This window comes from Siniperca chuatsi, linkage group LG14, assembly GCF_020085105.1.
Source record: "Siniperca chuatsi isolate FFG_IHB_CAS linkage group LG14, ASM2008510v1, whole genome shotgun sequence".
Taxonomy (NCBI): Eukaryota; Metazoa; Chordata; class Actinopteri; order Centrarchiformes; family Sinipercidae; genus Siniperca; species Siniperca chuatsi.
The window spans coordinates 19,059,567-19,203,745 of record NC_058055.1 but is presented as its reverse complement, the minus strand read 5'-3'; the positions used below and the strand labels follow the sequence as shown (position 1 = coordinate 19,203,745).

Sequence of the window (144,179 nt, the reverse complement as noted above, 5' to 3'; positions counted from 1 at the left end):
ATAGTTTGCATTGTATTCTATCTAAGTTTAGCGATAAGAACCAAGCCACACATTAATGGATTTATTATCTCAACTGTACACATTTCTGTTTAAACCTATTGAGTCATGTGTGGGTGTATGTGTGTGTGTGTGTGTGTGTGAGAAAGACACAATATGTACATCTCAGATGAGATAACAGGCCGGAACATCTTTACTTTTTACTATGCACCCAAGATTTGAAAACATTATTTCAAGGACTCTAGGGGAGATATGCACTCTTTCTTTCTTTCTTTCTTGAGTCCTATTTTGCATCATGTTACATTAGAGGGACTGTCATGTAGCTCGGTCATCTATGTCAGTCAGAGGTGACAGCACAACATTTTTGCTAGCTAAATTATTGACTCTCACTGTAAAAGGGTTTTATGTAATATTTTCTCTCATCAAATGTAATCTAGCTTTCTTTGCACCTGGAAGTCTCTGGACAGTATGAACATTTAAATTCCACAAGAACACAAATGCGGAAAAAGGTCACAGCACATTGTGTACCTCATCAGTAAGATTCTCAATTTCTGTGACGCTATTTATAGTGCATTTCCTGACCTTTTTGAAAGCTACATTATTTGTATACTGGTCTTGATGGGGGCACTTTTATAAGCCAACAAATGATGATTCACAATGAAACAATGAAGGATTCTTTTGATACTAAGTAGTATAAAAAATGGGGTTTGATGAAAATCTTATGGATTAAAACTTTAAACAAAACTTCTTTGGCCCTGATTGAAAACCTTTCTACCTTAGAGCTTTTTATTCAGTCATTGAAATTGTAAGGGATGTGAAAGAGAGCTAGATAATTGGAGAAAGGGGGTGGAAAGAAAGCTGACCATTGTTATTTCACCCACAACCAAGATGCACTCTGGACTTAGCACTCATAATCGGTTTCCATGGTTTTATTATGTTACAGTGATTATTTTAAAAGCCTTGTGCAAAATATATACATTCTGATTCATCATCGTAATGCTGCTTTTAACACGACACAAAGGACACTTTACTTTCACCAGCTATAGTTGCTTACTTTATGTGAGCCACTTACAGATCTGTTGTCTGTCTGGTTAGTCTTGTCTTGTTTTTTGTCCTTGTATTAGCAAAGCTGATATAATGCTGTGTTGTGCACATGGAGACTGCAATACATTTATTCATACGCATGACATTTCAGGCTGACATTTGTCCAGAGCAATGAGCGAGCCAGCAGCAGGGGTCCACTGATTTCCTCGTGATGATGTGAAATTAGCTGCAGCTTGGATTGAGTGAGCCTCTGATTACAGAGCCCCAAGTAACTTCTTTGGGTTCATTCTGGTATCTTGCTTAGTCTCTGCTTGTTAAATATGAAACCTGCAGATTCTTGTTTCCAAAGGGACTTTGTAACACTATCTTTAAGACCACACTAACCTAATTCTTTCCTCAAAAAACAAGTGCATCAATAAATTAATATTGGCAATTTGTTGTTCTGATTAGCATGGAGCGTATCAGGAACTCTGGGATGCATCTTCAATTCTCATTCCGAACACAATCTTCATTTCATTATGCAGTGTTCAGTGGCACTGCTGCGATACACAGCTCCCTAAGTAATTTTGATTCCAAATGGATACCATGCAGTAATGTTTCATTCAGGAATGCAATGTTTTTTTCACGATTGCTTTCATATATGAACATCCATCTAAACACCCAATCTACAAAAACACATACAAACAAATGCCAAAACCAATTGCACATCAACTGCAAAAACAAGAAGCAGTTCCAAAATAGATTGAAAATGGTAGCTGCTATAAATACGCACATGCCTGCAAATAGGTGAGGACAGATTTAAATGTATTACTTGTTGCCATCATACGTTCTCTGATCGCTCAACTGCGAAAGAAAACGTGGGGCATAATGTGACTTGGTCATTGTGATTATATTTTTAATGGACTTAGGAAAGCAAAGGAATCTGAATGCCTTGGTTGCCATTCAAGAAAAGGATGCAGGTGAGCTCGGCTAGCTTTCCGTCGTCGCTTCACTCATTCCCTGCAATGTCACCCTCTCAACTGCATGGGTAGCCCAGCTTCACTCAGGTCCGCTCCAGTCCGTCATTTGGTTTGGCAATTGTGTACTGAGCTCAGAGTTGGTTTCAGTTTATTTAGGTTAACAAATAGACACAGACAGACACTAAACCAAAATACTTCAGGGATAAGGGTTATCATACATTGTCCTAAACGGTCTCAACGTGACGTGTACTACACTTTGTATCTTGTTGAACTAGAGGTTTCAGAGCAAATCAAATATCCTGAGGTAGCTGATTAAACAGCTCCAAAAGCAAAGACACAATTCACCTTGGGAACTTTGGAGGTGTCCAACACAAAACTATAATTTGTAGTAGTGGAGTAAAGATTGAAAGGACTTTTATATTTTTGAGTTGTGCATGGCATTGTTCACAAAGATAAAGATAAAGATTCTATTGTATTAAAAAAAACTGGGGTTTTAGTCAGATGACACAGTCAAAAAAAGCACAGAGAAACAGGCTGTCAAACTGCTGAATAAGCTGGTTTCAACTCAGGCAGTGTCTGATAAATCTTTAGAAAGCGTTTGTGGCAACATATGTTAGTATCTATTTGTGTTTGTTCTGTTTGAGTGGAAAAGTTAATTAGGCTTTCTATATTGAAAAACGTCTTTCTATCTCCTCAATCAGAGTGTATAGCTTTATATGTACACACATGGCCCTTATCAGTGTGCTATGTCTTAATGTCTTCAATACGGACTGCTAGCCGACAAGCAGAGTTTTTCATTAGTAAGCAAAGTACATAAAGGATAAACCTGCAGACAGGTATGGAAATAAAAGGAAACTTACATGTAATGTACAAGGCAGCTAATTAAAATGGATGCTGTTCAATACAAACCAATTTAAAAAGAACACTAAATTACAATTATGGCCACCAGTTTGGAGCCATCAAATGTCTCATGGGTTGTCATGGGTTATGACTCACATCAGAGGTGGAACAGTTTCAATGAGCTTTCTATGTGATTACCTATGTTTAGTCCACCATAACTGAAACACACAATTGGTTTTAATACACTAGCAGCTTATAAATGTAGATAGCTGGCTAGTAGTGTTTTCACCGAGTTTAAGTGTGATTTACTGTGAGGACATATTGTGCTGTAACACTCAGTTCCTCAGATCGGTAAGTAAAGATGCAGTTTAGGGTTTGCAGTACAGCACTCATACATGAAGAAGTCTTCCATTTTGAAATTGCTAGCACTGACTAGAGTGTCAGGTGGCCACGCTGTCCAAAAAATGTCAAATATGTTAAATAGTGCAAATATGTTAAATAATGCATGTGCTAATGAGGGACACAGCTTGAAATAGCAAGAATGATGCATCACTATTTGGTTGGTAAAAGATACCATAGAAACCAAGAGATTGAAGCTTGTAATAGTGGATGAGTAGTATATGGATGAGTAGTCTCATTTCTCCCGGTGTTACCTGCACCTGGTCAAAATTTGATCTAGACTATTTAAAGCATTCTCAGCATTACCTACTGTATATGATCTTCTTTTGCCACAGGTTTGAGGCTTTCAGGTTTCAGATTCTAACAGGGACACACCTTAGATTTTACAATTATTCTTACATGAGAAAAAGGAGTATCCCCACCTATCAAAGTACTCAACCTCCTCTGCCATTTTGTACTTTATGTTCTTCCCTCCCACAAACAGTTCAGAGGCTTTTGCCAACTGTCAGAACACTCTTTCTGACATCGGAGAAAAAAAAAATTAAGCTAGAACAGACTCAGCCTTAGTGTGAGTGGAGTGGAAAAAAACAAGTGCATTTTTATGCCAAAACAAGTGGTGAAATTGCACTGCATCACCTGATCTGTGTAAACACAACTTCAGCTGTGTTACTCTACGCCAAACTTTGGAGCCACAAACTTCTAAATAATGATGACTTTTTGTGTCATGCATAGTGCCTCAAAATTCTGTACACTGTTCAATTCTCCTGGCAATGTGTTTCCTGGCTCCTCCAACACCAACGATTTGGTTGATTCTTTTAACTACCTGTGTTCTTCAACCTTAGATCACATAGCTCTTCTGAAAAATAGATACAACTCAAGGACTAGAAAACAGCCATGGTTAAATGACAGTATTCAAAGCTGTAAAAGGAAATGCAGAAGAGCAGAAGGCAGATGGAAGAAATCTGGTCTCCAGGTCCACTTTGTGGCCATAAAAGAGTTATTATTCCTTTATAATAGGATGGTAAAGGATGCAAAAACCCAGCCTCTGCTTGTGCCCCTGTTGATTGTGATGCTGATTGTGAAAAGTTTCTTTTGCACTTTGCTGGAAAGGAGGAGTTAATACGATCTGGTATCACCCCCAACTCTGCCTTTTTAGATGTGGATCACCCGCTCAGGGATTCTTTGAGCAATTTTTCTGCTGTTACTCTGCCTGAACTAATAGACATCATGTCTCTTATGAGAATATCCTCCAGCCCTCTGGACAAAATCCCAACTAGGTTTTTATTGGAAGTTATGGATTGTATTGCGCCCCATTTGCTAATTGTTTTTAACTGTCTACTGGCTGCGTCCCAGATTTCTTTAAAACTGCTTGTGTCCAGCCAATCCTAAAAAAACCTGGGCTTGATCCCACCCTCCTGGACAACTATCATCCAATCTCCAAATGGCCTTTTATTTAGAAGATTCTCGAAAAACTTGTATCTAAGCAGCTTCTTGCTGCTGTGGAAAACAATAATACCTTTGAAAAGTTACAATCTGGCTTTCGTCAGCACCACAGCACTGAGACAGCCCTTCTCAAAGTCACTAATGACCTTTTAATGAATGCATACACAGGCATGTGCTCAATTCTTGTGCTGCTGGACAAGTGCTGTCTTTGACACAATTGATCATGGCATTCTTTTAGATTAGATTAGACTGAGGCACTGGGTGGGCGTATCTGGCACTGCACTAGACTGGTTATCTTCATATTTGTCCAATAGGAAATTCTGTGTCACCATTAATAACTACATGTCATCCCTTTCCCATATCAACTATGGTGTGCCTCAAGGTTCAATTCTTGGACCAATGCTGTTCTACTTATATATGCTCCCCTTGGGGGATGTCATCCGCAGACATGGGATTTCTTTTCATTGTTATGCTCTTCATGGCCTGGCTCCAGATTATATTTTAGACCTTTTAATCCCTTATGAACCTTTATGTAATTTGAGATCTTCGGGCAGGGGTCTTCTATCTGTTCCTGAGTCCAGGATGAAAACTAAGGGGGGCAGAGCTTTTGCCACCAGGGCCCCGAGGCTCTGGAACAACTTCCCCCTGGAACAAGAATTTAAGTTGTCTGAGTCAGTGTCTTCTTTTAAGTCTCTTCTCAAAACACATTTTATCGGAAAGAAAATCCTGCTCCTAACTGAGCTATCTGTTTATTTTATTGTTTTTATGTATTTTATTTATTTTATATTTTATCATTCACTGTGGTATTTTATTTATCTCTCTGTGAAGCACTTTGCACTTTGTTTTGATAAGTGCTCTGTAAATAAAGTTTTATTATTATTATTATTATTATTATTATTATTATTAAATTGAGAACCTTTATGTTTTGACTGGTGGACACAATTTGTGATAACTTGTGATTGGGCCTTTGTCATTATATTTTGGATTTTACAAAAATCATCAAAATAATTGATGTGGAAAAACTTGTACTTCTGGTCATTCTTCACTTTGATTTTATTTATATAATGCCAATTCATAACAGAAATTACCTCATTGCACTTTTCCTATAGAGCAGGTCTAGATTGTACTCTTTATAATGTTATTTACAGAGACCCAACAAATCCCTCCATGAGCAAGCACTTGGTGACAGCGGCAAGAAAAATGCCGAGTTAGTAACATGCAGTAATGGGATAAAAATGCATATAGATGGAAAAGGAAAGGAGGAGAGAGGAAAGAGGTGTATCATGGGAAGTCTCCCAGCAGTCTAGACCTATAACAGCATAACTAAGGGATGGTTCAGGACTGACCCAAGCCAGCCCTAACTATAAGCTTTATCAAAGAGGAAAGTCTTAAGTCCTGCTCTTAAATGTGGAGATGGTGTCTGCCTCCCAAACCCAAACTGGGATCTGATTCGACAGGAGAGGAGCTTGATAACTGAAGCCTCAGTTCTCCTTACTTGTAAATGTATAAGTTTATTACAACACAAATCTGATGTCAGAGAAGATATTGGTACAGCTTGTATGGACACAGACAGTTCATACCAAAAACTCAAAGTATCATTACATTCACTCAGCTGTATGTCCCACATCATATAGAATCACATATAATCACGCCACCAGGAAGGAGGCAAAACAATGTGTGAAACCCTTGGTCAATGTCGTTTCTCATTCAACATTATCAGGGGAGTCTGGAACCTCTCCAAGGTCCATTTTATCTTTACCTCTTAGCACCAGAGCCTCGCAACATAAAACATGCCAAGTGTGAAGGACTCAAGAGGCCTCACAGGTTAAATTCCATGTCAATGCATAAATTAAACATTCCTTCATATCCATACATTTCCACCACAATAATATTCATTAATTAATAATGATTAATAACCAATGTGCTGTTTGGGAATCCTACGGTTTTCCCTGTCTTTTCACCCCCACTATCTTTTTTCTCTTCTCACTCTTTCTACTGTGTGCTTGCAAGGAACAATTAATTCCAGCAGTGTCCTGTCTGTTGCAATAAAAGCTCAGTTCAGTGATGTGCATGGTTTAAGATTTAATTACCTTTAGAGGTAGGAAGGTATGAAGAGTATTAGTGTTGGTTTGTGTGTGTGTGTGTGTGTGTGTGTGTGTGTTTGCTTGAGAGAGAGAGAAAAGTAGTTGTTGGAGAAGGCAGTAGTAGCTACTTTACCAATAGCATTCACATGCACTAATAAGGGTGTAAGGTTATAATAAATGTAATGGGAGAACATGTGCCATACACTTCAGGGATGAAGTGGAATCATTTTGGACATGTGAGAAGAAAATAGAGTTCAGGGATTAAATTACCTTACTTCCAGTCTTCTGTATTGGAGACCATTCAAGGTTGCACTCTGATTCCACTGAATTACTTCCTCATACTGATTCGGGAACCATAAAGGTGTCTCTTGAAATCACTGTAGAGAGCCATGGTGGCAAACAGCAATAAGGTTGCTAAAGGAGCATAACATTGCCATGAACTGTTGTGTATATTTGTGCATACACCACAAAACAAAACATCCATATATCACAAGAGGGACCTGATAATAGAACCCCTGAGACCCAAAACATTGTTTAAGTAAACTACTGTAACTGAGTTATTCAGTGCTGTCATCCATTTAATTTCTCCACTGTTTCAGTGCCACCCAGGCTTTTCTTTGATACAGGGTATCGTGAAGTGTATAATCCAAAGTCATAATGCCCTGTGCTTCATGCACAATGGCCAAATTCATACATTTTAAGAATAAAACAACACTTTTACTCTTACAGCTGGGTTTTTTGTTCCTTTCAGACAGAAACTTTTATGACTAGCACTAAATTCATGAATGTTTCAATCACTTCTTGCAACTGGATCAATTTACTGCATTTAAGCACATACAATTAGACATCTTTATCTGTCCTTTTGGTTCCTAGTAACCAAGTAATGTATAGTTAACCAAATTATATTTAGAGTAGTTTTGTTATGGTTTGAGGCTTGTAGTGTAGTTATTTCCTGTTTTATTTTGAAATGCCCTTTTCCTCTCATGTGTCTGGTAGTTTTACTTCCTGTCTTTTTTGCTTTCCCGCCGGTTTTGATTGTTTGCTCCACCCTGATCAGTTTCATCTGTGTTTCGTTGTCTCCCCTCACCTGACTGTATTTAAGTCTGTGTGCTTCCTTTGTTCTTGGTCAGCTCGTCATTGTCTACTTGTCAAGTGTCCTGGCCTTTGTTTCTCAGTTTGTTGGATTTACTCTGTTTCTTTTGGACCTCGCTTTTGAAAGTTTTGGATTTTGGATTATTGCTTACCCCCTTGGACTTTTTGCCTCTGTTGGACTGCCTTTCTGATCTCGACTACTGCCGGCCTGACTAAGCCCTTTTCTTTATTAACTCATTGATCTGCACCTGCACTGCCTCCTAGTCCTGGTCCTATTCCCTTGTGTTCCCTGTCTCCCTGCTTGACAAATTTCAACAAGTTGAGTCTGAGTTGAGTCCTGTTTTATTGCTATTGGTCTCAAGTCAATATGTATAATATCAAACACATTTGAAATTAAATGTGCATGGTTATGACCGAGCAGCTATTTGTTGTTGTTTTTTTGGTTAGTGTTGGTGGTGGTTAGACAAATAACCCTAGCTCTTGTGAGCTCTTGTGAGCTGTGAAAACCTTGTGGTTTTCTGACATCTCATGTGCGATATGCAGTATAAGCTCAAGTGATTTATTTTGATTTCTTTAATATCTCAGAGGTATACTATTAACTATTTAGTGATCTTCTTTGATAATGTAGCCATATCACAGAGCACTCAAGTAAAAAGGTGGAACTTAATTGATCCCCTTGAGTATATGTCGATTTCTGATTGGATCTAAGAATGACTTTTGAGATAAAAACTTTACTTTTATTTTTTTATACTATACTTTAAATTATAAGACCATTATTACATAATATTTGTGTCTGTGTGGGTTTCCTCTGATTTTCCTCTGGTTTCTTCCCACAATCCAAGGTTGGGTAAATTGGAGACTCCATATTGTATGTAGGTGTGAATGTCAATATGTCTGTCTGTATGTGTCTGTGTGTTTGTGTCTATGTGCGTTGCGATAGATTGAGACATGTCCCAAGTCATAGCTATGCAGTATTCATTCTGATACTGCAGAGTGCATGAAATGTGCACATCACTGTATAAAGTGCTTGTTACTCTTGGCCAGAGCTCCAGAGTGAGTCAGGTATTAGTCATGTCCTTGGACTTTCTGCGCGAGTTGAAAAGTTGTGTTGTGCGGCTGTGTGTTGAAATGAAGTGAGAGCCCTTGAGCAGGAAATGCTGTAATAGATGTGAGAGAGTGTAGGGAGAGTGTAGGGTGTGTGTGCGTGTGTATTTGTTTTTATGTGCACATGTTTTTGTGTGCTTTTATGTGTATGCATGTGTCTGCTTTCTTGGCAGAGACCAGCTGCTCACAGCAGCTACATCAATGGCTGTCTACATGTAGTTCTTCACATCAGCAATTCTTACGGATGGAAAATGGAAATGAAAAAAGCCCATGGAACAGCATTTGTTACGCATCACATATGGGTATGTATCTTTATATACAAATGTTTCAAATGTCTTTATTTTTTTTTTAACTTTGTCAGCTGTAAATGTAGATGTGAGCTATTGCTATAGCTTTATACCTCTGCCTTACTGTGTCACTTTACTGTCATAGCTGATAATGATGTATTGTGAGGTAGAGCGCTGTGAAAATGAGCTGCAGAACATCTCACTGGCAGTGCTTTGAAAACAACACAACTCCCAGGTTTCTGTGCATCCTCATACAACTGTGGGTTGACTGTCATCTGCAAGTAATTTATAGACTAAAACCAAAGGTAACTGTAAACTTTTTAAAGCGCTGCACCACCTTTGAGTATTAAACACTTCCCCTAGACCCTAGAGTTTATAAAAAAGGTTTGCAGTTTACTCCTGTGTGAAGAGTGGCTGGGTCATAATGGGCTCATGCAAACCAAATATTGTTCAGTGGGCAAGACTGTTGCCTCTGGAGTTTCACAAGAACCTGAAATTATGGGATCCTTGACATAACAAAAGTAAAAAAGTATCTTGGTTGTATTCTGTAGGTATTTATCTTTTTGTAATTTATGACGTTAAGTTGCAAATCTTGTACTAAATAAAGCAGCCTGGATTGAAAACCAACCTGATCAGCTTTCTTAGCTATATCAGCTCTAACACAGATAATAATTATATAAATAAATAATAATAATTATATCAAATGAGGCCATCAGCTGGATCACACTGTTAATCAGAATTCTGATCATAAATATGAAGTCTAAACTCTAACATTATGGAACAAATGATAATTTAGTATGTAAGTGTATAAAATTAGAGAACATACAAAATCTGGAATACTTCATTAAGTCAGTTTTCTAATTTGAATGCATTTCAGACTCAACTTAGATATGCAGCTGTGAATTACACAAATTCCAATGTTCAGAGGCACTATTGTTGTGGTTTGTCTCAATAATCACTAGTAGCCTTTATTAATCCAGCATTCACAAGAATTTTATTCCAGGTTTTTGTTAGCTCCTGCACTAATGTGTAGAACGACAAACTGACAGATGTAGTATCACATTTTCTGTTCAGTTAAATCTGAAACTTGCATGGAAATAATATCACAGTATATTTAAACATACAACCAGCAACAAACATACAGGCTTGTACAGGCTGATTGCTACTTACTTTGTGGTGTTTTCAACATTAACAATGCGTCATGTTTAGATACTGTAGCTGTCCATCCAGTTTGTCTCATCTGTCTGTCCTCAGAATCAGCACCTATCAGTATTTTCTCTAGACGAGAAGCTGGCTTTTCCCCTGGTTTGTTGAAACATAGGTACCAAGTAAAACAGCTTCACCTGCCTGTACCCAAAGCCCACAGTGCAACTGCAGCAACTTAATGTTAGCTAGCTAATGGCAATGTTAATGAACTGCTGTCGAATAATCTTCATACCTAATTGTTAATGTTAACCAGGTTTCATTCCGACTTTACCGTAACAAGCGACTGTTTTTCTTTTCTGTCCCAAATTTAATTTTACATGGTGTAATTTTGGTAATAAGCACATCAGAAATAAACTTAAAAATCACAATGGAAGTTTGATGTACTGTTAGGCAGTCCTGCTGAACAAAACATAATGTTTATCATGGATTTTCTTAGAAATACGATTTAGTTGGTGGATTATGTACATGCCGAATTTACCTTAACACTTTACAGTTTGATGAGAGTTCTCCAGCTTCATGTTCCAAATTGTGATTTGAGTAACATTTAAGGAAAAATAATAATAATGAAACTATATTTATAGAGCACTTATCAAAACAAAGTACAAAGTGCTTCACAACAAGAGAAATAAAATACCACAGTAAATACAGTGAAAAAACAAAACTACCTGAAATGAGAGCGAAATTTGGCTGCTTAGAGGGGCTGCTTTCACCCAAAAAGGTGCGGTGGCATGACGCAAGGGCAAAGTACCTGGATGTGATGGACGGTTGTGATTGGCCTGACCCAAGCCAGGTCAGCTGGAAATCTGTCTGAACAGAAGGAGGACCAGACTCATCTGCCAGAGCAAATCAAACAGGGGATGCGCCAGGGGATGTAGATACATGCAGCATCCCTTTCATTACTGAACACTGTGTCCCTTCTTTCCATATAGCCTATTATTAAGTTGGACTATTTAAAGTGAAAGAAATAAGCTATTTTTTCTGTGCCATTATTAGCTATGGCCAGTTAATGTTCTCTTCTAAATGTTCTTCCTCTAAATGTTTAGCTGGGGTGAAGGCATGCAGTCACATCAGATACTTAGGTAGAAAACCACATATGAAACTGTTAAAATAATTTTTTACCAGAGAGTATTTAAAAGGGTAAAATTATATTTCCACTGTATTTCATTCTGTCCTCCTTCCCGTGCCAATGAATTAATATGTGCTTGAACACATCCTTTACAAGTGAAGAATAAATACTTTATTGCAATGCCTTGAAACTGGCAGAAAATACACAGGGTATTTGTATTCCAGCTGTGTGTCCCTTTTCTTTGTCTGCTTCCCTACAAACAAAAAAGCAAGAAAGCCAGTGAATGAGTAACCATTGTTAATTGGAGCCTGTGCATTTGGGAAAAACCCAAGCAATTACCTTTCCAGGTGAGTAGGTAATCACAGCATAATGTGATAATTAGGCTAACTGCAGTGGAATGTGCAGCATTTCCTAAAAAGGAAAAGCGTAAGTAACAACTGTCTCGCCATTTCATAGAGCTCCAACTCTTAATGATTCTCACTGTGTGTGAGAAATAATATCAGCTGAATGCTTTGATCAAAGGTGAACCTCCTAACTAAAAGCAAATATTAAAAAAATCAGCAGGCTTCTTAATCCATCCATCTTGTCTCAAAATCCAGAACAAACAAAAGCTAATTACAGCCATCCAAATGATTTTAATACATGATAAATAATATTTTTTATGCTCTCATTGTTCCTAAAATTATTTGAAACATGCATGCTTTTTTTTAGAGGCGAAGGGTACACCCTTCACAAGCTCCATCATGCCAGCTGATTTTCTTATTGGCAAGTGAAATGGTGTTTGGCACACCTGGCACCTCCTGGACAGCTTCAAGCTGCAGTGTGGGTGGGCAATAACTTACACATGATTGGTTAGCATAAACAAGTAGAGTGCTTGGGAGATCAGTCAAGATAGAGTCCCAGAAAAGCAAACAGGTGATAACAGAAGGGAGCAGAAGAGAGGGGAGACTATGATGTCAAGTCTATATGATAGGTTTAGTTTTTGATTCATTTTGTGGTGTTGTTTTGATGTTACATGATATAGTCTCACCCCTCATACAACACAACCAACAACCATTTAAAAAAAATAGACCTAAAAATGTGTTGGCACTTTCATCAGGTAAACAGAAATGGTTCTGACTTGGCCACAGAGTGAAAACTGCTGTGTCTGGAAAAGGAAACTAGGCATGACATTGACTGTGCCACAATCAATCTAATTTGAGCCTCACTGTGGGCAGAGAATACAGTGAGCTTTCTCTGAAGTCAGTGGCAAGTGGCTCAAAGTATCACTGCCTCCTGTCTGACACAAATGAATTGCTTTCACTTGTCCCTCGGCAGTTCAGAAAATAAGATTTGCACTGCTCTTCTTGCCAGCATCCCAAAGATGAAAAGGTGTCTCTTTACAGTACAGTGTAAAGGATTTGTAGAGTAATTCATGTTAATATCCTGTCAACTTTATCTGAACACATTCAAAGGAGAAATAAAAAAGAGCAGGATGGTAATCAAAGAAAGCAGGGTGGTTACCCCTTACCATATCTCGGTACAAAAAGCAATTGGAATTCTGTTCCCCTGTTTGTTTTTAAAGTGCTGAAACAGTCAGCCCCATTTAAAGTTCAGGACAGCTGATTGCAACGCCACCTGCATAGAGTGTGGGGAGGACTACTTACCAATGTCAGGTTCCATTTGCCTCATGGACAGCGTCTGCAGGTTACGAGGACGGCTGACCTCGATAGTCAAATGGAGGGTGCAGCGAGAATGGCTGCTTACTGACTGGTAGTGCAGATCGCTGCAAGTGGCTGAGCACACAGCATTTGATAAACACACACTGAGACGATCGCAGACACAGGCCTGCTCGTGCAAATATTTGAGAGCGTGAACCAAGGACATGCTGCTGAATGCTAAAAAGCACAAAAGCGAAAATTATTTCCCCCTCTCTCCAGTTTTGTCTGTCTGCAGAGCACAGTCACACAAGAGCACACAGACTCCACAGAAATGAACACATCCATATATTTACACACACACACACACACACACACACACACACACACACACACACAAAACCAAATATACCAAGCATACAATACAGGCAACTACCTTTTTTCCATGACTAAAACGAGACGTTGACGAGCGAAAAATAGATCTTTGATAATAAAAGCTATGACGAAATGTATGTTTTGTTTTCGTTCACGAGACAAGATGGGACTAAAATGTCAGTGGTGGGCTACCAGACATTCAAAAAATACATGACATTTTCCCCCAATTGCGTGTCTAGTCTGTCTGTTATGAATGCAAAACAGGCATTAGACTTACTCTATGCATTGAGTGAAGGAGAGGTTTCAGGACTGAGCGACGTGTCCTGGGTTTTCGACCGCAGTGTAGGCCTCTTGTTTAGCAAAAGTGGTCATTATAGGTTTTGTCGTTACTTGGAATTGATACAATAAATATTTTTGTATGCGTAATTGTTTGGATGCACGCCAGTCCGAAACAAACAAGCAGGAAGAACACCTTAGATTATTATTCTACATTATTATTATTATTATTATTATGTAACCCTATAAAACCACTGCAATAGTCAGTCGTTTTTCCAAATTGTATGCTGCATTTAAATTCAGATTGTGTTTACTACAACATTGCGGAGTAGATGGCATCAAAAGAGCCACCGCGCGTGGACGTGCCCTTCACAGGTGCAGAAGAGCGCAGGAGAAAAGAGGAGAAGGAGATTCCTTGTGGCTACTATGTGGGAAGAATACAACCAACCTGAAGAGACACTTAAAGGCGCTAACTGTAAGTCCTAATGTTAACTAAGCATATACATTTGCTAAAGTTAATGTTACTGGGCAGTCAGCTATGTCAACTGGCAAATTTGCTAGCAAGCCACGTTGCCTTAGCCTGGCTGGAAAAAAAGCAAACAAGTTTGCAGTTTGCGGTAGCAAATGAATGAATGAGCCTGGTTTCCAGGCTAAAGTTGGCTGGGTTAATGTGTTAGCTACCATCAGTTTGCTTCAAAGCTTGTGAATGAAACATGCTTGTGCATTGTGAAGAATACATTCTTAAGGCTGATCTATCTCACAGAAAACCTCTTATTCTTTTAGGGGCATGTCTCTATACACCCAAAAGCTGTTGATAGTTGTTGATTTGTATCCCTTTCCTATTAAGAAAGGAGTTATAATCCTTAAGATTTAAGTTCTGGTTGATTTGGTGTCAAACCTGTTGTTACTGCTGGTAAAACTGTAAGTGTGTTTGAATAATACAGGTCCCAGAATTCCTTTGAACAACTCGTGTACCTGTTCACAGTGCAGCCAAACGAAGGGAGGATTTACTGTGTCACATTCTTTGAATTAAAATGTTGCGTTTGTTTGAAAAAAATGTTTTTTTTTTGTCTGGTTGAATTTGTTTGTTTTGTCATATATGCGTTGTATTGTCATGTATAGCAGCCTTTGCCTTGTGATGCAAAAACAATTTCTGATAAATCTGGCGCTAAAGCAAATCTAATCTAATCTGCCCATGTTGAGCCATGCCACGACCGTGATCAGATCTCATGCTGCACACACAGCAAGGGGTTTTCCGTACAACAGGACATCATGGGGTTTATCTTGAAGAGTTGGAAGTGTGCTGATCTGCACAAACTGCAGTAAGAGCCTGTCGCCTGCAGCTCTTCATTGCCATTGTCTGTGGCCATATAGAATTTTTAAAAATGGTTTGCTATAATGAAAATCTTAAGGATTATAACTTTTAACTAAGATTTTTGTGTTATTTACTTTTTAGTACTCAAAATATAGATCGAACATCTATCCCTGATTTCTTATAGTTGCCTAAAAAAGTAAAAACAGACAATTTTTAATTTGGAACATTTTTTTTCCCCAAGTAGGCCCAATTCTACTCACATCTATGTGCCAAAATACCATCTTCTCCAATGTTATAAAAAACTGCACCTGAATGTCAGAAGGTTTAAGACAAAAGGTGAAGGTGTAAAAAAAGTTCCTATAACTTTTCATAATTTTAAGAGGTTGTAAAGGATATTACTGCACAGTGAGAAATATGATTAGTACAAGCAAGGGGTAGCATGGATGAGCTAACAGACCTGTCTGCACTAAAGTATTGTCTTATCTTTATTAAGAGGTAAAATCCCTTTATTTTCAGTGTACACTTTATCAAGCAGTGGAGCTGTGCAGCCCACAGGCATGAGGAGGCATAATGAATGTCTAGCATTGGCACAAACAGTTCCCTTAGTCTTTCCAATGGTAATTATAACAGCGTAATAGGTCCCTGGAGACGCATTAAAATTATTGGCCGGGACACACAGTGTCAACAAAACAATCATCTACCATAGATCATTGATACTACCAGTGTGAGGAAGGGAATGAAACAAACTCCTCAAAGTCACAAGGAACACTTGTTAGGCCAAAGATGAGGAAAAGAGGCAGGGTGATTTTGAAGAAAGTCAATGTATCCCACATCTGTAACCATGAAAGCGGAAGCAGGAGGAGCTAGGCTGCAATCAAGTTTTGAATCTAGAAAAGTCAGCAAAATGTCACGTATAATTGTATATCTGACATATGATTACAATTCTCTAACAATTCTCCACTTGGACATTTGTTTCTACCACTTAAAATACCAGATTTGAATCACAAATAATGCTAATTTAAGTGGAGCTATGCAAAACTCTTGGATATATATCTCTATCAACAACTTTGTATCAAAAAGATTCTGCACAACTGAGTCGAGTGAAACTTTGTGGGACACAACACAGGAGGACTTCCCATAACACTGACTTGAAAATATAAAAGCCTTTAGAATTTTATGCTGTGTTGTTTCTGAATATCACTGTAGTGGATAACTGAGTAATCCTCAGAACACAGTAAGCATTGGTGAGTTTCTTCAAAGTCCTTCATTTCTCCTCGTGCTCCTCCTGTGGCTCAGTGGACATCATTAGGCTTACTGAGGGATGCCAGGCAACTCCTCTGTGTATGTGCATGTGTGTGTGTGTGTGTGTGGTGTTGGCAGTAGTAGCAGTAATAGAACAGAAGGCAAAGAGTCAATGACAGCAAACATTGTCAATTATGCAGCTGTTTTGTGAGGGATTTTATATAAAGCCATTGTGGCCAGGTTCATCAATATAATGGTGTATAATTGATGTCCAATTATCAGTCTTCTTTCAATGTGGTGCCTGACCTCTGTCAGGTAGTGTCTTCTGAAATACAGTAAATGATCTTTGCACTTCATTTAGCACCAACTGGATAGGTGAGTGTGCACTAATAATCAACATGGTGTAGGCCTAATTGATCTCCCAAATGAGGCAGTAAGTGAATACAGATGACTGTTCAGACTGGAACAGGAGAATTTGTTTGAGGCGAGAACTACCCAATATGAAATAACTGACACTTTAGCAAAGTTGTCATTGACTTGAACACACCGTTACTCTATTATGACTTTGCTCTCTAAATACAGATATGTTAATGATTATTCAGTTTTCATCTAGTATCTACATGGAGCAAGACACTAGAATGACTGATAATGTCACTGTCAGTCATGACAGTTAGTCATCAGAGAAAGGAAACTTTATTGTGGATTGAGCGTGAACATGTGTTTCCTTGACCTTGGAAACAGTAGTTTGACAAAAAAACAACAACTTTGTAGTACAGTAACCACATCGCGGATGCCAAGACTATGAGATGCACTTAAAAGTTCAGAACTAAACGAGTAAGCGGACCTTGAGTTATGATTTTTTTTTCAAAATATTTGCTACATTTGTTCAAATGTAGCTTTGGTATACTCAAAATTTAGATTTAGATTTATTGTCCCAGAGGGAGATTTGTTTTCATAGCCAATACAACACATACAGAAACACACAGATATACACACACAGCAACAAATACAAATAAATGGCTATATAGCGCTTTTATCCAAAGCGCTTTACAAGTTTTTTGCTGCTCATTTACCAACTCACACACACACTCACACACCGATGGCAGCAAGCTACCACACAGTAGGCATATCACAATAACTACTTAAACAGTATTATTGTCATTTTAAGGGAAGTCATTTGCATCGCAATCCATTGCATTCATTTGCATAAAGAATAGGGGTTGTTGGTTGCAGCAAGGGAGAGATAAGGTAGATAGAGAAATTATTAGCCAAATAATCACAAACTCTCTACAGGAACATTGTACATTTAAAATAAAAAAAGTTTTTAAAAAACTACAAAGAGAGGGAGAAGATGAAACAAACTATTTAAGTATTTACAAGCTATAGGAAAACTCGGAGAGAAAGAGTGAGAGAGAAACTCAAACCTGCCTAGCGCACACGTTGCACCTACTGACTGTCTGCACATGGCACAAGAGGAGAGGGAGGGGCGAGACCCCGGTGCTGTTGGCAGAAGAACAGAGGACTGCAATTACTCTCAGAATCAGAATCAGAATCAGAAATACTTTATTGATCCCCGAAGGGAAACTCTTTGTTACAGCAGCTCGTCTTTACGTCAGTGCACACAGGAGAAAGTACTAGCAAAAAAATATATAATACAATACACTATAAAAAACTATAAAAAACAGGCCAGAAAATAATTAAGTACCAAGTGGGTATAAGTATAAAATAAAATAAGTGTGAAGTACCAAGTGGGTTTTCCGGTTGATGATGATAATACGGTATAAATGCAATGTAATAATATAAGTAATAAGTAGTATTACAGCAGCAGTAATGGAGGTATGAATAATAAATAGGACAAAAAACTAATTATTGCACGGATATTGCACAGTTATTCAAGTATTGCAGAGATGTAATGATCAAAGCAGCATGCATGGGAATGAATTACAATATAATACATTTTAATATATTTTCCATCTTTATGATGGTCTGAATAGGTCACTAAATTTGTCGCTAGTCGCTTTTTAGAAATAAAGTCGCTAAGAGGGTCTGAAAAGTCACTAAATCTAGCAAGAAAGTAGACAAGTTGGCAACACCGTGTGTATGTTGAGGAGTCCCTCCCACAGTAAAACTCCACACAGAGAGCAGACGATGAGAGGACAGAAGCAGCGCGACCAGAAATGACAGAAAAACGTGTCTCAGCATAGTTTTTTCTGTTCATTCGGCTTAGGCGCTGTGAAAAAACGCAGGTGAAAAAGTCTTACAATGGTAGGGAAAAAGCTGCTGTTTCATTCTGACATTATGTTGGCTAAAATGTTGGTGACATTCTTATGTAAACAAACACAACGGGCAATATCGAGGTCAGCAAAAATGATCGAGGTCATGTAAGGGAACAGTACAGCAGGGTGGGTTAAATTATGCTTTTGTAAAGCAACAGCAGGAAGTCGGGGGGAGTTTATTGTCTGTGATGACTCAAAGATATTTGAAGCTGCTCACCTGTTCAACTGTCTTGCCGTGGTGGATGGAGGAGGGGTTCAGTCCAGTGTGGGGTGTGTTTGATGTGCTAATGACCAGTTATTTTGTTTGGTCCACGTTCAGCTGTAGTTAGTTATCAGTGCACTATTGTGTGAAGTGACAAATAGAGTTTTGATTGGCTGTATCAGAGTTATTGTGATTGAGTAGTGAGAGTATGGCAGTGTCATCAGAAGAATGTGATGATGGGTCCCTTTGCTAGTTGACTTGTTGGTGCTGTTGGCTCCATTCGCTGGTGAAATCTTTATCGTCCCTGCCAGTACTTTTGCTGCTGGCTGGGTCAGTCTTTACGCTGCTGGCCAGGTGCTGGTAGTTAGAAAGGCGTTGCTGCTGGTTTACCGACCCAGGCATTTTCCTGTACTTTCTTTGACAGTGTAATGTGCTCTGGTAGAATGTTCACCACTTCTTTTGGAGGCATTTTTGAGGCAGACGACTTCTCAGTATTGTGGCTGGTAATAAAACATAAAAAATTTCACCCAATAATACATCCTGTATAGAAGCATTTTTAATACATTTAAAAAAATAAATACTTCTTCAGTCTTGGACACAGAAACACTCAAACACAGTGTCACAGATTAATATCTTTCTGGTCTCAAAATTTCTACCTACTTAATATAATTTGTGATCTAATACAAATGTGTAAAAACTTTTCATGTTTAAAAACGTCAAGCCTAAACCACTGTGAAAATGTTCATAGTAAAATGCCTACATGCACACTAAAACAGCAATTTTTCTATTTTGTTCCTCATTTCTGTAGTCCTCTTTTTCTCTCTTCATCCAACTACTCTTTGTGATCCTTCATATCCCCTTCTCTTGTTTATCCTCCCGTCCGTCCTAACCTGGTGGGATTTGCTCCTCCCAGAACCAGATGGTGCTCAAAGGCTTAAAGGTTCTGACTGGAACTGTTTCTGATTTGTGGTTATCTGGCCGTGAGCTGCCTCTCGAGCTACTGAAAACATCCAGGCCAGTGGTTCATGTCTGTTTATGCAGAGCGCAGCTGACCTTTGGGATCCCAGCCTTCCAGTCGGCTGCACAGGGGACAAGCTGCCTGCCCCTAGTGCTCAATGATGCACGGCTCTTGTTACTTGATAAAACCTTTATACCACATACATACATATGTGTGTGTGTGTGTGTGCATGTGCTGTGTTGTGTACACAACAAAAAACTGTGGGAAAACTGACACACACATTGTGTAGCATACTGTGTCACACAAAATTTTATGTGTATACTTATTGGGCACATGGTGGACACAAATACAAAAATCATTAAGAGATGATACCTCACACACACACACACTTAGACACATATCACACTACCAGGTTCTCTTCAAAAAAAAAGCAAACCACTGAAACGGGCAATTTAATATCATGCTTTGCAACTCTGAAAAAGTATCTTCCCTTATCTGCCTCGTCATGCAGGCAGCTGTGGATGTTCAGACTGCATATGCTCCTGAAGAGGTGCGTGATAAGGAAAGGAAGGTGGGTAGCTAAAAAAAACAGAAACGTGACAGAGATACTAAAACCAATATGGTGGTCTACTCCTGAAAACAAAGACCATGGCAACAAAAAGATTAGATCCCAGAGGCTTCTCTTGCCAGAGCTTGAATAACCCAATGAATTAACAAAAGGAAACATTCAAATGTGTTTTACTATTGCAGCAGTGGTGAAGAGTAATTTCTGATGTGTTGATGAGTTATATTTTCCTTTTCCTTTTGTCCAGCTCAGAAAGCCTACATCCAAACAAATAAATACTTATTAGGTGACAGGGAGCCTTGTGACTGCAGGAATTCTTAATAATCCTGAAAACGGTGACTTTTTGTGAAATATTGTAGTTCTTTAAAGCTATTGAGCTAAGATTTACAGGGCTGGATTACCAACCAGGCAAAGCAAGCAACTGCCCCAGGGCCCCATTATACCCTCACGTTTCCCAATAGCTCCAGGTCGTGTGTGTTGTTATTGTGTGTTGGTCTGTGGTAATCTGGTAAACTAAAATGTTAAGGGCTTTAATACGACACCTCCACTATTTCCTGATCCTGAGGACCTGTCTTATAGGGTGTTCCAGTCAAAATCTAGCTTTAAAGGATCTAATTTAATATTGATGATGATGAACTTGTGTTTTGATATTTAACAGTTTGCTGTTTGGCTCTATTTGGGCCCTCATTTTTGCCCCTACAACAATGCTAGACCTTTAGGTTTTATCAAACCAAATCAAAGGTTGGGGAACAGCACAATCAAGGAGACAGAAGTGCTTCAAGCTTTTTAAAAACTGCCCTTGAGAACCAACAGGTTAACTTTTCCACTCTGAATTCTGTCCCTAAAAGTTAGTTAGCATTTTGGAAACTTGGCCCTGCATCAGTCTACTCACCCCACACTGTTTTCAATTAATTCAGGGTAAGCCAGTAGGTGACACTGTTCTCTGTAAAGATCTTTGACTTTGTAGTATGACTTTCAGTGTGTTTTTTTCCCTCTAAAATATTCCATGGATAGAAAGGCAGTGACAGAGGAGCACAGGGAGAAGGAGGGAGAGAGTCACAAAAAGAAAAGTGGGTGTTTTCCTAGGCCACTAATTGTCTCTTAACGTGATTGATTTCTGTTTAAGAAATGTAAGTCTTTGTCAAGGACAATGCCATCCCATTTACTCCAAAAATAATGCTATGTTTCTATCTCTGAGAAGATGTGTGCGTGGGTGTGTGTGCTCATGCTTTTGTCTATGCGGCAGTTACCTAGATTTAATTGGTTCCTGGTTCCTCAGATGCTCAGTGTTGCTATATTATCCATACCCATGCATCAAGGCTGATGAGCGCAATACATCTCCTCTGATTGGAAACAGAAAATGAGTTGACTTTAAATGCCCTTCAGAAATAGGACACCTTACTATGGTGGACAGGCCGTCAGGTGGCTAAAATGCACTTGTGTTTCGTTAAAAGGGATGTAGAGACATACACATTAGGTGTGTGTGTATGTGTAAGCTATATATGTATTATGCATATATTAATGTGTGTGTTCAAATTTATGTACAGTATTCATCACATTGTAGGGACAAATCTGTGTACTTGTGTATGTGGACGCGTGTGTGTTAAAAAGGTACAAGTTCATGCATGTCTGAGAGTGTGAGTGTATAATACTGCTCTATATATTGTAGTATACAGTGGCTATGTGAGTCTGAGTAAATTTGGGTGGGGGGAGCGATATGTCTTTACTTGATGGATAGGTTATTTGAGTGTGTGTGCTTGCGTACCTCTTTGTGAGGACCAATTAGAATTTTACACCATGTAAGTGGGGACATTTTTGTAAAGTGATATCCTCACTTCCTCAAAGGAACACTCAATCAAGAAACACTTGATTGTAAGGTTAAAGGATAGGACTGCTGATATTCTGTATTTTTGTTTTTGTCATCAAATGCCATGTGTAATGAGGTTTTTAGAATACAAAAAACACGAAAAATCTAGTCTTGGTGTGCAAAAAAAAGGTTTGATAATGATAGTCAAGGATAAGTTGAGGAGCTACTTTAGGAAGTGTATTATGTCAATGAGAATCCTGAGACGTATAAGTACTAACGTGTGCATGTGTGTGTCATAGAGAGAAGGCAGGTCAGACTTGCCTTTTCCCAGGGCACTGATTGTCATCCTGTGATGTCAGGCATCAGGTCCTTCAGCCTCCTTCTCCTCTTCCTCTATCCGTCCCATCATTGAAAAGCCATCCCCTTTCCTCAGTTACCCACTACTCTAAGTGTCAAACTATTAACAGTTGCAGGATTTTTCTCCTTTCTCTTGACTTTCCATCTCACTCCATCAACCTTTTTTTCTATCCCTTCTTTCTTCATTTTCCTCACCATGTCCCTCCTCTCTCTCTCTCTCTCTCTCTCTCTCTCTCTCTCTCTCTCACACACACACACACACACACACACACACACTTTTAGCTCCCTTGTGCCCCCATCATGGGCAACATTTTTCCCATTCCCCTTCCATTACCAACTGAAGGTCATCCTAATGGGGCCACTGGCAGACCAATGGAATTGCTATTTAACACAAAGACAATTAGACATTGCTAGGGCAACCCACCCCCACCTCTGACACATACATACACACACACTCACACACACACACACACACAGCGTCCCACAGCAATCATTTTATTCCTCTCACAAATCCCTGCCTTGATCGTCATCATTCTCCCACTCTCAGTCATTCCATCTGCCATGAGCCATTCTCTCACTCAGTCACTCCATCTGTCTTTTTCCCGGTCTCATTGACCCTTTCAGTCATTAGCTTCTTACTCACAGTTGCCCAAATGTGGAGAATGCCAGTGCTTGCTGCTACATAAAATTGCTTGTTTGCAGCTGGAGAATAGCGATGCATACTGTGGGCAATTTTCAGTTAAATGTACAAATTGTAACATTGAAAACAGTGTACAGAGATTGTACATGGAAAGCATCTATCTTTCTAGATTAGACATGCTTCATAAAAAAAAGAAGCACTTAAGAATAAATTATAATAGTAAGACATAAAATACAAACACAATATGAGAGTGGAAAAAACTACAGATAAAAATAAAGAAAGCATAGGCAAGCCTAAACAGGTGGCTGTTGAGCTGTGTGGAAGTGTCCACAGTGTTCACAGATCTAAAAAACCTACTGGTGATGTAGGGTTGCAGTAGTTTTCTAATGTAGGCAGTTGCGTGACCAAGCAGAGTTCTAAAAGTAACCCTGTCTCTTAGAAAACGTTTATACTACCCATTTGTTTTGCCAAATACATTTTGAAGGAAACGCATTGCTTTCTTTTCTTTTTCTTTTCATTCTTGTATTGCACGGAAGTCAAAGGGAAGGAGTCCTGGGATGGATGGGGGGTACAAATCTCAGGACTTTGGCACGGGAGACTGGGGTTTCACAGTCCAACAAGTCCTCCAAATGAAATGTAGAACGACACATTGAAGCCTTTTCTGATCTGACTCCCCTTTCGGGAAATCACTATTTCTGAATATTTTTTTTTTTAATGATTTGACAATGCCATGGTTAAGGTTTGATTAGGTTAGGGGACCTTTGTCATCCTCGTTACAATAATAACCACATGATTAAGGTTATGGAGCGATTGTGGTCATGCTTTAAAAAAACAACAACATTGACTGCTGGTTCAGAAAAGTGAAACGAACAGCTGTCTCCTAAGTCTGATGTTTTGTTGACCCATCCATCCACAATGACCTCTTTCCTACGCAGAGTTTGTCGCTCTATAATACTGTCAACTGTCTTACTTCTTTGTTCCGCTCATAATTACTACAGCTGCTAGAGGACTTTGTCGCTTGAAAGTAAACTTATGTCGTTTTGAGGCACTTGCTGAAATGACTGACGCTATCTAGTCTTGGGGGGAAAGTCTCCACATTCCTGTGTGTGGTTAAATTAAGGCAACAAAAACTCTTTGGTTAAGGAGAAAGATTGTGGTTTTGGTTAAATCTTCTAAAATTAAACACACCCTGTGTGCTTCAAGTCACTTTAGACTTTTTCAATATTTAACCAATTTAACCAAGATCGACAAACTTTCCCTAACCTAAACCAAGTGCTGTGAGTGCCTAAACATAACCATGAAAATGCTAATCATGATTTACTTTCTATTCGAGTGGATATTGTAGGAAGAACACATGAAATACGTCAGTGAATGCCATGGACATTTTGCAACTTGGCAGATACATTCATTCAAATTGTTTTATCATTATGTTAATAAAAAAACTAAATTCAGGTGGTATTACATTTCTCTAAAAATATTTGCTGTTGCAAATTAGTGATTTTACATAGATGATTAGTGTATGTGAATTAGTGAGTATAAAGAGATCAAGATCGATGTCACATGAGACCTTTTAGGGGACCTGGTCAAAAGCTTAACATGCAGCATGTTGGACCACTTGTAAATGTTCTAGGGATGTCTTGCTAAAACAGGTGAAAAGGAAGCAACAGTAGATGAAATAAAAGCGTGAACTATAATCATCTCCATCTCAGTTTAAGACACAAGTTTAGCAATGTTCCTCGGCTGGAAACCCCCCCAAGAAAGAATCAGATACTTCAAGAGTCAGTGCCTGGTCTGTAGGGAGGAATAGTACAACAGTGACAGTGAGTTGATAGATCAAAAACCATAGCTGCTATCATTTCTGTCTAGCCTTCTCTCTCCCCAGTGCCCTGCCTATCCAAAACCGTGGAAGTTCTCCATTTAGTTTTTTGTCAATGCCATGAAAAGTGTCAGTGCATGCCACTCTTGCTACCACAATAGAGCATGACCTTATAAAAATCATACACAATCTTGGCAGCATCAGCTCATGTAGATGCTTGCCCTTCTGACGAGCATAAAACCAAAATCATTTGCATTTGTCTAGCATGTCCACAAAAACTATAAAAATGAACTAAAAATTTAAATCCTAAAATCCCTTCCATGCATGCAAGCCAATCACCATCAACTATTTTTGCCTCCACAGGAGATCATTCAGACAGTGACAGACTTTATTCTTACCAAACACTCTTGGTAATGCAGCCCTCATTCAGTAAAACACTATATTGTACAATTTTTGAGAGAACCTTTTTGTTCGATATGAAATTGTACAGTACATACTCTAATGTTGAAAAGAAAGCAGCAGAGAAGAAGAGACAGAAGCTGAGATATGTGCATAGATTACAGCTTCTGTCTTCCATCTAGCCAGTAGGATAAACCTCCACAGGGCATCACTCATCTCAGAAAGTCAAAGTAATGCACAATCTAGTGTTTTCCGGTAACTCAGAACTACAACACTCCGACACGACTGCCTTAATTTGGAAGGATGTCGTGCTGAGTCAAGGGACGTAGGGAAGAACAGGGCACTTAGATTTTTTGTGTGTTTGTGCATGTGTGTGTGTATGTGTGCCTGTTCACAGTCTTGCACTTAGCACAGTCTCAGCTGATGAATAGTTTAGCAGAGTTTCATTCCATCTCATTTAAAGGCGTTACATGTCTCCCCTGGTTCCGGGTTCCTTCTAATCTCATTACAGCTGTCAAGAAAAAAACCTTCCATGAGCATCAGTGAGGAAACACAGCAGACCGAGATAAAGTTGCTGTGTAGCCCTTTATTGGATAAAAAGTCTTATCACTAGACTTTTGGTCAGGTTAAATGATCTGTGTTTGTGTATGTCTAGGTGTGTGTGAGAGAGGGAGTTTTGGCTCTTTATAAGAATTTAGATAGACAAGACTTTTACATCATAGATTGTTAGGAATGATAAAATGAATTGATAGGGGACAGTTCCACAGTCATCAGATTGGTATCCCCTTCTCCATTTAGAAATCAAATTTAGATTTATGTGACATATTAAACTCATTTGGTTGGGGGACGTTTTTTGGTGTCACGTGTAAATAAATATCAGTCAAGTCAATTTGACACTTGAAATGACCTGCAATAAAGTCTACTGGATATTACAGTGTTCTTACACAAGGAAATAAATTCTTCCTGGTTTGGTGAACTTTCCTATGGAGTTTTATGTGTGAATATTGTTATTGTTATTACATTTTATCATATGATAAATGAAATTCAATCCCAAATGTAGGAAAATGTGATGGCAATTGGAAGATTTCTGGATATCCAGACTACTTAGCAGTGTCAGGAATGTAAATAAGGAATACTAAAGCAGGGCAGTGTTAAATCTAAGAATCCCTTTATTTAACAACTCAAAGGCAGAAACATCCATTACCGATTAGAAGCCCAAAACTAGATTTTCCACTATATGAAACACTCCTCCCAAAGTCCATTTAAAGCTGAAAAGCTCCACACAGTCCACAGAATTTTCACCTAAGGTGAGCTGCTGCCATCACCTGCAGGACCTGCAAAATTGTCAACTTAGATAGGAAATTGACCAGCACATGTCTTCAAAAGTGCAAACAGGCTGTACCTAAAACAGCTAAAAAATAAACATGCTCATCTTGTGAACATAAAAGGCCATCCTCCCCATGACCTGGATCCAGTTGTGCTACTGTCTATTTGCGGCTATTATACCATGTACCAGCCTCCACTGGAGGTGGGCTGTTCGTTTTTCAGTCTGCAGCACATACAGGCTTGGACATATTATCATGACCATGGACCCTGGACACAAACCCACCACTACACATGCAAATAGTACATGCGCACTGCACATGTCCTCCCCAAGCACACAGTTTGGTCACACAATAGCACAGGGCAACCCACAGCCACCCAGCATGTATTACTTTGAAATTATATTTGTTACTTTGAAATGCTAAATAACTGCCATTTTAGATCTGTTTCATTCTATAAATGCCATGTACAGTACAGTACATCTTTAGGAGTCAAAACACACACCTTAATTTAAATAAAACCACCAACAACAAACCATGAAATAATACATAAATTAACATCAAATGTAGTATAGAGCCACAGCTACGATGACACAAAACAGTGAAAAATATCCTACCTAATCCACCTGCTTTCTTCTGGCCTTCTTTGAAGAGAAGGGATTGCTCAAGTTGTCAAAGTCCAACTCCCAGACGAGTTCCAATTCAATGGCCATGAGTGACAGCATGTTCAGCTGTCTCTGTGTCATCCTTGTCCTTAGTCCAGCAAGACAAAAATACTTTACACATAAAAAAAGGTTAATAATAAATCTTAAGGCTAAGGGCCCCCATTGGCTCCAGGGCCCTGGGCATTCCCACTTTCCCCATGTGGTAATCCATCTATGCGGACAGACCCTACATTGAATTGTTCTTCAACCACTTAATGCTCTTCTCACAGGATTTATTCTTAAATGCTCCTATGCTTACCCTTGCTGAACTGTGATCCTGCTCCCTTTTAAGCTAGCAGCATGCAAACCCCCCCCCCATCGATGGGATGACCAAAATGCCTCTTCAGTCCACTAAGACCAGCTGTGTCCAGCATGCAAATGTTGACACACAGCACTGAAGATACAGCGATCAAAGTAAATCCCAAATCACACGTGAACCCACTGAGCTGCTAGTATGTGGTACCTTAAAAATTAAAGGGAAAAAAACAACGCAACAAAATAACATGTTGAGTTTGTCATAAAAAAATTGCATCATTCTACAAACGTATATAATACCCATCACTTTTGGTACCTTGGTCTTTGATAAAATGTTAAGTGTATTTGTTGGTCCATGCCAACAACTTGTTTCTTAGCTTCTTATTGGAGTGTTCAGCCAACATTTTAAATACATTCACAAGAATTCAAAGATCAAAACAAAATCTCAGGCAATAAAGGCATTCCTAGAAAATGACAGTGGTGGAAATACACCAATACTTTGCTGAACCAGGCAAATATTTTACCAGGGCATCATATTTCTAGGAACATAAACAGTTGCATGGATCACACCAACTGCTCGATTGCTATTTGTAATGAGTAATGGTGTCCCACTGAACATTGCTAAAATAATATTATGTTAACATATGATGACGGGCCAGTCTCTCCTGTAGCGTGATCAATGTGTATGCTGATTAATATTTTGTATCTTTTATTGATAAAATAATTACCCTTCCCTGAAGTGTTATGAACCAGGCTCTCTTAAGACTCACAGATGGACTTCCCCCAGACACCCTGTCTTCACATGACCCAGGAGGTCACTAATGGAAAGTTGAACGACAACATTTCGATTTACCACAGGCCAGCTTGGAGCCAAATTAATCTAATATCTCCACATCCCAGGATCGGAGGGGGACCAAATCACACTATGTTGCAGGACTCACAAGGTTGAACAAAGAAATGTCGATTGCCAGTTGGTAAACTGAAAACTTCACTTGCCAACATCACATTATCTGGACTTCATCAACGACTCCTAAGGCTAAAAGACACAGAGAACCGATAAATGACTTTGCCATGTAGAATCAAAATGTATTAACTAATATGTTATGTTTAATTAACAATATAAAAAAAGTGAAGTTTTGAGTTAACGTGGACATTTTTGGTAATTTGGGACGCACAGTTTCATTAGTGTAGGCCCTTGCTTCCCTAAGGACAATATTTCAAAGAATATTTTAAACTGTTTTCTTTTAACCTTAAATATGTCTAAGGTTACCTGATATTATGTATTAGCCTATTATAATGTTTTATGATAGCTTCATTCTGCCCTCACCCCAATTATTGTAGCCTAGATGGTATGTTTAGACTCTTTGAGTAGATAACAAAGTAAAATTGTTGAACCAGACAATTGATCATAGCGTGCAATAAGACTGTAAGAATGTAAGTTGGAATGCCAAATCTCACATACATTTGCAGTGAGATTGTATTATGTATTTTCTGGTGTTGTTGACTGACCTTTCATGAATAAATCAGTCAATCAGCCAGTCAAACAATCAGTCAATTGAAATGAATGGGTGAGTACATATGCAGTAAATGCATAATATGCAGTAAATTCATAGAGAAATGGACCACAATGTACTTGTAGATGGTTTATTGTTAGAGCCAAGGTCAGGGCAGCAGCTTCTTCTAAAATATCGGCTCGCATAGCCCTTGACCGTTTATTAGTGGCAGCAGTATTCTCCATTTATCTCTGTTTGTCCATGCCTTGCATTTTTAATGTCAGTTCTGTTTGTACTGTCATGTTCCTACTGTACCTGTACCTTTCAAAGTAGCCTGAAATAGGTACAGAAACTGCTAAAATGACCACATTAATGCTTTGTCAGATTTTAGATAGATCATTAGATAGATCGTAGATCATTAGATAGTTCAGTATATCATTGGTCATATGTACTATGTAACTGGAGTTGTAGACGCACCTGCACACATGGCAGAGTATGTTTACATGCACACTAGTATCCAGGTTACAAGTTTTATCCTGGCTGTGATTGTATCCATTACATGGTGTTTACAGGGAGCATAAATTACCTTGGTATTCATTTTTGGTCTAGATCACATATGTCTAAAAATGGTTCTACAAAGTGATTTCTACAATAGAATGCGTGTTAAAGCTGCAGTTAGTCATAGTGATTGCATCCCTATTGACCAGTGTTTGGGAAGGTCACATAATCTAACCAAAAGCATCTATGGCACATTTCTCAATAGAAACAAGAGCAAACATTATTCATTGTTCGCTTGATAAAAGACGACTTCTGGCCTTGCTAATTTCAAGTAGTTTTTAAAAATAGTACTGTTGCACATTTCAGAAACTGATGATGAGAGACATCTCCATTGTCCACAATGTAAATGATGCATATTTATGTATGCATGAAAGGTTATTTTATGACATCCTCTTGTCATTCTGTGACTCTAATTGTGTTCTTTTCATTTTCTCAATCACATACATGTTCCTCTCTGCATAACATCATCATTTCTTATGGATGCTAAACAAAGACATAATTTCACATAAAAAAGGACATACATTATTTCATCTTCTAAAGCTTCTCATATTTGTGCTCATAATACAAGGAAGTAGGTAAATTCTGACTAATACACAACATGCCATCAGAAAGCAGTTAACATAAAGTAGTATATGTATTACACACGACGGACAATGTATTTTTTATCCAACCCTCAAACAACTAAGAAAAACAACGTTTAAGGGTAGTTATGGTGCGTAGAATCACAAAGTGAATAAAGAGGGTTTTAACTCTCAAACTTAGATATTTAGAAACTATTTGAGGTTTGTTTTGAAATCAGAAAGCTGCGTGAAAATCACTGAGTGACAAAAAACATCATCTCCCTACTCCTCTATTCTGCAGAGGGACAGTGGAGTAACTTAAATGTCAGTTTCAGTTAAACCCCTTCAGTGGGAATGTGATGACATGCAAAGCTGAACAAATAGAACATGAGACAGAACATGAGAATAAGAATAAATAATAATTAAATGAAAATGACCTTAATTAACACGATGGATGGAGAGAAATGTGTCCTTGTGACACTGGTGCTGAGGCATGCTGAATGCATACCAGTTACAATGACCATACTAATTAAGCTAAGATAAATATGTGCATTATTTGAGTGAAAAATTAAGGCAAAATGACATTCTATCAGCTGAGAGTAAACATGAGTAAGGTAGTACAAATAAAACACTGACCATTTGGCATGACCATTTGGCATGTCTTCATCAAAGTCATCACTAGTGTTCACTAGTGCACTATTAAAGGCTGCAAATCAATCATCAAGTTCCAGTCCTTGCTGTACTTGATGTGAGGAGCACTTGATTTAGCTGTACATTGGTGGACTATGTGCAGATAACCCTTTACACCATAACATTAACCACTTATCATGCTGCATGCCACTGTTTTAACATGGAAGTCGTGTCCATGGTCTTTAATTTAAACAGAAAACACTTCAGAATTAGTGTCAACTCCCTCTAGGCTTATGCATTGCCTTGGGAGCCAAAAATAAATAAATGCCGAAGCAGCTACGTGTGTGCTACAGTAGCTAAACATTAGCTATGCACACCATATAATCCAACCTGATGTGCAATTTGCAACTTTGCCCTGAAGTGCAATGTGATCCAAATGCTCATGAGAAATGCCAGTCGTACTTGCACTGCTGAATAAAATTCATCTCTAAGCTTAAGGCTTCAGCTTTTCTCTCATGGCACAAGGCGATTGATTATGGAAGCGTAAATACAGTGTGAAAGATGACAAAAACTATTTTGTTTATGCCATGCAGGGCAACAACAGACCATGAAGATTAAATGCTTTCATTGCACTGTACTATCTCAGGAGGGTGGAGAGCAAGAAAATAAGAAAATGATGACAAAGGGAGAAAAGGAAGTCAGGAAAAGAAAAAGTGAAAAACTATGAAAATATACAGTATGTACTCTTGTACAAGAAACCTTTAAGAAACAATAACATAAGCATGTACACTGAAGTCCAGGTCACTGAAGCCTGTCACATCTTGGCTTCTCCCTGAACTCAGAATTTTGACAACAAAATTAAGGACATTTTTCTCAGAGAATCCTCCTCTGAATGGCTCGCAAAACACCTTCTGGCTTGTCATCTCCCCCCTCTTAGAGGATGTTTGAAGAATAATTACTCCCCAAGAACACTCCAAGGCTCTGATGCTGAACGTGATCCCTGAAGCTGTAAACAGGTCAAAATGACTTTTGCCTTTCTCACGGGACCAACCCGAAAATGACTTTCTTCTTCTTATTAGTGTCAAAGCTACGGGGACGTCTCTGTTGTATTGGTGGTATATGGGTTTCTTTTACCACCCTGGCTAGCATTAATGTGTTTTCAAGGATTGTCATGCCTCTGTCAAACACTGTAGAGACCATTCTCAATTCCCAAACATATGCCCACATGTTGTTTAATTCCACTTGCTCAATAAACCTTTTTCTTAAAGGTACAATCTGTAGTCCAAATGTTAAAAAAACAAAAAACACAGGACTGGAATCTGTTATCAATCCCAATTAAAAAGAAGTTATTGGACATACTGGAGAGAAATAGGCGTTTAAAATTATATATATATTTAAGGCGTGGAAGGTGAAGGCAACAGTGGTGCCCGTGGTCATTGGAGCACTCGGGGCAGTGACCCCCAAACTGGAGGACTGGCTACAGCAGATCCCTGGAAGAACACCAGACATTTCTGTCCAGAAAAGTGCAGTACTAGGAACAGCAAAGATACTGCGCAGAACCCTCAAGCTCCCAGGCCTCTGGTAGAGGACCCAAGCTCAAAGGATGAGACCACCCGCGAGGTGAAGGACGAAGTTTTTTTTTTATATATATATATATATATATATATATATATATATATATTATATATATAATTTGTTTCACAAGCTCACAGGCAACATGAACACCAACATGTCGAAGCAGCCACAGCAACTACAGGAACACTGAACTAATACATGAAAAATGCAAGGAGAGGAAGAGGCAGTGAGACAGCACTTGGATGCACATTTCATACAAGAGGATACGTGGATCTACCGATGCCAATTCAACCAGCGATGGACCTGTTCATATGAGACAGCTGTTACTCTGTTTGCTATTAACAGAGTAACAGCTGTTAACAGAGACTCAAGTCTGCAGTGTAGTTCATACACTTCACTGATAAACCTGAGAATTATACAGTTACATCAGGCTTCATGCAAATCATCACTTTTTGTTTTGTGTCTCTGTTTCACAGTATGTTTAAACATTATTTAATTAATACCAAACCTCAAAAAATTAGAGTAAGCTCTTGTTACCAGATATATTTTATAATCTAGATATATGACCAAATCACACGTCCTGTTTGGCCTATATGTGTCACTGTACAGTGGCAGTAATTGCAGTTACCTTATGTACTCTAGCTGCAGCTGGCTAGATTGAACTCGCTGGGTCTGTCTGACCATGTGCCCTGACGTCTTTGGTTACTTTGATTCAGTGGGACACACTAAACTCCCCAAAACATCTCAAGGTGTTCGCGTGTGATAGATCCGACCTGCCTTGCCTTGCCTTGGTTGGAAATTAGGTTGTTTCTGTATTACAGACTAACACATATTAATGATAAAGAATGGCTAAAAAACAAAGTCAAACCTATTTCCTACCACAAATACTAATGCACTGCACATATAAATCCCAGTAAAAAAGAAAGTCAAGTTTATTAACTGACGGTTTTTATAATGCCTGATTTTAGGGCTGCAGCACCCCTACTTCCCGCGTCCATGCTTCTATCTGCAGCTCCATGTAGCATTCATCCACTTTCAGCTCTGTGTTTTGGTTTTCTACTTTGACAAAAACAAGCTGATTGTGCACTACCTGCACAATGTGGAACGACAGAGCGCCAAAATAAATAAGTTGCTGATAAAAAAAGTTGAACATCTAGAAATTGGAGGAGACCCTGATATTTATCACAAGACTAAACCAGAAATAAAACATTGACCAGTGAATATTGAGCTTACATTTAGCAGTTGCTGAGTAGTTCTGGGAAACTTATGTTCCTCTGTTTTTGTTGGATGTGTTAGTAACATATTTTAAAACATTAGCCATTTGAACTTGATAGGCTGATATACTGTATTAAGGGTTGTTATCACTCTAAGGTTGTTTTGGAAGATTTCTGCTACCTAGCAGTCAGGCATTTTGACTTTTATTGATCCTCTCCTTGCCTGTGTTTCATAAGGCCTATTTGGATGGGAAAGGATCATTTCTAGCTACAGTTAAAATGATATATACCATAGTAGTCCCAAGAAGTTAGTGTGTGTTTTAAGATAAAATGTTCCTTCTGAAATGATGCCTCTTCCATCTCATCCATCTAATTATCTTTCAAGAGTATGCTTTTATAAATTTAAGCTTGCTCCTTCTCCATGCTGAGTGGCTCGATAAGCCCCCTGAATTTGCACCCAAAATGCTATTAAAGCTCTCATTAATTATTTCCACTGCAGACTCAACAGCTCTTGAAGAGGAAAAAAAAGTGCAGAGAAAATAAGGAATTATAGCAAGATGCTGATTCATGCTGATTCATACTTTATAGATTACAGACATGGCAGGTGTGCACAGAAGAGACACCTCACAGAAAAATAAATCACATGGGGTCCCCATGGTGAAACTACTCCTGACCAAAATAGGCTATGCTGTAATTTAAGAATAGAATCTCAAATTTGTAGGACAAAATTATGCTTTGGGCACATCAATTTAAAAAAAAAGAATATGTAGATTTAAACATACAGCCTAAGGTTACATTTTATTGTGAAATAAAATTGGAAAGGCGCTTAAAATAACCTTAAAATTAACAAAGCCTCCACAGTACGCCCACAGTACCTCTGTGGGCGGACAGACCTCAGAATGACTGTGGATATGTTCATAATAAGACAGGGCTGTAAATAAGTACTGTTAATGTATGTTCAGCTCGTACAGCACAATCTGATTAGGAGATAGTGGAATGTACAGGGGAGCTGCTGCAGATGCTATGCATGTTAATCAGACATCGCAATTGACTCCTACATTGGCACACACATATGTAAAACCCCTACACACACACCAATGCATGCGTATGAAATCTATAAACAAATGTGCACACACACAAACACACTCCTACACAGGAACACACTCCTACCTAGGTTAACTAACTCAGGCTTGTGATGAAGAGAGGCAGAAAACAGTACTAAAGCTAAAATAGATAGGCCCAGTTAAAAGAAAGTCAGAAACTCAAACAATGAGAATTAACATTGATTGGCATCTTTGTTGTCAATAACTCAGTAATCTTTCATAATCAACATTATATACAATGAAAGCCAATACGACAGCAAAACATTTGAGACAACCTGTTATTACTGGAGACTAGCAAGGCATATAATTATAACTGTCAAATCATTAAAATCACTTTCCACATGTATCAGTTTTTGTGGAGGAGCATAGGAAAACAAATTTCTGTTATGATTGTCTTGGAGCCCAGACTAATAACTAATTTTTAACAAATTGCTGGCTTTGTTGAGTTGTCTTGATGTTCAGTGATAAGTACTTTCTATTATCTTACTTGGTGACATTTATTCAGGCACACAGTGGTTTTGACTATCTTGACTTGAAGCTTACTATTCCATGTTTATGTGCACATGTCTGCCAAAACACAAGTTTACTCGACATAAATTAGTAAGTGGGCGAGCCAACCAGTTCTGAGCTGGAACAGGTGCACCAGCTGGCACTTCTGGAGAGAACCAAGTCCCCTCTCTACCTCCAGCTGGTGCTCCAAACACAAATACCCCCAGCTTGCATCTTCGTCACTTCCGTCTTCCTGACACGTTCCTTAAAAAATATTTCTCTCATCTCTAACCTCTTCAAAAATCCCTGGTTCCTTCACTTGCTTGCTACTTCTCCCGGTCCATATTTCATCTTCATTGCTTTCCTCCTCACAAGAGCGGGTTTCAAAGTGAAGCTTCTAACTCCACTCTAAGGACACTGAATCTCTGGTGTTTGAACCTCTAGGTAATGTGATATCCTACACAGCATCAAACACTGAAGCAGAGGTCTGATCAGAGTTGGCCCAGCGAAATTAATCTGTGCATGTTCGTGAAATATGTGGTTCTAGAAGGTTGACAACTTTCAGTGGTATTTGGTAAGCTACTGTAGCTAGTTAGCTAACCTCTAACACACTTGCTAGCTGGGAACTTACTCAGTCACAAAGCTCTTCAAGCTTCTGGGACATTAAGCCCCCGCCCCCACCACCACCATTCTGTTCTCAGGACTGTACATCATTTCATTCAATAAAGAGTTATTGAAGGTGGAGGAGAGCTTGCTAACTGTCAAATAGCAAGCTAGTTAGCTTGCTCGCTAATGTGACAATAAGCACACAGTTTATTCAAAAGATGTATTTGTACCATTAACGCCTGACTCCTAACTGTCTGCAAACCATTCCTCTTTGTGGAACAGTTTATACTTTGAGAAGGGTTAAATAAAAGTGGAAGGTGCAACACAGCTAATAACTATACAAGCTTCCTCTGGCTCTTTGTTTCCTCAAAGATCAGCACTGTTAAGATGGCTTGCTATTAAGTTCACCAAAGTTGAACTTGACGTGAAAAACAAAAAACAATTCACTTCCACAGATGTAATTCACGCCCACGAGCAAATCCACTGATTGTGGCGATACCATCGATATGAATTGATTTCACTGCAAAATTTTGCCGTATAAAATGCTGGTGTGACCAGGCCGTCATCCAGTGGACAAACGGAAGAACAACAAACAAAAAAAAACGAGAGATAAGTAAAGCATTAATTGCAAAACTCCCAAAGGTAACCTACTAAAGTACAAATACCTCAAAAACCTATGTAAGGACAAGTATTTGAGCAAATGGACTTAGTTACATTCTGCCTGTTTCAGTGAGCAGTTCTTGTCAGGAAAATACATTAAAGAAACATTGCATCCATGACAGTCTAACCTTGCTAATACCTATGGTGGTATTAAACAGGTGGTATTTTGCTTCTCTACATTTACTTTTACATTTTTAATGACTTTTAGCTGTAACAGAGTACTTTTACATTTCACTTAGGATATTTAAAGCATATTATATGCTTTTACTCAAATGAAAGATTTTTTTTCACCAATGCTTTATATCAACCCTTCTTGAAGGGTAAGAATAAGGCACAAGGGAGGCCCCATGACTGGTTTTGCCTAGGGACCCCAAATCACTAAATCTGCCCCTACACCTTCATCATGTCATCTCCCTTATCTTCCTGCTTCCCTCGCTGCTTCTTCACCTTCCTTTTCCCCATGTCCTTGCCATCCCTCTAAATGACACTTGTAGCCAAAAGAGAGGAGGAAAGAGTGGAATTCAAGCATTTCCTCTACTGACAGCCTGCTGGATGTCTGTCCAAACACAGGTCGGGTGTGAAATAAGAACTTCTCAAGCAGAACTCCATACCGTATGTGTGTTGGTATCTGTGTGTTGCTGCATGTATGTGTGGATACATGACTCTGTGCATCATCTCATGTCTTTGTGCATAAGCATGTGTATGGGCATTTATACACCCACTACGCTGACATACTGTGTCTTCAGATTGGCTCCTACTGAGCAGTACAGGTTTCTCTTTCTTTTCTCCTTGATAGTGAGTGATAAGAGGATTGAGTCTAATCAACACAAAATGTAGACTGTGCAACAGTTCAGAACGCACCAAACCTCAGAATTTGAACATTTTAATCATCGTGAGGGACGAGAATATGACTTTGTTCAATATAAGTAATCATAGCAGGTGACTGGACACAACACAGACCTGGCTTCACTGATCTCAACAATAGATATTTATTACTTTATTGATTCCTGCTGGGAGGTCTCCCACCAACTGCTTTTCTGCTTCCTCTCCACCTCCCTTATTACAGGAACCACAGGCATCATGATGTAGTAATGACTCCTTATTGAGACAAGCCCCCACCCCCAGTCTCACTCACTGGGTTCCTCGCTGTGACACCTCCTGGCATCATTCGACCCTCTGTTCATCCCCTCTTTCTCAACCCCATTTAATCCCACCCCTTGATGCCGCTCACTCCTCCTCCTTCCTTCCATGACCCTCATTTATCCCCCACCTTACCTGCCATCCCATTAAACTATTTTGCTTCCTTTAATGGTGTGGTCTTTGTTAGTGAATCAACAAGTGATTGTTGCATGAATTGTTTAGATGTAGTTTGCATTCACGAGTGATCAAAGCCTGCTGGGCTAGAGGCAGGAGATTTGTCACAGGTATATAAAATTATAACATTTGGGTTATTCTTACCAAATCTAAGATATAAATAATGAGCAGGGCCACTGATTCAACTTAACCCTTACATACTGTTCATATTCTATATATAAATATGGTCTGGCTGAATTTTGAACCAGCCCAAGAATCCCCTCATAACAAGTTTCTATACCAAACCAAAGATCAATTTAGAATGTATAAATAGCCTCTCTGACATTAATAAATGGGTTATTAATCTTTAATTAATGTTTCAGAGAGCAGGGAGAGTGTATTTTTCAGGTTTTACGCCACTTGTTTAGGGAGAAAAAACTATCCCACAATATCATGTCTGTCATATCATGTATCATCCTATATTACCTAAGACATAAAAACATAGCAGGCATAATGATTTAAATCTATTTTATTGAAATTGAAAATGGCAAGAACATTCTGGAAATGTGGTGTTTATTATATAACCATTACAACCATCAAACACTTTCCTCACTGCTATATCATAAAGAAAATCCTCATATCTACTATCTGATTACAACTTTTAACTATTAATTCATTCAATTCATTAACTAACATTTAACCAACAAACAAAACAAAAAATAATATTTGCTAATGTGATCATATTGTCCTCCTGCTCTGACACTTCCTCCTCCAAATCATTGTCTGCTTGCTCATCTTGGAAGACCAGATCAATGACCTTTTGAACAGTTTTGCTGCCATAACCTCAGTCACTGAAATGGCAGCTCAGGTATCTTTATAGTCTTATGACGCCCCAACTCCTCTTTTGATCTCTGTTGGTTAGCTGGGAATTGATGGGTTTTAATTTGTTTATTTTGAGGTTTCTTTTTAGCATTGCAGGTGCAGATCTCGCGACGGTGTCAAGGCACCTTATGACCTCTGTTCCTTATGTGCACCATACATGATCATGCCTATGCTGTTTTATTCTTTCTCTGTTTTAAGATTCCCCAAAGACCAACAGGTGCCTGTCTCGGTGGGAACCTGGGAAAATGTGGTGGGAATGCAAGCAGTTCTCGTGTCAGAATATACACAGACATGGCATGTTCACAGTTTCAAGATTCCCTAAAACCACCATTTCCCTTGATCTGACCCACTGGTGGATCTAAAATCCATTTCAATAGATATTGGTCAAATTTGACCAGAACAGCCTGAATGTACAAACATTTGCACCTGTACAAATGTATAACTATAATTTTAAATATTTTTGTGCATTTTGGGTCACCTTAGGAAAAGTCATCAAATTGCAGGTAAAAGATTGGCATTTAGGGTGTTTTTACTGCTGTCAAATGTCAAAACTGGTCAAATTTGACCCGAACAGTACAGCATGTAAGGGTTGTAAAGTTTAACAGAAGCGTGCGACTGTGTGGAATAATAGGCACCCCTGCTGATGTGTAACTGGACACAGTGCAGTGTTTATTGAATCGGTTCTACTTTCAATGGCTGGCACCATGGGACTTAAAAAATATATAATGAAAAACAAAGGCACTTGCACTTTACTAAAACCAATTGACTTTTTAAACAACTTTAAACAAAAAATCCTCACAAAAACAAATGTCCTTCTCAAATGTCTGGAAACTGCTAATAAGTATCAAAACGATCAATCAATCGATTAATTTATTTTGTCAATTATTTATTATGTTTTATTTCATTTATAGTATTTCTGTAACAATTCATTTCACTTGTCTCTTTGGTTGTTAATTCCCCTCCAATCAATCCTTTGAAAGTACAATTTGTGTGCCATGCTCACTGCTCCAAATGAATGTCAATGCAATCTAATTCACATAAAACTCTAGAGGCATATGGAAGTCCTGGACCCCTTGCACCACACCCATCCACACTCATTGCAAAAGAGGCAAAAATAGCAGTGCATAAATAAACAGGCAAACACACACAAACATGCCAATGGATGGCTCTGTAGGAGGATGCATGAGCAGCCGTCTGTCTGTGTGTTAGCCTGAAAGCAGAGTGAAGCAGCATGGATGTGTGGATTCAGGCGCTGTGGCCCATGTGGAAGGTTGCTCACCTGAAAGCTTCAGCATACCAATGAACATGCATACACACACACACACACACACACACACACACACACACACACACACACACACACACACACACACACACACACACAAACACACTGAGGAATACTTGTCAAATTGACTGGATGCCTGGGGACCTTTCCATTCTGGGAAAGGGCTTTACACGGAAGCAACACAGCCAACTTGCATGAGCAAACATGCGCACACACACAGACGCAAAAAAACACACAAAAAAACTTCTGCAAAATTTGTCTTTAATGAGATACTGTGTCTAGCTATGTTTTTGCAATTTTTTAATGCAAAAAATACTCAAACAGATTCTTCAAATATGAGCCAAGCTGTCTTTGGAAAATTAAACATTCACTTTTTTTGTGCATGATTGATGATCACATGAGCCAGGGAGCTGGGCCAAACTTCTGCACATTCATCTGGTAACAGGACAAGAAGTTTCTTTTGAACTGGAAATCAGGTAACAGCAGTTTGTTGGATAATTGGGTTTCAGGGCCAGCTGTTGCCTTTTTAACAATATTCACTACAAGAGAAGACAAAAACAAAGTTAGCCAATACATAGTACCGTAAACATGTGTCAAACACATCATATCACAACTCTTTCATATGCTGCTGGTAAGCATTTAACAAAACCTGAGCTATGTCAGACATCTTGTGTGTAAACATAATCTAAGATAAGATAAACTTTATTGATCCCACACCAGGGAAATTCAATTGTTACAGCAGCTCAAGAGTCAAAAGTAGAAAAGAGTGATTGAGTGATAAATAAAAATACAAATGAAATAAAAATAAAAGCTATATACAATTCACCTTTCACTTATACAGATATGGCCATGATGGATAATTGCACAGGATGCACACATAATTGTAATACACACACTGTGTGTACCATTATACTAAAGAAAAAAATATATATATTGCCCTGTAAATTGGATAATTGATAACTGAGATTGAACTGCACAAGATACATGCAGGAAATTCACAGGATAGTTGTACAGTATAAATATAAAGGATATACAACCTCAGATAAATAGTGCAAAGTAACTGTGATGTAAGTGGTGGATGATGTGACAGAGACAACAGCATTGTGTGTTACATTATGTTATGCTACTGTTAAAAAGTCTGGCTGCCGTTGGAATAAAGGACCTCTGGTAGCACTTTTACTCTCATTATCTACATTTATCTGTCATATCAAACAGACTGGGATGTCAGGCAGACATTTTCAGGTAAAGATCTTGATAAAAAAAGATGGTAGAATATGAAATGCCTTTTATTCTCAACCTCATCCAAATCACACAGGTGACACTTTGTGTCCTCTTCTGGGACTGAATGGAAGCGTCCAGTTTCCGCAGCCAAAGGCAGAATGCCAGATCTTAAGTGAGCAGAAATAGACCTCTGAGCTCTGGTTAAATTTACATACTGTCAGGCCCTCCTGCTTTTACATTAGAGCTGTTGATTCCATTTCTAAGGTTGTAGTTTGTTATGTGGAAGATTTTTCTCAAGTGGCCACTTTTTAAAATGTTTTTTGGACTTTTTTGCCTTTAATTGATAGTGCAGTTGAAGATCAACAGGAAAGGGGGGATGACATGCAGCAAAGGGCCGCAGCCTTGGTACATGGGGCACATGCTCTACGTGCCTCAAGTGGCCACTTTTTTTGTTAGACCTGACATGACATTAACGTGGAACTACCCACAAGAATGTTCTTTGCATTTACATGGTGTGTCAGGTGTAATATTGCCCTTAACTGGATGAGAAAAAAAAAAATCAGCAGGGCTGTGTCCTTAGAAATATTAAAGATTCCAATGTTACTCCCTTAAACAGGGAGGTCAGAATGCAGAGCAACTATAGAAAAAACATTCTTGCAGCTGCTAGATTCAGTGCCTTGCTCAAGGACACATCAACAGAGTATACATTTACTGACCTGGGGATGAGGAAGCCCCAGCCTCTAGCTGAAGGGTGGGGTTTCCACTTGCTACACCACCCTGCTGCAATATCAATATCCATATCTGTAAATTGCTTGAGGGACTTGGGGGTCCACAAGACAGGGAGGAAGTGAAGCAGAATGTTCCGATTTTTACAACAGTGTCCACATGCGATCAAGTTAACAGGATGAACTTGGCAATGCTAAATTTCACACCATACTGTGAAAATTACCTACACTAACCACATTTTAAAGACTTTATATCAATGCACTTGCCAGAGTTTTGTGACACCATTTTACTTATATTTTACTTATATTTGCCCTTTTAACAATTTTTTTGTGACTTTTTACATCATGTCTTAAAGGAGATCCTGGCGCATAAAGAAAACTGAATTGTGACTTTGAGGCTGCAATTACCTTCATATTAACTTAGTAAATTGTACAGGAGGTAGCCACGTTCTTTATCACACAGTTATTTAACAGCAGCAACCAGTTTTAATATGATCAAGATACTATAGCAGTTATCAATATGGATAATGTCTGTTTTCGGGTTTTCAAAATCATCGTTGTATCAAAATCTATTCAGAGTCAAAAAAGGTTCTGAACTAACAATTACGTTTGTTTAAACAATCTGTAACGCAGCATGCATCTTTTTACATGCATACAACAATAACACATTGTACTCATGTGTACATTTGTGCAGATGTGCATTTGCATGTTGGTGAGATGTCAACGTGTTGCTGTATGGTGGGGAATAGAGTATTGCATCCTTGGCTCTGTTCCAGCTTAGCTGATTATACTGATGCTGGTATTTAATTGGTGTTCATAAATAAATGCAACAGAAAGGGACTGCCTGGTTTCACTTTCCTCACTACCCTATTCTGATAATAATCCATGACTTTAAGGCATCATTTCATGATTTTTAGATGGGTCAAGGTGCTGTAGCATTATCTATGATGCTGAATATTAAAAAACATCCCATTGCACCACATAAGTTTGTTACTGTGTGTATAACTCTCTCTTAATAATATAGCAAACATTTCCCCATTGACTTACAACAATCCAATTACTGCAAAAGGTAGGAGCTCACTAATTAATCAACGTTAGATGCTTTTTTTAAGAGATTGATGAATTTCCCATCACATGTGCCTTAATTAAACTGTCTCTAGGACCTGTTTCTTTTTTTCTTTAAGGTTGCATTGTATCTCTAATCATCCCCCACCACTGGCATACATGTTATAATTAGCTTGTAGATTGGCTAATTGAGAGAGAGTGATTCAGTCCCTGAATGTACCCTGTGAATACTTGTTTTCCTGTGGAATATATATGGTTAGGTTAGAAACTTTACTGTGCACAATGTGCACAATTATCTTTGGCTTCACCACAATCAACATGGGTTACAAATAAGACAATAGTAAAAAACAGTAAAAAAAAACAAAAACAAAAAACATTGGGAGAGCTTGGAGTTCAATCATAAGCAGTCAAATACAGTTCAATAGGCCTATTGGCTAGGCTGTATTAACCACTCTTGACAGTTTCCCTTTACATTTCACATCCGAGTGTCTGTACCACACGAGCGTGTTAAAAGACAAGATGCTTTTGAACAACTATACTTTTCAACAGGGTGCCATGTGATTGTTAAGGGTTGACATAAGTGTGGAATATAGTGTTTCCTGGGTATGACTATTTTTTGGATTTTACTAATGTTTATCTGAAAAGCCCTCGACTGACACCAGCTGGAGAGACGTTACATGATTAAAATACATACTTTCTCCTGCAGTGTCCCGTTCACGTAAGAGGCTGACAAGAGCCATATCATCAGCGTATTTAAGTAAGCTAAAATCTGACTCTTGGATTCTGAATTCATTGGTCTCCCCCAGAAATAACAGAGGTGACAGAATGGTACCTTGGGGTGTGCCTGTGTTTAAAATTTTCAGTTCTGACATGAGGATATGTGTCTTTGTTGTATTAAAAGCTGAACTAAAATCAATAAATAAAACTCTGGCCACTGTATCAATTAAAGTTAGAGTTGCCTCATCAGTACCTCTTGATTTTTTTATGTGCACATTGGAGGGTGTCAAGATAACAGACCATGGATGATGTTAGGTGCTTAGATAGAACCAGTTGACAGTTTCCAGGAGCTAGGTTCAGTGCTCAACAACTGAGTGATAACACTTGTCAACTGGGGGGCACAATCTTTAAGCATCCGGTCAGGCCATCAGGGCCCGGGGCCTTGTTTGGTTTAGTGCAGGCAAGGCTAACTGCAATTTTGTGCTCTGTAAGAACTAATGGAGCATATGTAGGAATTTTGTTGCACACCATGTCAGATTCTGTATTGAAGTCATACCTACAGAGTCAAATCGTTTGCTAAGGAAGGACTGTTCAGAGGAATACATTTATATTTGCCTGCCCATCATAGAATTAAGGCCTTCCAAAACCGGCTCTCAACCTTGTCTTTGTATTCTAATTTAACTTTGTTTTAGATCTGAATTCCCTCCTTTTTTCATATATATGTTGTTTTTATTTTTATTCTATTCTAATTTTAAATATTTGTATATATGTTCTCTGTGTGTAGTGTGAAGGGGGCTACAACAATTTCATTGTGCATCCTTGTGTTGTAGAATGACAAATAAATGTACCTTGAACCTTGGAAACAAACATATCTTTAACAAAAGTGTCAAAAATACATTTTATTGTCTGTGTAACATCAGTGATGAAGCAAAATTTTATCGTGGGAAGAAATAATGGAATATAAGTAAAATAGTAAGGATAATATGCCAATGCCAAAATAGCACTGCAGGGCAAGTATAATTAAGGCTAGAATGTTATAAACTCACTCTCTTTTGAGGTGTGAGGGGCACACCAGCAATGACTTTTTAATTTGTTTCAAGGAGAGCAAATTGTGCTGATGACCTCTGTGACTGTGCAAAAACTAAAGGTAGGTCTGTGTTTTATTGCCCAGACTACCAATCTTGTCTTTTATGTGACCCAAAGGAGTAAGCCAGGTCACAGGAATCTATGTTTAGCAGTCATCAAATGACTGGTTATCTATAGTGGGAGAAATTAGGAACACAATGAGAGATGAGAGTGTGCGAAGTTAAAGGTCACCTTTTGTTCCTTGACATTTTGCTGTCTTTCATTGTTTTCTTCCTGAAGCAGAAAAACAACACAAAAAATCCCATTTGTAACTGTTGTTGAAAGTCTCAACACCAAAATTGGTTTATTATGCACAGAGGGAATTTCTTACATCTGGTTCAAGGGGATCTGCTCAATCAAAAGTTTACAAGGCCCCAGAAGCAAAAACTATTCTTTGATTTCACAACATTGCATGGCTTTCTTTCAAAGTCAGCACTTGAGAGAAAAAAGAATGACAGACTATAACTCTGTTTAAAGTGAGAGATCAAGCCCCAACTGATCAAGTATTAAATGAACTTGTCAGGGGTTGGGGGGGAGAAAACAATAAAGATAACATAGAATCTGAAATAATGCGAAGGCATGATAAAGACATAGAAAATAGTTTGTAGACATGACATGGTTTTGGAGTTCGTCCAATGGGTTATAGAGATTGTGTTCACTGGAATCTTTTTTTCATTCCATGAAGTGCTATGTTGTTGTACTACACAGAGGTTGAAGGTAGGTGGTAAGAGTGTAACATAGTAACAATTTGAAGCACATTATTGCATAGATACTTTCAGTCTACTGTTTTCTTTTGGCCTGTCGCATGGCATCTATCATGACAGCAGAAAATAATATGACATTTTGTCTTCAGTAAAGCCTGTGGCGACAAAGCCGGTGTGGTAGCCTACATTTCCTGTAGAAATGTTCAATGCTCTGTGGTTCAAAATGGAACAGCAAAGAGTATCTGTTAAATGTACACGTACACTTTCAATTAACCTGTTTTACTCTTTTTAATAATATTTTTTAGTAATATTTTGTACATTCCCCGTCCACTATCTTGTTGGTAAAAGGGAGACTTTCACTCTCTGCTTGAATAAACAAAATGTGAGGATTTTTCTCTTTTTAAATAATAAATCATAATTTTTCTATTTTGGTTCTCTTGTGTATAAGCGAGGGGATACTATAAACATCTGTTACATGCTTACAGGAAATGTTATGCTGTCATTGTGGATAAGGACGTTCTGTTACTGCTTACATAAACAACCATGGATGGATGAGACGGATCCCATTAAAACCCATAGATCCCTTAAGTAGTTCTCCACCTCAGCCCTCAGAGAACTGCAACTATGGCCCCTTTGCATTTTAAATGCTGCTAGAAATGTGTAATGCTTTAGAAATATTTCAATAGTGCTAACCCATAAATGTGGGTTCTGATTCAGTTTTCTGACAATCCACACAAGGGATTTATTCTGTGTAAGACGTCTGGTTTAAAGCTTTTCTCCCGACTTCTCATTTCAGACTCCCGTGACACCCCAAAGAACAAACACAATATTGCCAACATAGTTTTACAATTCAAGCTAGATACAAAAATTGGAAGATGAGTCAAGGCGAGAGACTGTTTTTTCTTATTCCTCATGTTTTGGGGCACATGAAAGACTTTACTGCAATGCTTCAATTCCCTATGTTGTATCTCCTTCTGCATCTGTCCCAATGCATGCTGTCTGAGATCCTTCTATAGGTAAATGTTATGCTGTCACTGTGTGAATAAGGCTAATGATAGCAACAACAGCATTCCTGTGACTGATATGTCAGTTTTGAGCCTTGATGGGGAATAAAAGGGAAACCTCCTGCTGTAATAAATAGGGCACTGACACTGTAAGATATTCAGGAATGATTCTTTCAAAGCAAAAAGACCAAAACTCTCAGTCTATCCATTGTGAAATGTTCAATTTTTTTCAGCTTTTCCAGTTTAGGAGGATGGTTTGCTTGGTGACAGCGCAATCAGTGTTACTTTTGTATAGTGTGACAGGTCACCTAGGAGAAAAATAGATGGTCTTTTTTGACTGATATGACTTCTGTAGTTTACTTTATACTGAGCTGGATGTTCGGTTTAGCTGTCATTGAGAATGTGTTTGTACATATTTTGTTCCAGGAGTCAAGATCAAGTAATATGGATAGATTATTTTTCCATTTTTTAATAGGGAGGGTTATTGTCTGTGTCAGTGTTGTTGATAAGTTTTTAAAATTTTTGAGAGAGGAGAGAGTGGGCATCCTTGCCTTGTCCCCCTGTGCAATGTGGAACTTGATGTGACGTTAGCCTGTTAGTTGCGACTGTGGCCCTAGGTGAGTTGTACAGTGTCTTACCCTAATTTTTTGTAAACTGGTAAAAAGGAATGTCCAATTAACTCGATCAAAAGCTTTTTCTGCATGTAATGATGCCATTATTGTTTCCTCATTAGTCTGAGTTACTGTACCTGGTGATTTTTTTTGACTAATTTTTTGAGCCGTCTGTTTGATCAATGTGTATTCTTGATGGAGTGACATTTTCTATTCTAGATGATAACACTTTACTTTTGATTTTAATGTCTGTATTGATAAAAGAGGGAGAGGACTGGAAGAGAGGGTGGAGTCTTTATTGGGTTTCAATATAATGTGTTAATAATAATGAATCTGCCACCTGGGTCAGTAATGGTTGACTTATGAGTTAATGGGACTTTCTTATGATACACTTGTTTGCCTTGAATTGTAGTAAGCAGAGAAACCTTGACTGAATTCTGGTGACTGTAATCTATGTTCATTAGAGATTAATGTCGTTTTCTTGAAGTAGGCATAAATCAGGGTTCAATTTATAGAAATGATTAAATATTTAATTATTTTTAGCATGGAGCCAATCTCACGTATGTTCCAGTTTAGCAATTTAAGTGGGGCAATGATTTAGTTTTTTTTTTCGGGATATGAGTAATGTGTGTTTGTGTTTATGTATTATGATTGTCTGTGTAGAGGTTGCATGTGAGTGAATATGTATGCGTGAGGTTGAAAAGATCTTTGATTTTAGCATGCTGTCACTGGTTATCATATTAGCAATTGAGAGCAACAGACAGAATACCAGCAACAAAAAAACAAACACATAAACAAGCATAGCCTAGTGCAAAAGAACAGAAATAACATGAATTTGAGGAGTGACTGTTCACATACATAGGAGACCATGGGGCAAAGAGTCTGTTATTTGTATGTGTTTGATAAGGGAGGGGGCGCCGGGGAGGTTGTTCAAATCATGTTAGTCACATCAGTAATGTAATGTGTTAGAAAAACCAGGATGTGGTATTGGGGTCACGGTAAAGCTGTCCTTCAATGTATAATTTGCTCACGATCAAATTTACTTTGCTGGTTTTGTCAGTGTTGTTTCATGATGGGATAGAGAACTTCGCATTGTTCATTTATTTCACATGGGAAATGGTCATTAAAAGTTCCTTTCCTTTGCTTTTAATCAGTTGCTTGTGTTTGAAATGTTTGAGTTTGACAACAATGGGTTGTGGTGTTTGTTTTCAAACATGATCCAAGATGGTGAACCCGTTGGAAAGTGATCTGTTGTACATTGTCCGGGGGTCAGACGGGTGTTTAGAAATGCCCGAAAAAAAACTGATTATCTCGCATGGTTCAGGTTTGTATGTCCAGTTTGGTTTCTTTTTTTAATTTTTGTTTCCATTAATTTCTTCTAAACGTAAGCATCTTGAGTAATTTAAGCTCACATAATGACCACATTCCTGTGGTATTTTGTACTGCAGTATTTTCTGCGATTATGTTGCAGTGCAATATGCTGTTCAGTGGTTGCGGTTGAAGGTTAATTTAAAACACCTGGCCTGTGATTACTAACACCTGCTATATAGTAAGAAACACCTGTGATTCTTTCTTCCTCGTTGTCTTTTTCTATATAGATGCAAGGAAGCTCTAGCGTAAGTTCCATCAGGAAGACTAAGGCGTAGTTATTTTCATCCCATTCTGCATCTCTGCATTCAGTATGTTCATGCAACAGCCCCTCCACCTCCCCATCTCTGCCGAGTCTTTGCAGTTCCTTCAGCTCATCTTTCCATCAACCACTTCAGCCATCAGCCTCAGCAGTCATCAGCCACCACCACCAGTGTCTGGACTCCACAGGGGGATTTATTCTGCCGCTGCTCAGGGCAGACACCCTCCGCCACCAAAAATCTCCTTGCAGAGTCTAAGCACCAAAGACTCTGTCAAGATTAACACCTCACATCATCTGTTAAATAAATGTTATCTTTACTTGAATTGCTTGTCTCTCCTGATTGAAGTATTAGTTGCTGGAGGGTTGGGATAGTTGTTTTAGGAAAACTAAAAAAGAAGAGAAGGAGAAAACACCATTGCACTTTCAGTTGACATGGGTTTGTAAGGTTGCACCAGTACCAGTAGTTTTAGACTTATTATCAGTTTTTTATGCTGATATCCAATGTACTCAAATATGATTATAAGCAGATAAAAAAATCAGAGTAATTCAGAATTCCATCTGAATTTTAGCTCTCTTTTGAGGCCCCATCTTTGTTTATTCTTATTTTTTCCATGCCTGCCAGTTCTAAGATTCCTTATCATTCCACACACTGCCATTTGCTTCCTGTCCTCAGCTTTTCTTGGCATTCCTCGGTCACCTGATTAGCATCATCCTGCACACCTGCCCCTCATTCCCCCTAATCAGCTATATCACTATATATACCTGTCCTCCAGCTCCACTCAATTTCCATCATCTGTTGTGCCTCGTAGCCTAAATGTGCAGACTGGATTTTGCGCCTCATTCATTTCTGTGAAGAGCAGGAATAGATATATTTGCTTCCAGTTGCAAATTAACCCTGTCTCCTTACTTCAGTTTGAGATGGGAAATTGTAAGGCTCTTTAATGTCCTGCTAGTTTGAGAGAGGGGGTGGGATTGACCTCTCATTAATGAAATAATAGAAGCAGCAGAGAAGAAAGGATACTGCTTGATTGCAGTGAGTGTAAGGACAGTGCCAGGGGTTAATGACAATGAAGGTCCCTATTCTGAACGACTATTTGCTAGCCATTTCTTCATAGTCTGCTTAAAATTTCTCTCTGCTTAAACAAGTTTAGAGATACTGGAAGTTTATTCCATTCAATTGCAGCTGTGTATAATTAGGTATTTTTGCCCAATGAACTCTTGAATCTTAACAGAATATATCTGTTGAGCTGCCTCTTGTTCCATAGTTGTGAATAGTCTCTGAAGCGATTAAAGTAGTTGGACAGATATTTGGGGACCTCCATTTTGAACAATTTTATGGGTAAGTCCCAAATTGATTTGTATGACTTCTTTCCCTTTTTTTTTCAACTGTAAGCAAATTAAGATGTTGAAAATATGCTGAATCAAGATTTGTACAGGAGGAAACTTTAACACAGCCCTGATTAACTTGTTTTGGGCAGTCTGAAGTTTATTTTTGATGCACTGCGGTGTACTATTACACCAAAGGCGGCATAGTAAAAGTTGCATTGAACTAATGCTCCGGATAATGTCTTTAGTGTTGATCTATCCAACAACCCTGATTTTCTTGCCAAGAATTTTGTCTTTTGGCAGATTTTAGTGAGGGCTTTCATAGCCATGGCCTCCCCTGATGTATATCCTAAATAGTTCACTGTATCCTTAGCTAAAATACCAGTCTTTCCTACCTTTATCTTCATATCTGGGGTCTTGTTTAATTCTGGAGCCAAAATGCATTACATCTGTTTTCCCTAGATGAAGAGTCAGTTTATGAGACAGCCAAGTCCCAACATTTTGAAGCTCCTCGCTCAAAGACTTTTCAAAAACTGCTAAATCTTTGAGACACGAGAATAGCAGAATGGTCTGCATAAAGGGGGAAAAAGGTCAGATGAACAGGAATCCTTCAAGTCATTAATATATAATAAAAAAGAGTGGTCCTAGGACACTCCCTTGAGCGACCCCACAACTGATAGAGTTTAAATGCCTGCTTATGATCTCTGTCTGTTTTTGATTTTTGCTTGCCTGTTTATTTTCACTGATGGCCTATTTGTTGTCAACCTTGTTTCTGATCAAATATGAAGTAAACTGACTCTTTACCCTACCTGCTTTGCCTCTGCCCCCGCTTCTGGGTCCTCACAATAGTTACAAGATAGGCCTTTTTCAGACATTTTGACTAATGGCTCAGTTTGTCCCAGTAAGTCATGACAGTGTGACAATGAGCCACCATGCACAATATCAGGACCCTGAAACTGAAGCAGCTAAATGGAATTCAGCCATCATTACATTTTATTATTTGCACCTGTGAAAAAGGCCTATTTTTCATATTAGTGTATGTCTCTGGAGATTATTTGCATGTAGCTTAAAGTCCCAACAAAATAATTTAATAAATAAATAATTTGAGAGTAAATTGGAGAGCTCAATTTTATGGGAAAACTTAATGATGGCCTAAATCTGATTTAAGAAAATAGAGATTTTGTCTTTTTTTTTTTTTTTTTCAAAAACAAAGACCTGAAATGCGCAAAGAAAATCAAACTTGACTTTATCTTCACTGTAGACACAGCCAGGAAAGATTCTCATCATATTGTTAAAAATATGTCTGTCTTACACTAAGCCATATCATGCACTTCTTGTCTCTGTCCTTTTGCAGCTCTAATTATTTCCCCTATAATCTATTGGGCTGCAAAGCCACAGAGCTTTATCAGATCAACCCTGGTGCTTTGCCATTTTCCGACACACCAATCTATATAAAGGTCCAACGTCTAGATCACCACCATCTACTGTCCGACACTGATAGGAGGCTGACACTGTGGACACAGCAGTGGAAAGCTCAGTAAAGCCCTTGAATGGATGCTCCTCTATCACTAGAAAATCTGGAATCAGGTTAATCACTACACTGCTTGTTAGCCTGTAAACCACAAACGACATTTGTTTGTGTGGTATTACCTTCTTGAGGGGGACATGATGACATTGAGATATTATTTGTTTATCTTCACTTATTTTAGATGCAGCCATAAACCTTTTCAGTTTTTAAAGGCAATTTCAGTCAAATACTGTATTCATCGGATTTATAGAAAAATCATTCAATAAGCTTTATCCTTTTGACTTTATGTAGATTTTCAAAGGTAATACCAATAATTTGAATGAGAGAAATAAAATGCTATAGAGCCAATTTAAGTCTATGCAAATAAACAGAAACTACAATGAGAACGATTTTAGTGTTCCTGCCTGATGATGATTTCTATCCAGACCGACTTATTCATTGCAGCATGCACTCCATCTGGCTGAGGCCCGAAAATCCATATAAATAGGCAATAACCAATAATCAAAACCCAGCATAATGCAATCGCTGCCTGCTAGAGGCAGGCATGCTGAGAGTGAGTACAGCAACGATGGCTGACGTGAGCCTCCTGTCACTGATGAGCTAAGAGGAGGCACTCAACAGGAACCGTCTGTGCTGTGGCGCCATTGCAGCATTGGCCAGTTAAATGGCCAGACATCCAGTAACAAAATGGCCTTTGAGAGAAGCCAAGAAGGGCTGGATAACTGACCAAGTGAATGACTCATCCTGCACAACCACATGGTTTAATCAGAGAGCATACAAACATGAGGCTAGATGCTGTGGGGTTGTGAAGCACATTAACATTCACATCATTTTTCACATACCCATGCATGAATAGCCTATAGACCAGACTCACCTCATCACATTCAGCAAGACAATCAGCGTGCACTTAGTGCACTGAAGTAGTACAATTTCACACTGTAGACTAATTTGGCAACAAGACTCTACAGTGCAAGCACTGCCAACATAGCTTTACTAATTATTTGGGCACACCGGTGCGAGTGAGTTCTGACAACAGGGATGGCATAATGTTCAGATTCGCTAAGCTTCACCACAAACAAATCTGTCACTGAATCTTTAATCTTTCCTCAACACTTCTTATTAGCAGAGGTCAATGTAAAAAACAGTCAGGCTTCACATTTTTAGCTGTAATTGATTTCTTTCGCCACCTAAAATGACAAAAGTCACTGGTGGTAGATTATATCAGCTGTTACTAATTAACATTAATTCTGTGGGTAACTTAACAACAGGCCAAAATGTAACTTTTGGCTGATCTCCAGCAACACTGGCTTACAGAGAGCACATTTATACTGGTGATGCATTAAAGTTATTCCTTTAAATAAAAATTAACTGTGCTCGTAAAAGTTTGTCTCTAACTTAGGGGCACACATGCTGCTAATATAATGTAAGCTTGGAGCCCTGTGAATGACTCTTGCAGAAACTGATAAAATGAAGAACAACACAATGGACTCTATTGTTGTAGAACAACAAAGCAGGCAAAGGCACAAATGCAACTACTATGCCTTTTTTTCCTTCTTTCCCTGAAATTTTGTGGCTCCAGATAAACCCGCTTGTGCTGAGGTAGGCAGAGTACCACAGCTGAGGTTTAATGAACTAAATGACATTTTGCATAGAGGTTAAAAAATGGACAAAACACAATTATTTTGACTGTTTCAGAATTGGGCAGGATTCTGACACTAACAGTTGGCTATGAAAAAAAATATTAACAAAAAATAGATCTGTACAGTATAATTTGGGGATTCCTTCCATAAATGGAGTTGATGGAGGATGGAGATAAGGCTGAGGAAAGTGTTTAAATCCCGGGTGTGAAGAATAGTATGGTAGTGTTTTTTTTCAAGCTAACACTTGTGAAATACCTCAGGCTCCCAATGCCAATAGTGCTAGATGGCATGGTGGTTGCAGATTTTTAGCTATGCTAGCAGCATGGTGATGTTGGTCCGTGGGTCAGTCGATCCACTACTTTGGTCCAGAATGAAATATCTATATTTATTGTCCCCAGAGCATGACTCCTATTAACGGTGATCCGCTGACTTTACCTCTTGCGCCTTGGTGATCCACTGACTCTTTGTCTAGCGCCACCACAAGGTTGACATTTGTGGATTTAAGTGAAATTCCTCAACAATTGGATGCCCATAAAATTTGGAACACACATCCCGTCAGTCTTAGCTGTGCTTTGTGTTTAGTGCCAATTTGAAAATGTTAGCGTGCAAACACGGTCAACTTAGATGATGATCATGGTAAACATCATACCTGCTTAGCAACAGTATGTTAGGTTAGCATTTTTAGCATCTAGCTAAGTATAGCCTCCTAGAGGTGCTAGAGTAGCTGTAGACTTATTCTTGTTGTATGATGCGAGGGTTTGGCTTGATGACCCCAGCAGTTATGATCAACCACATTGCCTTGGATGGATGTTTGCAAGCATCACAGGATGCAGGATAAGTCACCAAGCATATTTTGAAAGTTGTTTCAATGTCATGAAAATGCTTTTTTTCTTTTTTTTTTTTAACATATACTGCATACGCAGTAGATGGCAGAACAATATTCTTAGGTACACAGAAAATGCATTTTTCATTTCATGGGACCTTTTTGAAATATTGCATATAAAGGAAGAATGAGGAAATAAAATACTTCCCCCTGTATCTACTATTATGTTGCAGTGCTATTAAAACCTTAGAAATACAAACCCTTCAAAAAAAAAATCCATAAATTCCTAAGTTGTATAACAATAAAAGACAATGCAGTCTCTTGTGCTTATGTTTCAGTCGTGCTTTTTTATATTCCTGGCATTATCATCGTCACAGCTAAAATACTCCCATTGTTATCTTATTACTGTCTTCAGTGACTGCATGTACAATACTGACAACCCCGCAGTTAAAGACTCTTTATAGTAAAATGTCAGCAGCAGAATGGATGTTATTAGAATTATTTACAACACATGGTGTAGGAAAGGTCACTGACTTTTAATCATCTACACGCAAATAAGGATGTAATGGATGACTCATAACACTGGAGCACTGTACTCAAGAAGAAGAAGAAGAAGAAGACTAAGATTAACTGTTAATTGTTTGTTTCTCAGCACCCTGTTTTTTCCCTGTGAAATGCTTGATATTCTTCCAAACTATGTAATATATACAGTGATTGGTGTTTTGGTTTTTGCTTCCATATCATAGCTGCTTACTTATAAAGTGCTTGAATCTCTTCATCTGATGAGGTGTCGGCATTTCAACATGTTTTATCACCCTATTTATTACCTCACTGCATTGCTTTTTCTCTTGGAGGTGTAAAAATGTGGCTGTGTTAATTTGATGAAATGCTGGCATGTTACATCTGTTATCTGTCATGTTAGTTGGAATAATCAAACCTCAGTGTAGGGGAAGGAAAACACAATCCCTCCAAAATCGTCATGGATGTCAAAATACAGCCAGAGGGAGACAAAGCATCAAATGAAAATAATGAAAGAAATCTCAACAGAGAAACAAAATCAGTTTCATTGTGTTCGCTCTTACCTTTAATTTCATGTCCACTTTTTCCTCAGATAATTCCCATACTGTCCAAACCAATAAAATATCGTCAAAGTGATACTATAGACGTTCAGAAATCGCTCCATCATAAAAAATACCTAGCAGACGATATACTTCCTGTGTTCGCACTGCCACAGGAGCTGTTGATCCAGCTTTACACAGCAATCTTTAAGTCTGTTCTCTGCACAGCCATCACATTCTGGTTTGGATTAGGATGCAAATGGGACAAAAACAGGCTGCAACAATGAGGTCTGCAGAGAAGATTGGTGTCACTGCAACCATTCACACCTTGGACATAACATGTCCCAACTTCTCCCCTGTGGTGGGCACAACCAAATTAAATGACAAAATGCTTTGTTTGTACATGCCTTCTAGAACAACACAGAAGTGTTTTCTGATCTGACGGACAGGATATCATTTGTCTGTGCCTTCCAAAACTGTTTCAAATCACTGTTGAAAAATAAATTCCGTTTTATGATGTGACAATCCTATGGTAAAGGTTTGGTTAGGTTTCGGAAAAGGTCATGGTTTGGGTTAAAATTAGTTATTTGTTGAGGTTAAGGAAACATTGTGGTTTGGGTTACAATTACTTCTTCGATAAGGGAAGGACAGCTTCATCATCATGATAACAACAAACACTTGGTTAAGATTAGGGAACGATAATGGTCATGGCTGACCTCCTCCCTATGTGGACTTTGTCGCTCTGTAATAAGTCATCTGACTTCTTATGTTGCTCCTGCCATAATTATATGGCCGCTAGAGGGCTTTGTCACTTGAATGTAAACATATTTTATATTTTAGGGCACTTCCTGAAACGACTTGGAAGGAAGTCTTGGTGGGCACATATGCAATGTTATGTACCTGTTTTGCAATAGCTTCCATTTACTGTCAAACCTAAGCATGCTGTAGATATGCATGTATGATTGACATAAACCACCTACTGTATGTATATGAAGTGGTGTGAAGGTGTGTCAAAATGTTCATTGAAATGAACTAGGAAAAATTAAATGTACAGGATCATCTGCCTCCTTTACGACATGGGAACCATTTCCCACAACTGAGAAATGTCCTGCCATAACAGACTGGCAAACTCTCGTGCCATATTCTGTATTTTCTTTGAGAGTGTTTACAGAAGAAAGTCAGTGAAAAGCATCTCAGAAATATTTCGTATTTCCCGTGTTCCCACAAAATATCAAACTGAAAATAATCGTATCTGTCTATGTGTGCACTTTTTGTATTATGCCTTCAGATTCTAAAATCCCTGCTAATGCAAAGAGATTGTGGATCTGTTCTCCCACACAACCATTCCTATTTTATACAGTGTTTTGTTCTCCTGGATCCCTCCAAAATGAAATCAATCAGAGGCACAGAATGCCTAACTTATTGAAATATATTTCTGGCAGAGTAAAAGGATTTTATAATTATAGACTTACTGGTGTGTTCAATTCTTGGCATCAAATGCTTTGGAAGATTAGGGACAAACAAGAATGCATGTGTGTGTGATGTCTATATTTGTCGATGATCCTATTCAAGCCAATTTGTTCACTAAACTTAAACTCACTTAAATGAAAACATTTGTATTCTGACTTAGCATAGAATGACACACCCTCACACTCTGTTCTAAAGATTTATTTATAAGTGCAGCTTAACAAGGGGCTGCTCTGGTAAGATATCATCAACAATCATTAAACAGTTGCAAAAGCTGCAAATTAGCATGTTTCTTCTGTCTTTTCAATAACTGATGTTTTGTACATGAGGCTGCCTGGCACACATGTGCTGTTAAGTGGAAGTGGAGCTATTTTGGACAACTCAAGCCATATAATTTAGTGCTAATGTGGCTAATGTGCCGTTTTCTTGGCTTTGACAGACAAACGGCCCAGTCTGTTAGGTTCAGCTTCTTCCTCCACTTGTCTTTCCTATCCGCACAGGCAGATTAACACGCAATTATACAACATTTGTGCACAGCTAGGGCACCCTGTGGGATCCACCTGGCATACACAGCCCACAGTGTGGGTTTCACAGTGCCTCTCTTCCTCTACACATGCTACTCACAGGAAGTGGAGGTCATGTTAAATGATGACCTAATCATCCCAGTACTCCATGGGCTTTTTTACTGTAAACTGTACACAAGTGATGATTACATCACTGATGTTTTGGAAAGCAGAGCCAGAGAGGGGTTTGGAAGGTTATATGCAATTTTCCCTCTGTGCTATTTTTTGTTTTTGGCCAGGAGCATTTACTGAATTCCATCAGAGTATTTTATGAGATGTGTTTTATGTGTGGATATTGGTGCATCTGGGCATTTGTGTGCACCAAATCACCAATTACCCTGTAATATGTCTTAAATAACCACAGAACAGATACAGTGATGATAATCACCTCTGAATGTTTTCTGCATCAGAGTTATAGTAACCATAACCCATTATTTGTCCACAGTAGAGCTGAATAAACACACTGCATGTGCAGTGAAAGTCAATTTGACGCCAACTTATTTCTGAATACATTTTGCAACCTTTCCATCCTCTCATTCATTGATATCTGTACTAGTGAAAGACAGGTTAACTTTTGTTGTTGTGACCCAACTGCAGAGCTATACAAACACAATCAACAAGTGACACAGTTGTAATCAGAGTGTCTCCACTTATATTGCACTTTGTGACATGTACTTATTCTGCACATTCGCAAAAAATATAATTTCTCACAAATTTGATGTCGCCAAAGAAGTCCTTGGAGATTGTGACAGCCTGAATGTGAACAGAACATGCATTTCTATTTATTTTTCCTTTCCCATTATGAAGCTACAATGCAGCAATCAATAATGTGTCTAAATGCATATTTTACAGAAAATACAAAACACTTGTGATTTCTAACCTGTCCTATGATAAACATGTTTTTTTAGGAGCATCTGCTTAAACATCTCTAAACACTGAAACACAGGTGTTTACTGTATATACAATTCTTCTATAAAGATTTCAGAGCAACACAACACATGGTCTCTTTAAATTGGTGATACTTTGTCAGAAAGGCTAGAGAACTTTGGCTACTGTAGCTATCATAAAGATTATTTTTTTATTGATACTATTGTGCATTATGAGAATGACTGTCTACTGTTCATTCACCTTCGAAATAGCAACAAAGCACTATAGATGTGATGTATAGATGTATTTTTTCTGAATTTAAAATGGAAAGAGCAGATAATTAATACCCATTGTTAGGTGTCTGATTTTACTCCCAAACCATCATAATAAAATGACAAAAAAACAATCATGCAGTCCACCCTTCAGATAAAAGCATTTTTCAATTAGGTTCTGAAAAGCTGAAAAAGGTCAGAAAATGTACAAACAGAAGCAAATAGCTTTTCTACATATATAAATATTTGATCACACCATTAGATTTGTAAGTCTTTGATGTGCATTGATATATTTTGATCAACCTACCAAAGTGAATAAAAGTTCTGCTTTTGAAAGAATGAAAAATACATTTTGTGAAACTATCTCTTAATAAAGTAATTTAAAAACATTAAAACCCTTTCGGCTATTTTTAAATAGAAACGTAGCAACCACAACATCTTAGCAATACAATCAAATCCTGTCTCTTACATACTCCAAACTACTGCTAAAGTAAGTCTTATTGCAAAACCAAAGAAATATCAAACTTATATTAAGAAATTAGGGCCCTTACAGTATCATTATCTTCAGTTTTTATACACACAGTGATTTGTTTGAGTATATGCCAGTTTGACATGCTGTAGTTCTTGGTGTATAAAACACACCCACATGCCTCACTCATGCCTCAGAGACCTTCAAGTTGCCGATGGCTTTTGCTGGCATACGCCAGAGACATTGTGGGTGCACTGATCCTGAAGGTGTGTTTGTGTGGGTGAATGTAGCAGATGGTGAGATGATGTGGGAAACCATCTGGACAACCTTATCTACTCTGTGTGTGTGTGTGTGTGTGTGTGTGTGTGTGTGTGTGTGTGTGTGTGTGTGTGTATTACACATGTTGTGGGGACATAAATCTTTTTACACAGTCACATTGTGGGGACTCGCCTTCCTTATGGGGACAAAACGCAAGTCCCCATAATGTAAATCATTAAATTTTAGAATGAAGACTTGGTTTAAGGTTAGGGTAAGGGTTAAGGTTATAGGGAAGTAGTGGTTATGGTTAGGGTTAGGGTAAGTCTACAGGAAATGAATGTAAGTCAATGTAATTTCTTCTGAAGTCATGGAAACATGACTGTGTGTGTGTGTGTTTTGATGTGTGCACATGTCTTAAAAGGTTATTGAAAGTATTGGCACTTACTGTATGTTATTTATTAGTTGTGACAATGGGCCAGGTGATGCTCCTGGAATTTGTTACAAATTACAATTTAAACAGTATATGTGTTAAATGTTGTGTTGGAAGTGTACACTAAAGCGACTGGGGGAAAAAAACATGATTTCCATACCCTGCTCTTCAAAACAAGATAGCTGCTAGAAAATGTGACTTTAATTACCTGTATCTTCCTCTAAATTAGCCCTACTGGGTTCCTTGACTGTGAAAATATTGGTTTAGCCTCAAGAAGAATTAGTCCAGGTCATGTAGAAAGAAAGATGAGAAATTCACTTTTTTGACATTTTTGAACATCAAAAATGTATAGTTTTGCAAGTATCTAAAATTGAACAAAATCTACAATCTGGACATAGTAAACCTGACTATTATGCAGTGGGAACAGAAAGTATTCAGACCTCTGTACATTTTTCACTCTTTGTTTAATTGCAGCCATTTGCAATGGACAGCATGTGAGTTAAATATGAGTGTCACAGCAAAGGGTCTGAATACTTATGACCATGTGATATTTCAGTTTTTCTTTTTTAATAAATTTTCAAACATTTCTACATTTCAGTTTTTTTCTGTCAAGATGGGGTGCTGAGTGTACATTAATGAGAAATAAAATTAACTTTTTTGATTTTAGCAAATGGCTGCAATGAAACAAAGAGTGAAAAATACTTTCCGTACCCACTGTATGTGTCTGTACTGCACATTTCATCCTGTCATTACCATCGCTTCTGTGGATACACTCATCAGGGAACATTCAACTCTCTTTTTCTCTATATGCACCTCTCTTGATCTCTTTGCTTCATCAGGAGTGACCTATTTACATGCAACTCTAAGCAACAATCTTCCATGGCTGGCAGCACATATATAAAAGCACTATAAATGTTTAACATCAAAGGGCATGTGATTAATCTGCATGATCAAGACAGCAAAAGGTGTCCAACGCTTCATGGAAACAGTTGAAGTGATTAACTGTAGAGATCATCTTGTGTGTTTGTATGTGGGTGCATACAGTATGTCTGTGTGTGCTTTGCCCTCTAGTCCTTCTGGCTTTTGGTTGATAAATAGGCATTTGGTTTTGGTCACTGATATGCATTCATAAGAGGATATGCCAAATAAGTGCATGGCTTTTACTGTAAGTCTGAATCTTTAGAACAGACAAGATTACCCTTATTGAAATTCATATTGGTATTAAGGTCCATTGAGGATTTTTCTGACAGTCTGAGGTGAGAAGCGTCTGTTTCGATGAGTGAGAGGAGGAGATGAGTGGCATGGCTGTGAGCAGAGGATTTCAAATGGCTGTGAAGACCACCTGGTGACAGACAGCATGAGTTCAACCATGTTTCCTGAGTGGAATTAAACAGAAGGAATCCATTATGGGATAACTAAAAAGAACTGGATGTGTGTGTTCCCGTGTGATGTGAGCATGTGATGTTGGAAGAGGGTGTATAATGATGTGAGAATAGACAGTGGGAGGTTTTTGGAAAATGTTGCCTGAAAAGCTAGGCTCAGTGTGTGAGATGGCTCTGTTTTTGTAAAGGCTTGTTTTTTCACACCTACACCCCTTTCGTGTTTTGGTCACTTGCTGTGAGGTGCACTAGGGATTGTGTCAGTAACCATCAAGCAGTGCATTGCAATTTGGTGGCAAGGATTACTGGGATTTGCTCTTGATCTGCCTGTGCACTCAGGTCAAATGTGCATTATACAAGGTACTTTTGTGTTTCTGTGGCAAGAACACATCACGTTCAATTTCAAGTTTCATATTCAGGTAATTTCAACCATTAAAAATACAGCTGAGATGAAAAATTGTTTCTTCAGGACCAAGGCCCAACAAAAATGCTTCAAAACCTGATTGCAATAAAAAAAAAATATTCAAGTGAAGTGACAGAGTAAAAAAGATAAAGTAATAAAATTCACCAAACCTTATATGAATGATGTGCAACCCAAGTTATATAAGATATACAGATAACAAAATTAAAAGAAAAAACAACAAAGTGTCCTAGTAAGGTGTTGGGCCATAATGAGCCTCCAGAGCAAAGCTCAATGCTCGTTGTCTTCTCCAAGTTTCTAAACTCTCATTTGGTGTTTTGAGGATGGTGGTGGAGAGTGCTGTCTAAAACGTCCACAATCTCCTATAGGTGTTCAACTGGGTAGAGATCTGGTGCCTGTGAAGGCCGTGGAATATTTTCATACTCATCAAACCATTCAACGAGCCCTTGTGTCCTGTATGGAAGCATAGGTATTTGTTATGTTTCTCCACTCATTTATTCAAGATTTTTCTTTCATTTGTAACCTGTATGTGTTTACATGTTGGACAAAAAATTAATATATGAGAGAAGAGTTACTCCAAAACAAACCAGAGGAATTGCTGGCTTTCCGTTTTACTTACTAGCAGGTAGAGGTATCAGGAAAGAACAACTAATAAATACCAGGTGTGCCAGCACATTAGTCAGTAGCATTATACAGTAGCATCAATTAGATGATGCTACTGATAATGTCACAGTCCTACACTGTTTGTAAGATAAAACATTAGCACTTCCAATGGACATCATCAGTGTTGAAGGACATCTTAACACTGAATCAAAGCTGCTAGCCTGCCGCTAACATTCTTGTTGCTCTTTTGTAAGTAACTATAAAAACTGTAGCTTCACTTCCCACTGCTACAATAACTTTGAGTGAGTGAATGAAGTCATTTTAAGGTCCAATTTAGTAAAGAAAATAAATAAAATCCACATTCCTGTTCTCTTCATTTGATTTTGTTGTGTTTTAAATTGCATTTTTGTCATTGTATGTTTGTTAGTATAGCCTACCATGTATGCATGTGTGTATACATTTCATTTCCCTTGCTTTTCTGTAAAACACGTGTCCTTTGCAAGGTACAAATTACTAATTTAGCAAACATTTCACACTTGTTGCCTGCTGGTTCAACAGTATTACAAGACTTCATCACAAAATCATGTTTTTATTCAGGAGTTCAAGCCATAATAACTGCTGGTCACAACATTAATTCGTGCTAAATGTTTTATGGCCCTTGTGCCTACTTTGCATCATAAAGTTTTTATTAATCTGCACCTGAGGCTGTGAGTGTGTAATGTTCCAGTGCAATTTCTTATAATTTGCCCTTAACCTTTTCAAACAACCTTAAAACACGAATTGCACGCCATAACCATTTGAAATGTCAACGGAAACAGAAAGAAAGACTTAATCAGTCGGTTTGGAGCATTTAAGTCTTTTACAAACAAAATCTCATTTCAAACAATGATTTCTGTCCACATAACAAATCATAAAGTGGAATCTCACCCTGATACATCCTACATCTCCTATTCCTTCTTCATTAGTTAGTGAAGTGCAGTGCACACAAGCAAAGCAAAATATCTCTCCCTGTCATAAATTAATCTAATCTTTGCAGTTCATTCTTCAATGCATACATCAATGCTCACATCAATCATGATGTGCATACTGTATGAGTGAGTCATTTATGAAGGCTCCCTGCAGCAGAGGAGTGCCACTCTTTCTTACAACCTACAGATGCTAGATTCCTGCTTCGTCAATGCACATCGCACAGCATGCGGGCATTGCTGGAGATAGAAAACTGGAAGAAATCCATTAGAAAATGGAACAATGTGATGAAACAAGGAAGCTGTAGAAGAAGGATGAAAAGATGGGATATAAATAGAAGACAAGAAATGGAGAAGGCAAGACAGACAAAAGGAACTGTTAATATGACTTTTTTTGGCTCTTGTCAATACACTGTTGCTATGAAGGATGTACAACATGAGGGGAAAATCTTTGATTTTCTTCCTGCATAGTCTGCCTGCACATTGTAGCATGCAAGGTTCAAAGTGACACCATGCAACACAACAAAGTGGCAAAAAACACACAAACATAAGCACAGTCACAAACAATATGGAGAGACAGACACACACTCAGACAGAGAGAAAGACAGATGCACGCAACCCCCCCCAACACACACACACACACACACACACACACAAAAAACCCAATTACTACACTGATCACTGTGTTCCAGACTTAAATTCAGCACATGGTTTTTTGCAAGCCCAAATCAGGAGTTTGCACCCTAGCTACTACATAACTACTTTCTACTCAACAAATCCAACTCCACATTTTCTGGCCGCGTAAGTTAATCAAGCTCCATGTTTTTTTTTATAAAATGGTAATTCAGCATTGTAGCTAAGAATCTGTTTCATTTTCTAACCAGAGAACAAACAGATACAGTACATTGTGTAATCTGTTCATCCAGTGCATGTTCGAGCTGGGGTGATTTCCTCGACAAGCGAGCCAGCAGCAAGACACACACATAAGCACACAATCACACGGGCACACACATCGGGGCTGGCTGACAGTATCTTTGCTCTAATCAGAATCTTAATTAGTCTGCTAGCAGCGTCCCATTAACATATATTCCTCCTAATTAGCTAGGGACACACACATACAGAGGCAGAGAGGCTGGGACAGAGAAATTAAAGATGTTTCTTGAAGTTTCGTAAGATGAGAAAATAAATTAACAAAGCAGACTAACAAAGTAAAGCTTTAATCTGTCAACCTCTTTCTGCCTTGCTGACAGAAAAAAAAACAGCTCAGCTCAGCTCAATAGCTTTGTCAAATACCAAAGTCAACATAAATTAAGTTTCATCATTATAGCACTCTGTTCAGAGCACTGTTTCTGGCCTTGTCAAGTCAGCCACGTTACCTAGTTTCTATGTCTGCATATTTTCACTGGACAAGAGACAGAATTAAAACCAAAACAGACATCAGCTATCTATGAACACCAGACTGAAACCAATCACAACACTGACTGGAAAGGTCTTCGACCAGAAGGAGTTCCATACTCATGTCATGTGATGCAGTGGAACCAGTGGAACTGAGCAAAGTCCATGCACTGATGAAGGCCACAAGATGTAACTGATAATTCTGTAAGCAATCTTTGAAATCGTTTGCCATAGTAATAAGGGTCCTTGGTTCCTTAACCCTCAACTTGACTTAGCTGGTTTAAAAAGTAAATGAAAGAATGAATGAATGACTGAATAAATACATCCATAGAACCTTACATAATGCCACAAAATGAAATATAAATACAGTGTAGAGATGTATTGGACCTACCAATCTTGTTTGTAGTGAGCTTATGGTAATGTTGTAATTATACAGTGGTACTCCTTATATGTAATGTGGAAATCACATCAGTCCACTTGACAATGCCAGTGCTGTCTAACATCAGCAGAAGATTTATGTTGCAGTTCATTGTTGAATGTGCTGAAAGTCAGTTGACAAGTGAGTAATATAAATTGATTACAGTTAGGTTTAGTCTTGTGTCTATTAACAAAAAACTGTAAGGGAACAGTGGTGGAGCAAAGACTAAAAGCAGGTTCAAACTAAAGACAACAGGGGTTGTTTCCCAGACAAAGAGGCTTTTAAACAACGTATTTTTCCTATTTGTTGCTACAGGAAACTATTTGTCTTTGGATGTTTATCTGCCATTAAAGGCACTGCTGCCAGGCTAACCCACTGGTTCTGTTTCTGACTTCCCTGTGTATCTGTGCTGGAGTCTTTGGAAGCCACCTGTAGCTGTGGCTGCTGCAGTGGAAGGTACAACACTTAATTTATCAGTGATGCTGCGACAGAGTGTTACTAGAGAAGTCTTGCAGTGTCAAACATGACACACAAAAGTAATTTACAAAAGTGGAACACAGGCTTTTATATGGGCAAACACCCTCACCCACCCACCACACACACACACACACACACACACACACACACACACACAGTCATATCACTTCAGAGGACAGTACATTGACTTCATTTCCTGGAGACTTACCCTAACCCTAACCATAACCACTACTTGCCAAACCATAACCCTTACCCTAATATTAAACCAAAAGAAAGGCACGTCTCTACAATGTGACTGTTTTAACAGATTTATGTCTCTACAACATCCGTAATACACACTCACACACAGCTAAGCACACTTCTGGCGTCTCATCTTCTTTAATTGCTGCAGATGCAATTCCTCAAGTCATGCTTTAATATCACAAGTATCCCTCATAGGTGAGTCACCCTTTACAATAATGCTGGTATGATGTCTTGGCTGAACAAACATAGCGTCCCTTTGTGAGTTTAATCTGAAACACTCTGTGATTTAGACAAATGAAGATGTGGGTTATGAGCAGAGACACACACACACAGGCTGTGGGTGATGACCAAAAAGAGTGTTGTGGGTGAAAGATGAAAAGGAGCATTTTGAATTAGCTTCTAATGTCTTTGTTGTAATGCCAGGCCTGCCTACAGTTATGTGTCATGACTCATGTTCTCCTATCCAGAGTCACCAGAGCTCTATTTCTACACCACAGTGGCTCGGATTCAAATCTCGGCATAACACTGTGCACGTATGAAAAGGGCAATGCAAATTTGAAGAAGATTGAAGATCTTTGGTGCCATGGGATACAGATCCTTTTGATTAAGCTGGCTTACACTGTGCTATGTATGCATTTTGAACACACATTAAAAGCTAGAGATTACACAATATCTGCCAACAAACAGCTTCCACTGAAACTTTGGACCGTTTCAGTGCTTTACCCAAGGGCACTGCAGTTTTTGTTTTGTGGCATCTCATTCAACCAGGCATTATTTCTTCAGAAGTGACACTCAGATAGTCAGATATTTTAAAGTGCGCAGTCATGCGGCGCTGCTTCATATCAGCAGTCCGTAGTGACAACTGTCTTCCAGAAACCACAGTCTCTCATTAACAGCTTCATGTCAGTAGCAGGGTTTGAACCAGGGACATTCTGGGCATGCCTGTCTGCCTCTCCCACCACAAGACCACCAGGGTATTAGACATTTCATTACACATGGCACTTTTTGGAGCCAAAACAGTCACAGTTTATGGTGATACAGCGTTACCACTTGTCAAACTGGGAATCTTTGATCATATCCACACATGACTAGGAGGGAGTATGCCTTGGCCACCTACAGTTGAGCACGAGTAACACAGTGAGAAACTTTTCATCTTGGAAGTCTGCATGGTCAACCCATTTGGCTGTGGTATACTGGTCCATAGCTCAATGGTTTCTTGATAATATCATGTTGCAGATATTGGTTGAGTTTTGTCTGTTTTAATACAATACAGCCATAGAACGATCATCACAACTACTATTGAAAAAATTATGTGGTATTGTGTGAAAACTCTAAGGGTAAAATTGAAAGACCTCATATGGCCCAGGATGGCAGGGTGGCTTGATTAAACATAATTTTGTTAAAAAAAATGTATTAGATGAGATGAGATCATTTGGTTACAATATCCCTTAGATCATAAAAGTGTTGAAGTGAAGCTACTGAAGTTTTGGTATGTAATAGTACTCTACTGCTAGTGGCATTAGCTCAAAGCTGTAGCACTAACAGCTAAAAACACTGACCTGTTTACATGTGTTTTCAGGAGCATTTTAAAGTTTGCACACAATGTGATCCTGAGGAAACGCTCACTGTGCCCTACCAATATTTAAAAAAAAAAAATCGTATTGTTCTTTAGCTATTATCAAGGAGTTTGAGTCAAATCTGAAGTCAAGTTGTAAGTGAAGTCTAAAAGTTTATTCACATATGATTGGAGTATGTGACTCAAGTGTGACTTTGAGTCACCAACTCAAGTGCCCTTCCCTGGATGCAAGTGAAGGATTCTGTGCGTCCGATAAAGTGGGCAAGCATAGAAAAGAGGTTATTTTTAGTGGAAATAAGTTGTAAACAATTGCTGTTCCATCTTGAGGCCTTGAAAAGGCAGCTGCAGTATTATTGCATTCTAAAAAATTTAATTAACCAGGCTGCAAGGCATCTTGGCTGAGTTAAAACCTCCATGAATCTCTAACTGGATTCCTTGTTCACAGTCAAAATCTTTTCTTAAAGCTACACTGCTTTTTAAACCTTTAACAGCACATTTCTGCAAAAGTACACTGACTTTTTAGCCTTTGGCAGTCATCTTTGCTGTACCATACAAAGGCAACAACTGCTGTTGATTATAATCTGTTGACACATGGCTTGGAGTGCAGTCATATTTACCAATTATAAAAGAAATACTTCAGCAAAAAATTGAGCAGCAGCCTTGATGCATTGAATGTGTCTCCAGCACACTGATATGCCGTGATAGATGTACTTTTTTCATCTTTTCCAAAAAGTAACTGATTTTGAATTTCTTCCTTGTATAGAGCACATATTATATGATAACTTAGAAGTAAAATGTGTCTCCCATTCAACCCTATCACCAGACAGAATGTTAATATTGGATGATTCTGTAAAAACCCTGGTTTTCTTTCAATGAAAAAAAAACTTTCTATAATATCTGCGTATGGCAACTACAGTGTATATGGTGAGGGAAAGATGATGGTTATGGTCAATAAAAAGCCGATTAAAGTGTGTCAGTCATGCTGCAGGCCTATGCACCACTGCAACTTTCTCCTTAGTTTCTGCTTTGCTACACAAAGGGCACATACTCTCTGCATTTGCACTGAACATTGGCAATGGATGTAAATCGTGAGATGCGGAATCATCCAATATGGATGTAATTACTAGGGATACTAGGTTGTGCATCTTTTAATGTGCTTTAAATAATATCTACTAGCCAACTACAACCAGTTTCCACCCTGACTGAAATTTTAGATTCTCACAGTCAACATTAAACATAAAAAAGGGGGTTATGGATTTTTTTATTTTTATGTTTTCCTCTCCTTGCAGTATGTTTAAGAGGGTTGTGTTGAGTGTTTCTGTGGAAAGAAAATATGATATGTGGTTATGCCTCAGCTCACCAAATATATTTTCTTGATAGGGATGTGTTTCCCTTCCACATGGGAGAGTTAGGTTCTTTGGTTTTGGTCTAATAAGCTCCAATGCATTTTATGAAAAGATAGACTGCACTCTTAACAAGGACACTTGCATATTAAATACAACAGAGGATAAAGTGCAGGAAAAACCATTGTGCAGAAAAAATGTGAGATATATGTTAAGTAAGGAAAATGTTTTAATGATCAAAAAGCTGTGCCTGTGTCGAGTCAGACTACACATTCACACAAGAGGCAAAACTCAAGGACCCAATTCACACAGAGGGTGCGTCCACCAAAGGGAGAGAGAGAGGTACACCCGATGGTGCAGCACAGAAAAGCCTTGGTACTGAAATTAAGGAATTCATTCATTAATTAATTTTTCCATAAATAAAAATAAACAGATCTCTTATTTGTCATAGTTAGAGCAGTAGGGATGTGCTGATATCACTATACCTAAGCAGTAGTAGCATCTCTCAACTCCAGATAAGCACAATTTACCTCGACATTTTAATGTGTATTACTGATCTCTGTGATGTGAAGCCTCGAAATTGAAATGCAAATACATGAGCAGTGGTTTGGATAATTTACACTGCCTGCAAGTATAAAAGTGACCACACTCACAGATTTAGAACTGTATACAATATTTATTGACAATTTATTAATTTCCATAGGTTTTTCATAGTAAAGACAGACTCTGACTTTTACAGGGCTTATCTTTGAGAAGGGTACAGGTCTGGGTTTCTGGGAATGTTCTCGTGAGTGGCACATACAAGGATTTTTCAAGGTGGAGGGTGTTGAGAGGGTAAGAAGGATTGATGCTCCTTGGAGTGAAGTCCAGGGCAGCAGGAGGATAAGGCTTCTTCTGTGAGTGTGTGCAAACATACACTTTCACCAAGATGTGTCATTTAGGCTTTTAGGATGTCAGTCAGTCCTTGCTCTCCAGAGAAGACTGCTGTCTGATGACAACATTGCATTTCCAAAAACTTTAACTTTCCAGGAATGAAGAAAAAAAAGCCATTTTCAAACCATGTATTTTTCAAACTTTATACAAGGGATCATGAAAGGATTTTGTAAGCATACATGTCATTAAGTTTTCAGAATCCCTAGAGGACAATGTAATCATTCTGTATAAGTATAAATGTGAAAATTGCCAAAATTGGATTTACAAGGTTTTGCCAAACGACAGTGTTTACAGTTGTTTTGTTTTTTTTACACAGGAGTATAGAAATATAAAAATATATGAAACAAAAAAGTGCTGTGAAGTACAAACACATATTCAAAGTGTAGAACTTATGAAGCAGACCTTTCTTGCCAGTTGCCAGCGTGCTTTGGAAACACTTTACTGTCTGGCTGACATACATCCACTACACACTCTCACACTCAAATACACCATGTCATACCACATACAGTATTATTCTGAAGATTAAGAAATATATTTATATTGGGTAGGTTGAGATTTGTCTATGGCTGAAGTGGATTTAGTACCTTAATGACTTTTAAAATATTTTAGCTGTTTAGATTCTGCCAATGCTGTAAATGTGTACTGTATACAATATTATGAGACTTGTGTTAAATAGAGAAAGCAAATAAATGACAGAGAAAACATCTGGGTAAGCTCACTAAGGTACTTTTCCATAAGTACAATTCTTGGGTTTGAAGTTGTAGTTTGTGGTTGTAGTGTTAGTAGTGTGAATTGTGCTGACCTGAGATGGTTGACTTTTGGACTGATACAACGGCATCACTAGCCTCTTTATCACTTGACTCTTTGTGAGTGTGTGTGTGTTGGTGGTGTACATTAAGCTGTATTTAGCTGATCATTGGTAGAAGAAATTGTAATACTTTTGCTGACACATCACAGCAAATACATGCTGCAAAATAATATCAATTACATTCATGAATATATGTTACATTTTGGCAAAACCAAAGAAATATGCTTCGACAAATAGAGCAAACAGAAACAAAAAGTGATCAAGTGACACATTAAAATAGACTATTTACATTGTTTCACATCAGCCTTTGCATTCTCTTAACATTACCATATAAATTATATTGAAAATGTCCTTTTTTCTTTTCTGATGAAAGTTCATAAGTATTTATTTACAGGAATAATATCTTCCAATTGATGATTAATAATATACTATCTGATATATACATACTTATTTGAATATGTTTTTTTGGGACATGATCCCAAATTTGAGTTCAACTCATCCTCATCTATAGAAAAATTTACAATGCCAATAATAGTAGTTTTATAGTAGAACTCAGAATCTATCTGGATCCCTTTACATATGTGTTTTTTAAACATACTTACAAAATAAACAAATTTGTTTCAAAGAAAGGTATATTAAAAACAAGAAAGAAGTTTTTTTATATATATATAATCACCAGAACAATCAAATAACCCCAAAACAAAACAAAACATTCTACTTACTTACTATGTGCAGTTTTCGATACCTAGAGCTTCCATCCATTTTGATGAGTAACATGTAAACACCAGTGAGGTGAAAGTCCAGGGTTCAAACTGAACTGGACTGTCATCTTAGTTAGAACTATGCACAATGTTCAATCAAAGTGTACATTTCAGTTGTTGGGCAGTGCTTGTGAAAATGCATCATTGTATCATTCTTAAAACAGTCGTAACTGTTACGTAAATGCTTTTTAGATGTAAATATTTTTAATATCATGATCAGTACAGTATTTGCAATACCAATCAGACATACTTTTTTATAAATTGTAATTACAGACTTACATATGCTCATTTGTGAGGTGAATTAAACACAAAAAGCACAAATGAAATGAAACAATTCAGTGAGTAAGGAGAAAGTGGTCAAAAACAGAATATCAAGGAGTTATTACTGTACAGAGCATGCAGTGAGACATAACCATATATGGCTACATTTTAAGTAAACAATTACAATATTAATGTTTAAGTGTTCACTGACACCTCCACAATCAAAATGAATGGTATACCAGGAGAAATTATCCCTTTTTAAATGATATCTTTGTGGTTTTCTGTGAACTCAAAAGAAGCATGTGAGACAAAGGCTCCAGTTACTAGTTCTCATTTCAGTGTAATTTTTGAAAGATATTTGATATTAGTTACCTCCTCTTCCTTTCTACGTCTCCAACAATGTTTGTATGTTGGTAAAATGCTTTGCTAACATGCTTTGTCACTCACAGCGACTTTAACAAACTTTTTTTGTTGGCTCATCAAAGTTGAATTCCAAGAGACAGTTTGCATTTCACTCTTTGATGAATGATTTGGTACTTTGGTGTTATGGCCTCTTCTCCGCATACACAGAGTTCATTCATACGGACAGTGTGGCAAATCTATGAGGAGGGGGATATGACACTCTTGTGTATTACAGCCCTAGTATTATTTTTACATTTTAACCTTGTTGTAACTGAAACATAAAGTGTGATCATAGTCATATTAGTTCCTCTTTAAGAAAGCCCCCATAAGCACCAGGTGTTAGAAGAACTACGGTACAGCCTCTATGGCTTTTAAGAACTTGTGTGCAAAATCTTTTATAAAATCTACCGTGTGTACATACAGTCAAAAGTACAGCATCATTACTAAATAATCTGTTATCTGTAATAAGTTCATTTTGGATTCACGGCTATGTCCTTTATGATCATCAAACAATTTTTCAATCTGGAAACAAAACATGACTAAGAGGTCTTAAACCTATAATAATTAGAATAATCTGGCTTGGGAGGCAGATACAATACATAAACTCATTGGCAACAAAAAGAAAAATCATCTGCATAAAAAAATGGCGTCAAAATCAGATAATTTATGATTTTTGTGCTTTGTATGCATTCTGGCCTTTCTGTGGACCAATGGAGTCCTTTTAGCTTCACCATCTGTGTTCTTGAAACATAAACACAAACATAAAATAACTATTCCAGCTAATAAAGTGCCTTTTCAGCTGCTGTGAACAATTTTTTTAGCAGCAACAACAAAGTGAGAATAGAGAGCTGAAAAGGCAATTTTGTGGGTCATATTATCTCTATGCTAAATGCTAGATATGTGTTTTGGGGTAAAATCCTAAATTCTAATAATATATAAGTAAAGCCAATTTGGCTAAAGACAAATATTTGATATTTTCTTTCTTATATATTTCTCTTTCTCTCTCTCTCACTTCTTTGGAATAATCTTAGTTGTTATTACTTAATGCCACCTTATTTAAATGGTTTGAGAACAAAAAATAAATTATATAGTTCTTCCAATATATTAAAAAAGGTTGATCGGAAATTTCTTTCATCTTACATGTTTTTGTAAATTGTGAACTTCAGGCCCTTTATTATTAGAATGAAATTAATTCTAGTAACAATACATTTTGTTTCTTTGACATAAAACCCTGTTGACCTGAAACTTGCTTCAGCACTTTTTAAGTAGTCAGTGAAAGTAAACGGTCATTTAAATATGTCAACTTGTCAATTTGTATCTAACTGATATCATATTTTGGCAATGAATTATGTATACTGTAAATCTAAAATAACAAAAACGTAAAAAATATGCAGACAAACATTTTAAAAAATGGCAAGATACACAATTCACAAAATATGTAAAATTTTAAACAATTACTTAGGAACAGGCACCTTATATATTTGCAATCTCTCTTCTATAAGGTTTTCATGTGTTAGCCAGCAAATGTGGTTTCCAAGATATGATGGATCCAGTCCTGAATATAGTAATTCAGTCCAGTGTTACAAGATCACATAAAAATGAAACAAACCAGATACAAACAAGAAATGAGCAACATATTTTGCTGTTTGTTCTTGCCCTCACTGATGTCCTTTTTTTCTTTTAATTGACATAGTAAAGCCAGTAAACAATGTTGAAGAAGGAAAAGACAGTTGGGAAGATCATCCTCGACCATTTGTCAATAGAGTTTACATCAGTCAAGTCTGGGATGGTGATCTTTAGCTGTGAAGCGCGCCTCCGTAGTCGGCTCTTCTTTTGAGTCATGTGGCACTCCAGCGTGTTCCGGCCAAAGTTGTGCCTGGCCAGCCCTGCTTTGCGGTACTGTAGAGTTGAGCTGTCGTATGTCAGCATGGTATTTCGTGGGTCATTGAGACCCAGAGCCAGCTCTGAAACTCCCATGTCGTTTTTGATGTCCAGAGTTCCCAAAAGGATGTTTTCATGTGGGTCCATCTGCCAAAGGAAAAGAGTCAAGTTTGTCTAGTGTATTAATATCATGCAAAAGCATTTTTTCTCTAATGAATCACATTTTACTAAAATGAATAAAAAATGAGTACCAAAATTATATTTCAAAAAGGTAGAGAGCATAAGATATATTCTTCACAATATATGAATTCACTATGGGTGAAATTAATACATGTAATGTAAAATGGCTCGCTCCTAGCGACAAATCCACAGAAAATGATCATTATCTATGCAGAGATGTAGCATCTTTCAGCTCGTTGTTTTGGTTTTACCTGCCCAGCACCAAATAGCAGACAGACACTAGCTGGTGAACCAAATGGAGTATTTGGAAGCTGGTAGACAAAAACATAACTTAAAATAAATGCTAATGCTACTCCATGTCTGCTGGATGTGTAAACAGGCAAATGTCTGGTTTGGTAACACATGATAATATGTTAATGTTGTGTTTACATCTTGTTCTGATGCCCACAAGTGCCCCCCCCCAAAAAAAAAAACATAAAAAAAATCAGTAATTCTAATTTAAGACACTGTAGTAGTTTATGCTGTAAATGTATAGCAGCAATTTAACCCAGACATTTTTAAAATAGGTTTTGTAGTACCTTATTCTTTTGATCGCCAAGTCCAATTGCTGCATCATCCACAAAGATTGGTTCCCATATCGAGTCATGACCATCAAGATCCCTTTGTTTCATTCTTGCATACAGGGTATCATCTCTGCCAACTACATTCCCCACCAGCCACTACAAGCAAACAGAATCACCATGGTTGAATTTAAGTAGGCGGGTATAACTTGGCAACAATATAATTTTTTTTGAAATAATGAAATCCTTGTGTTCACAAGTAACTGCAAAAACTACAAATGCAGTACACAGTTTTTAGTATTGCACTTGAATAAAGCATATTGTTATCACAGTATTCAAAACATAAGTCTACGTTTACTTTCCTCCTTTGCCTTCACTTGATGTCCAACTTGTTCTTATTCCCAGGTCGTCATATACCCTTTATTGTCTGTATGAGACGCACCAGGCTTTCAATTACCTCCAATGTAAAACTATCTGCAGCAATATTAGGTGCTCAGAGGAACTTCTCCGGCCGTCCATTCACTCCATATTAACCTGACCGCGGCGCTATAAGACTCTGTGAGCATCAGTCCCGTTGGAGAACCGAGGACCAGCCAAAGTATTTTCCTCGCTCTTAATTCCGATGTTAAGGTTTTCTTTCAGTGATATCCTCAACATTTCTTAACCAAAAAAGACAAAAGTGTCATTGCTTATTCAACAAAAAGATAAATTTATGTTATGGCTATCAGTTTAGATTATTTCTCCTTCGATTCAGAGATTTTTGTCATCAGTTTTGGATAGTGGAAGACTAGGCTACATTACCCATGATCCTTAGCCACTGCAGTAAGAGGAATCCAGCTCACTGCTAAACATGGTGAACACATTTGTGTAATCAGATTTTAAATATCATATTGTTAAATGGTTGAAAATAAATTTTAAGCATATTATTATTATCCTGCGCAATTAATTATATCTATTTGTATATTTTATATATATACAGTATAATCAGTCTCCATACATATCCTTATACATATATATCATTATAATTATACTTAAGCTGTGAAATTATTTTCTGTGCAATTCAATTTACACTGTGCAACTACCTCCTGTTGTATCCTGTGCAATCAAAAATTTTCAATTCATCCATCTCTTCAAGCAATATATATATATATATATATATATATATATATATATAAAAAAACTTTGTCCTTCACCCTCCGCGGGTGGTCTCATCCTTCGAGCTCGGGTCCTCTACCAGAGGCCTAGGAGCTTGAGGGTTCTGCGCAGTATCTTTGCTGTTCCCAGTACTGCACTCTTCTGGACCGAGATGTCTGGTGTTCTTCCAGGGATCTGCTGTAGCCACTCCTCCAGTTTGGGGGTCACTGCCCCGAGTGCTCCGATGACCACGGGCACCACTGTTGCCTTCACCTTCCAGGCCTTCTCCAGCTCTTCTCTGAGCCCTTGTTACTTCTCTAGTTTCTCATGTTCCTTTTTCCTGATGTTGCCATCGCTTGGTATTGCCACGTCAACCACAACGGCTTTCCTCTGCTGTGGTTCCACCACCACGATGTCAGGCTGGTTCGCCATTACCATTCTGTCAGTCTGGATCTGGAAGTCCCACAGGATCTTGGCTCGGTCATTCTCTACCACCTTTGGAGGTGTTTCCCACTTTGACCTCGGGGTTTCCAGTCCATACTCAGTGCAGATGTTCCTGTACACTATGCCAGCTACTTGGTTATGGCACTCCATGTATGCTTTTCCTGCCATCATCTTACACCCTGCAGTTATGTGCTGGATTGTCTCAGGGGCCTCTTTGCACAGCCTACACCTTGGGTCTTGTCTGGTGTGGTAGATCTGGGCCTCTATTGCTCTGGTGCTCAGGGCCTGCTCCTGTGCAGCCATGATGAGTGCCTCTGTGCTGTCCTTCAATCCAGCCCGCTCTAGCTATTGGTAGGACTTCTTGATATCAGCCACTTCAGTTATGTTCTGGTGGTACATCCCATGTAGGGGTTTGTCGTCCCATGATGGTCCCTCCTCCAGCACGTCTTCCTCTGTTCCCCATTGTCTGAGACATTCCCTGAGCACGTCATCTGTTGGGGCCTTATCTTGGATGTACTTGTGGATCTTGGATGTTTCATCCTGGATAGTGGCTCTCACACTCACTAGTCCACGGCCGCCTTCCTTATGGCTAGCGTACAGTCTCAGGGTGCTGGATTTGGGATGGAACCCTCCATGCATGGTGAGGAGCTTTCGCGTCTTAACGTCTGTGGTCTGTATCTCTTCCTTTGGCCACCTTATTATTCCCGCAGGGTATCTGATCACTGGCAGGGCGTAGCTGTTTATTGCCTGGGCCTTGTTCTTGCCATTGAGCTGACTTCTTAGGACTTGCCTTACTCGTTGGAGGTATTTGGCCGTTGCCGTCTTCCTTGTTGCCTCTTCGAGGTTGCCATTTGCCTGTGGTATTCCAAGGTACTTGTAACCATCCTCAATGTCTGCTATTGTTCCTTCTGGGAGTGAGACCCCTTCTGTGTGGACTACCTTCCTCTCTTTGTCACCATTCGACTGCACTTCTCAAGCCCGAATGACATCCCAATGTCAGAGCTGTAGATCCTGGTGGTGTGGATCAGTGAGTCGATGTCCCGCTCGCTCTTAGCGTATAGCTTGATGTCATCCATGTAGAGGAGGTGACTGATGGTGGCCCTGTTCCTGAGTCGGTATCCATAGCCAGTCTTGTTGATTATTTGGCTGAGGGGTTCAGACCTATGCAGAACAGCAGTGGGGACAGAGCATCTCCTTGGTATATGCCACATTTGATGGATACTTGTGCAAGTGGCTTGCCATTGGCCTCAAGGGTGGTTTTCCACAGCCTCATTGAGTTTGCAATGAAGTGTCTTAGAGTCCTGTTGATGTTGTACATCTCTAAGCATTCAGTGATCCATGTGTGCGGCATTGAGTCATATGCTTTCTTGTAATCAATCCAGGCAGTGCACAGGTTGGTGTGTCGGGCTCTGCAGTCTTGGGTGACTGTTCTGTCAACCAGGAGTTGGTGTTTGGCTCCTCTGGTTCCTCTGCCAATGCCCTTCTGTGCTTTGCTCATGTATTGATCCATGTGTCCACTTATCTTAGCCGCAATGATGCCTGACATGAGCTTCCATGTTGTGGAGAGACAGGTTATTGGCCGATAGTTGGATGGGACTGTACCCTTTGCGGGATCCTTCAGGATCAGGATTGTGCACCCTTCGGTAAGCCACTCAGGGTGCGTCCCATCTCTTAGCAGCTGGTTCATTTGTGCTGCTAGGCGCTCATGGAGTGCAGTGAGCTTCTTTAGCCAGTAGGTGTGGATCCTGTCAGGGCCTGGTGCTTTCCAGTTCTTCATACCTGAGACTCTTTCTTGGATGTCTGCCGCTGTGATGGTGAGTGGATTCTGTTCAGGGAGGTTGCTGTGGTCCTTTCTCAGGGCGGCCAGCCACTGTGCATCGCTGTTGTGTGATGCCTCCCTTTCCCATATACTTTTCCAGTACTGTTCCGTTTCCAGCCTTGGTGGGTCTGCTCTGCTGTTATTACCCTGCCATTGAGCGTACATTTTTGCAGGTTGAGTTGCGAACAGCCGGTTTATTCTTCTGGCTTCATTATCTCTCGTGTATCTCTTTAGGCGGCTGGCCAAGGCTTGGAGCCTTTGTTTGGCAGTTTCGAGTGCTTCAGGTATGGGCATCTGGTTGTACTTCTTGGGTACTTGCTTTCTCATTGCACCTCTCTCAGCCTCTGTCAGTTGGCTCACTTCTCTCCGGGCCTCCTTGATTTTTGCCTCCAACCTTCGTTTCCATGGTGGGTATTGTCTCTCATGGCTCCCATGGTTGCTCTTGTAGCCAAGCATCTCTAGGATCACTGCTGCTGAGGCGTATATCAGCTCATTGGTTTCAGTGATGGTTGTGGTAGGGATCGCTGTCAATGCTGCATTCACATCTTCTAGGAGACTTTCTGATGGTACTTCACTTAGCCGTTGTAGTTGGCGTCGGGGTTGCCTTGTATTCATCCTCGCCATGATCTTATCTTTCAGGTCAGTCGCTGCCTCGTTCAGCGTGATTTCTCTTGGGGCTTCGTACCCAATCTCTGGTTGGGTCAGAGGGGAGCAACCAGCAGCTCCCCTCTGACCTGTAGTCCTGGCTCCCCCTTGCCGTAGCATTTGTGTTGTACCTCGTCAATCTCAAGTTGTGACAGCAGTTGCCACTTGTGGATGTTGGAACACTGAGCTACTAGTTGCTTCGCCGTAAGCCTTGATTGTGGGTTTTGAAGTAACCATTCATCCTACATCCTGTGCATGTAACCCCTCTGACTAGGGTTACTGGAGTAGTAGCATTCCAACAGAGCCTTATTATCGCATCTCGCCCATCTCCGTCTTGTTCCAGTAGCCCATTTGTCGTCTCAATGCCCTGGTTCCCCAACACCTGACGCAGACCTTGTTTGGCCGGGCGACGTCTGAGCCGGCATGTCATATATTCATCATCATCATGAGGTAGGCAGCAGCGTGAAGCGGTTTCTATTCTCTATTTTATTTTTATTTTAAGTGTATTTTTTTACATTCCAACCTTTTTCCTGTACGTGTTGAATCTTGAGCTGCTGTAACAAGCGAATTTCCCCGATGTCGGATCAATGAAATTGATCTTATTTAATGGCACCAGCAGTTGTTGACTATGCTCACATGATATCTGATGTCAAGAGCTCTCTATAACAGTTGGTCCCATGTCTGTAGCCTCTTTTGTTGGATTATTAACCTTCAAATATGCACCAAGGTCAAGGTTCAAAGGTCAGTCTCTCAAAGCAGGAGCCATGAAGAATCTTCATACTGATATATCTTACTCTTCAGGTCACACCATTTCCAACAATGTATCTAGTTTAGCTCCAATATATAAAATTAAGCTTTTTGTTTGTTTGTTTTTTCCTTTTTAGTGGAACTTGTGACCAAAATGAGTCACGTTCAGAGATTATTGTACAATACTGACGACAATCTAGGGCATTAGTGCTACAGGCTTGGAGTTAGGCCTGATGTGCTTGGATTATGGCTGAAAAGACCAACTCTTTCATTCACAGGTCATCAAATACTGAGGCATGCATAGCCTATTGTAACCCTAGTGTAACTATTTACACAACCCTGCAGATTTTTTGTATCTTTTTGATTCTTGGTTTGGGGATTTTATTTTGGTCAGCATGACATAGCTCATTCAGTCAGAATCTGATTTATTAGGTAAGATTGTAAGCATACAAAGAATGTGTCTTGGCATTTACTGCCAAAAGTAAGGTAATAATAATAATAATAATGAAATAAGTTATTTAAATTTTACAGAATAGAATAGTAATAGTTTTGAGAAGGGATATAAAACTTGAAATGAAATATTGACTTTACAAAAGAAATATGGACTGTGCTATGGATAAAGAAATTATTAAGTATATGAAATATATGAAGGTGACAAGAGCAAAAATTAAATGTGACATGTGCATAAATAATTAAATTATGTAACAGTCCAGTTTGATAACCCCTTCCTAAGAAGAGATAGTGACGTTTGGATTTAGGTTACGGCTGACCGGCAGAAATTTGAAATAGCCCATTGACAGCAAACAGCGCAAAACAGGAGTTGAAGCCAAGTCTACCCACAATTCCTTAGGTATGCGTAGCAGCGTCTATAGCAACCACCATAACAACGATTTAAGACCTGAGAGAATCTTTGTAATAACTAAGAAAACTAAGGATCATATACATTCACGGAACGAAGGTTATGAAAATAAAATGAACATTTGTCGCTGGAAATGTTATCAAAACGTATTTTAATGCAAAACTATCTTAAATGTCCACCATTTTGGTTTTCACAAAATAAACTTGGCAGTCACATGATGTGGACCCAGGCCAATAGGAAAGAGTAGGACAAAAAAACTTTGTCAGAATTGAAGGAGAAAAAATTTAAACTAAGAGCAGTGGCATTGACCTATCGTATTGTTGAATTATCAAGGGCACTTTTGTGTTTTAGTTTTGAGAAAAGTTGAGGATATCTTTGAAAGAAAACCTTAACATGGGAATTAACAGTGAGGAAAATACTTCCAGTGGGACTGATGCTCACAGCGTCTTATAGCGCCGCGGTCAGGTTAATATTGGAGTGAATGGACGTCCAGAGCAGTTCCTCTGAGCATCAGTTATTGTCGTGGATGGTTTTACATTTGAGTTAATTGAAAGCCCGGTGTGTCTCATACAGACTATAAAGGGTACCTTTTGCGTCTGAATGAGACGCAAAGGGGTGTGACAAAACGTTGGTATTTGATGACCAGGGAATGAGAACGGGTTGTGATGTCACAGGATATTAATGCAACTATTTTTCTGCTCAGTTCTAGACAGTGTTTTGTATTCAACTGATACCAGCATGTCCATGTGCAGCCATGTTATAGTGGCCATTTTGCATCTCTGCTAGTAAGAATTAAGTTCATGTCAGCTGGGAGCACAACATGGGAACATGAACACAACTCTTTCTATCAAGACAAAGAGCCAAGTGGCTCAGAGACCTTCTTTCCCTCTGTTTCAGCAGGCAACATGTCACATTTGGATTTCAAACAGGAATAGTACAAGCTTATTAGGCTGGCTCTACTTGGCACAGTGAAGGCAGGAAACATTAGGTCAACCCTCCATTTGAAGTGGTGACATTTCTTTTCTTTGCTAGTAATTATTCTGAGCTCCTTAGGCAGCTTTATGAATAATTAAATTAAAATTTCACTGCAAAGTAAAGAAAATATGTGATTCTGTGAATCTAGAGCAAAAAAAAAAAAGAGCTTTCACTTGGAAATGTAGCTCATCTAGAGTATGTGCTTGAATCTGTATAAATCGAGGCATTATTTGGGGAAATCAAGTTTGATCAAGTTAAAAAATAAAACACAGGTCTACAAACTACAGCTGTTCTTACCTTGTTTGGATCCATCCTCATCTTTTCATTGTTGGCTGTAGCTGTCTTCTCAGCTGCCCTTTTCTGACGCTGAGGCCCCCGTCCAAAGAAGATGTAGTTTACCAGCGCATACTCCAGCAGAGCCAGGAAGACAAAGACGAAGCAGCCCATGAGGTACATGTCTATGGCCTTGACATAGGGGATTTTGGGGAGGGTTTCTCTCAGGTGGGTGTTGATGGTAGTCATGGTGAGCACCGTGGTAATACCTGGTGGAGAAAGACCATATTAATTACATTATGACAGAAATTGTGTGAATCAAGAATGTTAAAATAAAAAAGAAGAATTAGTATTGCTTTTTCACACTACATATCAGCAGTTTAAACTATGCCACTTTTATGTAAGTGGGGTGAGCACCCACAAATTTACTTCTTACATTTTTTTTAAGTCAATAGCAACAATTACCTGAAACCCTTACTTACTATGCTATTCTGACTGAATGTGTGACAGTTTTAATCCTTCTGAGTGCAAGACATCTTTGTGATCAACTTGATACCATGTGCTTGATTAAGCTTCTTTAACAAGTGGTGATTGAGCAAAAGGCCAAAAGCAGGCAGGAGGATGGGATGAATTGTTAAGCTGCCCCTTTTGACATCTATATTTCATGCCTGACTCATTTGGTTTATGAATCAATCAGGATCAATGAAACCGAGGGGCTTACCCCCAAGACTTCAAACCTTGCATTGGGAGACAAGCTAAAAGACGTGCACCTGAAGCATTGCAGCGATTTGAAATTCAAATGTCAACCTTGTTCTTGTCCGCTAGCGGAGATCTCCTACTGAGAAAAGTTGTAGACAGTTTTCAAAAGCCTCGCTCAGCAAGCTGGGGGGCTAGTTACTGTCAGATTAACTGTGCATATCAATGTGTTGAGTTTGTGCTTATTATGAGTGGCATGCTAACTCTTGCTAGTAGTAATTGAATTTCATATTTTTGTTACCTCTTGCTAGTAGTTATTTCATTTCATATTTTTGTTGTTTTAGCAAAGCACTGACTATTTTATGTAGTGTGCTTACAATAGGGTGTGTCTGTGGTATTATCTATATGCCGGAATTATAAATGGCATGAAATCTAAATGTGATTTTCCATGCATGATTAAATAATTGTGTTCTAAGCTCCTATAGCACTCACAAATCCTCCCCCACGCACCTGTATATTCTACTTTGAATGCACACATAACATGATTATTTAAGGCAATTTCTATTGAGAGTCTCAGTAAACAATTACTAAATTATTATACAGCTGTCACAAAAGCTGTCAGGTGACCACTGCTCAAAATAGGATTCAGGCAATTTTCTCAAGCTGTTGCTGCAAGAGCTTAACAATAACAACAAAGGATTTCTGCACAGTGGCCATGTGATTCAGCCATTACAGGTCTCTTTTAATGCCTGAAACCAGGTCAAAGTAAAGTGGTGCCTGAATCTAGTGTAGTTTGGGTGGTGACTGGACATTTACCAACTCTGCTGACCTGCCTCCATTATGGAGCATTACCTTTTTTTTCATTAAATCCCATGCATGCCTTTCCCCCGGATCACTAAATGCAGCTCAATCAGCGAAATTGCCTTGTCGACTAAAGCAAGGGATGGGTAGAAGGATGGATGAAGCTGGGTGGATGAAGAAAAGAAGGCAGGGAGCTTCCGATAAACAGAGAGTAAGCTAGAAGTTAAATACAAACCTCACAAGCGACATGGGGTTTACATAATCAAGGATGACGGAGGGAAATTGTGACTTCCAGAAAATCACAGAGGCCCTTGAATCAGAGTGGAAATAAATCACTTCATAATACGTCTGTGGGACGCAGCAACATTTGTTGTAGGCTACTGGGATGGATATTTGACCCTGTTAACATCCACAGTGATTGTAAAAGAAGTGAAACATAGTGGATCAGTGGAGTACTATTCTGCTTTCTTTAAAGACTGTATAAGGAGCATGTCTAGAATTAATAAAGACACAAAGCACAGTAATTAATAAATTCATTTATAAATGTAAAAAAATTAAGATTCAATGAAAAAATTGAAGAACTGTATAAATAGGATTCCTTACAATGAAAAGTGCATCTTTGTTGATGAATACTGTAGGACAAAAAGACAATGACACAAACTATAGCTTTTTCAATATATTCATTGTTTAGGTTTGCGGCAGATTTTCTTGCCTGACTTAATATGAAATATGTAAATCTTTTTCTTTCCTCAACTTGTCACCCCCAGGGTTTCTTGTCTCTATTTGCCATTCGAGTGAATGACAAGTTAGTGTTATATGGTGAAATTGGGGGGAACAAATCTATGTATAGCTTATCCTAGGATTTCCCTGGTCAGTCTATTTCGGTGCCAGTGCAATTCCTGTTTCAATGTGTTCTGACTATTTGTCTATATTTGTATTGCAGGCCTCACCTAGAGCTACTCTGGCTGCAGAGGCGTCATAGTTGATCCAGAAGGAGACCCAGGAGAGGATGGTGATAAGTATAGAAGGCATGTATGTCTGCAGGATGAAGTACCCGATGTTTCTCTTCAGCTTAAAACTCAGGGACAGACGAGGGTAAGCACCTGCAGACGGGGGGGGCAGAAGAAGTGTTAGATGACGCTTTTCCACAATATTTACCACAGCTGCCAGGTCTCCAGGACTTTGTTTTCTGATTATGCTATTCTAAAGATAACTCTACCTTACAGTGTATATTTTGGGATGACCTCAGACCTCAACAAGTTTACCAAAACAACAAAACAGGTCATTTGTCAGAAAGCAGTGATGGTTTCTGATCTGCCACCCCTATGGTAAAGGTATGGTTGGATTTAGGCACTTAATATTACTTGTTTCAGATTAGGGAGTGTTTGTTTTGATGATTAAAAGCAACTTAAGTTGACTGTTGGTAGGAGATATGGTAAGAAAGTCGGTTTCTGGTGTTGAAGTCAGACATTTTGTGCACCTAGTCATCAATCCTAGGCTTACAAATCATGTACAGAAAAGGATAACAATGTTCAAACCTCCACCGTGGTCTGACATCAACTGAACTGAAGCATCAGCGCTCCCCATAATTACCTGTTCTCCACTGCCTGTGTCTGTACACAGTATTGCAAGAGGTTTGATGGCTTGTCTGTTGAGGGTCCTCTTTTTTTGCTTATCTCTGCTCTATTTGAAATGAGCCCACAAAAGGGCAAATTGTATCAGCACACATATTTCTCTCCTTAGGGAATTGGCTGTATTTTGGTTTGAGTTGCATTACAACTGAATGGGGAAAGGTACCACAAGAAGAGCTTGAATACACTGCAATATACAGTTTATTGGAAAGTCATGCAGAAACAGAAGAGGCGCGAGGGAGGAAGATTAAGTCATTTTAATGAAAGCACCAACAATCCACCAGCCTCAGCTCCTCTTGGAATGTCACCACTTAGATCTGCTATTTCAGTTAGCTAATGTCAGCATGAGCCACAGAGAGAATCACTAAATTATTTCTTTATGAAGTGAGGAAATAGCTTGGGTAGAAAATGACAAGATGGAGGTGCAACGGTGAATATTTATTATTCATAAGGACAACAATGACATTGCCTATCCTTGGAGTGATACATGAGTCTTGTATTGGATAAATGCTCAAGCAATTGTGCTGATGTTTGCATCTCTGAGTGACCCTCAGGTCGCTCCCTACATATCACAATAGACAGCACGTTAAAAGGGAATCCCTCGTCTACCACATCTCTGTATAAGACAATAAAATCAGGCACACTGCAGGGTCACACTTGCATGCATGTTAATGGTCAACAAATGCACACATACACACACATGCATACGAACATTGTGCATTCATTAGGAAGCATTATATTACTAATAAGGTTGTGTGGAATATGTTACCCCTGCAGACAAAATGAGTCATTTCATTGGTGGAGTCTCTATGTTCTTATTGCATTTTTGTTCTGCTCTCATTCAATACCGTACAAAGAAACTGTATTCAGCAGAGCCGCTATCCTGCTTACAGTTGCTTGGTTGCATGACAAATTCATGAATATGAAAATGCAGAGGAGATGAATATTCCATTGTATCAGACAGCATTATTTCTGTATATTGCGGTTAAATAAGTCAGGGTGTCTTCTGTCTCCCAAGACAGCACTTCATTCGAAGGTTTGTATGTATGCATATACATTTTGCATTTCTGGAAATTAGTGGATGCTATTTTCATATCAGTAAGTGCAAACAGTGAAATGAGTCAATATTTATGAATTGCCATATTGCCCTTGTTGCAGCAGCATAATGATAATGAAATAAAATATCCCTAAGAGACAGAAAATAATGAAAGGGCTGTTTTAATGTAAATAAAGCCAAAGTAATAACAATTAAGTGTGCGTCTATATACACAAATTGAACATATATGCTACAAGATAATATATATTTTAGGGGTGATAATATTAGATTGCTTTATGTTGTACTGGTGTTGCTGTTTGTCTGTTCAGTCCTATACATTCAACTAACACAAGACTAACTTGGTCGCTTTTATGACTGGTGTGATTCATGCATTTCAGTATGTTCGTTAACATTACCTGTAGAGAAGACAACATTCTTGGAAATGAGCTTATGATCCACAATGGAGAACTGTGGCAGTTCAATCTTGTCCACCCCCGTCACAGCATTGTCTCCTCCTCGCCAGTAGAACTCAATGTCATCTGTAGTGTAACCATCTGAGAAAGGGTACAGAGAACAGGATTTACTGAGGATTGTAATGGTCTGTATATCTGCTCATAATTATGTCCCATCTTTATCCCGTACAGTCCAGTTAATTAACCACTAAGCATGATTCGGTTTGCATTTGTCACCATTTTACTGTTTCTGCTGTGTATATGCATTTACAGTATGAATACATTTGCTTATTTGCTACTACTACTTACTGTCTTAGATGGTGCCAGATCAATTTATCCCACAGTTACTTGCATATTGTATATTAAAAGGAAAAGGCGCTGGCTAAATTGGACTAGACTGGCGAGAATGAATGGAAGTCAGTGAACTGACATCTAATTGCCATGACACTGTGAAGTAGCAACTCTGTCATTATTCTGTTAATGGGGGTGGTTCAAAAATCTGTAAATCTGTCAAGTACTAGCAGGAATTTGTTCACCTATTATTATTATTGTATTGTATTTTACATTCAAAAGTATCCACTTGTGTGCTCTTGACTCTTCTTGACCCCTCACTTGTGATAGTTGTGATAGTTCAACATGACATGACTAAAGTGATTTTTTTAACAGATTTTTAAAACCTTGATTCATAAGTACTCACAGTTACCCACATTCAGCCCAGTACAACCAGTCTATAGTGCGCCACTAAGCAGCTCCACAACAGTCCCATGCCTTGTTCAGTTGCACCTCAACATAAACCTCTGAGGTACCATTAGCAAGGCACATGCTGATGTCTTGGTACTGTATTCTTAACAATAACTGAATAATGAAAAAGTCTGTTAAAACTATAAATTATGAAATCAGGTTAAGCTAACATTCCATATAGTAGCTGAGGAAACCCCTCATATATGGGACTGACTTTATGAGTCAACTTTATTATGTTTTGTCTCATGAGCAACTAAATTATTTAATACCAAGACCAAGACTGATTAAATAACCAGGCTTGGCATCCATTTTCATCACTAAAACACAGTAAAATCTACAAAGGGACAAGAAGCAAGTCCATTAATATTAATTTGAACCAAAGCTACTCGCTCTTTTGCTCTCATTTTGGCCAAATCAGTGGCGACATGGACAGCAAAGCGGCCAGTGGGCAGGAGAAATAAATGATTGAGTAACATGATACTCTGTAGTTATAGATGAAGACAAGTAAAAAAAAAAAGGCAACAAGAAAAGTGGACCATTTTCATTAGACCATGAAACTTGGGTCTTGCATAACCAACTGCCTACTGTCTGCTCTGGTGCAGTTTTCATGTCTGTTGACTTCAGGGCATAAGAGTATTGGTCTCAGAGACGGGAGAGGAATGAGATGAGGAGGGACAGAAGACAGCTGGGGTTAGTACACTTTTTTAGCCTTGCTCACCATTAAAGCCAAGCTAAAACTATGCGAAACTCTATTAAAACAGCGATTTGCAAAGTAATATATAAAAAGGGTATATATTATCTCCATGTGAATCTGTGTGTGTGTGTTTTTGAATGCCTCTTTCAATAGTATTGAAGTTGTTTTGAGGCCTCCCTGCGCCACAGCAGAAGTCATCATAATAATAAATCATGGTAGACTGCTTTAAAAAAGCCCAGTCATCCCAGTCAGCCAAGCTTGTTTTATTGCTGTTCCATTATGGCATTCTTTGAGAAGTGACACAAAGCTAATTCTTATAGTGCAACACAGTCGGATGCTATATTTTGTACACAGCAAGCTAGCAGCGCTAGCTTATCTCAGCGTTCTGACAGCTCATCACAATGAGTGTTCCAAAGTATGAACTTGCTCAGCTGAGAGGTAGGAGGCCAAGACTTGCAATACACTTGCCTCAGGACAAACAACTGAATATTGTAGTCTGACACCATAAAACTGATAAAACTTTACAGTCCCTCCCACTGTGCATGTGTGGTATTGCATTTTAGGTAACAGCAGGAGATGGATTAAACAATAATCGGGACTGTTTTCAGTAACTCAACATGCAACATAATAATCATTTGTGATGGTTGCAACAGTTGTTACAACTGCATGTTTTCGGCAATGGGGGATTTGCATGTTAGTGGAGTTTGCCTGAGTGATTTTTATTTTATTGCATGTATGGAAGTTGACTTTCTTTTTTGCATCAGTGTGTGTGACCATTGCTTTGTCGAATGTTGATGATGGGGAGATTTAGCAGCTAGAAAGTGAATTAACATGCTTGATATGCATGACTATGTGTGTGGGATGGCTGTGATGACAGGGCCAGGCTGGATGAGGAATGAAAGCATGTCTGACAGAACAGTTTAGAGGGAACTCCCACGCTGTTTCATCTATTAATGCATACAATATAGAATGTAATACCACACCCCTTTCTCCTCTCTTCTTCCTCCTCTGGTCTTGTCTTCTTTTCTCCCCCACTCATCTTCTCTAACTTGTTATGTTTTTATCTCCCTTATCTCCCTTTCTCCCTTTTCCATTTGATTACACTCCTCTCCTTCTCTCCTCTCGGTTATTTCTCTGTCATAACTACCATTATGTGTCCATCTATCTTTCACTCTACCTTCCCTCATCTTCTCCCTCCTCCATACCCTGCTCTGCTTAATTAATACGTGTGTGACCTATTTAGTTGCTCTAAATTATTAAAGCAGACTCTTCAGTGGCTGCTTTCAACACCCTCACACTCTGACATCTCTTGTTCTTCTTGAAGAAAGTGGAGTTGGGTGCTCACTTAGTTCAAATATACTGCCCGTTTCCTAAAAAAAAAAAAAAAAAAAAAAAGTATTTCCAAAACATTCATGCACAGTATAGTTTGGGTATAGTATATCACATCATCATCACCACCCCACATAAGAGGTAATCAATACAATTTCAAAATGTATTCCAAAGGCAATAAGTAGCAAAAAGAAGGAGGGTGAAATTAGATTAATTTATTTTCTTCTCTTAGTTCCAGTAAAAAGCCTGGCAACTGCATTTTGAACCAACTGCAGACGATTAAGTGCTTTTCTACTAAGTGCAGAGTATGAGGAAATTATATTAGTTGAGATGGGATGAAATAAAGGCAGGTCAGGTCAGGGGCAGACAGAAATAACTTAATTTTGGATACATTTCTTAAGTGATAAAACCTGCGACTGAATAACCTCCTCTACTTGAGATTCACAATTTAAATTTGAATCACTGTGTTCAGTCCCAGAAGATCATCCCCAGAGGATAAAAGCTAATTTTATTGGTGACCCCCTGATCTTTCCTCTTGTGCCATCATCAGGGCTAAATTTCCACTTGTACACAGAATATATCGGCATTTAAGGGAGATTGCCATTAAATTTACAACAATCTCCCTAGAGGATGATGCCTTTCTAGTTTGCACATTTCATTAGTTTTCCTTTTGCAACACCTCAAGCTAAAGTGTCAAGTTTTGCAATGATTTGATCCAGTCCTCATATTTTTGATTGTCCAGCTACCCAGTTCACTTAACTTCATTGATTCTACATCATTTAGGCTGACTTTGCAATTCTACGTCACTTCGCTTTCATACTAAAGTTACAGTGTTTGGCATAGATAATTTGTACTGATTCCCATCCTGCATGAAATTAACTGAAGAGTGAAGACAGTGAGAGTGAGAAAAAAATAGAAAGAGGAAAAAAGACATGATCTGCAATACATCACAGACAAGAGAGAGTTAGTCCACAGTATATCTATTAACTATGAAACAGTTAAATGAGAAAAGAGGAAATTTGCTCCTTGATTCCTCAATGGGATGAGAAGCAAACTCATCCCTTCAGTACTAAAAAAGAAGAAAAAACTATGGGTGTGACAATATATATTTTACGCTAGCACAAAGGCTTCTCTCATGGATTCCAAAATCTGGGAGCCTTGGCAGGCCAAAAATAAATGAAATTGTTCACGATAACATCAGAGGAGATAGCAATACAATACTAAAGCTATTTAACTGGGACTCTGGCATATCTCCCTGACCAAATCTGACTCCAGGCCTTTTTATCAAGCTTATGAAATAATGTCTCAGTTGATTTGTTTTAATGGGCAAAGAAGAATTTTGGAGGGAGATAAAACACTGGCTTTGATATTGTTGTAGGCAAAACATAATCAGGGATAACAAAGTTTTTTTCTTTACTTCTAAATGGTGTATACCTGTAATAAAACTAAGAAAATAGTGCATAGTAATAAACACCATTGTCATTGTGATATACATTTTAAAGGCTATGCACAAGCTTTAACAACAATCACAAATATCCTTTTATCTGATTTTCTTCACATCTATAATGAGAACAGATGGCTTTTTATTATTACAATGTTCACAAACAGCAGAACAGCACCTTAAAATCAAAAGACGTCACAACAGATGTCAAACCTAATTTATTCACTATGAATAGTAAAATTGAGAAAATGCTGCACCACCAAAAAAGCCTACACAGTTCATCCTAACCAGACTTGTAGCATTTACAATGCATGGTTTAGGGAACCTGGCTCTTTCCACAGTTTACAGGAGGAAATGCAATTCAATGCATATTAATAGACAATAATTTGTGGTGCATGTGTAAACATATGTCCACAGACACAGGCAAACACAAGCATACCTGAACACATGAAGACACACATGCTCGTATGGACACACAAAAACATCCTCACACTCAAATGGACACGTGAAATCCAACCTCCGGAACAACTGCCTGCCTCACTCCCCTGTGAGATGAGAAGGCTACCCCACTCTTAAATATGTCTCAGATGAATTTTTGATTCTGCACAGTTCAAAGCGACTTTATTGTTATTCCTGGTGTCCAATTTAAAACGTCTTCAAACTTTTGCAGTACACAGCAAGCTGCAGCTGACTGTATGCCTGGACAGCGACAGAATATCTGAAGATAAGATAAATAAATACGCCATGCAAGCCCAAGTGTAGAAACCATTCGCACCCCAGAGGATCTCTTTCTAAGAATGAGCTCTGATGGGTACAAATAGCAAAAAAGAGAAAGACAGTCATAGAAGTGGCTCTGTCCAAATGATGCGGATCGCTGGTGCAGAAAATATAACTATTACTTGGTAGAGATGCTGTAATAAAATGATAGTTTCATTGTGAATGCACAGAAACTGCGTGAAATAACAGTCGTAATGTGCCTTTCACTCCCCTCTCAGTGTATAAAGAAATAAACAGGGATGTCTTTGCCTGTTTCAGCATGCATGTGTGAGGATATTAAAGTATCGGTTATTGCATGTTTGAAAAATTTTGTGTGAGAGAGAATGGCAACTCTCTCACAGTGCTAAGACAGAGGAGCTTCACTTAAATTCCCAATTTTGCTGTCTCCGGAAGAGCCACCTACAGTAACACATATGGCAAACCTAAAGAAGCTAATCAGAGCAATAATGCTTCTGTGTCGTATTCAGTTTATCAGTGACCCTATGTTCAATATGATTTATTGAAAAGATGCACATCTGCTTTACTTGTGAAGTCAATGTTAAATCATTGATTTAACATTGAATCAGCTTCGTGTGAAGGCAGGCAACTGTACAGCAGTTTATGTACTTTACTTTGTAAATTGCATTACTGTAACAGTGACTCAGAACATCAGGGGTTTAACCCTTTTAAATAATGCAAGAAATGGTATTTCCTTACACTGACGTAAAATCTTGTGTGGCCTACTACACTATAGTTGAAGTCCTGGATTACGCATACATTGTAGAGATGCTGAGCAAGTAGTAACAAAACAAATGCAGGGTGACAGGGCCTGGCTTGCAAGGTTATAAACCCAACCCTTATCCAGTACTGCTGAACGTGAGGCTGAGGTTGTGTGGTATTAAAGCCAAGTTTATCTTGCCTCATAATAAAGATGTGCCAGCAAATACAATGTATTTTTGTTATGAAGTCCTTGGAGCAGTAACAGCATTACAGATAACAGAAGAGTCTGAGGATCAAGGACATATTTTCTTCTATCATATAATGTATTCATATCCAGAGTGTAGTCACTTGTATCTATCTTAGTTATGGCCTATGTTTATAGACACATAGCTCTAGGTGAGTTATGAGCAAAGAGTTAACTTATTGTCTCAAAGCTCTCCCTGGATCATAAACTAGGAATGATATACTAGGAATAATACTACTACTAGTACCACCACTACCACTAATGATGATGATAATAATAATAATAATAATAATAATAATAATAATAATAATAATAATAATAATAATATATAAAGTCAGGGAGAGTGCTGGCAAGATGTCTGCCCCAGCCACTGGATTTTAAATATTCAGCTTTGCAAATGGTTTATGAGGAAGGAAAGGCATTATTTGCCATGTTTGTTAGAGCTCAATGATACACTTAATGTGTTTAGGTGAGAAACACTGAATGTAAACATAACTTTTGTTTGTTAACAAGAAAACTCCACAGGGCCCCTTTAAGTTAAGAGGGAGGAGGCGTAAAAATGTTCTGTAGTAAATTAATCTTTGTTAAAGTTGGTGCACGCATGGATGTGAGTGCAAGGCCATAGGTAAATTGTGATGTCAGCAGTGACTGAGAAATCTTAAATTAATGCTTTTTTTGTTGTGCTGTATTATTTGTATACTTTGAATCAATCTAACTCATCCTGAGGTTTCCTGAGCAGGTAGTAGGTTCCTGTTAAGTGAGGCTGAGAAGATAAAATGCTTGTCACTAGTCAGTAGTCGGGAAGCAGGTGGCAGCTTGCTGTGCTTTTTTTGGTGTATTTTTTTCTTCAGCTGAACTTATTTTTCTTTACCTGCCCAGGATTTGTTTTTTCCTCTTTTTCATATTTTTTTGTTAATAAATGCCACCTCTTTGTACAGACTCCTGTCTGGTGCTGCTTCCTTCACCATCCCCTTTATGTTTTCCAGTGCCAGTCAACATCAACTGCTCCTTAAATGGAGTTGTGGCACTACAGATAAATTGTCATTACCTTCTAAAATGACCCATATAATTGTTCCAAAAATAATTTGTATGAGCATATTATGATCTGCCACCTCTGTAGTAAAGGTTTGGTTAACTTGTGGTTACTAAAATTACTTGGTTAAGTTTAGTCATGATTAAAATAAACCAAAGTTGACATTTGGAAACAGAACACAAATCGCAGTCTTCAGTGTCAGACACACTCTAGAACAGATGTTGTGCAATGTTTATGAATTTATCTTTCTTATTTTTTATTTATTTATTCATACAAAACTGACAATCCAAAATATGGGTGAGCAGTTTGTAAATCCACCAAACCATTAGTCACAGGCAGGGTGGGAAACGTCCATGGGCTATTCACTATGAATCATTTACATCTCTCCATCCTCACCACTGTAAGCATGAGATTTCCTATTTTCCCCTTCCCTCCCTCCATGTGAACCTCTCATTCATGTCAAACATGTTGCAAATGTAGAGCGTATAGGATGTGATCCTTGTCCATGCATCAAGTCCTGGTGGGATTCAGGACAGAAAATCACAAATGAGAGTAAAATGGTACAGTTAAAAGGGGGTATTGGTTGACAAAAGGGGGAAGACTTGTGCATATAATGAATAGTACAGTTTACAATGGAAACTGTCAGTAAACAAATACATTTGTTTTCTCTAGGCTCAGTACAGCTGTAATATCCAGTGTGGCCTAAGAAGTGTTTTTAGTATTTCTTGAATTTTCAACCTTTTATTCAATAAGTGACAGAACTGTGTATGTTGGGAATTTGAGAATAATTAATACTCTAGTGAGGTTTTTTGTGCATGGTAACTTAATAATTATAACAGATGAATTAACTTTCTTGTAGAATTGACAACAATACGTTGGCTCCATCCCTTTTGCACAAAATAACCATGCTGATACAGCAACCATCATAGTGAAACGGCTTATTATTGTGTGATTAAAAGTTGGTAATTAAACCAGGGTCAGCAATTTAACTTTTGCCTAAAATATTTAGAAAAGGTCAGCATGAAGGGATGAAAGCCTGATCCATAAATGAAAGTTCTTGGATGTTTTATGTTCAATCTGTCAAAACCTATTAAATCACAGGCGTCACTGATATTAGGAGACATTGGTGCAATCAAACTCACTGGAAACAAGCCAACAGACAGAAGCACATGGAGACCAGGATAGAAAAAACAGACACACTCAGGGAATTTAGAGAAGAGAAGGAGCACAACTGCATAAAATTCAACCATCCAACCCAATGAGTGGAGTCATCGAAGGCAACACTAGATCTAAGACAGTCTAAACCAGCAGAGATCCCCTTCACACTGTTGCTCCATGAGCCCTTCAACTCCCGGGGCCCAGATGAAACAAAATAGGAAACGTGTGTTTTGTTTTCAAATTTTTAGCTGCCGGGCACATCACATTTTCAAGTGCCTGTGATGTGCACACGTACACTGTGTGCACACATACACACCCACATCTATGTATGCACACACACACACACACAGCTGCAGTTACTACTCCCCAGCCTGTGTGTTTTAAACTTTGTGGGAAAAAGCATGTCACCAAATTAAAAGAGAAGGATGTGTGCTCAGGTTGCCGATAACTAGCTGTGTTGTGAGGCACACTCATTTGTAAACAGCCAGTGTCCCCCTCTGTCTCCCCCTCACTCCCTCATTCCCCTGAACTCTGTTCAAACAAGTAGTTTAAATTTACACTGCACAGTATGCAGCTATGAGCTCTACACCATCTTACCAGAGGCATACCAGATTCCCAATTAGTTTTGATTAAGGCGTTTTTGCTCATTGCTCCTCTTGGCAAGAGAAACTACAGATGACAAGCAAGCAGACTTGTGTATAGTAGTGTCAGCATGAAGGTCATCCTCTCTACTGCTTCAATACTTTCCTAATTTCCCCCTGGTCTGTGACCTTATATGTAGCATTGGTGTTTCTAAATGTGAGCATTAGAAAATGAGGCACACGGGTTTCTTTGTTCAACTTGCACTCTCAACTGCGTCAAAGTCCAATGGTTAGGTAACTTACGGTATCTAGAAATATTCACTGAAATGGATTACCTAGTATCAGAAAGTTTCAAGTCTGTGAAGTTGATTTGCATACTGTAATTAATGGAACCCGATGGAAGGTACTATAGTAACACACAATCTATCTCCTATCTAGCGTGCTAAATATGTACCAGTAATGTAAAGAATATGTGATGTGTGTTTTCAGGCAGGATAAAAGATGCAAAAACACAAGGTGGGACATTTAAGACAATGTAATAGTAATTTTTTGTGAAATACAACTACAGTTTTCTCATTGGCCTCAGAATAGAAATTATACAATCCAGTCTGTCTGTGAGTTCATCCATTATCCAGGAATTCCTGACACTGTCCACCATGCCTGCATCCCACCTCAAACAGAAAGGGTTAAAGGATGTTTGAATCTCTGGGGGAGTCAAAGAAAACAATTAGCACCAAAGGCCTCAAAACTTGCAGAATGGGAATATGACTGTTTTTATTTGTCAATCCATGTTGACCCGAGAGGAACATCCTCTCACAGGCCCTTAATGTGAGCAGTCATTCGGGACAGTGGTCCCTAATTTCAGGTTCACTAGGAGGTTAAAGACAAGTGGACATTCCTCAGTCCCTGCTAAGAAGTGACAGTGATGGACAGACTGGGTAGAGGAAAAGTGCAGTCATGTTGTATTTTTGTTGGACAGTTAAGATTTGCTAAGGTGCTGTGATGCCAACTGCACTGACATCAGTAAAGGAGAGGGGAGGCCTGAGGTCGCCTTGTCAAACCTGTTGAAAAACAGGTTTAATTGATTTGTCCCCTCCTGGTTCCCTTCAACCATTTGGCCTAACAGCTGACACACAAGAATGTTTCCCATCCCATTCCACATCTCTTTTACACTAATCTGCCACAGCTTTATTTCAATTCCCTCTCTGTTGGTGTTCTCTCCTTCCTAAGTTTTCATTTTCAGTTTTTTGTACCTATCTCGAGGCCAGATGGCCTCAATTTTTCATATTGAAGATGGACATAATGTGTGTTTTAATTCAGTGTTTGATATCAACAAACTCTTTTCATAGGAATTATATAATTTGATGCAATATGTAATACAGTTGGAAAGCCTTATGTGCACATCATGCACCAAGCAAAACACATTCTAGTCCATTAGCTGCCTACTGTACAGTAGAGTCTCCATGCATTCCTGTAACCACATTGTCACAGAACTCAGCATGACATCAGAAATTTTCAAAGCAGGTACTTTTATGTCACCTTGCTAGTAGTATCAGGCTTCTGCAAAACTGTTTAACTGTATTGTGCTGTCTTGAGTTCACAAAAACTTTTAAACCGCCTCCTTTGCTCCTTACGCTCTATTTCCCTTTGTACACCAGCTCCAGCTGTAGGCCTTCCAGCTGACTTGCACAATTGGTGTAACACCCTTTAGCCATCTTTAAATGACAACTACATTCGGATGCATTTACAGTTATCCATTTGAGTTCTGACTAAGCATGTGCAAGTTGGACTATCTTGGTTTGCAAGCAAATTTTCCCCATGATGGTAGATGAGTGGCGTTGTCACTGCTTTCATCCCTCTCTAGTGTGCCAGCAACTAAGGCGGTAAGGTTTTTGGCATTAGAGCAGCACTTAACAACAGGGCTGTCAGCTGTGTTGGACAACATCCTGCACAAGTGAAGTTATAAAGAAAGACATTCATTTGAGAACAATGAACCTAACATTTTAGGTTTTACTAATAATACCATTAGAAAATCTAAAATGAAACTAAAGACATCCTGTATTTTTTATTATTTTTTCCATTATCAAATAGATGAAAATCTGAGCGTGGAAAAACTGAAAGAGACTGATGGAAATACAACAAATGTCCTGGGATGCATTGAAACCTTAAAACCCAGTGCGTTGCATTAGAATTTAGCTCTCATTTATCACTTAAGCACCACAGACAGCGCACATTACACAAAGTAGTCCACCACTCTCGTGAAGGTAGAGGTACTCATTGAGCTATGACCTCATCAGCTCATTTGATGAGGGCTATCTGGTGTCAATAATGGATCATCCACACCAAACTGTGATGAAATTGATCAAAATACAAATTAGGCTGATGAAAACTATTTTACCTAAATTCCCAACTATTTTTCCAAAGTCATATCAGCATGTGCCATATCAGCAGTAGTTGAAAAATATCTTTATTCTTGGAACAAATTTTTGTGCAATAAAAAACTATCATGCTATAGTATTTATCTGAACTGAATAGTTCCTTCCAAGAACAGCAAACTCAGCTGAGGGTATATTCAGGAAGGAAAAAAATGATTCTACTTTTACCAAGGGAAATATAGTAAATTGGATGGGAAGGATTATGTTGAAAATGTTAAAATTATGCGTAAATCCTTGTACCACATTAGAGCACAAATTATTGTGACCCAGTGCGGGCCCAGTCACACATAGTTCCTGACAGCTGACTGAACAAAACTGCAGATATGCCAGTGTATAAGGGTACAGACACTTGCGACAGTCAAGATTTTCATAGCACTGACAAGAAACAAAATATCAATACATGACAGAAGAGAATAATTAATGAACAAAGGAAGAATTACTCACAACTCTCTATCTCGAGTGTGCAGTTTTGCTCATCCAGTGGATACCTTCTTAGGTCCATCATACAAGCAGCGGTGGTAGTGATCCTGAAAACACAAGACAAAATGATGTGTTCAATTCATGACATTGTGGTAGAATTTGATAGATAGCAAATTGCATGTTTGACCGTAGGAGAATAACAGTAAACTCCAGCGTCTTGCCCAGCAGATGTAGCCAAAGGTGATAGCATAACTCATGATTGATAATGAAGAGCCTGTTAGTGATCGGAAGGTAGACCACCACTGGATAGCGATTAAACTGTTATCTGCTGTAGAGATATTTAGGACCAAACCTTGAAGGACCAAACCTTAAAGCACCTATATGTTCAATCTGAAGTTTGGTGAACTTTGGCTTGTGACAGCTATCATAAACCAAACGTCCACCTCCATCTACCATGGGTCCTGCATTGGCACTTGATGTTCATTGGTCTCTGTTTGACTATTTGGGTTAAGGTTAGGTTAGATTTGTATCTTCATTGTGTTGTGAATGAAAGTATCTAAATGTTTATGGCAAAATGTTAGTACAGTTTAACATGATTCACCAAAGCACTTATAATTACATTCACAGAATTCTGATGGCCATTTATTATCCACGTAACCATGATTAACTAAACGAGACTTAAAATCTTCACAACCTCTACAAGAGCCTTTGAGGTTTTGGGGGATGGTGGAAGCAGTGGTGGGAACTCCATTGGGGATTACAGGACCAAAGCTAATCCTTATGTCCCAGTTTTAGTATTGTTTGGATAATCCTGTGGGTCCTCTGTCAGGCCCCACCTGAGATGCGAGTCACTGCAGGGATCAAACTCTGCGGGACAGCAGTGGCAGCAATAGGCCAAAAATAACAGTGGTAGTGTTTGTTCTCTGACTACTTCATGTCATATCATCATGAAATATGTGGGATGAAAGGGAATGTTTTACAACATGATGACATCCCAAAGACTTTACAAGTTGAGATTATTACTTGTATTAAATGTATTTGCATAGCTATTACATCAAATCTGGAGGGCAATAAATAAACATAAACAAAAAATACATGTCACAAAGCTTTATTTAGGTGTGTGATTTACAAGGCTTGTGAGGGTAAACTTTTGGCACGGTTGTCCATCCCTCCCTCTGTTGATTTGACTGACAGTGCTTTGCTTTGTGAACAATAAAGCAAAGTGTGGGAGGTTCTTTTATGTTTGTCTCCACTTAGAATCAAAGCACTTTTTATGTTTTAAGTTCTTAACCCCTGAAGTGTCACTTGAGAGGGAAGAGTATATGAGGTGCTGGCACAAGTCCACAAGCACATGGAAAACATAAGAAGTGAGGTGTTGATCTTTAAGCTGATGAAATTGTTTTCCTTCTGCATCTCAAGATACCAATGATACTGTAGCATTCAGAGAATATATTATGTATCATACACATAAATAAGCCAGCGAATGTTCCTCTCTGAACGTTGTGTAAATCAAGGGAGTTGTTTTTATGGGACCAATGGAGTTGGTCTCTAACACACTGGTATATATTTCATCCCGACACTGTTCATTAACAAAAGGTCTCAGAGTTATCATTCAGTTAACAAGTTTCATCTGATGAAGTACTTTAAATGACAAATGTAAATCATATTATCCTGTAGCAGGCTGAAATGGGAGCTAGCTTTAATCTCCAGCACCTGAAGTGCCACAAATCAACACTACCTGGCACTATGGGACATGTTGAGAGAAAAGATCAATAAGGCTGTAGATTATTATCTTCATTTCAAGTGGGATGGTCTCAGTGGTGATTGTATAGACAAATACAAGAGCTTTGAGGCAAAAGGAACAGTGGAGCATGAAGCTGACACCTGAGGCTTAACTATTTGACTTTCCCTCTGGCAGAATCCAATTTTGATGTAAAAAACATGTCAACAACCGGGCTATGCTTGGTACAGTCAGTGATGAGAGGGAACCAGTTTGTTTTAAGTTCTTTAGCATGGTAGAAACTCAGTGTCGAATTATTTTCTTTTAGTAAGTATGTATTCTTATTTGTATTTTTGTTTTCTATTTTAGTAAGAAAAAACACTTGTCAAATGAGGTCAAATGAGTTGACCTCAAACGTTGATTTTCTGTCAACATGAGCAGTAGCCAAATGAACCAAAATCTAGCTCATCAAAATGTCAAACTCATTCCAGCATTGAGCTTGTCTTTATTTAAAGAGCTGCAAGCTGCTTCAAACACATAAGTGATTTTTTTTTTTTACAAAGAGAACCAATGTCAGTACCACCTTCTTTATTCTAACTTATGATGCACTTTTAAACCAGATACATGGATTGTAAGAAATGAACTGCAAATGAAACAAAGCAGTCTAAGTCTGGATTATTTATGGAATCATTGCTCATAAACCTAATCTACTATTCAAAAAGAAATGTTCTAGCATGGTAAGTGCTTTAATAATAGCTGCAAACAGCAGTGGCCACAGAGCTATAGCCTTCTACTTTACTGCCCCATCACATTTTGTGTATATATGTCAGCATAATAGCATTTAGCATTCCAATCACTATCAAAACAAATGGACAGGGATGGGTAATAAGGGATAATAACAGCAGTCAACCATGAGTCAGTAGATAAGGTTATGTTGTCCATCAGACTTTGTGAAGGGAAAATTAAGGACGAGGCTGTGAGTAATAGGCTGCCATTCTTTCCCTGGCTCTGGTCTTGTGTGAGAACTTGACTCCCACTGAGGGAGTTGCCACAGAGCAGCACAGCATGGTGGGTAATCGTCTAGGCACACCTGACAACACAGATAAATTTGTGCCAGAGAGGCTCATCTTGACTCCAATCCCCTGTGTTATACAGCAGAGATAATCACCCTTGTGTGTTTCTGTGCCTCTCTGCGCTCTGCTATCTTTGTTCTCTCTCTCTCTCTCTCTCTCTCTCTCTCTCTCTCTCTCTCACCCTCACTATTCCATTAATCAGACCAACAGCCACTGCAATGGCAGTCTTTTTGCATCTCACTATCTAAGTATTTCCTAGATTTTGAAATGCTTTTGTAATGATGATGCAGCAATACAACAGTACTTTCACAAAGTTCTTGCGGTCAGTTTTCTATTTAGAGGCATCCCATTCTGCCTGTAAATTATCTGTGTTTGTGTCTTAGCAACCAAGCTCACCACAGGCACCATATGGTGGACAGGTGGGACCACACCTGCCCAATTCAGAACAGTCCTTGTGGTATACTCAGTAATTTTGAGGTCAAACCAAAATCAAGCAAAAATGAAGGGGGAATTGTTGCTATTTCACAGTTCATGATTTTTTGTTTAAAGAAGTAGGCTACTGTAATTCACCAAAAATATTGTATATTATCTTCTCACCCTCTAGGATGGTGCGCTTCAGTGCTCCAAAAAGAGCAAAAAAGTGACCAAAAACCTATTGGATATGGTGCCTCATAACCCAAGTGTGCTGATACTGAACAACTGCACTGTGAGACCTAGACTTTATTATACCAGTAGCAAGAGCAAGTCTTCGATAAAACACTTTTGTAAAACCACAAATCACATGGTCAAACGAATGATTCAGAACCAGCCTATGGATAACAATTTTGGTGGAGATTGTAAGTTGAAGAATATGGTCTAGTTTTTAGTTTAACAGCCTATTTTGTTGTTTAGGTATGATGACTTGTGGCTCTCTAAATATCCACATGAAGGGAGGGCAGCAAGACAAAAGAGACCACAGGAGTGAAATCATGTAAAGAGAAGAGATGAGAGAAAATTTGAGGACAGAGGATGTCATATGAGACAGTGAGGGGACTATCATAACAGCACTTTTTAATAGCAATAGTTGAAAGGGAAGCGTAACATTAACATGCTGTTTCATATTATACACCTCTGGGGTTTCCAATCCCCCAGAGTGAGACAGGAAGGTTGTTTGAGCCTAAGAGGTTTAGAGATATTCTCCTTTTCTTTCCATCTTGTCCCCTGTCTTTGTCAGCGTTTATTTCTCTCTGATGGATTTGCTGCTGGTGATGGGGCTCTGTGTCTTCCAAGTGTTTAACCAAGGAGTAAATTGCCGGTTACTTTCTGGCAACTTTCTGATCTCTGTGTCAAGATAGAGTCATGTAGAACTGAGAGCAAGAGCCTCTGGCAAAATCTTTAAAAAGACTGTGTGGAAAAGGTAAAGGTTATGCATGTTTGTGTGGGGTTATGCTTGTGCATTTGTGCTCCTGTGCATGTTTGTTATGTTGCTGGCACTCTGTGTAAGTGTGTGTGTCTGTGTCTGTAAGTGCCTGATTGTGTTTGCAGCTGTCTGGCTCTCCATTTGCCCTCACATACTTTTCCGCTTGTCCCATCCATTAAATGATGCACAGCCACATTTCACTCTCAGTCTTAGTATATTCCTTGGTTGCTTGGTTACTGCCTGAGGACACTGCCAACCACACCAACTGAGCCCCATATGTTGCATCACCTGCAGTGGCCCTCCATATTTACAAGACTGTGCTCGAAGACTCTGTTCCTGGATGGATCAAACTTGTGAGGTCAAATCAGGGCCAAGTAGCCTTAAGGGTTTCCAGCAGTCATTGGGATTCAGGCCAAGTAAATTGCCTTTTCCAGAGAATATCAAATAATGCTGCCATGTAGACCAAAAAAATCTGTGGTGTCGACTTAGTTTTCCACACCCCCAAACTACAAGGCTACATAAAGTTACATTCAGTAGTGTAACTACTAGTACTACTAATACTGCTACTTTTAAGCTAGTATTTTACAGTATTGATCAGTGTAATAGAATCTGGGTGAAATTTACGAGTACATCCTCCCAACCACTCAGTATTTTGTCACCCTCCATTCACTCTTCTGCATCTGTTGAAGTCATGCTAAGCTAGCACTTCAGACAAGTCCAGCTCTGACCCACTGTCTTTGCTGTCAGTGGAGGTGGGACACAGGATTACTGAAGTCACAGTCGCTGCTTTCCATGTTGGGAAAATGACACTTCAGGTTGTGTGAGTAAAACACAAGCCTTTACACAGCCAATATGGAAGTATCAGTTGTTGTGGGGTAACTGCTGGGGCAGGGGGATGTGTGTTTGAATACATTCTTTTAAAAGTACAGTTTTGACGTACATTTTATACAGCTTTGATACCTCTATTTCACCACATTCCAAAGGGAAATATTGTACTTTTTTACTCTTATACAGTTTGACAGCAATATTTTCTAGTTTTCTACTTAATTTGCAGATTCAGATTTTACATACAAAAGGATAACCTTATAGCCCATCTCATGGCATTAGTTCCCCATGATTTGTACTTTCAATGGAGTATTTTTTACATTGTGGTACAGCCAGGATCTGAATACCTCTATTCCATTGCCTGTAGAGTTCCATGAGTTTCCTTCAGAGACACAAAATGAGAGCTGCATGATTTGATATTTAAGATAATAACAGCATTCAGAGACCACTCATCCCCCATAGCCAGCTGGTTCCCACCTACAGCCTACCAAGGAAACATAGGGAGTAGGGTGCCCACAGAACCAAATCACTTGGATGCTGTTGCACTAATTACATAATCACAAAAAAATCACTGCTCTTTAATGTTGGAAGGCAAAATATTATGCTTGTCATTTACTGTAAATATTTAGTCAATGATATTGGTTATAAATATCCGATGTAACTTGTGTATGCTAATTTATCTCCTTAATTGTTAGAAAAGCTCTTTGTTTCTGCAGTTCATACTGTTGTCTCCCTATGCTCACTAATCCTCAGTGACAAACACACCACTCAGTTCAACAAAGAATATTCAGGCCTATCCTACAGCAAATAACCTAGATTAAGAACAGTCAAGACCCACCTTTAGATGTGCCCTATACCCTGCCTGAGAAATACAGAAAGGTACTTCTGTTGTTTGTTATCATTTGCTTTTGCACTGTATACTTCCTGAAGTCAATTTCTGCTATTTGCTGTTGTTTCTTCACAGGTAAAAGAATGCCCTTGAATTGGTGGATTTTGTTTTGAAGATCAATGTAGATTTGTTATCAGTTCTCTTGGAAAAGTTTGCAACAAATGTGTGTAAATGAATGCGTATCAGCCCACAAAAAGGGTTGGTGCTGTTTGCCTTTTAGCCACCATAATGAATCCCTGGGATGAACTGGCAGTTCAATGGCAAATACAGTAAGTGTGTATATGAATATTCATCGGCTGCTTGTACATTCTCTCTGTGTGGCTTTCTCTATCAGAGCCATGTCCGATTCTTTATGTGAAGCTAAGATAATCTCAGTTCCAGCTCCATTCTCAATACACAGACATGAGAATGACATTGATCTTCTCATATAATTCTCATTTAGGAAGCAAATAAGTATATTATATAGTATAAGTATATTTCCCAAAATGTCAAACTATTCCTTAATGTTCAGAACAAAAAGTAATAATAATTTCACATATTTGTATTTATGTGTGTATAGGAATTATAATTTTCATAACCCCTATTATTATTCCTGTTTGATTTTCTTTGGTGTAATGGTTTTAATACTGGCTTCTGCAATAACCCAATTTTCATCTCAGGGACCATTAAAGTTTCATGTAGTCTAATCTAATTTATTGGCATAATAAATTAAATAACTACATAATTTGTATTAGGCTTTCAGGGGACAGTAATTTGCTGTATCTGCATGTACTGCGTGGATCTGTGTGCACTCAGTGACATGCGCAAGATCCCATGACCCAATTTAGGATTTGTAAAAATCTGGTCATCCTACTTACATGATATTGAGTGTCAAGGGTGATGGATTTCTTCTCCTAGTTTCAATCTAATCCCACTATATCAAAAATAATATTTTACTTTGTGACATAACTTCTGCAGTGCATGGGAAACCATATTACAAGTGATTATGGATTTTTCATTTGCATATTGGATTCGATGGTTAGGTTGATACTGTAGCTTATCCATTTTAACTCAAATGGCCTGACACAGGGATGGTTTGTACTATTTGTGAGAGTCAGATTATGCTGATATAGAACTCATTCTCCTGTTCCCGCTCTGGTTTTCTTCTGCATGCTTTTGTCCATTTTTGATGTTCCAGACAATGAGCACATTGGAATTGGTTTTGGTAAGTACTTCAACGCAATGATCAAGCACCATCATTCTTATTAAATTAATAGCAGAAGTTGCTATAGTACTAAATGTTACATTGATGTCCAAGGGGACTGACAGAATTCAGGGTACAGTATGTCCAGGATGTCACAGATTTTATTTTGAAAATGCCTTTATTCCCACACTGCGATAAACCTCAAAAGATTAAAAAAACGACATCATCAGACAACTTCAAAACCTGCCAAGCACTTTGCTTGATGCTGTGTTTACTGCGTGTTGGAATCTGATGTGTAATGCTTTGCTTTTTCATCAAATCAAGTGTCGCAAATTACTTTAAACCCAGCTATGATCCAGGAAGAATGGTTATGTCAGTAAACTGACTGTAAGTTTGAAAGGAGGATTTGGGGATTTCTGATTTAATCTTTAGATTTAGCAATAAAATGTATCAATGAGTGTAAAAAAATTATTCTAAAATATCTGATTCTAATTCACTTCACACTCATGAATGCTCTGGCATAACTGGAATTTCAAGTGCAGGTCTCTTGCCCCTTGCAATAATACACAGAAGGATCTAATTACTATGCGTTTTTTTGGCAGTAAAGTTCTCAAGTGGGAAAATTCAGGAATATATCCAGCATCATTCTGACATTCTTTTTTTCTTTCTTTTTTTTTTTTAAACACAAGGCCTTTGCCTTTTGTAAAATGTGTTTGTTGTTGTGAGATAGAGACTGATTTTGCTGCACTTATTTTCTCTCCTTAATATTTGTCTCTTTCTGTATCTCCTATATCTCTAAAGAATCTAATTGTTCTTCCTTCTCTTTCCCTTCCCCTCTACTCTTGCTGTAACTACAACACTCACCAAATCACCAAATCTACCAAGTATTTACCAGTATTTGTAGCCACTCAAATGTTCAGAATCATAACTACTTGGACTTCAGCACATTAATTCCATCTAACCTTGGCAGAGATGTTTCTTTGGTTGTGTAAGAAACCTGAGAAAATTACAACATGCTGAACATTGTAACAGGGCAGTGGGTGAATAATGAAGACAGACAACATTGGTGAAGAAGACCAAAGAGAGCAATATTGACACAGTTTCTTTCTAATCCTCTCCTTAACACTAATATCTCTCCTTCTTTGTCTCGTTTGTCTAATTTCACTCTCCCACAGCAGTGCCAATGCGCTGCCATGATGGCCATTAAGATGTTATGGTTTTCAATAACTTTTTATAGAGTTTGGGCATCAGAGGCCTATTTGCAAAATGAACTGATGAGACATCAGTGATGTGTGAGAAGTGCACTGTAATCATGTTAACTTTGAGAGGGTGAAACTCAGTGGAATGGGTCAATCAATTTATATTGTACAATAGGGGTTTTGTTTCTGGCAACTGGAAAACAGATGGGACATGTCATATTAACATATCAAACATGCAAAAATCTCAGCTTGGGGAAATATTCAGAATATCAACTAAAGTGGCCTCCCGAAGAATGTTAACAAAGAAAACATCAAACCTGATGTTTTGTAAAAGTGGTACTCCAGTCTTTGTAGCTTTGACGTTGTCAACAAACTTGCTGAATGTTAAAAGCTGTCATTGTCTGAGAATCTCGTCCATCACACTAAGTTTGAGAAGATTGTAAAAATTACAACCATATGATCTTTAATTGTTCTTTGGTAGGACGCATGACTAAGATGAATGGATGTTTCAATCATCTGACAAGATTACATTCAACCAACAAGTCCAGGTAAAATCACAATTAGTGATCCCATTTTGCAGTCAAAAACAATGTCAGTGTTCAATTCATTGTTAATAGCTTTTTGTTATTGAAATGAAGAAATCACTGTTTTTTAGGGAATATCATTCCAACTGGTTAATGCAAAGATAGGGGGTGCAATCATGAAGCCAAAAAATATTAAATATATATAGCTGGAATTTCTCTCTCTTTTTCAGATACTTATTATTTTCTCTAAGGAGAACACCTGAAATGCAATTAACAGAGCAAATATGTATGCTGTAGCAGAAAATAAAAACCCAAAACAGGTTGAACTTTACATGTGTTTTTTTCAACACTTTTGGTGGTGATCTAAATTATGCAGAGACTTTGCAAAAGAGTTGAATTTAGTATTACAGAAACCTTGTTGTGATGTGCACGTCCTATAAATGAGGACACAAGTAGGTCACTTCATCAACATTCTAATTTTCGCTCAGGGGCAATATTGCACCTCACATCAGTAGTTTTCTTCATCTGGCTCTAATGAGCTAATTACTGACTGAGTCCAATGCAGCAATCGTTGACTCATTGTTATGTTAAAGTTGGTAGAAGTTTGATTTTTTTATCCCCCCAGGTTGTTTGTTTGATTTTAAAAATAGAAAGTACACTGACAAAAGATAAAGTGTGAAGTGTTTGACAACATGAAGTGGAAATTACTACAATTTGTGCAGCATAGTTATATGCTGCATATCATTATTTGTCGCCGTACTCATTTGGGAGATATTGTGTTTTTTTCTGTTTATTTGCTCATGTAAATAGCTAACCCCTCGGTCTTGTTGTGTAGTCAGAAACATTATTTTAAGAGATTAAAATCTCACCTTAGACCGTACAGTACGGTACCGTCTGGGTGCAGTCGGATCATTCTGTTTTTTACTGTGACACCGTGGACAAACGATTTCTTGTCGTTGAGGAAGTATGTGTCAGGAACCCAGAGCTGGTCAGCCACCCGGTTATCTAAGGTCAGGTTGAGGGGGATCTCAGAGTAGGACAGCCGTTTGTCTCGCCAGGCCTGCTGGAAGTACATTGTCAATGTGTAGTCCTGAAAGTGCACAGAGAGGGAGCAAAGGAGGACAGAAAGGGGAAAGGAGGGAAAGAGCCAGAAAATCAGAGGGGAAGGAGACAGATGAAGTGGGAGGAAAACAGCCGGGACAGGGAGGAAGAGAGATGGATAAAATGGAGGAGAGATGGAGAGAAAAGAGAGACAAGAGGGTTACCCCAAAAGGCGACCATTTTACACAGCTGCTCTGTAATACTTTCCCACTGCAAGAGCTCAGATTAGACCAGACTAGGCTTCAATATTGGATGAAGTTCACTTAAAAGCAAATGGAACAGTAGTTGTACAGGCCAGAAAACTCTCAGTACAAAGCAATGGGGAATTTCTTCTTTTCATAGAAACATGAGGTTAAGACAGACAGTGTGAAAGAGTGTGTATGTATCAGAGAGGGGAAGAGCGACAGTGACAGATGGTTAGGGTTTGGTGTGTTTGCGTATGTGTGTGAGTGTGTGTCAGTTTGGTCTGTTAATATATGATAAAAATATGCGTGTGGCTTGCTCGGTTGGTTTATTGTGCATGTTTGTGTTTTTGTGTTTATGTGACACACATACATGCAAACAGAGAAGAGAGGGAGACCACATGTTCCAAACAAATGAAAATAACCTCCAAGCAACCTCAAAAATCTGTTTTAAAATATCTCCTACGTGCTCTATTTGCTTTGACAGGTACTGTCTTTCTGTTTGTGAAATGATATCATTATGTTTTACTGTTTGTCTTCCCAGAAACAGAATGGTAGACCATCCGCTCACATTACATTAAGTTGCGCACAGACAGCACATAGCCTTTGATGGACTGTATATGTCTGCTTTACATAGCAGACTCAGACATCAAACTTTGTTGTAAATAATATGCATGTTTCTTAAAAAAAGGAGAATATTTATGCACTGTATGAACTCTTTAACTTATTCTAGGCATGGATGGGATGAAGAAGAAGCTTGTCCATGCAACAGTGTTACTGAGGCAAGCTTGTGCACATTTATTTTATTTAGACACTTATAGGTACCCTGTGGATTTTATGACCACTAGTTATGCTGTAGAGCAATCTTTGATGAGTGTGTTCCTGTATTATTTGTATCTCATGCTTTATGAGAACCTTCGCAAGGTTGCAAACCTACACGCATGTGCATGTGGGTGATGAACTTACGGTTTCATGCAATTTTGCTGAGCAACAGTTGCTGGCAGTAATGTGCCAAGAAATGTACCACTGCGCCAGCAAAAAGTAGAGAAAAGAAAGACAGATAACTAGCAAACATTAATATAAACGCTGCCGGTTTCAAAATATTCAAAAAATCATCAATCATCAAGAATACACACAACACACAACATAACTGAACAAAAAAAAAAAAAAAGGCCAGTAAATTTAATCTTAAAATTCTAATACAAAGCATTAAGCACACTGATTGTGATTAAATTCATAGTTGGACTCTACTAACAAGGATTTTTTTTTTATTATGATGGCACACACATGAAACCTGAAACACATACATTAGGTTAATAATTTATAAACAAGTTTGATAACTTGCAGTTTGATAACTTGCAGTAAAATTCCCTGATGGTAAATCTAGGAAACGATAAAACAGTCAAGCCAGCAGTCAGATGCTCATGTAGTTCACTGAAGTAAGAAGCCTACCAATCATCCACGAAAAACTAAGTTAAATAAACTTGCTGTCTCAGGGAACTTTTTGTCATGACTGGCACATCCACTTCCTGGCAAAGAGGCTGAACATGCATTTTTGAATATACCCGTCGGCTACAGATCTGACATCCCACAGCACCTTGGGAACTGGAGGCTTGGATATTGACTGGATAGAGTCAAGAGCAGCTTTTCTCAGTGAAGTCCTTGTTTGACTTAAATAGGTTTTGTCATGTTGTTGTTGTTTGTACCTTATTTGGCTTGAGGTGCTGACAACCACAAGTTTGAGAATTGAGTTTTTCAGAAGACATAAATAGTATAGTGGCAATTCTAGCGTTCAGCACTATAATTGGACTTGAAATGGGAACAGAATGATTTGAGTGAATCCAGGGCAAACCACTGTATGGGATTGTTGAAACTTCCATTTTGACAGCCTTTTTTCATATATGAAAGAAAGGCTGGAATTCCTTATTTAGGTTAGTTTGAAGAAAAACATTTGAAGGGGTACCTAGAGGCTTAATGAGATGTTAGATTGCCACAAAAATTAGGTAGTAGGTTTTCTTCATAAAAACATGGAAATGGCAGAATAAACTTGTAGGCAGTATTTTTTTCTCACTTACAGAGAAAACAGTAGGGGTCTAATATCTGGGTGCATTTTTACTTGCACAATTGGATCCTTGGCTTCACATGCTGCCTTCCCAACACTTCATCCCTCGTTGGTGGTTATGTAACAGCTCACACTCTGCTCTTTCTAGCATGCTGTACACCACAGCACATGTGGCTTAAGAGATGCTTGTTGCCATGTAGTCCTTCTAAACTATCTATGCTGCACTCATCAATACACACCATCAAACAGGATGGTTTTATGTGTGTAGCAATGCATTTTGTGCATGTGGTTCTACAGAGACACATGTGAAGAGAAGAAAACAATGCAGCTGCGATTTTTACCTGGCACTGTGGATGCAATATGTGACATTGCAAATGCAACATGTCCTTTGCAATATGTAAGAGCAGGGATTAGATCTTGTGTATTATATCAGTTGCAGCCCCTAGCACTCGTAATAAGCATAATTTGTAAAAGCCATCAGCCATTGTGGCATATGCACAATTCTCCTCACCACAGAGTCCACTTTTTGAATCTGAAGTACTCTTAAGTAGCTGTGAAACGTTAGAAAAAAATCTGACAGCCATGGTGAAGTAAGAAGGTGCTATGTGACCTGGGGCGTAATTATTAAACTGAGTGAATGTTTCCATTGTCATCCCTGAGAACCTCTACTGGAGGAAGTTGTCGTTTGCTTTGTGGGATATGCTCTGTAGAGGTGCCACTGGCTAGTTTACTGTGAACATAAAGCTCTCCAAAAAGACAACTATAGTGTGCCTCTCTTTTTCTCTCTCTGTGGGAGGAGGAGGTTGTAAATCACCAGAATAACTGCAGCGGCTGTGTGCATGTAAGTGCAAAGGAGGCTGTCATAAAAACAGTCATAATGAGCATCAGTACATAAACTATGTTGGAGAGAGAAAGCGAGACCAGGAGAAAAATGGAAAGAGGAAGGAAAGGAGACAGTGATACAGGAAGTGAATGATGTTGAATTTATCAATGCAGAATATGCTGTGCTGCCAAGCTGCCAAAAAGAGGACAATACAAAGTGAAGCAACTACAGAATGTGAGAATTCATTATAACTAATAACTAATATCCAGTTCCACAGCACACTTTTTACTGTGTTAATGTTTCTTCATTTAGAAGATTTCTTGATAAATACACGTCTTACAGATCACACAAGATATTCAATGAGCCAGTCAGTCAGTTAGTCAATCAATTAAACTCTCAATGATCAGTTTTGTTCCCATCTGCTACTCTTGTTATTTTCAACAATTACAATCCAAGCCTTTAAAAAAAATATAGTATATCCTTTATGTAAAGCAACTGAACACTGTCTTTGTTGAGCTGAATACCTCTTTTTTTGGGGTTAAAGTTCATAAAGTACAGTTAATACTGCTGCTCAGCACTGTTACGGACAGAACTGGCCGGAGACACAAGGCAGGTATAGTATAGTTTATTTTAACACAGGTGCGAAGATCGGGAATGGAGGGAAGTATACAGTCTCTTGAATGGAGGTGGCGGAGCACAGAGGAGAAGATCCACACGGGTTAGGAAACTGGAGAAACACTCATGGCTGAAGAGAGACACAAGGGACCCAGAGCTGGAGAGAAGAACTCATGGAGGCCTGGAGACACACGGAGACTGGAGCCGAAGAGAATGACTCGGAGGACAGGAGCACGTAGGAACCGGAGAATGCCGTACAGGTAGATAGAGTCCAAGGCGTTAACAAAGTCAGGGGAACTAGCGTTCTGTCCTGTGGCATTAACGAGACCGGACACTGACTGTAGTGAGGAGCTGGGTTATATAGGTGAGTGGAGTGGCTGATTACGTGCAGGTGTGCGATGGGTGACAGGTGCTGGGAATTAATACTCAGGTGAGGGAGTGCAGAGTGAAGGGGAGTGACTGGAGAGAACAAGACAGACTGTGACAAGCACACTGACACATGCGCTACAGCGACATCATCATCAAAAGGCTGGCCGGGGGAGAATCTGGTGCTGTAAGATCATTTCTATTAGGTGTCCATTTACCTGACCAGCTGAGAGAGGCACTGTCATCACCACTCTGTAGGTAGCTATTTGAGCGAGTGAGAGGCAAATGGAACAGGCTACAATTATTTTCCAACACGTATTGAAATAAGTATTCCGACCTGCTCATCATCTCGAGTCATCTTACACCAGGCCACAAATGGGTGACAAGCCTCAAATAGTTGTAATGACCAGGGCCCTTCCTGATATAAAATCAGTTTGGCCAGAATGTAAGCCTGCAACTAATATTTACACTGATTGGAAACTAGTTCATATGTGGAACATATAAATATAACTTCAACTTTTGGTCTGGTGCTCTTCAATTTCAGTTGGAAAACTAAACTTTGACATTTGAATCTTAAGTATAGCCTTTTTACTGAAAAATACACATTGGATGAGGAAACCTGATAGCTGTTGGAGTTGCCCTAACATAGTATTTGGGTTAACCTGGTCAATTAAAAGAGCTTAAACAAAAAACAGGTCAAAATTGAGCTGGTGAGTGGTGAATTTCAGCACTGGCCAGCAAATAATAATAATGTATGAAGTTTAACGTGACTGCTCTATCATGTGAATGGGTGGAAATTGGAACTTGAGGAGTCAACTGATGATCACCTGATCTGTGTGGCATGAATGATGATGATGTTCCTCCCTGGGCCAACACTATGAGCTCTATGTTTCTGAGTTGGACACATAATCTATGACAAAGCCCAGCCCACACGCTCTACGGGCCCATCCAGATAATGAGTTCCCAAAAATACTCTTGCAAACTTCAAGTTTGTGTTTCATTACTTAAAGGCCACATTTTACAGCCAGAGTCACTGTGTGGGCAGATTTCTCAGACAGAGGCAAAGATTCCAGACAATGCTGTATCTACAGTATTTGTTGGGTCAGTCAGCCTTTCAGGCAGCCAAATTGTGCAAATCTCATATTAGCATTTCATGCCATAGATATTACAGTTTGAATCTGATTTGATTTAACTGCCAGGGAGACTCATGAATGCCAAAAAAGTGTTAGTAAGTAACTATGTCACATTGATCAAATGAATAACAAGTCACATGGTTTGCATTTGTCAAGACTTGTCTGCACCGTAAATTGGTCTTGAATATGTACAATCTATATCTGTCTCACACTCAATGTGCAGCAACTTCCTTATGTTGTGTCTTTTCCAAACAGATCAGCAGTGATCAGTATGAACTTGAGGAAAACTAAAAACAATTGGAAATCAAAATGAAAAAAGATGCTCCAGCTATCCACTCTGACCTCGTCAACATATTCATCCTCCAAGCTGCCCTTTCCACTAACCCCTCACATCTCACCCCCACACCACATGGCTTCTCTTGGACTGAGAACAGCATGAAGAACTAATATTAGACTTATTCAGACTGCTACGAGCCCCCCTACAAATGCTATTTTCTGTCTGCATTAATTGTTACAACTTTGTTTTTGTCTTGTAATTGCTAATTTGCGCTGTCCATGTCCAAGATGGGATTTCTTTTTTTTTTTACTTTTTAAAGCAAGTACCTAACAAACTAAAAGAAAACATAAGTTGTTGTCATTATCAAAACAACATATCAGCATTTTCTAATCTGCTACCACTTGGTTAAAGTGGCTAAAATCAATATCTTTATAATAAAAATGGATCAAATCACTATTTGAAAGGGGTCGCTATTAGTGGTGAACCCAACCCCATGCTCTACACTGAGCTTTATAGCGTGTTTTAACTTACTGTTTTGGTTTTGTGACATCATACTACTTCCAGCTTTACTCCTGATAGGCAGGAGTCATAATTTACATGGCCATAATTTACCTCTACATAGAGGTCTATCTCAATTAAATGTAAACATCAGGACATATTGGGTATTTGAACAAATAACTGATGCTGTTGTATCAGTTGTATAGTAGAAAGAAAACAAACAAGGTGGAGTATGAGGTGGTAGATAAGGTGGAGGAGAAGTAGAAGTAAAGTGAGGGAAAGACTGAAAAAAGCAGGAAAAAGAAGAGGTGTGATGGGAGGAGGATGAGGAAGAATGGAGGCTTAAGTCTACAGGCAGAGAGAAAAGAGAGAGGGATCAGAATGAGGATGACTAAATAGTGAGTACTGGGGGGGGGGCACTGGAAAGCTCTGTGGAGCAGTGATGCAAATTGCTTTTATTCTCGCAGCTCTTCACTCCCAGTCTCTGATTTGAGCACCAGCAATGACCTCCCTCTGCTACTTTCTCTCCCATCTCCCCCATCCATTCCCTTTTTCCTTTCATGTTATTTTTTTCATTTCATCTCCCATTTTCCATCATTCCTCTATATGAATCTCCTTCCATCTACTTCTCCCTATAGCTTACCCTCTCTCCTATATTCCCTCTCCATCTATCCATCTCAATTTCAGAGGGGTTTCTGTTGCATCTATTTGCATGTTAGAAAAAAGAAAGGGAAGTGGGAGCACATTAGAGGTGAGTGTGAATGGCTTAGATCATTACCACTAAACAGACACAGCCGAGGGAGCCGTCTAGAGAACATGACAGGTGTTGGATCAGCCTCTGAGGTGCTAGATGGGTTCTGAAGGGCTCTGTACAGGATTCAAATTTGAATATTTCCTCAAAGCTTGCCGACCTAAAGCTTGGGAGTACTCTTTTACAAAAATGGTATATTTTGTATTCAGGTAAAAGGGCACGCAATCAAGCAAATGATTGATTGGCAAAAATGGATGGACTGGATAGTTTACAAATATTGACAAACCACGATTTTGACCTTTAATAATATATATTTTTTGGTTTTTTGGAGGGGATAATGTTGCTGTAAATTATTTCTATAGTGCACTGACCTTGAAGAGTGGGACTGAATGCTAAAGCAGCCTGCCTCTGAATGCTCTGCCTCTATCCTCTCTGTGTCTGTCTTGCTCTCTCCTCTCTGAAATACCTTCAGTGGGGAGGAAATGTGATCCCTTCACCACTCAACCATATGTCCATACCACACTCCATCATCCACCTAATTCAGTTCCTCCTCCAAAAGCCCTCCAACAACAAGTGGCTTTCAATTTCCTGTCTCACGGTCCTCATGCCGTCAGCGACAGGGTATGAGGAACCTGGCACAGGGCACAGCATTTCCAAAGAGGCCTAATAATAAACATGCCGATCCCCACAGAGCTGAATGACATATATTCCCCAGTCTCTGGAGATCTGTGTATGGAGTCCTTAGGATTCAGTTCTGTATCTGGAGCAGCTTGTGCACTGCATATAGTAAATCTGCAACAGGAAAGCATACAGGGGCTGCTGCAGGGGTTTCATCATGGTCCGTTTGCTCCAGAATAGATAATGTTGATGTTTTTTAACACAACAGTCAGACCGACAAATTAAACAAAAATCTAAAAATATATGAAAATAAATATAACTAAGAAAAGAAAATATCTGTAACCAAAATAGATATGTTTGAAGTAATGTAAAAACAGTGTCTCCGTTCCACCAAAGAAGACTTACAAGTTTATTTTTCAACTGGAAAATGTCCAACTGAGTGCATGTTGTGGTCACAATTCTTTAATAACCAAATTTAAGGGAACCATGTCAGAAATGATTATATTAAACAATGTATATTGATCATTATATTTTTCCTGGCTTTTTTAAACTCTCAAAATTTTTTATCATACAGGCCTCAAAATATTGTATCCGTTGAGCTCTCATTACTTAATTCATAGATTATCCAATGCTTATAAGAATTAATAAATGCTTGTACAAGTGTGTATGTACATGCCTGGATGTGTTTTTGGGATAGCGAAAAAATGTTGGTCTGTTGGTGGGGAGTGAGCGTGTGCATTTTCGTGTGTTGTTAAGTTCTCGAGATTGAATTCCCATAAGGACATTACTCTGACCAACGCTCTTAGACTAAGTACACTTTTTGTATTTTTCTTCCCTTAAGACCATTTCCTTAGTTTATGGCATGTCGGAAACTTGATGACAGATTTCAATAAAGCCCATTCTTGTTTGTTTACTTGTACTTTGTCTAGCCTTGCTTTCCATCATACAGCTCCTCTAGCTCTCTCTTTCCCTCAGAGTCTCTTATCCCTCTTTCTGTGTATGCATCCCCATTTTCCTTCCATGCTCTTTCATCATTTACTCTGGCCTGGACATAGCTTTCAAGAGAGCTCGCTGCTCAAGGTGAATCAAATTTAGAGGAACCTTTTTGTTTTCTCAGAGCTCTCCCAAAGCAGAGGTTCACGGCTTTGCCAGTTGGCAGTTGTGCAGCTTAACTGACTACATACAATTTATTAGAGTCGATTGGAACATCTGCAGGCCCATTTGTGTCCCTGGAGAGGAGTAGAGTGGACTGGCAATTCGGAGAGGGGGACTGTTGGTGTGAATCCCACTGGAAGACAGGAGGGAAGTTGATGGAGACTTCAGTCTCAGCTGTCATTCACACTAGATGGAAGGTTAGCTGGCCAAAGAGACGAGGGGAAAAAATAAGTCTGTGTATGTGCAGGTATGTTTTTGTGTGGATGTGGGGGGTATGGATGCACATTGTACTGTATATGTGTGTGCTTTTAAGTCAGTTTGCAGCTAAATATGTGTAGTTGTATGTCTGTTTTATTACAAACTTGCCAAATTTCTGCCGTTCTGGTTCTCTTGACAGCTGTACTTTGACTACTCCACATTCTCAATACACATACAAACTAGAGGAGTCCCACACCTCATGCATTATGGAGGTTTGGGGAACTGAGGAAGAAGCTGATAGCTATTCAAACAGAGTGCCAAGAAGCACACACCACATCTACACATTGTCAACAATGAGATAATGCAATATATAGACATCTGTGGATCGATGACACATATACAGCCTGAGTGAGTACAGAAAACTATCATCGTATCTGAACCACAAATCCAGTTTATGCATGTGTATCTGTGTGTCCCTGTGTGTATATATTTTTGTTTGTCAATGTACAGAGTTGTGTGAATCCAGATTTGATGGCCTGCATGCAGTATCTCCTTGAGCAAGGACACCCTTGAAGAAGCAATATCTCCTCACAGTTGGACTGACCCACAAGAGAGGCAGGTTGCTTTAGGAGGGTGTCAGCTTCAGAAAGTGTGTGTGTGTGTGTGTGTGTGTGAGACGTCCCCTCTTAAGTCCCCTCTTGGTAATTTTTTAAAGAAAATTTTAAAAAGACATTAAATAAAAAAAATTATAAATAAATATATATTAATTTTTTTTCTCTTGGTCAGTTTAGAATGATAGTCCACTGTTGGTAATGTTGGATTGTTTGTGTGTGTGTGTGTGTGTGTGTGTGTGTGTGTGTGTGTGTGGCAATAACATACAAGGATAACAATAGAGACATGGTATTGTGGAAAATAATTCAATCCATCTTCACAGTACTACCAAAAACACAAAAAATATTATTGATGTGAGGGACATAAAATGGCTGGCTAGTTGTAGAGCCATTTATCAATACAAGCACACAATGTTTTTTCTTCTTCTCTTTTTTAACTTTAGGAAACAGATGGTTTAAACACATTCAATTCAATGGCTTTCATTCCAATTGGCTTGAATGAAAACCACTGGAATCTCCAGTTATAGCTTTTAAAAACTAAGGTAAAGGTGCTGAGAGGGACAAGTGTGATACAGTCAGTGCTGGAAATAGTCCAAATTTACCAGGGAAGACCATCTCTGAAAGTTTGACTATTTTTTATAGAAGAAAGTTCTAATGAAATAAGTTAACATGAAGGTCTGTGGAATATCTCTGAGTGTTTTAAATGTCCCATTTCAGCCTTTTAAAAATTAAATTGCATTTATCGCCACTTTATTTCAGTTGTGGCAGAAGTCTTATCAGCAGATTGTACTCTAACCTGATGAAGGTGTACATACAACATGTACAGTATAAAATGTGTTTATTTCAATACAATCAGCACTTTTATTTGTGGTGACAATAAGATTTTCAGATTTGTGTCCTACTTCAAAGACTAAGCCCCTCTGATTTTATTTTATGTTAAAACTTTACATGTTAAACAGCTTGATAAAGTATTTGAGAGAGACACAGAAATTTGGTTCCATACATGCAACAATGAATAATAATAACTTGATGTGAGCATCAAGAAGCTGTAATACTCATAGTAATTAAAGTGCATCTCACACAAACCCACACATACATCGTGGTCAACACTAATCCTCACAATGTTATTTGTTTTTCCATGGAGTTGTTCCTCTCCTCATCTCACCCTAACTGACCTCTTTAACTGGGGAGAGAAATCAAGATTATGGACTTGTTTTTCATTTCGTTGTCATTGGCAAAAAAATAAAATAAATCTACAATCCCAATTTTACTTACAGTATTTTCACCTCTGGAAATTCTGTCAATAAAACAAAACAAAAAATCATTTTTGTAATCCCTGTTTAAAGTTTGATATTGGTCAAATAGAGCACAGACTGGCTACATATGCTGCACAAAACATAATTTACATTGCATTGTCCCTTTACATAAATACAAAATCTTATGCTCCACAGAAGAAGAGAGGGTGATAAAACTTAAGAGTCAACTACTTCCTTGCCTGTTCCTGGCAAGCTCTCCCACTACTTAAGAGGCAATAAAACTCTTAGTATTGCAATACCACAGACATGTGAAACACACTGTGCATCAGTGTACAGAATATGACCACATACAAAAATACAAAAGGACTGACACACATTTCTTGCATGCAATCTCCATGAGTGGGAGAAATTACAGTAACTGGAAGGAAAGCATTTCATAACACTTACATGGCTGACTAACCTCTCATCCAGGTTTTCTTGTCTCTATCTTTTCCTTGAATACACTCCCACAGCTGACAATATAAGGCTGAATAATTTAAAAACCTGGAAACTGTTTCAGGCTTCATCTTTAGCATAAGTGCTGATGTAAAACTCCCTTTAATAGCACAACAGACACGAGCAGCACTTGTTCTCGGCTTCATTTTCCCAACTGTACCACTTCCTGGAATCAGAAGAGAGAGACACTAGAACTACAAATGAAGCTCTTACCCAAGACCCTGAGCAACAAGACAGTGAAAACAATGATTCATTTTTCTGATTTTGGAATGTAAGAAATACACATTTCAGATTGAACTCACATTTTACTGTTCAACAAACTGTTGCAGACAACTGAAGAAAATGAAGCGATTGCAAAAGTATCGCTCAAACCAAGAGCAACTACTTCATTATCCCTCTCGACACAATCCTATTATCAGCTCTCAGTGTCATGTTCAGCTGCTGTGAAAACCAATCCACACCCGCTGTCTCTCCTGTTTGGCCATTATCAACTTCTTGTATTTTGGCTGCTGTAATAAAGCAGAATCTAGTCTTGTGCTCCATTGACAACTGGCAGTATGAGTTTCCACATGCTGTGAAATTTATGTGTCAGTGCCAGACATTAGCCAAACCACAGTTACCCACAAGACCATTGTTAAGGCTTTGATGGCAAGACAAAACAGCAGAACCATGTGAGTAAGAAACACACACATCAATACATAAAATACAAAGACCTTTCAACATGCACTATTTTCTCTTTGCTTTGGCTTTTTATCTACACTGGCACTATCAAACCCCCCAAAATTGAGTGTGGATACCTTTAAAACTGCTTGCCTCATGTAAATGGAGAAACTGGGATATTCAAAATGATTACATATGGTTCTCAACCTTCATAATACATAGCTGAGTACTTCTACGCAGTTACAGTATTGCGAAGCCTCCAAATCTCTCTGTGATTCCTTATTTGTTCTGTCACTATAGCCTTTTGAAACAAAACAGGTGTTGTCATTGACAAATGTTTAAGCTGTTGGTGGCTGCATGGGAATAAAACAGTGATTTGATTGAGACTCTCAATGTAGCAGACCAGAGGTTATTTTTAGCCTGGTAACACTGGTAAAATCGCTATTAAATTGCTGTTTAATACTCGTACAGCTATCTGACAAAGGAAACAGAAAGATACGTCAATGACAATACCTGTGTTGTGTAATCAGCTATATTGAAATATAAAATAAGTCATCACAGTGAGAGTCGAAGGCAACCATGTAGAGTTCTGCTAGCTGAGACCAAATGGAGCAAATAAAAATTTGCTAGTCCTTACTAGACCATAAATATAACCAAATACAATACATTATTCAGATATAAACAGATAATTTGCTCTGAATTTGTATAGTAATTTTTTTCCCCTCTAAGTTAACTTGTCATCCGACAGGCACAATTTGCCTCAAGCTCGTACCCCTTTTTTTAAATCATTATTCACTCAAATTGGAAAACACGTACATCATATACACACTTTTGGAATCAAAGGAAGTCACTCAGTGCAATGATATCAGTATGTCTGATGTCCATTGAGGAAAAATGTCCATGAAACCATTTAGAAATCATATAAAAAAAGTGCTTCTCAATGTATCAAAAGTAAACCAGGTGATTGTTGTACAGTGCAAACAGGAACTGCTTGTAGCCAAAGCTGCATGACATTTCATAGTGTGGATTTGCCAAAATGTAAACAAACATACTGCAGTAAAAAAACATCAAGGTTTAGATTTAGTTTTAAGTTTGACACTGACATTCTGAGAAGTTTATCGAGAGCTTTTAAGCTTTGTTGTGCTGTGCAATATAAAGTTTGACTGATGTTGTCCAGGTGTTGTTTTCACCTCATGACCCTATATTGAAGCCTGGCACTTTGGATGACTTGACAGCTGACAGGAAGATGACAAACTGAAGTTAGGGACATTCTTACATTCAAAATGCAAAAAAAAAAAAAAGCTTATCAGATTTTTGTCATTGGCTTTCTTATTTTTTTCTCAAAAACAACTACCATCTGGGCCTCCAATTTATGTATTTATTTTTGATCATGCAATATGGCCGCATGAGCTATTATGGCACATGTCTTTGTCAGTAGCTTTCTCATTTAATATAATAGACAGTTCATACCAACTTTATTTTCATCTGGGGCTCCTCCCATTACAACCTCCCCTTTTGCTGGACCACTATCAGATACACAGCTTTGATTTAGACTCAGTTTAGACTCTTTTTGGATTAAATCCCAATACAGAATTGGAATACATATATTTTTTGTGAAATAAAGAGAATAAACACATACAGATACACATAGTAGCTCTGCTACACCCAGGGGCTGAGACATTATTTTGTCACAACACTAAACCAAATACACATACCTGCATGCACACTCGCACATTTAACACACACACACACACGTTTGGCCTCTGTATGGATAAACTGAAATTAAGCAATCTCACTCTACTCAAACTTTATGGGATATCATACTGAGTGTGTCACTCTGACCATGTTACCTTGATTAACAATCTAAAAATAGGTCCCAAACAGTGATGAGTGTTATCCCAACCACACAGAATAGTTGCTTACACACTCAAGGTAGGAGTGGTAGAATGTTTAAATGTGTTGGAAAGTGATCATTAAAGTAACATTCAATAATAGTAAACAATAAACTAATTAATACATTCATAAGTGATCTTGTCTGTCTGAACTATAGAGTGAGTTGACAATTGATAGACGAATCATTTTTAGTTTCTCCAATGACACAAACCTACGATGACACAAAGACATACAGCACTTTCCAGTTCTCATCCTTGAAGATATGTGTGCAGAGCAAACTGTGAGTGTCAGACATAATGTACCACTTTTAATACATAAATAAGTACCTGGCCCAGAGTCATATCAGCTCTATGACTGAAAAATACTCCAGTCAACACTTGTCAAAGCCAAATGGTTGCCAGTGAAAAATTTAGCACTGTCAGTTAAGTTGTTTACATATACCTTGAGCCTTTGGTTTAAGGAAATTAGCAATTTTGAGTACTCCAAGTTCAGGAAGTTTACTTGTTACCTTTATGTCAGTTTTTGTGGGTATAGTACAGTACCTACTCCTGGCTACTCTACATGAGTCTCAGTATTCTAACAAAGGAAAATGAGGGTTCACAATGATGCAAACTCTATCTCCTCTGCTGGAAACAAAGAAATAGGGTGCAATTGCACTCACAAATGATTTAAATGGTCTGAAACTGCAATGCTTTGTTGCATTTTTGTATGAGGTTTACTTACAATTAGAGGTGGAGTCACTTTGCTGATTCAAATCAATTAGTTCAGTTCAGTTTAAAGATTTGAAGTCACTATATGTGGTTTGTCCATACTTTTTCCTGCTTGAAGCAAGGCTGTTTAAATGCAATTCTTTATGTTCATCACTAGAGATGGCATCATTGTTCTTAAAGCCATGACGTTCAGCACTGCCTTTGACTCAGTTCGTCAGTTCAGTAGTAAGTTCAGTTGCTGGTTCAAACTGTTACGTTACCTATACAAGCACTCATTGTAGGCTCAATGGCTCAGCAATCACTTGCAGAAGAGTTATCAAATCATGACTGGTTTTGCCTTTCGTGGTAAGCTTTTACCCAGTAAGTAATGTACTGTATATGATAGCTGAGCTTACACAGTACTTTCAATCACCAGTGTGGGGAGCTCCACTGTTTAAAGCTACTGATATGGTCAGTGAGACTGATGATGAGTCAGTGTTGTCAGTTCAACTTGTTCGTACATGCACCTCTAATTAAATTTACTGGCTCAAACAAATATCACATGCAGTCACAGGAAGTTTGTTTATGGGTCAGAGATTTTGGCTGCAAGGTGGAAGTGAAAGTAAATCTGACATTGCTATAACACATCAAATGTCTACATTATTATTTTGTTGTGAAGATTAAGAAGACCATCAAAGGTTTATTCAGACAGAAATTTGCTCAACTTTGACCGCTAGACGATTTGTGTTTATTTGCCTCAAACAGCCAGTGTACTTACACACATACAAGGAATTTGCTTTGGTATTTTGGTGCAAAACACTAAAACATAGACATATCAGAAATATAAAGCAAGTACAGCAGGTCAAGTAGATTGTGTTGTCACTCCTAATGTGTTTGTGAGTCTATATATATATATATATAAGTCTATATATACAGTGGTATGAAAAAGTGTTTGCCCCCTTCCTGATTTCTTATTTTCTTGCATGTTTGTCACATTTAAATGTTCCAGATCATCAAACAAATTTAAATATTAGTCATAGCAGTTTTTAACTGAAGGTTATTATTAAGGGAAAACAAAATCCAAACCTACATGGCCCTGTGTGAAATAGTGATTGCCCCCTAAACCTAATAATTGGTTGGGCCACTCTTAGCAGCAACAACTGCAATCAAACGTTTGCGATAACTTGCAATGAGTCTTTTACAGCGCTGTGGAGGAATTTTGGCTCACTCATCTTTGCAGAATTGTTGTAATTGAGCCACATTGGGAGGGTTTTCGAGCATGAACTGCCTTTTTAAGTTCATGCCACAGCATCTCAATAGGATTCAGGTCAGGACTTTGACTAGGCCACTCCAAAGTGTTCATTATGTTCTTCTTCAGCCATTCAGAGGTGGACTTGCTGGTGTGTTTTGGATCATTGTCCTGCTGCAGAACCCACGTTTGCTTCAGTTTGAGGTCAGGAACAGATGGCTGGACATTCTTCTTCAGGAGTTTTTGGTAGACAGCAGAATTCATGGTTCCATTTATCACAGCTTCTAAAAAGTTCAACTTTTGTCTCGTCAGTCCACAGAGTATTTTCCCAAAAGTCTTGGGGATCATCAAGATGTTTTCTGGCAAAAATGAGACAAGCCTTAATGTTCTTTTTGCTTAGCAGTGGTTTTCGTCTTGGAACTCTGCCATGCAGGCCATTTTTGCCCAGTCTCTTTCTTATGGTGGAGTCATGAACACTGACCTTAACTGAGGCAAGTGAGGCCTGCAGTTCTTTGGATGTTATCGTGGGGTCTTTTGTGACCTCTTGGATGAGTCATCGCTGCACTCTTGGGGTAATTTTGTTCCGCCGGCCACTCCTGGGAAGGTTCACCACTGTTCCATGTTTTCGCCATTTGTGGATAATGGCTCTCACTGTGGTTCGCTGGAGTCACAAAGCTTTAGAAATGGCTTTATAACCTTTTCCAACTGATAGATCTCAATTACTTTCTTTTTCATTTGTTGAATTTCTTTGGATCTCGGCATGATGTCTAGCTTTTGAAGATCTTTTGGTCTACTTCACTTTGTCAAGCAGGTCCTATTTAAGTGATTTCTTGATTAAGAACAGGTGTGGCAGTAATCACTTTTTCACACAGGTAGGTTTGGATTTGTTTTCCCTTAATAATAACAACCTTCATTTAAAAACTGCATTTTGTGTTTACTTGTGTTATCTCTGACTAATGTTTAAATTTAAATTTCACACCACTGTATGTGAAAATTAAAAGACATCCAAATCATAAGATATCTAGACATGGTAAGAAATCTCCATGTAATTAGTAGGTTCACACTGATGTTCATCAAGTTCAAGTGCGACTGGTATTGTTTTCACCACAACAACTAAACCATAACTTTGCGCTGGTAAGCGTGAGCAATAGCACACAAATAAATTGAGCAGTGGGGCCAGTGAACTGAGAGATGCCTCCTAAAATGTTAGGCCAGCCGATTAACCCACTTCGATTTGTACCTCTGTCTAATCCCCCCTGCAGCAGGGCCCCAGCCTTGTGTCATTAACAAACAGCCAAAGAGAACAAAAACGTAAGAGAGAGAAACAGAGAGTGAGAGAGAAACAGAGAGATGAGCGAATGTAGCAGAAGAGAGTAACAGCTTGACATAGGACAGGTGTGGAAATTATTGTCCTGCAATGACCGCATGGCACAATGGCAATATGCTGTCAATTCCCCACACTCTGCCCACAAAAGAAAACAAGATGCTGCTGTTTAACAGACCTACAGCTGCAGGGAATGGGCTGTTGTTTGATGGCTAAACATCCATCCCATCATTCACTGTCACTGGCAACAGTGAATCAGATGCCTAACTAGTGAGCTTGTTTAACCTGGGGGAATTGATTACACGCCTTCCTTCCCCTGACATTTAGAGCTGTGTTACTAATTGTACAATAAGCAGTGTCTGTAACATTAATAACAATCTAAGCAGTACATCTTTGGTGCTTTATGACAGTGTTTGTGTGTGTGTGTGTGTGTGTGTGTGTGTGTACTGTGATGAGTGTATGTCACTCAATTTATCATTGTTAGATGTTGCAGATTATTCTCAAAATCAATCCAAATTTTTGTTCTATAACAACAAGTGGTGTTCAGATGACCCTGATCAAACACATGAAGAATTACTTCACATACAACAAAGTGTTTTTGCAGGGTTCTTTAGGCTTAATGGAGTCAACTTTGAAAGTTATAGAGTTAGAGAGCTTATTTTGCAAAAGAGAACTGAGAAAAAGTTTTTTTCTACACAATCAAGGGGTGAGCATACACCCACATCATAGCTGCATTTTCAGTTTTATAATTGTTTACCCCATAGTGTCTTTCTACATTGTGTCCATACGAATCCTTTTACAGGAAAGAACCAACATGGGTGCTAAATTAAGCAACATTAGAAAAAAAAGCCAGAGCATCATCAATAAATACATATAGACAGATAGTTAAGGAGTCAGAGAAGCAAAGCAAATAATGAGCACAATCCTGAGAAATAGAAATAAAAGTATAAGAAATGGAGTGTGACAATGCTGAATACTATGCTGGAACACAGCGGAAAAGTTCATTCGAAGAGTATTCACAGAATAAAAAGGCAAAGTTTGGGCAACTGCAGAAACCTGTTGTACAGACTACTGATGAGATTTAAAGAGATATCTGCAGTGAGAACATAAATAATGGCGGTGTAATGCTTCAGTCACCATTTACCCAGACATCTTTGTACACACAGCGTATGGGATTTTGACTGCACAAAAGCTCTGTCTACCTCTACTCCCCCCTCTGCCTCTAGTTCCTCTCACTATTCCCTGTGTTATGAATTCTAACCTCTTTCAGATGCGCCATTCCTCACCAAGCCCACCAACTGTTGTTCTTGAGTTTTCCCAGTCCTGCTCGACACCTAACTCAGTCACCTGCTCACCCAGTTGCAATTGTAATTAGGTCCAGTATATATATAGAGGATAGCTAACAGTTAGCCTTTGTCAGATTATCATGTCGTCATGTTGCCTTACTGTTCCACCTTCATTCTGTTTTCCCTGTCTGTACCTGTTTATATATGGCCCTCTGCCTGGCTTTTGATTTACTGCCTATCACCCTCAGTATTTTGGATTTGTTTGCCATATCTGATTGACTTTGTTTCCAACTGTTAGTCAGCCAATTGACCAAGAAACTATTAATTATCTCCAGAGTTTGGGATTCCAACTCATTAGAAGAAAGTGTGTGAATACTAACTTATTGGTAAATCTGGACTGATCAATATTATTTCAGAGAAATATTCCAATGTTTATTGCCATTTATCTTAAAGGATAAGGCTAGTGTTGTTCTATTTTTTTCTTGCTTTCAACATATTCCAGGAAAAGACCAAAACCAACTATTTTGATTTCTGTTTCTCAATATTTTGTGGTCTCCCTATACCCTGTCTGTGGCACTCAGCCCCAACCCCATCTGTTCCTATACTGAATAAGTAAATCTTTAAAACGGGGTATATTTTTATTTAGTTTTTAAAAAGACTAAGCAATTTTCTAAAACAGGTTGGCACTGTAGTTTTTAGCTAATGTTACTCAAACCAGACTAAATTGTGCATTTGTTGGGGGACTATTTTCAGTTGTGGATTAATAAATATGGTACCCTAGTGAGTTTTTTTTATGGCAGAAGGGTAATGAATGTGTCCTGCAGAGCTAGACTTGCCTAATGTTTCTTTGATAATAATGCTTTACAAATTGAGTCTGACTCACAGGCTGAAACATCCCATTCTTGTACATCATTCTTTTTTTTTTTAAATTGTTGTGAAGTGCACACAGCAAAATGTCAAGTCTGGCTGTGCCAATGCTAAGAGCAGTGACTGTTGTTACCTGAACTTTCATTCCAGTGGTGGAGACAGGTGCTTACACTGATCTAATATGTAATGTACAGTTATTCTCATATGACGGGAGCTATAAAATGCCACTTTGGCACCTATCCTAGTTTTATTTCTCTTGTTCCTCACCCGTCATATGAAGTGTGGGGGGTGTACTATTATTTCCTTCCTTATTTTATCATCATGATCACCATCATCATCACAGCAACACAACCACCACCTTCATCATTTACATTAAGTTAATTGGTTCTGCTAATGAGTAAACACCTACCCATATGTTACGTATTGTCACTGGTGACATAAAAATCGTCTTTTCAGTATACAATCAACCCAATTAATGTCTGTCCTTTTATTGCATTCAAGTGGCACATGAATGTAATCAAAATGATTACTAAAAATCGATAGGGAGGCATAGGTATTTTAACCTACCAGCATGAATAATGCAAGTTGGAGTATGTGTTGTTTCCGCACTCTAAACAATTCATCTACTCCTCCTTCCCTCCCTCCAACATCTCTTGTGACTTTCCTCTGCACAAGCTTACTGTATTTTCTGTATTAGTATGTAATGTATACAGCTTGTATTTTTCATGTTTTTCTCCTTTTTGCTCCATCTGTGTAGCAGGTTGTTGTCAAGCTCTTTAGGTGGGAAGGAGGAAGCCAGATGTAAAAGACATGGCTTAATGAAAGGGTTATAAAAATGAAATAGAAAATTACAGAGTAAGTAGGCTGAAAGCATTTTGCCACCTAAGGGGCACCACGCATCAAAGCCTAATAAAGGTCTAAAATAGACAGTCAAAAAAAAAATTTTCCTTACAAATAATAATGGTATGAGTGAATATAATCCACTATCACCTAGATATTTGGTGTCAGACCTGATATTTGTTCTACTGACCTCCAGGACAGCTGGAGTTAGAGATGCTGCATTAGCCAGTGAAGAGTTGAAGGGAGTGAATTACATTGGGAGCATCTGATTAATTTACAATAAAGAAAAAAAAAATCAGGTTACTACCCTAACCTGTCAAATATACTGTATGGTAGAATCACCATATAATGAGGGAAGTCCTTTATTGTTCAAAACTGTGCTTCTAATCACATGACCTACACAGTATATACACAGTGGCCAAGCAGTACTTGCTGGATATAGGCAAATCACCAACTCTGCACTTTCCCTCAGCTATACAGAGAATTTTAGCATTGTTCAGTTCATTATTTGGGTTTATGGCCCACCTTTTCTGTTGTGGTTCAGTCTCACGCAACTACCCTGTCTCCAGCAGCAACACACATCTGTTTTCAACAAAAAAGCTCTGATGAAACCACGGGATACCACCTGCCCAGCAACAAACTGCAAACAAAGTGACTACCTGGTAAACACAGTGGAGCATTTAGCAGCTAAAGTGACATTTCCCTCAGGACTTGATGAATACCAAAACAGGGATAAAAGAAGAGTAAATATTGGATTTACATTCATTGGGTGGCCAGAAACAGGACTCCAAATGAATGCTAATGTTGCTTTGTGTCTGCTGGATGTGTAATTAGGCAACTGTTTGCTAACACATTTGCTGTATCAACTTTGTTTTTTGATAGTATGTCAAAGTTGTGTTTTCAGGTTGTCCTGCTGCCCAAAAGTGACCCAAAAAAATTGTGTTCTTAATGTCTAAGCCAATTTTTAATGAAACTGTCTTGGAACAGGAGCCTAGAGATGAGTCTAGGTTGTCTTTTAAGTCAGACTGATGTATCATCTATCCTAAGCAGTGAAATTAAATTTGTATTGTTATCGTTAGAGCCTATAGCTTTCTTCATACATTATATTCGCTCTAGCTCTCTCCATTGCAGCACCAAGTCAAATCCTTGCTAAAGCGTGGTTGAGTTTGTCTCTGTACACATGCAGACTTAATATCATTTTAAAGCTCTCAGGTCTGGATGAGATATTACATAATACCACATAAGTGCTGCCACAATCTTTCTTTCCTTTTATTATCATATGGCAAGCAATAATCTCTTGCCTTTCAGCCAACATCCATTATAATGTATCACATTTGTATAATATATAGTATAGGCCTAGTACAATCTTGATGCATTTATAGCAGGCATCCCATCAGGGATATCTTCTGCTGAGAGGTGGAAATAACTGGGTACTAAAATGGGGGGCTCTGAATTTCACAGTCCCTCTCCAACAGTCAATAAGCTCCTCTTGACCTTTATGTGCATCAATAATGGTATTTCTGCCTTTTGGAGGAGGATAAGAACTTTAGTTCATCTTGAGACAGGAGTATTTCTTCCCCTGTGAAAACTGTTGGCTTAGGATTCAAGTGCTCAGGAGCTCAACCAAAAGCAAATATTGAGACTTAAATGGCAGTGGAGAAAGTGCACAAAAGAGAATTGTTGGGAGAAAGGAAAATGAAAAGAAAGAAAATCAGCCAATGCCTGCTGTAGGTATTTTCCATTCTTCCTTTGACCAGTGCATGAATTAAGGCTTGCCAAGCCACTTTCCTTAGGTTGAATGTCTAACATGACATTGGTATTCAGTGTGTGTCCCACTCTGTATGTCCACCTCTGAGTCATGCAAAATGAACCCTCAGCAGCACTAGGTACATGACCTTCCCTCCAACACCAGCACCGCTTCTGGCTCTCCACATGGTAACTTGTTAATGTCAGAGCTCTCACTCCTATCTATCTCTGTCTCTCTCCCTGACACATACACAGAGGGGAAAAATTTGACCCCTAGGTCTTACAAAATCATATACTATCCCTTTTCACCCTCAAAGGCTTGGGACTTTGGTTCTGACACCAAGGAACAAGTGACCTTTCATTTGTTTGTAATGAACACCAGCCACAGACTCCTCATTCCATGCCTGGCTCCTGGCCTAAGTGACATGTAATGTAGTTTTCTACATGGTATATGACTCAGACAGCTATTGGTGCATAGTTCTAACCTTAGAACATCTAAACAGCCATCAGTTGCTACCTTTTTCTAGAGGCTTGTCTTTAACTAAGAATCAATAGGGTGGAGTTTTGGGGTAAGACCCTGCAACACGCATGAGTCCAGGCTGTTCATTTGGACATCAGAACTGCTTATGTGACAAATACTGGAGAGGACTTCATATTCTCTGGGCCACTCAAGCTTGAAGGCTTGCATACTTAGTTTGGTGACTCATCTAAAATGAACTAGAGGCCTGTGTTGTTTCTAAATGGGTTTCTGCTCTGTGACATTGGTAACAAAGTGCTAAAACAGATGGTTTAAGACAAACCTCTTTGCAGTTCCTTATTTTAATGGCCCTTCTGGAAAAATCAAAAAAATACACTGTTATCACCCACTCATGTATCTGCTTTTAATGTGAAGCCTTCAACATAGAGCAGTGGTGGGTGATAGAAGAATATATTGTTAATACACACTAAAGCACGGATGTCCCGCTCTGCCATAATGGCTAATGGGACACTGTTTGATACATCCCTCAGTGACATCTCTCCATTATCCTCAACCTTGTTCCTTATCTGTTCTCGAAAAGAAAGTACACAGGGTGGTTCTATCCCTGCACCAAAATAAGTGGCAGACAGAGAGCCAGATGGGGGAGAGGAAATGGAAGAAAGGAAAGTGCTTCTACACCAGCTGCTATCCTGAAAAGTGGTTACATTTATAGGAAGGGGAGCAGATTAAAGATGCCGAAACCATTACGCACACATGTGGCCTCTTCTTTTCATGAGACTCCAATGGGTCAGGTGGTAATGACTCCCCTTTCACATTAGAGAGTGTTTATTGGGCCAAACCTGACAAAGGAATGGGATGATCAAAGAAGCTGTCCAGCACTGGCTTTGTGTGTTTGGATGGAGAGTGGGATTTTCTTTGTTTGGCCATGTGTGTGGGCGTGTGTGGATATATACCCAGGCCCTGACGTACTTGTGGGCAGGAATGAAGCTGGGGTACTCTACTTTTTTTTTCTGAAAGTTGTGGCCCAGGGGAGATGATAGCAGTGGAGAAAATAGTAAACAAAGCACAAAATGCTTTGGAGTGTCCTATTGGCTCAGTTGTAGGACACATACTACTGTACTCATATACTTGCAACACCAGGGCTAAATATCTTTCTTGTGCCCTCTTTTCTCATTCTCATTTATTGGATTTGACTATCTGCTCCATGCTATCTAAAAAGTACCAATGCTCCAAATATCAGCATTTATTTGTTGCCTAGCACAATTGTGTGGTCATTTACCATAAAAAAATCACTACCTTCCTTTTTGCTGAGAAAAGGTATTTATAAATTGGATGAAATGGCTCTTATGCATAAGGTGATTAGGATGTGGATACAAATAACATCTTACATAATAATTAAGTATTTGATTCCTTAAGAATTCAAGGCCACTGTGGAGGGCTCTGTAGACCTGCATTGTATATGTGTGTGCTTGTGTGTGTGCATGTATGTGCCTATGGTTGTGCAGGTCTTCTGGGTAAATACATGCAAATAGACATGGCATCATGCAGGAGCACAGAGATAACAACATAAGGAACAGCCTTTGGGTGCTGCTGCCAAAAATATTCCAGTGTGTAATCATTCCCTGACATCACAACATGACTCATATCACAGCCAGTAACACCAAAACATCTGCAACGGCAGGACACATCTGTACAAAGAGTAAATAAGTTGCAAATGAAAACCTCCAACAGTAGAGGTCAACCACACATAGAGACAATGTTACAAAAAGCAAATGACAATGGACCTATCAAAATCTCATGTATATTAACATAAATATCAATTTTGCTCACCTTGTCAACTGTATCATAAGTGTCAAGAGTGACCTTCCATAATTAAAAAATGCATCCTTGAGTTTCTCTGTAAACTGAGGTGCAGTTCTAACATCTCATCACTAGGAGGTGCACTTGTATGAAGCAAAACTTAATCTCCACTTCTCATATTTACAGCTCTCAAGTTTTTCCACTGTCACTATTTCTTGTAAAGCATTTATAAACCAGCTGTAACAGACAATTTAGAACATTTCTCATTAAGCAACCCATACGTAAAATATTGCCAGGGGTCAGACTTGGGCTAATAATAAAACTTGCCCCATAAGGCATAAAGGAGGGGATTGAATTTGTATTCCCCTAGATAGTTGATTTTGTGAAGTTAGTGATGCTTGACTGTGTATCTGCTCAGCTAATTAAGCACAAATCAGCATATGAGACCGAAAACAACGCGTCCATCTACGTCAATCAATTTTAAAACCCCAGAGAAGTTAAATACACGTCATCAACCCTCAAAGAAATCGATAATTGCCTTTGAGCTCCCAAACCCATAAATCGATGCGAGTGATCGGTGAGAAGACTTTACACAGACCTGCATTAAGAGGGGTTTCCCCGGTGGTTTGGGAGGGTATTCCCCCTGGTATGTTTATGCATAGCAGAGATCATTAGTCCAGAATGGTCACCCATTGTCAGAGGAGAGGTGATAATGGCCTACTTACCATATTGACTTCTGATACCATGTCTATGCTGGCTATGTCTATATTCATTCCCACTCCAACCGGAGGACCTGAGACAGATCAAAACAACGGTAAGCAACAGAAATACTGTACATCAGGTGCAGCCTGTATGATTCATTGACATGGGCCTATTGTACAAGAAACGGTTAATAATGTGTGCGAGATGGCAACACAGATTAACACTTGCGAATTTAGCTGTTGTCAGCCGGATAATAGTTTACAGTGTTCATTTCGGGTTGGGATTAGATGCGGTGAAAGTGCTGGTAATTCCCCTAAAAGTTGTTGACACTGAATTACCTAATTATCTAAACGTATTTCCGTCGCAGTGGACACCTGAATTGGAACATGAATATAATCAAGAATGGACACCTATTTGTCTAAAATTCCAACGGACGTGCACTGGGAGTTAACAGCCATCTTTTTACTGTAATGATCTTTCATTCAAATGCTGTATTTTATCGTCCGCATTCATCCTTCAGCCACATCACTCGTGTTCTCGCATTATGTCGGTACTCTGGGTTGTTTTGACACATTTTGCCTCGGCTGTATCATATAAATGTCATACACTGTGGCACATGCAGAAGCAGATAAGAAACGTCTCTTTTACTTTCCGAAATAGCAAACCTAATTGAGTTATCGGTGATTATAGTAGTAATTTAAACACTGTAGGCTACTATTATACAGGCTGACAAGGCGCAAACTCGAACAGAGTTAGTGATAATACGAGTTCATTTACCTCCGAAATCTGGCCTCAATCGTATATCATAACCTTTCAACAGTCTATCCACCGTTTCTTTAACCAAAGACATATTGCTAGGGTCACTGACACCGGCACTATGGAAGAAAAAAAGGAGAGAAAGGGTGCACAGCAGATTTAAATACGAGACATTCTTGAACCATTAAGTGTCCAAGTATTTTCCATGCCGTCTATAACACAGTCACACTTAGTCAAAATGAGTAGAGCATTCTCCGACCCTTTCACTTACCTTTGGGCGCACGCCACGGCCACTACGAGAGGGAACAACCAGCCGCAAAAACACCTCATTCTTCTTATTCTGAACACTGCCATACTTATGTTATGTGTTTGTTTGTTTTTTCTATTCGTGAAGACAGACGAGGTCCAACTTATTCTTGCCAGTGCAGTAATTCCAATGCCGGGCGCATGCGTATTCCCGAACACAACATCAAGAAGCAGCGCTGCTGCTGCTGATGGTAGTGGCAGATGTAGTACCCAGCCACGGAGGAAATTTAAAGGAGAACCAGTTACTCAGGGGCACACGGGGGTCTCCCTGGTTTCTTTACACCCAGTGTGACTGTTTTAGAAGCGGTAATTGTGACGGGGAAGTTGGTAGTTCGAATCCACAGGGGCGAGGTGGAAAATGTGGGTGGAGTTGTCTCTCTCCCTTCGCTCTTTAGACACCCGTCAGCCAACTCATCTAGCTGTCCCTGAGCAAGGCACTTTACCCCGCTGCTCCTGCAGAGGAGATACGTACTCGGGGGATCCCAGCTGAAGTCTGGACTGGACAGCTCCTAGTGTAAATGTATGTAACTTATTGAGCGCGAAGCAGAGCAGTACAGCGAGCATTCAACTTTACTTTAGTTTCATGAATCAATAGGTTTTCAAGTTGACCACCAGCCCAACCTTTCACTTCATAAAGTGGAATGTATATGTGAAACAATAATGAGATCAATAAAGCTCATATTGTCTATTATACGTCGAAATATATCTGCATTTATTTTGTGTTTATTGCAAAATATTGATATTGATCAGTGACATCAGTCCCTCCGTGTATGGGTGTGAACTTGCACGTGTCGCAGATACCGAACAAGGGAGATAAAACTGTTCTTGTAGCTTGTAGTTTTGGTGAGTACTGTCAGGTGGGTCTGCCTTGCTCAGCTGAGGGAACAGAACAGATTCACACTTTGCTCACTCCTTCAAAAAAAAGGGGAAAAAACCCTTACTATAAGTTGGCGACTCTGTCCATGGTTCTGACATTAGTGATTTCAGTCACCCCTCTCTCTGACTCTGTCCATTGTGCTGAATGTGCTCCCATCTCTCACTATCGCCTTTTCTCCACACAAAAGGAGGGTTCCGTGCGATAAATGCATCCCTGCACCAACAGTTGCTCACGCATCGATCTCCACGCATTCGGGCCTCTGAGGAAAACGAGAAGCGTGGCTTAATACTCCGTGAGGCGCGGTGCCAGTACCTCGGGTTGGAAGCGGGATGAATGGAGCAGAGCAGTATGCACCGAAGCCTACACTCAGCGGTTCTTTCGCAGCCATGGACGCTTGTGGCTCCACGCACTGGTAAGCAGGATGTGCGCCACTGTGTAAACTCGGACACGAATCGTCATGGATATGGTGGGATCAGAGGCGGATGCTAGAGCAGTGAGCCCTGTGCAGGAGTCCTACAGCAGCTTTACTGCCTGAGAGAGGAGGGGAACAGAAGTGGTCCTACCAGGAAGATGCTAAATGTACTGTACTGTAAAAACACAAGTAAAAATGATGATTGCCCATAATATGACCCTAGTCATGTTGAGATTTTATTGATTTGTTCACATTAAATATTGGAATCCATTTTATTACTGAAAATAATGTCAAATTCTGCACCCTATTTGACCTGATGGGGGTGCTGTAAAATGTGAAGAATTTAAAAGTCAAATTAAATGCACTTTGAATTGAGTAATAATCAATGTTTTATTTCCAGTCCCATTGCACACATTGGTAATGTATCCACAGGGGGTTGATATGAAAATGTTGAGAGACAAAGATGAGTTTGGCAGCTGCATTTTTGGCTTTTGATTCACTTTATAAGCCCCCAGACTTCAAAAATTCAATTAAAATGTATGTAAAATATATTTACAGTATCTTGCATCTGAATTTTTGTTGCATTATCAGAGAGGTAACAACAAAATTTGGGGCAGTGCCTTGTTTAGGGATTAAAAAGTTGCTCATAATATGTTTCTTCAAATATCTTAATGCACATACAGTACATGCACAGATTTCGCCTAAGGAAGCACAAGCAAGTTTGTACTCTTTTGGAAATGCAGTTTGTCTCTGGCACAGAGTATGTTGTCATGGTTTTCCAGTCTGTTTCCCTTGGCATAATAAGTGATATTGCAGTTTTAAAATTAATGCACCTACACAGATTATTTGGCCCCTGCAAAGCTTTGAACACTCACATATCAAAGTCTTTAATGTCAGACATCTTTTGTAGCTGATAATTGGCAACGTAATATGGCCCACCTCAGTGGCAGTGTTTGTAATTGTGATATAATTACTTGAGAGCTTAAATACTTTTTTGATACAAAAAAACATTACATTGTCTCCTCCATGTAAATAAGGTATATTTTGCCAATTACAAACCACTGTAGATAAGTTATGTCCATTGTGTTGTCTTTCCACCTGGAAACTAGTAGAAATTGATGAACATGATTTATTTATTTGGCATTTGTTAAAATTAGTAAATCAATTTGACACACACTGATTTTAAGTTTGCCATCCTTTTAAACTCAACAATAAGCTATCTCTTCAATACACTGCCATTATTTTGTGAGCAGGGGTTTTCAAGACGCTGGCTGGAACTGCAAGAACTCTGATGTGTTCCTGAGGAAGTGCCTATATCTGCTCCTGGGCATGCATTAGGATCAGCATCATGGATTACACCCATGACATTTGGTACATCTTTTCCTAATAGTGGCACCATGTTTTATATCAATTATGTAATCAACCAAAGAAAACGCTTCAAAGTTGTTTTCATGCAAGCAAATATTTTAGTGGCTGTCATGAAAAGTCAATCCATCTAAGTAATGTACAAGTTTGGTTGTGTGGCACATGAAGGACATAATCACTATCAATCAAGGGTTTACATATCGTGACCTCTTTTTGCATGCATTTTATATCTCACTAATATTCATTAGAGGGCGAACAGATGGTGGAACCATGGAGCGCTTCGCCAATCACAATATTGTGAGTATAAAAAAAGGACTAAGTTGTATTGTAACCCTTCAATGTCAGTGTTCTTAATGCCTGATTTACTGAATTGTTTAACATTCCCAAAAGGGCTTTAGCTCTCCTCTTTTTATCTCTATCTATGTCTTTCTGCATCTTTGCACTGAGAGGAATATAATGACTGCTTTTCTGAGCCCCTCACCAAAACACCATGCATTTCTGCCAGCACAATATTCAAGTTGTCCTGTGCTGATGAATAAAAAAGGATGTCCCCAATGTCTGAAAAAAGGCATTTGTGTTGTTTCATGTCAGTAAACAGGAGTTTGTTTGCTGGCATCTTGGCAAGATGATGGAAAAAAGTGAGTCCCCACATTATGACTCTGGAAAGACTTTTTTTGTCCCCACATTGTGAGTAATAGAAATAAACACACACATACATATTACACAATTATAAAATCTTCAAAGTAACGTTAATGCTTCAATAAGGATCATTGTGAAACATAGTGTAGTTATTCTTTTGGTGCTCAAATATTTGGAGATTTTGATTCATCCTCTATCATTACATATTTCTAAAAAAAGCAATTTCGTTACAGGAACAGTTTCATATTTTATATGACGTGGAGTTTATCCATGTTAAGTGGTGTGCCTATTAATCTATCTCTACCCACCACATGTCTCATTTAGGAATGTTTCCTCAATTAAATCTTGCTAAAGCTATTGTAAAACCTTGCCAAATATTGTCAAACTAATAAAGTCAGTGCAATCAGCTTTTATTTATTTACACATTTCAGGCTTGTCCAGAGGGAAGGTGGTAAGGGAAGAGGGTTGATTACCATGCAGCGCTTAATAAACCTCTACAGCTTGTGGTCTTACTGTGGAGTTTGCACCTGGTCTGTTCTCAGCAGGTAACACCTCCCATGAATTGACTGTCTGATATCCATCCAGCCCCACAGAGATGGAGAGGCAACATGCCAAAGCACATGGCCAAAATACAGTGGCATCATTTCACCCACTTACTGTCATGACATAGTCATGACAGTAAGTGGGTGAAATGGCCATCAGCACTGTGGAGATACAATAAAATATATACATAAATGATGGTTTTATATTTTGTTTTACATATCCATATGGTAAGTGTGTATGTGTGTATCCATTTTGCTTAAAAATAACTCATAAAGGTGCATTTCAGCTTAGTTGTGAGATCAAAAATGACTAAACATAGCTTCAGCAGTTAACTTACATATCATTTATAGTTTAATCAAACACAATTTGTCAGCCACAGATGAAAATTGTACTTTGCCTTTCCCTGTAATTAAGATACCTCTCTGTATTTCTCTTTTATGTGTACTGCAATTACAACATTGACATTGCTGATTAGAGCCCCTTAACTCAGCAGGAGAGCTCTATTAGAGGCCTGTGGAAGGTTTAACTGATGGCCTTCTAATTATTGACAAGGTGAGCATTTAGATCAGTGAGACACAAAAAGATGTCTGAAAACTGACAACCAGCAAAGTGTAGTGTAATTATAGCTGACTAGGAAATGATTGATTTAATTTATTAATTTACTTTTTGCTCAAGACACTTTTTTTCTGGACAGGAAATATACCTAACCACATACTTACAGTCAGGCAGTGGTGGTGGAAATGTTCATATCCTTTGTCTCACTTATAGCTGCAATACTACAATGTAAAAATACTCCATTACAAGTGAGAGTCTTGCATTCAAAATCTTACTCAGCTAATAGTAAGTTAGTATTACCAGCAAAATGTACTTAAAGCATCAAAAGTACAATTACTCATTATGCAGAGTGGCCTTTGTCAGTGTTAAATTATTATATCTAACATTTTTGGATCAGTGGTGCAATTTTAACTACTTTAAATGTGTTGGGTAGTTTAATCTACTGAATAGCAATGCATCATATTTTATAAACTCAGTTGTAAATTCCTGATTTGCAAGTTAACTAGTGACTATAATTTTCAAATAAATTTAGTGGAATACAAAGTAATATATTTGCCTGTGATATGAAATAGAAGTATAACGTAGCACGAAATGCAAGTACAGTACTCAACCTGAGTACAAGTACCTCTAAATTGTACTTAAAGGACAACTACAGTTTAATACAACTTGGGTTTTATTTTCATAGCTTTGGTAATTCTAATAGGTTCTATTGTTTATGATAACATTGTACTCACTAAAGTAATTGTTGAGATTGCAGAATGCGGTGACAATGCTAAAACCGGCTTAATCGGGCAACAAATAAGGGAGATAGACAATCAGAAAGGTTGTAAACAAGCTGGCAGTTTAGCCAGACTATCTAAACCACTTTATTTGGAAGTAAGACAAAAAATTATCTCCCTAACGATCCCTCATTGCACAGGAAAACAGTCAGTGTGCACAACTATGGTAAGTATGGAAGTCAGTCTGTGAACTGTAATGAATGTTTTCGACAGTTTGGGTTGTTATTCTACTGTTTGCCTTTGTTTATTTCTTTGAAATAAGTTTGACTATCATGCCAGCTTGTTTACAACCTGTCTCGGAGCAATTACTTTGGAAAGTTGTGATAATAACCTTGAGAAGTGATGGGTAGAGCATTTGAAATAAAACCCAACCCAAGTAAAGCCCCTGAAAACTTGCTTTCAATTCTCAAGTATTTCTGTACAACATTAAATAACAACAAATTTTGAAGAAAAAAATAATACATACAAAGTTAACATTCAAAAACTCAACTTATCTAATGACAACATCTCATTAGATTTTGATTCAAATGTTGTTAAACTCTGGTTCACAGACACTCACATGGTGTCACATGGTGTGACATTACCATGTGAACAGATAAAAACTCTTCTAACTTTGGCAGAATTTTTTGCGTTCATGTATGATCCCACCACTCAACATAAAAAGCTGATTGAGAAACTGTGTTTATATAGTCTTTAAGTATAGTACTTAGGTAAATGTACATAGTTACATTCCACCACTGTAGTGCTGTGGCATATAGTTGCAATGTGACCTATAATGTAGTCTTATATCTCCTGTAGACAAATAATACTTTTCCATGCTAAACAGATTCAATTAATACAAGTAATTATTATACAAGTAATTTTTATATTCATGATTTCCCAGCTCATCCGAATGTCATTCTATATGTGATAAATCAGAAACACACTCATCAGTCTTCCACTGAATAATCAGGATACCACAATTTATTTGGCTTATTTTCCTGCATCAAGGCTGTGATGATCTGACACTTTCACCAGTAATTACATGACCGTCACCATACCACATAGACCCATAGTCCACCATGGTACCTACAGTGGTTGCACTCCATCCATCACTGTTCACCTTTACTGGAAGCAAAATAGCCCATCAACATTGCCTCAAAATGCCCTTGGATGTGTTCTGGACTACAGGGTTTCCATGCAAGCCCTGGCACCACCAGAGGGCTGCTGTTGGCCAGGATCTAAACCTGTCCCAGGCAAAATGTCACGGTGGTGGTTCTGACCTCTGAAGTGTTGATAAGCAGGACAAACGAAGTCCATCAGCCAGCCTTTATGCCTCATTACTTCCCTCTACCAGAGGAGGCGCCACCTGCTACCTCTTCAAGGTTGCGGTGTCCTTCCCTGCCTAGCTACCACCAAAACAGCAGATAGTTGGCCAATTCTTTGCCTACCTTCACTCTCTCTCTCTATCTCTTCACCTCTCCCTCACTCTGCACCTGACAGACGTTGGTGATCACTGCCAGAACTGCTGACAGGAGTCCAGGGTGAGTGTCAGCTTTAGCCACAGTTGGAACCGGTGGAAAGATGGAGGGAGTGATGGAAGGAGGGAAGGATTGGAGGATTATTTAAGGACCTCTGCCAAAAGCCCCTCTTTTGGTGTCTTGGCATCAGAAGTGATGATTTAGGCGGTGAAACAGGAGGATGCCACCTGCAGATTACAAAGATCAAGATCTACTGTAACATAGTGAGGCCTAAACTTGATGTCATTCAAAGTGGCACTTTGGTTTAACATGGGATATCAGCTAGTTAAATAAGGGAGACCTTCTTTTATAGAATATACGTATAGTATGTAGATAACACAAAACTGAGATCTATTCTCAAATGTTTTACTGGACATTTAGTTAAGAACTCTTTTCTGAAAGTGTTTTTTTTCCTCTTCAATTATAAATTGAAGACAGTCAAATGGTTCATTATTAAGTGATTATAATTATGGAGTACAAAGTTTTCATTGAGATTTTTTTTTTCTTAAAGTTAACCAATCCCTGTATGTATTCAGGTGAATAAATTGCAACCTTGACAGACAACCAGCTGTTTTGACCAGGTCAAGCTTAATCGGATTAACTCTGTTTGAAGACACAGCTCCGCAGAGTTGGCCAAGAACCACCTCTGCAGGCTCGCCGACTTTAACTTGACATTGATTATTTTTCCATAACTTCAAGTGGTAACCATAGAGACTGAATACTAACTCTCTATTTTTACATCTGTTAAAGGAGGAATATCATATGCATGGCAATGTTTCAGAATATCAGCACAAATTTAGCATCAGCTAAATTATTTGTATGTTTTTTAATAATGACACAAGTGTTGAAAGAACAAAACATTTAACTCAAAGGATGCATGGCTTCTCTTCTGCACACCATGGCAGTTTAGTATGTACGTGTATGTGTACCTTTTGTTATTCTCATTAACTTTTAAGGTTGAGTTTCAGACTTCAGAGTCAGGATGTTTTTGTGAAGTGGTCATTGTGGCCATTCCAGGGGGCTTTGTTTAGTAAATGTCATTAACTATAATGAGAAATTAAATAGGGTTTCAGAGTTTTTCATATTGACACAATTTCCTAGACATCTGACTGTCTTCACTTTTGCAATGATAAAGGGAAGTGTTATTGTGATGCAATCATTAATGAATTTCGTTATTTTGACTCAAGAGTTAAATTAGTTTTTTTTTTTAGTGATGGCTATTTTCAGGACAAATTGAGTGTTGTGATGCGCAGTATATATCGATGTGGTGATTTAATGTTTTGAGGACAGCAACAATGTTTCAGAAAATGTGAAAAAGTGTAAATATGGTTTTAATCCCCAAATGAAATAGAAATACACTTAAATGTGTGTCTAAAGCAATACACACACATTTGCACATACACACCAATGCTTTCACAACAAGTACAAACATACATTAATGGTTTGCACGCGTACAATAGCTAACCACATACAGAAGCACATGTAACACATGCCTCAGCATAACACGTATATCTATAACCCTAGTCTAAACCAGATTATATTAAAAATATGAGCTTCTAAGTTCTAATTCATTCAACCCAATAAAGTACATTATCATTGTTCATTTCAACTTGTGTTTTGCCTTCCTTGTATTTCACTGTGGGCTGCTGGCAGAGTTTTATGCTGCTGAAGTTGTCCACCTTTTTTGTCTATACTTTACAGGTCAGCTAAGGCAGTAAAAAAATAAAGCTTTCTTAACAAATTGTCTTGGAGTGAAAATGGATCGGTTACCATAGAAATGGTAACATATTTGTTTTTCATCACTCCTGTTATTTGTGTATTACATTTGTGATGACAGTTTTGTGTCATTTGGAGAAAATAACAATTATTATATGCATAACGTTTACATTTCAACAACATACAATACAAACCTTCAGGCAATAAAGTTTATTGAATTGACTTTTACTGCCTTTATTCCTTCTCTCTGTATTGCAGGCTGTTGGCAGCTGTCCAGCACAGTTCATTGTGAAGCTTTTGGCTGCAGTCCGGTGAAAGGTCAGCCGAGGCAGTGAGGACAACTGTTTTCTCAAAATCAACATTTATTTTATCTTACTATGATATGAGATGAAATTTGGTCTCCATGGAAACTGCAGTGGAAATCTTTTCTCAACGTCGAATCCACTGGAGGTGGTGCAGCACATCATGTCTAAAGAGTAGAGATTTTAAAGAACTACTGTTTGTGTATGCTGTTGTGGATGTATGGCTATGGGGGTTGAGAGAGAGAGAGAGAGAAAAAAAAACTATAACCAGGCCCATTGTTTTCAAACCACTTAATTTAACGCAGGTCTTAAGCAATGAGGCTACTGATGTAGAAGCACTTACAAACACATACTGCATGTTCATCCAACCACTAACCCATGCACATAATACCATGCACAATACATAACCTCTAACCTATACATTTAAGGTATGTGGGAATCTTCATCACCAAAATTTATTTTCTAACCCCTAACTCCGGACTTCCTACCACTACTTAATCCTAGCCCCCAACAACATCCCTAAATTCAAATTTTAACCCTAAACCTTTTTGACCACTACATACTGACCTTAACTTATACACTAGCCATTCTAACTTTACCCTAACACTACACTGTTACCTCATTTAAGTCACTTTCAGAAGCAATGGCCAGAAATTCCTCACCTTTCCATTCTTGTGGACACATTTAGTTCTTAATGGTCTAGAAATACACACATAGACACACATTCCACCACACATGCTGAGATTCTCCTACTGTAAGTGGTTACCATAGATACCACATGGTGAGGCTCATGAAGTACAGTGGGTCCATCTCACGTGGGAGATATCTTGTATTTATAGAAGCACTGTGGTGTGGCCAGAAATTAGTTTAGACAATACATTTTTGGGAGGTAATATCAAGCAATGAAGTGCTGTAGAGTGTTAAGAGGTACTGTGAGCTACAATGTAATAGTACAGTACAGTGCAGTGACTTTGAATTGTCATTGTGTATAGTACTTCAGGGTAATAAAAATAAGTTGGATGTTGGAAATGTCTCAACATAAGATGTACTGTAAGGCATTCAAAATATTCAGATCCTGAGCAAGAGAGGTCGTTCTTTCTTCTGCTTCTTTCATTCTTTGTCATCTGTTTCGGCAGCTTTTTTCTCTTCCTCACAGCATGCTTTTGTGTATGTCAGCCACAGGAAAATAAAAATTGAATGACTAGCACTGAGCGAACAGCTTAACAAAACCCCCCTCTCTAGTTCTGCCATCTGAAAGCTCCTCTTCCTTCAAAAGGTCAGCAAGTTTTGGAAAGTTTCTTGCAATAATCTGCTAGCTCGGCACACAGCTGCATGTTATGGGGATTCAAATACAGAGTACATATCATGACATGTTTAATTAAATCCTATTTTGTTGAATAATGAACTAATTAACAAACTCCTACTAAAGGCTTTTTTTTTGATTCGTTGGATTTTGAAGTATGTCCCCTTATCTTCCCCAAAGTAATTGTATTTCTGAAATTGACATAATTGAATTGCTACCCACCCTGGCATATGAGGTGTATTGTTCTCATGGAATGAAGCATACCTAATTGCAATCCATCATAATCACTGTGCCTTTTTCATCTCAATTCAGACCTTAAGTCTAATGAATGGTTCAGTGATTATATTTTGTGGAAATATTGTCTATTAGATATAATGGCCTCCAATTATTTAACATTGTTCACTTGACATGTGCTTTAAAAACTAATAACCACTTACAGAGAAGGTATGAATTGGGCCAGATGGAACAGAGAATGAGATGTCAGAATATGCTGGCTATGGCAGGATAATCAATAAAACTGGTGAAAGGATTCACCTGAGCTGATTTTAAGGTTGAAGGATTAATATTTTTTTTATAATGATCTTGATTTACATAGCTCCTAATTTAGCTAGTCTAACCATCTGCCTCTCTACTCTCTGCAGCACTTACTGTGTGGCTGGGTGACTGACAGAGCACACTTGCTTCAAGACTTGGCATCCAGGAAGACAGTGATCCAGTCAGGAAGGAAGGCATTACATTTTGATAGCTGTCTACAAGTCAGTCAGTCAGTCATCCAGCCATTTAGGAAATGCATTTAGCTACTCAGCATGCCAATCTATCAATTAGCCAGCCAGTCAGAGAATTAACCAGCCAGCAATACTGACAGTAAATCAGGTGGGCAAACAGGCAGACAAGACAGGTGTATGCAAGAACACACATGTGAGCGCGCATATAGAATCCTGATTTAGGCCATGGCAATCACCTCTAATCTAAACAATATTGTGTGGCTGCAGACCTCTTACAGTATCAAGTACACATTCAGTGTTGTACTGTGCTAATTTTGTGTGAATACTGAATAGACTCTTGTAATAGGTGCCTAAAAAGCAGAGATTAATAATGACTGTGTGGGTGTGTCCAGTGCATGATACTTAAAGCTACCAGCTATAGAGGTAGATTAAAGAGTAATAGCTCTTGTCTGTGTCATGTATGGGTGTGTGTCTGTGTGTGTGTACGCTATACATGTGGGCCTCTGTTTTCTTGTGATGTTAGAAGCCATTGCATAGCATGCTAAGCACAGTCCCACCAAGTTCGCTCTTGTCCTGGCTTATCCACTACCTCATTTAGTGCCAGCAAAGTGAATCAGGTCAGGAGCCTTTCATGGTCAGTGCGCTGTGGTTCATCACGAGTTGACCTCACTATTGATAAGATCATGTTGATCACAGCTTTAGGGTCAGATTACTTTGTCTACCAGCA

General features: G+C 38.7%; 1 protein-coding gene and 2 long non-coding RNA genes across 3 annotated transcripts; 1 reads left to right on the top strand and 2 right to left on the bottom strand.

Annotated features, from left to right (window-relative positions):
- Positions 1 to 17,789: 17,789 nt before the first annotated feature.
- LOC122888742 lies at positions 17,790 to 27,742 on the bottom strand. The gene is made up of 3 exons (XR_006380773.1): positions 27,326 to 27,742; positions 18,860 to 19,344; positions 17,790 to 17,866 (listed from the first exon to the last, which is right to left on the bottom strand). It is a non-coding gene; the product is annotated as an uncharacterized LOC122888742 (long non-coding RNA).
- Positions 27,743 to 68,994: 41,252 nt separating this feature from the next.
- LOC122888596 (gamma-aminobutyric acid receptor subunit beta-2) lies at positions 68,995 to 133,803 on the bottom strand. Its single transcript, XM_044223230.1, has 10 exons — positions 132,703 to 133,803; positions 132,453 to 132,550; positions 131,699 to 131,766; positions 106,870 to 107,090; positions 97,213 to 97,295; positions 85,601 to 85,738; positions 83,468 to 83,620; positions 81,045 to 81,289; positions 74,143 to 74,283; positions 68,995 to 73,531 (listed from the first exon to the last, which is right to left on the bottom strand). The coding sequence occupies exons 1-10, from the start codon at positions 132,783 to 132,785 to the stop codon at positions 73,184 to 73,186; spliced, it is 1,578 nt and encodes a 525-aa protein (XP_044079165.1). The 5' UTR covers positions 132,786 to 133,803; the 3' UTR covers positions 68,995 to 73,183.
- On the top strand, positions 131,600 to 134,577 carry LOC122888597. The gene is made up of 2 exons (XR_006380732.1): positions 131,600 to 131,787; positions 133,802 to 134,577. It is a non-coding gene; the product is annotated as an uncharacterized LOC122888597 (long non-coding RNA).
- The last annotated feature ends 9,602 nt before the right edge of the window (positions 134,578 to 144,179 follow it).

What these genes read in the sequence shown, in the direction of transcription:
- LOC122888596 (XM_044223230.1), bottom strand. Translation starts at nt 132,785, where the DNA reads ATGGCAGTGTTCAGAATAAGAAGAATGAGGTGTTTTTGCGGCTGGTTG. An exon ending in TGGTATCAGAAGTCAATATG is followed by an intron (nt 107,091 to 131,698) that starts GTAAGTAGGCCA and finishes GTGCACTTTCAG; the next exon opens with GACTACACATTGACAATGTA. An exon ending in ACCGTACTGTACGGTCTAAG is followed by an intron (nt 97,296 to 106,869) that starts GTGAGATTTTAA and finishes TTGTGTTTTCAG; the next exon opens with GATCACTACCACCGCTGCTT.